The sequence below is a fragment of the Mustela putorius genome, unplaced genomic scaffold (genome assembly GCF_011764305.1).
Source record: "Mustela putorius furo isolate JIRA1106 unplaced genomic scaffold, ASM1176430v1.1 tig00003898_pilon_pilon_pilon, whole genome shotgun sequence".
Classification (NCBI taxonomy): Eukaryota; Metazoa; Chordata; class Mammalia; order Carnivora; family Mustelidae; genus Mustela; species Mustela putorius.
Window position 1 is genome coordinate 11,910,319 of NW_025422047.1, and position 144,179 is coordinate 12,054,497.

At 42.1% G+C, this 144,179-nt stretch overlaps 1 protein-coding gene and 1 long non-coding RNA gene across 2 annotated transcripts; one reads left to right on the plus strand and one right to left on the minus strand.

Moving 5' to 3' along the window:
• Nucleotides 1-287: 287 nt before the first annotated feature.
• Nucleotides 288-81,213, plus strand: LOC106005642. The gene is made up of 3 exons (XR_001179145.2): nt 288-528; nt 41,341-41,916; nt 81,132-81,213. It is a non-coding gene; the product is annotated as an uncharacterized LOC106005642 (long non-coding RNA).
• On the minus strand, nt 20,381-21,134 carry LOC101681696 (transcription factor BTF3-like). The gene has a single exon (XM_045067864.1). It carries the CDS (start codon nt 21,132-21,134, stop codon nt 20,646-20,648), a length of 489 nt encoding a protein of 162 aa, XP_044923799.1. The 3' UTR covers nt 20,381-20,645.
• Nucleotides 81,214-144,179: the final 62,966 nt, after the last annotated feature.

Sequence of the window (144,179 nt, forward strand, 5' to 3'; positions counted from 1 at the left end):
AAACACCCTCCAGACTAGGAAGGGGCAACTGCACCTCCTCCAGGAAGTCCGCTGACACCAGGCGATCCTGCTGGCACCTTCCGACCATGGCCCTTTTCAGCTTCGTGGGGCTCCTCAGTGGGCTCTGTGAGAACCGCGAAGGAACCGCAGGTGGAGAGCGTGCGGGAAAGAGAAAAGCGCGTGGCAGAGGGGAGAGCGCGCGTCGCTCTCTCCTCAGGACCCGGCTGTGGCGCCCCCTGCAGGACGCCTGGAGCACCTGCGCCGCGGACACCTGCTGGTCTCCGCCCGCGTCGTTCCTTCCGGATCCCGTAACAAAGTGGGCCTGGGAACGCTTGGTTTGAAGCGAGGCCAAGCTGCGTCTGTTTACCACCTGCACCTGACTAACTGGCCGCCCCGTGAGCGCTGAGTAAAGGAGCCCAAGCCCCGCGTCACGGGAAGGCCCCGCGCGCCTCCCCAGCCCCCCGGGCCAGCCCCCGGCCCGCCTCAGGGTCGGCGTCGCGCTCCCTCGCCTCACCGTTTCCTGCTCCGGTGAGTTTGCTCAGCCGCAATCACCGCCCCAGTCCTCATCGAAATCACATCGACTGCTGCTGTTTTGAGTGCTTTGAGGTAGACACTCGGCTAGGCACTGTGCATCCAATTTCTTTTCATCTTCTCAGTCGCCCTTCGGGAGGGCGTTTCAGCCGTGTGTTACCGACGACTGAGGCTTACAGAGAAGCAAGCGGCTCTCGTGGTTAGGCAGCGACAGGGTCAGGCTAGAGCCACAAGAGGGCGCTCCTCATTTTCTATGTTCTAGGGGGCCTCGCTTTTCCCGGGGGAACCCACATTGTATTTTGACTCCTGTAGAAACCCATGTAAACACCGTCTGTCTGTCTGTATTCATGTATACGCACGCATGTGTGCATGCATGCATGCATGTATATGTATGGGTGTGCATGTTTGTGTGTATGTGTGTTTATGTGCATGTATATTTGTATGTGAGTGTGTGCATGCATGTTTATGTGTGCACGTGTATGCATGTGTATGTATGTGTGTATTGGGTGTGCATGCACGTGCACGCATGGATGTATGTGTATGTGTGCATGTGTGTGTTGTGTGTTTATATGTACATATGTATCATATAACACTATTATATGTTTATATGTATGCATGTATGTACTGGAGGGACTGGGAAGCATCAGGAAGCGGGCTGCAGGTATTATGAGCACATTTCTGGAACTGGAAATTATGTTACATCTGTTGTGACAGGAGGCAGAATTTTTGAATTAGGCATTGTGTACGATTTGGGAAGTTGGTCATCAGTACCATATGGGGTGATACTGTAAAGCTACCAGAGGCCTTTGTGAGTTTTGGCTGCCAAGCCACATCATGTGTGCATGCCTGCAAGCTTACACACTTTTCTAGATCTTCCTGTCAGGTTAGTCCTGGGTTCTCTTGCGTTGGTAACATTCAGGGTTAAAGTCTGGAGCAGCTGCTTTCCTCTGCCTAAGGTAGTCTAATGACACCAGCCTTCCTTGCCGCCAACCCCCAACTCCACAATTTCCCCTTACTCTCAAGTCTTGGTCTGACTGATGGTTCGCCATGTCTAAGTAGCACTTACTCTTTTTATTTTTTTTAAAATTTTTTAAAAAAGATTTTATTTATTTATTTGAGAGAGAGAGACAGTGAGAGAGAGCATGAGCGAGGAGAAGGTCAGAGGGAGAAGCAGACTCCCCATGGAGCTGGGAGCCCGATGCGGGACTCGATCCCGGGACTCCAGGATCATGACCTGAGCCGAAGGCAGTCATCCAACCAACTGAGCCACCCAGGCGTCCTGCACTTGCTCTTTAAAAAAAAAAAATTTATATGTAAATATCTGTTTTGCACACCTTCCACTTTGATCAATGATAACACAAAGGAATATATAGATGTATACAATATGCCCTTAAAAATATTTCTTTTTGTTTTTAAAGATTTTATTTATTTTTTTGTCAGAGAGAGAGAGAGAGTAAGCACAGGCAGACAGAGAGGCAGAGGGAGAAGCAGGCTCCCTGCTGAGCAAGGAGCCCGATGTGGGACTCGATCCCAGGAACGCTGGGATCATGACCTGAGCTGAAGGCAGCCGCTCAACCAACTGAGCCACCCAGGTGTCCCTGCCCATAAAAATATTTCTTAATTCATTTTTTTATTGAAATATAGTTGACACACAATGTTACATTAGTGTCAGGTATTCAACATAGTGATCTGACAACTCTGTACCTTATGCAAGTGTAGCTACCATCTGTTTCATTAAATTACCATTATTAAAGTACCATTATTAAAATTATTAGACATTATCAAAATACCATTGATTATATTCTTTATGATACCTTTTTTCCCTGTGACTTAGTCATTATATAAGGGGAAACCTGTACCTCACACCCTCCCTTCCCCCCCTTTGCCTATCCCTCCCCCGCCATTCTTTTCTCTGGCAACCACCAGTTTGTTCTCTGAATTTATGGGTCTATTTCTGCCTTGTTTGTTCATTTGTTTTGTTTTTTAGGATCCACATGTAAGTGGAGTCATATGGTATTTTCTTGTCTCTGTTGGAGTTATTTCACTTAGCATAATACCCTCTAGGTCTAGAGGGAAATCCTTCCAGTGGGCAGATTTGTGAGCAGTACCCTTGTTTGTCCCTTCTGTATGGTGGCCTGAGGTAGTTTATGTGGACTCCTAGGCAGCAGTGAATAATCTGGTTAGGAGACTGGATGAACAGGTGTGGCAGCTCCAAGACCCAGGATTCTGGAGAAGCATATTATTGAACCACAAGAGTGAGCACAAAACATGTAGATCTTTATGTTGACCGTCAGTACCCAGTGGAAGAGTCACCCTGCAACCATGTACACGAAATGACTCATCTGGTAGATGTCTGTCAGCTTATGCCCTTGGTCACCCCAGTGCTCACACAGCGGGTCCATGGGTGGTGGAGCTGTAATAGCAGGGACAGAGGCTCTGCAGGGATTGCCTCTGACTGAAGCTGGTCCAGTTACTGTCACTGCTGAATATCCAGTGTGTTGGTGGCAGAGCCCAAAAATGAACTCTTAATATGGTACCACTTCTTAAGGAATCCGGCTAGATTTGCTGGCAAGTTGAGGCTATCAGGCAGGCCTTTTTTACGCTACGGGGTCCATCCTTTACGGAAGAGATCCCTCAGATACCTGTTTTCCTTTCTGTGCTCTGTTGGTTTCATCAAAGGTTTACAGAGTGTCTGCTTCTGACAAGGGATCCCATGTAACAGCTTTTCATACTAGGGGCCTCTTTTTTTACAGTGAAGGAGGTGTGATAGTCAGCGTTTGAGCCAGAATCACCTGGGCCTACCATATGCCGTATTGCATAGGAGCCAAACAGAAGGTTGGAATGGCCTCTGATGCCTTTTACCTCTCAGCTGGAATCAGCTGGCCGCAGATGTCAACTCTGACATTGAGATAGGGCCTCAAAGGCACCCAGGGACTCTGGATGCTTATGTTTTCATAGAGGCTAGAGGCCAGATGAGTAGGAACACAGTTTTGGGAGGGTATGTTTGTGGGACACTAGCTATCTAGGAGCAGGGGCAAGGGAAGAGCTGCAGAAGATGGTGGCAGACAACCAAACAAAACCCACAGATAGGTCTCTACATCAGCTGTCTGTGGTTCTGACCAATGCCTCTGAGGGAAGATGTGGGAGTCTGTACTTTAAAAACCCCTAGAGGTGAGCTGGGTACTCGTGCAGGCTTGGGAACCATGTAAAGGTGGAGAGAGGCTCAAACACGGAGCAGAAAGAGGCTGATGTAAGTCCTGGCTTTACTGCTTGCCCACGGTGACCTCCCTTCATAAAGAGGTTCCGGCTTACTCATATATACTCTTTTCTCATTTGTAAAATTGGGCTTTTGATATCAGATGGGATAGCAGTGTGTGAACCATTATTAAGTGAATTAATATATATAAGGCACATAAAGCGTTGTCTGAGAAGCACCAGAGTACTATGAAAACATCAGCTACTGGAGTGCCTGGGGGGCTCAGTTACTTAAGTGTCTGCCTTTGGCTCAGGTTATGATCCTCAGGGTCTTGGGATCAAGCCCCATGTTGGGCTCTCTGCTCAGTGGGGAGTCTGCTTCTTCCTCTCCCTGTGTGCTTTCTCTCTTAAATAAATAAAGTCTTTTAAAAAAATCAGCTATTTTTAATGTGCACAGAAGAAGGACTGAAGAGGGCCAAAGACAGACCTGAATTTTCCCTATCAGTGCTTCCAGAATCCAGCAGTGGGGCCAGGGCTCCCCTTCCTTTCTTTCTCTTCCCCCTACTTTTTATTTGGAAATAATTTCAAACTTACATGCCAACATAAAATAGTGCAAGTAGCACCCATATCCCCTTTACTCAGATTCACCTCTCAGGACACTTTGCTCCTGTTTGTCATTTGTGTTCTTGATCGTTCTTCTCTCTGTAAATATGTGGAGTATTTGTATGGACACATTTATATACATGTACACACATTTATATATGTATATACATGTGTATACACACGTGTATATACATATGCACATACATATATACGTGTATGTATAGGTATCATATATGCATGCATGTGTGCATTTTTCTGAATAGTTTATGGAAGTTACATGCATTATGGCCTTTAGCCCTAAATACTGCATTATACTCAATACTAAACTACAATACTAAATCTACCAAATACTGCAATAGGGGTAGTCTCTTGTCTCACAGTACAGTTATCAACCTCACAAAGTTTCACTGATACAGTATTTTACCTAATCTTCTGCTCATATTCCAGTTTTATTAGTTGATATAATGATGTCCTCCAGAGCACTGTCCCCTCTAGTATAGGCTCCAGTGTCATGCCAGGGATTACACGTAGTTGTCATGTCCCCTTAGCTTGCTTTAACCTGGAACATGTCCCTAGCCTTTGTTTGTCTTTTATAACATCGACCTTTCCCCCCCAGTTTTATTGAGATATAATTGGCATGGAACATGGTGTAAGTCTTAGAGGTACAAAGTGCCGATCTGTTACACCTATAGATTGTGAAATGATGACCACCCTAGCGTTGGCTAATACCTGCATTATGTCTATAATCACCATTTCATTTTGGGGAGAGAACATTTATGACCTAATCTCTTCACCACTTTTGAATATATGAAACAATATTATTAACTATAATCACTACGCTGTGCAGTAGATTCCCAGAACTTACTCATCTTCTAACCGGTGCAGAGGTGGAAAGCATATATTGAGGGTCGTCAAGCCCATGGGCAGGCATGTTAAGGTCAGGCTGGACCAGTTCCAGAGTGAGTATACAGTCACATCATTTTCCTTTGGGTCCTAAGAGACACCTCTGTTGTCCGCAGAGTATTAGGTTGTGGTTGTATATACAAGAGCATGTAAATTATGAGTATAATCTTGCTTCTCTCTGGGAAGGTAAACCATCATTTTAATTATTATTTATTTAGCCCAACTCTGAGGTCTCTGAACTGCTATTTCTTCCTGATAATAACTATAATAATAGTATAAAAAACCAGCAACAATAATGATAATTGCCTGTCTCCCTGGGGTACTGTGAAGATAAAATGAGATCATGAACTAAAAAATGCTTTGTAATCCAAAAAGAACCATCATTATACTGTGTGTGGCTCAATACCTATCATTAGCAATGTGTCTTTGGGTGGGCCACCCCCTTGTAAGTTGAAGAGAGAGTTTATGTGATATTTTTATTTTGGACAGAGTTTGTAGACACAGACTTAACATTTCCCCCCTCTTTTTTGGGGGGGGGGGACACAACTAACTTGTAATGAGAATCTGCCATAGGCCAGGTGCTTTCTATATACCATCTTACTATAATTAAAAATAAACTTTGTTATTACATAGAATCATTGTTCTTGCTCTTTTTTATCTGAAGTATTTAAGAGCAAGCTGCAGATATGAAACCTCAGCACCTCTAAATACTCCACTGAGTCTTTCCCCCAAATAGTAATTTCCTTAGTAACTACCCTACAGTCCAGTACTCCAAGTGAAAAAAAAAAAGAAAAGTCAAGAGGCGCCTGGGTGGCTCAGTGGGTTAAGCCGCTGCCTTCAGCTCAGGTCATGATCTCAGGGTCCTGGGATCGAGTCCCACATCGGGCTCTCTGTTCAAGGGGAGCCTGCTTCCCTTCCTCTCTCTCTCTGCCTGCCTTTCTGCCTACTTGTGATCTCTCTCTCTCTCTCTCTGTCAAATAAATAAATCTTAAAAGAAAAAAAAAAAAAGAAAAGAAAAGTCAACACTAATACATTTCCATCCAAGTTTTCCCAGCTGTCCCAACGATGTTATTTTTTCCCTTTCTGGTCTAGGATCGAGCCCAGGCTCACACGTATTTAGTTGTCATGGCTCTTTAGTCTCCTTCAGCCTGGAATGGTTCCTCAGTATTTCCTTGAGTTGCATGACCTAGAAAGATTTACAGAGTAGTGACCTTTCCATTCCAAAGGATGACCTTCAGTGTGGGTCTGGCTGCTGTGTTCCCATGAGCAGACTCGTGCCATATGTTCTCAGCAGGAATTACACGGACAGGATGCTGTGCTCTTGGGGCATCAGCCCAGTGAGCAGCTGATGGTCACTCTTCCTGTTAATATCTGATGGGATTTATCCCGACCACCTTGTCAAGTTGGTTTCTGCCAGATTTCTCCACCGATAAAGCCACCGTTTCCCCCCCATTGTGATTAGTAAATATTTTGTGGGAAGATATTCTGAAATTACATCAGTATCCTGTTACTCATTAAATCTCTACTCATCCGGGGGCGCCTGGGTGGCTCAGTGGGTTAAGCCACTGCCTTTGGCTCAGATCATGATCCCAGGGTCCTGGGATTGAGCCCCACATCGGGCTCTCTGCTCAGCGGGGAGCCTGCTTCCTCCTCTCTCTCTGCCTGCCTCTCTGTCTGCTTGTGATCTCTGTCTGTCAAATAAATAAATAAATAAAATCTTAAAAAAAACAATCTCTACTCATCCGCCTTAGCAACTACTAATAACTTACGCCATGGTTGCCAAATGGTGATTATCCATTTCCATCATTCCATTTCCACTTATTGGCATTTTACTGTAAGAAATAATTTTTTCTTCTTCCCCACTTATTTACCCATTTTTATCTTTAAGTTTTCATGAACTCTCATTTTATTCAGTAGGCTGTAAACCATCACTATCACTTATTTTGATGTTTCAAATATCCAAGTTTGGCTAATGGGACCCCTTCCAGCTGACTCCTTAGTCCTTTTGACATATCTTCATTAACCTACATGCACTTCCTTACTTTCTGACACAGCAGAATATTCCAGATTCGTCTTGGACTTGTACTCATTTATTTATTGATATCTTTAAGGTCTTATAGATTCTTACTTTATTCAATGGTTGTAACCCATCACTACCCCATTATTTATTTCATAGTAACTGCTCCTTTCACCTCTAATCTGTCTCCCTTCAGAGTCATCCTATACTTTCACCAGATCAATCTTCTAAAATCTTACCTTAGCCTACTGTCATTATCTTTTGAACAACTGGCAGCTTTGAAGAAGCAGAAAAAAAAATCGAAGTTTCCCACCTGGCATTCAAGACACCCCATACTCCATCCTCATCATCCCTGGTATCTAATTTCCCATGATCTTCCTCATTTGCTTCTCAGTGGGTGTCCTAAGCACCTCCCCTCCTCCTATTCTTTCTCCCACTCCTTCCCCCCTCCCTTCCTACCCTCCATATTTATCTAGAAGCTACAACGTGCCAGGTGTGGTACTGAGAATATGGAGTGAATGAAACAAAGTTCTTGTCGTTGTGTAGCTTATCATGGAGACAGAAAGTAATCATGGGAATACATATACATCAGGTGATAATAAATGTTGTGAGAACAAAGCAGGATACTGAGATAGAGTGGATTTTGTGTGAGGGAAGGTGTGTTTCTCTCTGCCCGTGTGTGTGCAGCCTGAGTGCAATTTTATGTAGAGCTCATCTAGTACTGACTTTGCTTGTGTCGTTTCTTCTGTTTCACATGCTATCTCCTGTTGACATTTGAGCTTGAATCTGAGGAAGTGAGATTCTTTTTCCCGTCTGCATGAAGTTTTCCCAAACACAGTGACCTTTCCTCTTCTGAGCAAATAAAACTTGGTAGAAAACATGAATCTGTATATTACAGGATGTTATATTAAATTGATAAAATTAGGCTCGGCAGTATAAATGGCACACGTTTTTGAGGTTAAGAGCTAATCTTGTCTGTATATTTGTTTTTCCCTCTTCTATCCTCTCTCTCTCTGTACCATTAGGAGATGCTTAATCAGTTTAAATTAAATATAAATAAAATAATCAGCGAAAATGGACTTAAAAGAGAGGAAGGATGGTGAGACTTTCAGGAGTTAATGGGTAGGTGACTGTAGCAGCCCTTTCCAGAATGCTGAGCTGTGATCACATCCAGTTCTAGCTTTTGTTGGTTTGAAGACTCGGAGTCTCTTCTACTAGGGTTTTATTTTCTAAATTTCAGAGATGGCAGATGATTGACTGAATGTTTCACATCAGATTTCAATGTCAGCTGCTCTTGGTGGTTATTTCTGATTGATTTTACTTCCTGGTAAATTCTTGCAACAGACCTCAGGAAAAAAAAATCACAATGTCAGAACTGTTGTTAGCCTAAAGCAAGCAAGTAAGCAAAATACAAGTCTGTAATCAATTAGGCCAAACTCCTCCACGTTATTGGAGTTTTCTATTTTTTCTTACCCTTAAATAAACAGTATCTGCCAAATTTAAAGTTTAGGCTAGATACTTTCTGCTCTGAATCCCTGAAGTGTTTCCCAGGTTGTTTCTGCTTTTCCAACGTGGCTTTTCAAGAGGGCTATGATGAATTGCACGGATAGTGCTGTAGGTGGCGCTGTGTACTCAGTGCTTGGTGGTCCTCGCGTCTCCAAGAGGTTCGTTTGGAGATGGCGTCTGGCATCTTTTTAGTTAAACTTGATCTATCCGCTCAGCTTCTGTCGAGCAAGTCTGAGAAACAGATTAGCCGATTTCTGACCCTAAACGGAAGGTCAGCCGTTATGTGCTCAAATGCAGCGTTCACCCCAGCCTGGATCAAGTCCCGCGCTGGGTTTTGGAATTACGCCCCCAGGCTATGAAAATGACCCTGAGGTGTTTCTTCGGAGCCTCTGCCTAGCAGCCTTTTCTGGGCTTTGTGCGTGGAAGCAGAGACTACAGCAGAGTCACATTCTAATCCTACGAGGACAGAGGAGTTGGGTTGGACCTAACTCATCAGCTTCTTTTGGAGCAGCAAGGCTGCTTGGTGATGGAGGAGGCAGAGCTCAATTTCTGAATCCAATATTGCCCTTGAAAGTGGGCACCTACTTGAATGAGGCCTTTGTTGCTCCTACCCTGCTCCCAAGTCTTGGAGCTTGTTGTTGTTGTTAAAAACCTTCGCGACCGAATATTCGGGAAACTCCCGTCTCAGACTTCGTTTGTGCTCTGTGATTGTGTGCCGCTCAGCACCAAGAACAGGGTGCCGAGCAGATCATTTGTCAGCCAAGCTGCGGGACCTCAAATTCCTTAATTAAGTTTGCAGGTTTCAGGTTTCAGAAAATGAATCCATGTCTTACTTTTATAGAATACGAACATGTAGAACTGAGAGAATTGGAAAGCACCTTAGAACAGTGTGCTACACGACCTTCTATTATATTACAATTCTGATTCCCTAAACACATTGACTAAAGGCATGTCTAACTTGGAGTGTCCCTTATATTTTCTTGCATCAAAGGAATGAGATGTCACTTCCCGTCACATTTCTGTAATGAAGTTATTGAAGTTGAATTTGATTTTTTTTTCCTGTTTATTGTTTTCTGATGACCTCTCTTCTTACTTGTGACCAGTAGATGGCTCTGTGGTGTTCTCGGATTGACACACGTTTGTTTGGTGCAGCTAAATATATGAGGTTAATTCACTTCTGCCCTGGCCAGTGGGGAAATATTGGGCTGTGTGATTCAGCCCCACAGGTGACGAGAAGGGCGGTTGAAGGCTTCCTTGCCCCTTGCCCCCATCAGCATCTCTGCCCTTGGTATCTGGATTTTTTGAGGGCCTCTGTTTGTGTGTGTGTGTGTGTGGAGAGGGGTTGTCCCATGGAGTAGTCAGAGAATGAAGCCGTCAGATACTGAGTCTGGGCCATGTGGCTGGCAGTCCTTCTGGATGGTCAGGGGACAGTGTGCTGGCTACTGTCAATAACAGATCATCTCCAGATGGCAGAGGAAAGGCTGATTAGCACAGCTGCTCTGATTTTAGGCATAGAGTGCCTTCTTGAATAGAATGGAGTCTGGGTCATTGTGAGCATGAAGTCAGTTTCCATTTGGTTTTCTGGTGCTGGCGGTTATTGCCTGAAGGCAGGGGAACGTGGGGACACATCTCTGGATGTTGTCTGTCCTTCTGTCCACATATCTGTCCAAATGAAGGCCCTCTGTCAATTCCTCGCATCTCTCCCCTTTTATCACCCTTCCCTCCTCCTTCCCCATCACTCACCCTAGGGTTGTTTGTGCCCAATCACATGTTTTTCTAAATCTTTGTGTCTTACTTTTTGAGGTAGAGATTGCTAGTGCTCACTCACATCTGGCTTCTCTTTCCTTCTTGGGCACATGCGAAGACGAAGCTTTCCCGTCTCTTATCATCAGGTAGGACCGTGTGACTTGTTCTAGCCAAAAAAATATGAATGGAAATGATTCTTAAATGGTTCCATGTAGTATGGATCGAACTCTGTACTCACTGCCCCCCCCCATGCATATGTTGAAGTCTTAACACTCAGGATTTTAGAATGTGACTGTTTTTGGAGATGGGGCCTTTAAAAAGGTAATTTTGGTAAAATGAGATCATCTAATTCAGTGTGACTGCTTCCTATAAGAAGAGGACGAGGTCAGGGAAGTGCATGTAGAGAGGGAAGACCACAAGGAGAATGCAACAAGAAGGTGGCTGTTTGCAAGCCAAGCAGAGACGCCTCAGGAGAAGCCAAACTGGTGGACAACTTGGCTATGGACTTCCAGCCATCAGAACTGTGAAAAATAAATTTCTGTTGTTTTAGCCGCCCAGTCTGCAGTATTTTGTTATGGCAGCCTAAGTAGACTAATACACAGGCTGAAGAATTTTAAATTGAATTTTGAATTTTAAATTTTAAACTGAGCTCCCCATTTTCTCTCTTCTTTTGCTGTACTGACCTTTGTGTGTTCTAGATGATGTTGCTAGAGAGTGAGGAGGAAGGCCCAACTCAACCAAGTTGTCTTGTGCTAAAGCCGCTGATGTTTCTGGTTTGGATTTTGCTGTAGGATAGCCTGATATGAGTCCGGTGGACTGATTCAACCTGGACTTTGCCTTTTGAAAACAAAAAGCTAAGCATATGACCTTTTAGATCTACAGTTGCATGGGAGGAATCCTCCTTGAGGCAAGGGATGCGTCACGTTTGAATGCATGAATAGGGCTGGCTCACAGAGTAACTGGGAATTGGAGGTGAAAAGAATTGGTTAATAAATCAAAATATTCTACTGCAACAATTACACAGGCTCTCAGTGGATCTAAGAAGGTTCCTCTTAGTGTTCAAGCTGTGCCCCAAAGGTCGCAGAGATTTGCTAAGATGCTTCTGGTGGGTGACACAGACAAGGTGATCCTCTGGCTTTTCTCTCTTTAATTAGAGCAGCTCTACTTTTATCTGTTCAGAGTTCTGTGTTTTCATTTAAATGAAGAGTTTTATTGCTAAAAAAAGTTTTTAGAAAATCACTGCAGTAGTTCCAAACAGTCAAATACATACAGATTTTGTGAGTATGTACAGTCTTTGCAGGTTGAAGTTTTATTCAATTCAGGGAGAGCACTATATGGATGAGTTCAAGGTCATGGGGGCTCAGTTCTGCTCAGTTCCTTGACCAAAAAAAAAAATCTCTGACTCATGGAAATAGATCTGTGCAAAGTAGAAGATTTACTTATTGTGGGTCTTCGTATTATTTTATGTTTAAAAAAGTATTTATGGAAGACACCAATGGCATATAGTGGTTCAGTAGTGATACTAGAACCAAGGCCTGAACTCTGGCTTTCATATGCTGTCACTCCCCATCCTGCACTGACAGCAGATATTGCTAATTGATCACAGAACTAATTGCCACAGAGTTCAGATATGGTCCTGCCATTCTTCTCAACACAGTGCTCTGGGCAACCTCTTCCAGCTAACTGATGTTAGCACATTCAATGAGACCTCTTTTAGAATCTTTATGCATAATCAATAATGATTGGGATTCGTTATCTGTGTCTTTGAATGCTGGGATTTAGAGCTGTAGTAAAGTTGGTACCTTGGTGGTTAGTACATCTGGAAGCCCACAGTGGCCGTGCTGATTTAAATTTAAATTCGAAGTGTGTTCTATGTAAAGGTCCTGTTGAATCTGAGTATTTGAAAAGAGAATGGGTCAGGATTCTGGCTGATAACAAATAGCACACCCAAAGTGATTTACTGTAGAGAATTTACTGAAGGGACTATGACAGGGTTCAGGGCAGGATCAAGGAACCCTAAAAGGGATGGTGAAGCATCCAGGTACAGGTACAAGTGAAAATTCTCATCTTCTGGCTTGAATGCAAACAGAGGAACAGTGTTTGAGGATACTGGGGAGAACGGGAGACCAGGAAGAGGGATCTTCTATAGGAACTGGGCCTTAGGCTGAGGGACATAGCTAGGGGAGATGGAGCATAGAGGGACTGGGGGAGCAACATCCTGATCCTTCTTTCCTTCTGCCAGTTAATCTCTCAGTGCTTTTAGTGTCTGAGCCCTATTTACTGAACAGACCTTTCACTGAATTCTTCGCAGTTTAATGAGAAAGCCAGAGGTTAAGGAGCTCAGGTGATGCAGACCATAGAGGTCAGCTTCCAGGGTACAGAGAGTGGAGGAGAGATCTGGCGGGTGGGATGAAGAGTAATCAGCTTGGGGAAGAGGGACTTGATCTGACATGTTCATTGCCATATCTCCAACATGGGTGCTGGACACATAGTAAGTACTCAACATGCATCTGTTGAATGAATGAATAGATATCCTGCATACCAGACATGTGGCCTTTATACCAAAATGCCCATCTCAGAATTTAGGAATTATCGAGGCATTCTATGGAAGTGTCAGACATGGCCTTTATCCACTGGGAAGTTGACTTTTAGCATATGATTAAAACAATATGCTTAATTTGTTTCTGCTCACCTATAAAGAGTTGGTTGGATGATCCAAAGAGGTTATATACATTTCACAAAGAACTTCCACTTCCATTTCACTTACGTATTACTGTATAACAAATCACCTGGAAACTTTGTGACTTAAAGCAATTATTCCATTTTGCTTACAGTTTTTGGTGTCAGGAATTCCAGAAAGACTCAGCTGAGTGTTAGCTGGTTGGCTGGGGGCTGGGAGGATCCATTCCTGAGATGGCCTCTTCAGCTCCTATCTGGGGTCTTGGGGGTTCCTTGGCCTTTCTTTATCCACGTGGCTTCACCCTACAGGGCTCCTCCACATGTCTTGGGATTCTCAGAGTATGTTGATCTCAGGGGAGTAGCACTTTTTTACTGGTGGCCACAGGGCCAGCCCAGATTCAAGGTGCTGGGGACAGAGGCTCCACATCATGATGGGGGAGTAGCAAGTTCACACTGCAGAAGAGCAAGTGGAATGGAAAATGGAAAATGTTGCCAATTTTAGAAGATACAGTCTATTGTAACTCATTCATACAGCTCTCTATTCAGCTTGTTATTCCAGTTCTTTCTTAGGCCACCTTCTTGATTTTAGCTACAATTTTGTTAACCACATGAATGTATGCTGGACACTGTGCTAATTACTCCTATACAAAATCTCCATTTAAGTCTCACAATCAGCCATGAGTTATTTCCATTTCCCAGAGGAGGAAGATGAAGCCCGGGGAGAACAGTCATCTTGCTTCAGGTCCCTCAGGTAGTAACTCAAACTGGGTTGGTTTTAGAAAGGCTTTATGTATGATGCTTTCAAATACATATAATGCCACAAAATAGAGTTAAGTAGGTTAGAAAATCGTAGCTGAGAGAAAGGGAGGATGAAATGGGTGGGAGGTTAGTGTGCACAGGACCTACCCTCAGGTTCTGGGAACTTGCCTGGCATAGGCTACACATTTGGTATTAAGACTTGTAGTAGACAACACAATGAGAGAAAGGTGAGCATTTCATATGAGTGCGGGGGGCTGGTGTCACTATTCCTATTCTTGAAGCCAAGAAAATGAATACTTGGAAAATGATACTCTCATGGGCCCCCAACACAGCAATCCCCATTGTCTGTTTTCATGGGGCATTTTCTTTCAAAATGCCTCAACACAGATTCAAAAAAATATATATGCAGGGGAGCATTCGATGTCAGGAAGCAATGCCCTTGAGTAAAATCATGCCCTTGGCCACAACCCCCACCATTCAGAGAATGTTAGTCTTGGATAGAGTTATAGGAAGGGTTTCTCAAGTCTCCTTATTTTTTTTAAAAAAGATTTTTATTTATTTATTTGACAAAGGGGTGGGGAAGCAGGCTCCCCGCTGAGCAGAGAGCCTGACGTGGGGCTCGATTCCAGGACCCCGGGATCATGACCTGAGCCAAAGACAGACAGACCCTTAACTGACTGAGCCACGCAGGCACCCAAGAGAAAATATCTTAAAAAAAAAATAAAAGAAGCTTGACCTAAAATGGATAGATAATAAAGAGTAAAGGAAAGGAAAATTTAAATTAGCACAAATCAGGACAACAACAAAATTCTTAGCAATAATAACAAAGAAAAAGGTAAAAAAAACCTTGTAATAGACCCAGATTGTTTGCCTGATAGAGAAATATCTAACCACCACAAAAATAGTATCTACCCATTACAAGTTCCCATGGTAGGGCTGGGTCTCTGTGCTGGAGTATCTATCTCCTGTTGTCGTAGCAGGGACGTTTTTGGCAAGATGAAAAAGGCAAGTAGGTATGAGATGCCCTTGACTCTTTGCCCAGCAGGTTGCACTCTCTGCCTTTAACACTTTCTTTGAAGTAATGATAGGGCAGGTGCTCTGTAACTCAACCATCCGAGGGTGTGGTTGGGAACAAGTAGCTGTCCAAACTGTGCAAACATCTTGGGCCAAAACCATATGGGAAAGTAATTCCACAGGTGGGTGGGGTTGGAGAGAGATGAGGGTGGGTGGGAGGAGGAATTATGTTAGCTCAGACAGATGGCCATCAGGTACATCAAAAGGTGCTCAACATTACTCATCATCAGGGAAATGCAAATCAAAACCACAGTGAGGAAAAAAACCCACAGTGAGATACCATCTCACACCTGTTAGAATGGCTATTATTAAAAAGACAAAAAAACAACAAGTGTTGTTGAAGACGTGTAGAGAAGGGAACTATTGTGTACTTTGGTGGGAATTAGTGCAGCCAGGAAAAGAATCCTCAAATAATTAAAAATGGATATACCATATTATACATCAATTCTACTTTTGAGTATATGTCTGAAGGAAGCAAAATTACTATCTGGAAAGGATATATGTACCCCAATATTTATCATAGTATTATTTATATTTCCCAAGATATGGAAACAACCTAACTCTCCATTGATGGATTAATGGATAAAGAATCTATCTATCTATCTATCTATATCTATATCCATTATATATACATATATATAAATATATGAGTTCTTTCATACCATAAAAAAGAATGAAATCTTGCCATTTGGGAGAACATGGGTGGACCTTGAGGGCATTAGGCTAAGTGAAACAAGTCAGACAGAGAAAGACAAATACTGCATGAGCTCACTTTTACGTCAAATCTAAAATACGAAACTCAGAGAAACAGGGAGCAGATTGGTGGGTGAAATGAGTGAAGGTGGTCAAAAAGTACAAACTTCCAGTTATGAGGTAAATATATTCTGGGGATGTCATGTACAACATGGTGATTATAGTTAATAACATTGTATTGTACATTTGAAAGTTGTTAAGAGAATAGATCTTAAAAGTTCTAATCACAAGGAGAAAATTTGTAACTATGTGAGTTGATGTATATTTACTAAACTTATTGTGGTGATCCTTTTGTAATACATGCACATATCAAATCATCACGTCATGCATGTAAAACTAATACTATGTTAACTGTCAATTACATCTCATGGGAAATAATTTTTTATTTTTATTTTAATTTTTTTTAAAAAGGCCTTTAAAAAAAAAGATTTTATTTGTTTATCTGAGAGAAAGAGAGAGAGCATGAACAGGGTGAGGGACAGAGAGAGAAACAGACTTCCTGCTGAGCAGGGAGCCCAGTGTAGGGCTCAATCCCAGGACTCTAGGATCCTGACCTCAGCCAAAGGCAGATTAACCGATTGAGCCACCCAGGACTTCCTGGAAACAATTATTATTATTTTTTTTAAGTAGCTCTGTTGGGGTGCCTGGGTGGCTCAGTGGGTTAAGCCTCTGCCTTCAGCTCAGGTCATGATCCTGGGGTCCTGGGATCGAGCCCCACATTGGGCTCCCTGCTCAGTGGGGAGCCTGCTTCCCCCTCTCTCTCTGCCTGCCTCTCTGCCTACTTGTGATCTCTGTCTGTCAGATAAATAAATTAAAAAATCTTAAAAAAAAAAAAGAGTAGCTCTATTCAGTGAAATAGGAATTGAGATCATCTTCTGAACATGAGAGGGTGGGACCAAGAATGAGTAGGGTGAAAACAACCGAGTGCAGCTGAAGGGTGGAGACTAGCTCAGCAACTCAACACTTCACCCCTAGTCAGTGCCCAGGTATGGCCTGACTGCCTGACTTTGCATCATGTTAACAGCCTGGTGACATCACACTTCTATACTGATTCTTTTACACTGATGGGTCCTGCAGGTGTGTGAATAGGCAGGTGGGTAGAAGGCCAAAAGCAGTCAAATCCTGGGGTATCAGTAGAACCAGAGTGAAGCGCTTGACCTTGGGGACTAGCTAGACTAGGGGGTGCTGGCTGGGTGGATAATGGGATTGAAATGATCTGCATGAGGGAAGAGTAGGCTTAGTGAGAAAGGGGACTGGGGTCCTAGGGGAGAGGGAGCAGTCAGATGAAACTTTCAGAGCAACAGCACTTACTTTGAATTTGTCAAGGTAAAACAGGTTATGCTCACAGGTCATGCATGGAGGTGTTTGTTTGAAGGAAGTGGGGAAGACTACCGGGTATTTAAAGGCATGGATGCCGTCCACTTCTCGGAGGACGATGGAAGGAGATAATTAGCTACAAGGATGGAAACAAGGTTGGAAAGTCCCTGAGGCCAGGGAAGGGAAAGGAAGAAGGTAGAATAGCTGTTTTGAGAGGATAGGAATGGAGCTGGTGAAGTAGACCACAGAAGGAGGAGTACGTGGATCCTTCCTGCTGGGCTTGAGTTAGAGTGAGTGGGGGAAGTAGTGGTCTTCCTTGGAGACCATGGCAAAGGAGGAAAGTGTGTTTCAGTTAAAGAGATGAAGTGGAAAGGGAGAAGATGCAGAGGGTGAGTGGCAGACGGACTCAAAGAACCTGTCTTCTGATTTGAACATGGTGGGAGAGAAGTGAAGCCTTGATTCACTGAGGAGGGGGAGCCTGGAGTTGCATGGGGCTCCAAGAAATGTGAAAGAAAAATGTGTAGTTATTTGAGCCTAGGATAGGATTGTGGGTCCCTGGGGAAAAGAGGAAGGTCCTGCTAGGGTTACAGGGAGGAACAGAAATGTAGGAAATGTTGAGAGGGATTTGTTTATCTGCCTTCGTATGAAGGAGTGTAGTGTACCCCATTCCAAGGTTTCAGTACGGAGGATTCTGTATGGGAGGGTGGGCTACCAGTGGAGGCAGGGAGGTGGGCTACTTAGTATCCACTCCCAACTTTTGATGGATCAGAATATGGTTTCAACCAGGGATGAACAGTGAAACTTTAAGACTTAAGAGTAATCGGGAAAGGTGCTGATTTGAGACTCAGGGCTCCGAAGAGCTTATAACAGATAGTTGGATTGCTAAGACTGCTGCTAAAGTACCTTCGATTCCTCGCATTTTTAGACAATAGATATAAAATAGTCCTGCGTGCTTGAAAAAATTTTCTGGGACAATAGCTGTTGGCAACTCTTCCGTAGGTAATTATAACACAAATTCTCACACATCTGCTTAGTGGATGGCCTATCAGTGATGCTTGATGATGATGGTTTGTTTCTGGTTGGATGTGTTAAATGGTCAGCTATCAAAAATTTTATGTGTGAGACTGCTGGGAATAGTGAGATTGCAAGAGCTTTGCTGTAGTATCCCTCCACAGGAACATCCCTTCATCCGTGTGCCATCCAGCACTTGTTTTTGTGAGGAAGAAAAAAAATCTGGACCATCAATTTGAATACCAATTAAATGGTTTAAGAATGTCCTAGTAAATACATTGATCCTGGATAATCCGGCCCAACAAAAAAGCCTTTGGCTGACAGTGGCTGGCACAGAATTAGTTCTCAATAAATATTAGCTAGCTCTTATTGGTCCAGCCACACTGATGCCAACACTCGTTGAAAACGTTGTACAGGGCTCGGCTATGCACGCAGCTCATACATTCACTGTCAGAACGTTCCTTGCTATAAAATAAAAGGAATGTGGAAGACTTGGAAATATATTCTAAGTATTACCTATAAAGATTAAGAGAAAAATTGAATTATCAAGTGCTGAGTGGAATTATATTCAGTTGCCTGAGAAAACATAAAATATGCACCTGGGAGTTTGGTGACAAGAAAAGAGAGGATGTACAGAATTTAGAGAAATAGAAAGGGTTTCAAGATTGCCTATGCTAAGGGAGGGGGAATTCTAGTTTCTTTTCCTTTTAAATTTATTTTTTATTTATTTTCAGCATAGCAGTATTCATTATTTTTGCACCACACCCAGTGCTCCATGCAATCCCTGCCCTCTATAATACCCACCACCTTGTACCCCAACCTCCCATCCTCCACCCCTTCAAAACCCTCAGATTGTTTTTCAGAGTCCATAGTCTCTCATGGTTCACCTCCCCTTCCAATTTCCCCCAACTCCCTTCTCCTCTCTAACTCCCCATGTCCTCCATGCTATTTGTTATGCTCCACAAATAAGTGAAACTGTATGATAATTGACTCTCTCTGCTTGACTTATTTCGCTCAGCATAATCTCTTCCAGACCCGTCCATGTTGCTACAAAAGTTGGGTATGCATCCTTTCTGATGGAGGCATAATACTCCGTAGTGTATATGGACTACATCTTCCATACCCATTCGTCCGTTGAAGGGCATCTTGGTTCTTTCCACAGTTTGGCGACCGTGGACATTGCTGCTATGAGCATTGGGGTACAGATGGCCCTTCTTTTCACTACATCTGTATCTTTGGGGTAAATATCCAATAGTGCAATGGCAGGGTCATAGGGAAGTTCTGTTTTTAATTTCTTGAGGAATCTCCACACTGTTCTCCAAAGAGGCTGCACCAACTTGCATTCCCACCAACAGAGGAAGAGGGTTCCCCTTTCTCCACATCCCCTCCAACACATGTTGTTTCCTGTCTTATTAATTTTGGCCATTCTAACTGGTGTAAGGTGATATCTCAATATGGTTTTAATTTGAATCTCCCTGAGGGCTAGTGATGATGAACATTTTTTCATGTATCTGATAGCCATTTGTATGTCTTCATTGGAGAACTGTCTGTTCATATCTTCTGCCCATTTTTTGATATGATAATCTGTTTTGTGTGTGTTGAGTTTGAGGAGTTCTTTATAGATCCTGGATATCAACCTTTTGTCTGTACTGTCATTTGCAAATATCTTCTCCCATTCCGTGGGTTGCCTCTTTGTTTTCTTGACTGTTTCCTTTGCTGTGCAGAAGCTTTTGATTTTGATGAAGTCCCAAAAGTTCATCTTCGCTTTTGTTTCTTTTGCCTTTGGAGACATATCTTGAAAGAAGTTGCTGTGGCTGATATTGAAGAGATTACTGCCTATGTTCTCCTCTAGGATTCTGATGGATTCCTGTCTCACTTTGAGATCTTTTATCCATTTTGAGTTTATCTTTGTGTACGGTGTAAGAGAATGGTCGAGTTTCATTCTTTTACATATAGCTGCCCAGTTTTCCCAGCACCATTTATTGAAGAGACTGTCTTTTTTCCACTGTATATTTTTTCCTGTTTTGTCGAAGATTATTTGCCAATAGAGTTGAGAGTCCATATGTGGGCTCTCTACTCTATTCCACTGGTGTATGTGTCTGTTTTTATGCCAGTACCATGTTGTCTTGGTGATCACAGCTTTGTAGTAAAGCTTGAAATCAGGTAGCGTGATGCCCCCAGTTTTATTTTTGTTTTTCAACATTTCTTTAGCGATTCGGGGTCTCTTCTGGTTCCATACAAATTTTTGGATTATTTGCTTCAGCTCCTTGAAGAATACCGGTGGAATTTTTTTTTTCCTAGGCAAAGAACTTTATTAATCTTGTTTCAAACTTTATTCCCAGGCTTCTTCAGCTTAATAAGCTGCAAAGAGTGAATTGTGTATAAGCAAAAACTGAAAAGAGCTGCAGTGTCCAAGGAGCTTGGGCTTAAAAATATTAGAGATCTAGATTTTATCAGATCCATGAACAAAACTTTAAAAAGCAGTCATAATATAAAATAGCAGCTCCCAGTAACTTCTTTAAGTTTTATCTTCTTCAGAATTTGACTCAATTCAGTTTGCTTCATTCTTGGAAGCTTCATCAAAATTCTCCGCAAGATCTGGAACTTCATCATCATCCTCCTCTCCGGTAGCAAGTGGTGCTTTTCCATCCACAGATTGTTTGGGCAGAGCTTCAGCCAGTCTTCTTAAACTAGTCAGACTGTCTGCACCAAGTTGGTTTAAGATACTGGGTAGCATTTCTGTCAACTGCTTTGTCTCAGCATGGCCTGTAATGGTGAAAGTGTTTGCTGCCAGCGATGCCTGAACTTTGGGGTTGTTAAAGTGGATCACTGTTCCTTGGTTTGTGAACATATTTACTTCTTCAATACCAGAGATATTGTTTACCCCTAACTCCTTTAAGGAGAACTGAAGTTTTTTATCATCTGCTGTAGCTGTTCTATGAACCACCTTCTTCTTTCGGCGAGGAGTTCCTTTCCCACCAATGTGCACTTGTGCTTGCAGTTTAGCGAGTTTCTCCTGGTTCATGATAGTTTCTTTCATCTTGTTGGAGTGGAAATGGGACCGCGCCGGGGGGACCAGGGTTGGCGCTCAGGGGGTCTCGGGCGGACCAGCTGAGATTAGGTGCACGCACGCGGGGTCGCAAGATGGCAGCTAGAGGAAGGCCCACCGGTGTAATTTTGATCAGAATGACATTAAAAGTATAGATTGCTCTAGGCAGTATAGACATTTTAACAATGTTTATTTTTCCAATCCAAGAACATGGAATGGTCTTCCATCTTTTTTGTGTCTTCTTCAATTTCTTTCATGAGTGTTCTGTAGTTCCTTGAATACAGATCCTTTACCTCTTTGGTTAGATTGATTCGCAGGTATCTTATGGTTCTTGGTGCTATAGTAAATGGAATTGATTCTCTAATTTCCCTTTCTGTATTTTCATTGTTAGTGTATAAGAAAGCCACTGATTTCTGTACATTGACTTTGTATCCTGCCATGTTGCTGAATTGCTGTATGAGTTCTAGTAGTTTGGGGTGGAGTCTTTTGGGTTTTCCATATAAAGAATCATGTCATCTGTGAAGAGAGAGAGTTTGACTTCTTCATTGCCAATTTGGATACCTTTTATTTCTCTTTGTTGTCTGATTGCTGTTGGTAGGACTTCTAATACTATGTTGAAAAAGAGTGGTGAGAGTGAGCATCCTTGTCTAGTTTCTAAAACAACACCCTGTTTGGTATTCCCTGCCTTTTGAAAGCTCAACATCTCAACATCAAGCCATTATAGCTTGGAATTGTGTCTGGGAGCATCTGTACTTTATCTCCATTTGTTTTGTGTATCCATTAGCAAGATGGGTTCTAAGGTATCAGAAAAGCCTATGAGATGGGCGCCTGGGGAGAGGGGCGCCTGGGTGGCTTAGTGGGTTAAAGCCTCTGCCTTCGGCTAGGGTCATGATCCTAGGGTTCTGGGATTGAGCCCTGCATTGGGCTCTCTGCTCGGTGGGGAGCCTGCTTCCTCCTCTCTCTGTGCCTGCCTCTCCACCTACTTGTGATTTCTGTCTGTCAAATAAATAAATAAAATGTTAACAAAAAAAAAAAAAAAAAGAAAAGCCTATGAGAATTTACTTTTTGGGTCTGGGAATGCTCATAAATTTTTCCATATAAACTAATGATAATTGTTTCTTCACTTTATGGCATTTGAGCTTATGAAAGGTTTCATATGAATGTTCTACTTTTGACTAGCAGGGAAAACCCTTAATGGGGTCCTAGAGTCCTTAGCCCTTGGAAGCTCCTGGGGACCAACCCCAGATGTTTCCCGGTTCACTCTTTGGCCCTTCAAAGATGAACAGATAGATGTTCATCTGAGTAGAGAAATTGTCATCTGTCTGTTATGGCCCCAAATTTAATTCCACCACTCAAACAGACTACATGGATTTTTCTTTATGAGCCAGTGAAGAGAACTAATAATTATAATAAAAATATAATTATAAAATAAACTATAAATTCAGATACCATGTTTTAGCATGTATCATGAGAGACACCTTAGATATTCAATCTAATTTAATACTCCAACAGCAAATTGCCATTCTTTCCCACATTTTACCATGAACAAACTGAGTTCAAGAAGGTTAAGTAATTTATTCAAAGTCACATCTGTTAACCTTAAAAACAAAGCTTCCAGTTGTTTTACCAGCAAAAGAGGGATTTATTTGGGAATAGCGGAGAATTTTTAATCTGGGCCAAGGAAGTTATTGAAAAAACAATAGGCAAGTCCAGAGAACACAGGGGAGGAACCTCTATAAAGGAAAGTGGGAAGTTGGGAAGGCTGTCTAAAGAAAAAGCCCATTGGAGTAAACTGGAAGCTAGTAGTATAGTGGCTTTTCATTGGCTGAATTGTGACTGTCTGTCATTGGTCAGGCTGTTGCAGGGGCAAGAGAAAATCCTTTCTTCCTCTTACTGGAATAGTAAAGCAAGTATCCATATGCAAAGTCTGTGTCTTCATGTTAGATATGTAGTTAAAGACAACTGGTAGAGCATGAGAGCTCCCTCTGCCAAACTTCCTGACTCCAGTTTATTAAGGCTGCCCTTTATTAATTTTCACATTTTCCCCTTTTGATCAAGGTTTTCCTTTGAAAGTATTGCTGATCAACAGTCAGGTTCTTTATATATATTTAGTGGTTTAGTGCCAGGAAGGACCTTTTCTGCCAGTTGAGTCTCAACAGTGCTGTTACTGCATTTGATTAACCCTGAGGATTGAGGATGATACACAATGAGAGTATCACAGAACTGGCCAAAGAGCACAGAGTTGTCAAAGGACCTGACTGGTAGAATGGGTTCCCTAATTTCTATGAGGTTTGAGACGGGTCCTCCAGGTGGGGATAATCTTTTCCAACAGAAGAAGCAGTGTCTTGTCTAGGAGAGAGAGCTATAGTCCAGCTATTTTGCCAAAGGGTGAAATTGTATTAAATCCATTTATACAAACAGGTTAACAGGTTTCTTTGATTATACTTTGGAGAGGTGAGACAAGTGAAGTAAGCACTTTTTGCAGCCTTATTAATCTTTCCCCATCAATACTGGTTCATGAATGCTATCTATCATTTTGCTAGTAGACCAATGGTTTAATGAATTTACAGTTGTTAGTAGGGGGAATTTTAGAATTTTTGGTAGGGCTGTCTTGTTATTTAGTTCTCTCTTTTTTATCCAACCAACAATTACTAGATTTCCAATATTGTTTCTCCTTTTCTGGGGCCAATTGTTGGGCATCTCTGATCAATTTTTCCAAATTTTTATTTGGGAGAATATCCCTTTGGAACCATGACAGAAGTTTGTACATCAGTCTTCTGAGAGCAGCAGTTTTGGCAGAAATATCAATAAGGTGCTTTCCTGAAAAAAAAAGAAAAATAATAAGGTGCTACCTCAAAGGCACACAGACTATCCATGTGTTTGGGGTTTTACATAGCTAAGGTTCAAGCCTGAGGAAGGGCATAGAACTCAGCCTGTTGGGCTAAAGCAGCCAAAGGTAAAGGTGCTGTCCTAGTGACTTCAGAGAGTTGCAGGAACATACCCAGCCTGATATTTACCACATTTATCCTTTAAATAAGAACTGTCAGTAAATCATGACAAATCTGCATTGTTTAGAGGCATTTCCTGTAAATTGTCACAAGGAGTTTGAAAGGTGATCTATCCATTTTAAGCAGTTATGAGGGGTTTCATCGATGAAGGAGGGGAGAAGGGTGGCAGGGCTAAGGTTATTGCAATGAGAAAGAGTTATATGAGGAGTTAACAGAAGGATTTCATAGAATGTGGGGCAACTGACTATAAAGTGTTGAGTGTGATGAGAATTTATGAGGGCTTCTATTGCGTGGGGCACAAGGGTGGTTAAAGTGGAGCCCATGGTTATTTCTTCAGTGGTCTTAACTACTAGAACAGTGGCAGGAAGGGCTCTGAGGCAAAGGGGTATTCCCATGCTACAGGGTCTGGTTGCTGGCTAGAATGCCCTATTGGCCAAAGATGGTTTCCCTATTTTGGGGTGAACACTTCAAGGGCATTTCCTTCCCGTTACATAAAAAAAGGGAAAAGGGAAATTGAGAACTAGAATGTCTAAGGGCAAGGGGCTTTGTTAGGCATTTCTTAAAAGTCCCCAAGGCTAGATTATCCTCTTCTTTCCAAAACAACAAAGTTTTGTTTTGTTTTTGTTTTTGTTGTTTGTTTATTTGTTTTATTTTGAGATATATAAAGGTTGAGTCACAAGAGAGAAATTTGGAAACAATTTTGACAGTAGCCAGTCAGTCCAAGGAGGCCTCATAATTGGTGCTTAGTTTTAGGTTTTGGAAAGTCGGGATTTCATGAAGCCCACCTGGATCTAAATCCAGTCTATGTTCAGAGATCAGGTGCCCTAAGTGTTGAACCTGAGTTTGAGAAAACCACAGTTTTTCTCTGGAGGTTTTATGTCCTCTAGGGCCAAAAGTTTTAACAGATAGATGCTGTCTTTCTGTGAAGAGGTTTATGAAGGGGAGCAGAGAAGGAAATCATCTACATATTTTATTTTTATTTTTATTTTTTTGAATATTTTATTTATTTATTTGACAGACAGAGATCACAAGTAGGCAGAGAGGCAGGCAGAGAGAGAGAGGGAAGCAGGCTGCCTGCTGAGCAGAGAGCCCGATGTGGGACTCGATCCTAGGACCCTGAGATCATGACCTGAGCTGAAGGCAGCGAGGGGCCCAATCCACTGAGCCACCCAGGCGCCCTCATCTACATATTTTAAAAGGGTAGAGCCTGCAGAAAACTTTTACCATCCAAGTCAGCCTTTAGGGTTTGTGAAAAGTAAGAAGGACTCTCCCTATAGCCCTGGGGCCTTACTGTCCATATGTATTACCATTCTTCCCAAGGGAAAGCAAAAAGATACCAGCTATCCTTATCAATTGAAATCCTAAGAATGCGCTGCATTGATTAATTATGGTGAAAAATTTGCCATCAGTGGGAGTGGATGTCTGTAGCATATGAGGGCTAGAAATAACAGGGATGCCCAGGGATAATGTTATTTATTGCTAAGGGGTCCATCCATGGCCATTGGGTTTCTGCACAGGTAAAATACGGGTGTTATAGAGATTAGTATAGGGGATAATAAGGCCCTGAGCCTTGCAGTCTTCTCTTATGACCTTCTTTACTTATAGGGCATTGATTAATTACGGGAAGAGGTTTTGAGAGATCTATTTGAATCTTGATGGTAGGTGTCTTGTGAATTCTGCCAATATCAACTGAGGATTTTGCCCATAAAGAGGATGGTAGCTGAACCAGTAGGAATAAATGATCAGTACCCCCAGTGTCATCAGAGTTAGAGCACAGAAAAGAGGCTGAAGGTCATTTATTTCCCCTTGTGGGCTATTTTGTTACTACTTTCAAATTCTAGAATTGCTTCCCCCCTTTGAGAGAAGTTCCAGCATGATACTTTACTATGAAATCTTGGCCCAATAAATGAATAGGGCAGAGGAACTAAGGAGAAAGTGTGTGTATTTCTCACAAAAATACACACTAGACAAAGGGCTAGACAAAATAGAATAGGCTTAGAGACAGGAATCTGTTGAGGTTACTTGAAGACTTCCTCACTATTGTTCAAACTGTTTTTGTACTCTGACCAAGGAATTGCTTTACAGCAGGAGGTTAAATACTGAGAGTGCACATATGTCCCTTGTCAACAAGGATGGAGAGAGATTCATTCCCAATCTGGAATGTGGTTTGTCTGAGCCAATTAAGAGGGAGGATCTGGAAGAGCCCCTGTAGTTCCTTGAAGCCCTGTCATTGGGAATTAGGAGGACACTGGGAATGTTGGCTGGAGGGCTGAAGGCACCCGGAATGCTTAAATTTCTGCCTCCCCCCCGCCAATGTCCTGGTTCGTTGCAATAATAGCAGAAACTAGGTTTCTGATTTTGTTTAGGGGCCTTCATTTGCTGGCGTTTGAACATCGAAGATTTTAGCAGTCTTTCCTCTAGGTGACTCATCTAGGAAGCAATTGAACTGGTTTTAATGAATTAAATTTGGAGTGGACATAATTTCCCATTGTATCCCAGTTCTTTTAACTAAAAGACAAAGATACATGTTCGGCCTGTTAATAAACACAGAGTCCTGTGCTACCAGGTGGATTCAATATTCAAGGAAGACCAGAATATTCTTTAAAGACAATTTGGAGTTGATTGTAATCATCATGAACAGACTCATCAGGCTTTCGTGTGCAAGCCTGAATTTTGTTCCAATCAGCAGGCTTAGGAAAAGCTGTTATTATTGCTTGGTTGAGATTTCCAGTGTGTTTTCTAACATTGTTCTTAAAGTTAGGGCTCTGTTTCTGTAAATTCCTTTTGGGATGTTTCCTTCTTGCTAGTTTCACCCAATGTTTGGCCTGGTCCTCACCCATAAGCATGTGGACTTATTGATATGAACCTGAGAAACCAGATTGGTAAGTTTGAGTAACTATGTTAAATTCTTCAGCAAACTTAGCTCAGTCACTTCGGGGAACACTTTAACTATGGCTCATAATTTGACCTTAGTCTGGGGAACATAAGAAACTTGAGGTTTCTTTAGACACTCAGAAGACTTAACTTTAAAGTGGCAGGTTTTAATAGATTCGAGAGACGAAGACTTGGGGAAGGATTTGGAGTAAAAGGAAAGGTCAGAAGAAAGAATAGCGGAAAATGGTCCCAGGGGTGGGCCCTGAGTACCAGGAGGCCACTGCTTGTCTATAGACAGAGAAGATGGGGGAGGGGAAAAAGAAGCCTCAGGAGACATTTTGACATTTTTCGTTACTTACATTAGTTAATTTATTTTATTATTTTTAGATTATTTATTTGACAGAGAGAGACACAGCAAGAGAGGGAACACAGCAGAGGGAGTGGGAGAATCAGACCTCTTGCTGAGCAGGGAGCCCGATGCAGGGCTGATCCCAGGACCCTGGGATCACGACCCTAGCTGAAGGCAGATGCTTAATGACTGAGCCACCCAGGCGCCCCCACATTAGTTAATTTAGACATAGTACTTTGCAAAGACACAAATCTAGAATTCTGAAACCATCTGGAAACCTCAAGGTACCTTCTAAAATAAATACCTCATTCAGTAATTATTTTTTTTTCCTTTTTAAGGAGTCATGGCTTTTAATTTTGAGTAAAACAAGTTTGGGGAGATTGAAAGTTCCACAGAAAATGGCCATTTGAAGTTTTGACTTACTTTTGGCTAAGGCAGTCCATTTATTTGTAAGTGTGCATGTGGAGGGGCTATAGATTTTAAACATAAAAGCAGCTAGAGGCCCAGTAGGGAGGTGCACTCTCAAAGTACTTTCATAACGGATCCTGTTGCTTAGAGGTTTTTCAGGAACAGCCTGGTTCCAGAAGGAATCAGACCAAAGGCCAACATAGTTCCAATAGGTATGGCCTGGGTCCAAGGGGTCAGACTGAAGGCTGGCAAAGTTCCAAAGGAAGAGTCCAGTCTCAAAAGGGAGTTAGACCAAAGGCCAGCAGAACTCAAACTGGCACAGTTCCAACAGGAATAGTCTGGTTCCAAAAAGAAGTCAGACTGAGGGTCAGCACCGTTCAATAGAACAGTCCAGTTCCAAAACAGACTCAGACTTGAGGGCCTTCACATTTATTTTCTCTCTCTCTCTTTCTTACTTTCTTTCTTTCCTTCCCTCTTCCCCCCCCTCCTTTCTTTCTTTCAATATTTATTTATTTATGGTGGGAAGAGGTGAAGAGAAAGGATCTTCGATGTGCTCGGCACAGAGCCCAATGCTGGGCTCAATCTCACAACTCGGAGATCACGACCTGAGGCGAAACCAAGAGTCAGTCACTTAACCCAGGCACCCCTAGGCCTGCATATTTCTGTCAGGAACAGTTGGATTCTGAAAAGGAGCTGGACTGAAGGCTGGACTGAAGGCTGTTTTTCTCTCTGAGAAAAACAAAAAACCAAGGCCTTAAAACAGATCCTGAATGAAGGCTGAAGAGCTCAGACACAAAAGTGTGGAACTCAAAATCCAGTAGAAAACTTACCCTCAGACCCCAGGGTTGGCGAGAACGCAGTGAGCCCAATGGGCCCTGTGGGTACTAGCCTCTGTTTGCTCACCAGTCTCAGAGTTGCTGCGTATTCTCCCTGCATCACCATACAGGCCACTGAGGGATGTTAACCTTAAAAATAGGACTTCCAGGAACGCCTGGGTGGCTCAGGAGGTGAATCGTCCAACTCTTGGTCTCAGTTCATGGTCTCAGGGTCATGAGATGGAGCCCTGTGTCTGGCGCAGCACTCGGCAGGGATTTTGCTGGAGATGTCTTCCTTCCCTCTCCCTCACCCTCTACCCCTCCATCTACATGCCCGAGCACATGGGTGTGCACTCTCTCTCTCTTTCTTCCTGGAAGAAATAAATAAATTCTCAAAAATACCCTAACCAACTTCTGGTTATTTTACCCACAAAAGATAGGTTTAGTTGGGAATAGGAGAGAATTGAAATCCAGGACAGGCAAAACCATAGGCAATTCGAAGAACAAAGGAGAGTGGGAAGTTGGGAAGGCTGCTATAAACAAGAAGTCCATTGGAATAAACTGGGAGCTGGAAGTCTTGTGGCTGAGTTGGCTGGTTACTGCTGGGGACAGGGGGTGTGCATAGAAAAAAATCTTCCTTCTCTACTGGGAGAGTAAAGCAGTATCCATGTGCAAAGTCTGTGTCTTCCTATTAGATTTGCAACTGAGGACAAGTGGTAAGAGCGTGAGAGCTCCCCACAGGACCTCCTGACTCTATTGTAGTGGGGTTTCCCTTTATTAACTTTCACACACACAAGCTAAATGGTATGGTGATGGTTGTACATGATATTTTATTTTTATTTATTTATGTTTTAAAAGATTTTATTTATTTGTCAGAGAGAGAGAGAGAGAGAGAGAGAGAGCATGTGCACAAGTAGAGGGGAACAGCAGGCAGAGAGAGAAACAGGCTTCCTGCTGAACAAGGACCCCCTCCACTCCCAACGTGGGACTCAATCCAGGACCTTGGAAGGCGGACACTTAACTGGGTGAGACACCCAGGCACCCCCGATGGATTATTTTTAAAATAGAACCAATTTCTTTAGAAGTCTGCTTTCATTTCAGAATATTCATTAATAATGAAATTGCTCTATATGCACATTTGGAATTCCTTGTCCCTAATTGTCATTTTATAAGAGGTTTGACACTTCACAGCCCAGTTTTTGGGGTTATTGGTAGCTTGGCCTCTGCTACTATGTGGTCCTACAAGGTATTGAATGGCTTAATGCTTCAGTTTAATCATCAGTGAATTAAAATCATAGCCATGAAGGGAAAAAGATCACTTTTGGCTACTGTGGGAATTTGAACGCACTGACAGAGTAATTGGTTGACAGGGTTTCCGGGAGTCCTGGACTGCGTGAAAATTGGGCAAATGACCTCTACTGGTGTTGTGTCCTCTTTGGTGTTCTGAGACTGATTTCCAGTGTTTGGAGGGCAAGATTTCCTATACCCCGCAATTCTCCAACACCAGTTGGGTATCCTATAATTCAGTTCAACTCTGACAGTATTTACCCAGAGATAGCATCAGAAGCCCTAGTTTGAGGGCTCAGGCCTGCAAGACTGCTCTGCTCCCCCACCTCCTACTTCAGATGCTAGTCACAAGCCAAGGTTGTCACCCGTGCTGCCAACCGACTGGTTATAACTCAGATTCCCAAGACCCCTTCCTCAGGTTTGATTAATTTGCTACAGTGGCTCACAAAACTCAGAGAAACATTTTCCTTCCTAGATTACTAATTTATTATAAAAGGATATATACTCAGGGACAGCCAGATGGAAGAGATGCATAGGACAATACAGGGAAAGGGCAGGATGTGTTCATCCACCTGGAAACCCTCCAAACTCCTTCTTCTTGGGGATTTATGGAGGCTTTACTACATAGTCATGACTGATTAATTCATTGGCCATTGACAATTGAGTCAACCTCCAGACCCTCTCCCCTTCCCGGGGCCAGGGCAGGAGGTGGGGTGGGTAGAGAGGGGGGACTTAAAGTTCCCTCTGAATCTTTAGGTGGGGTCCAAAAGTCACCTCACTAACATAACAAGAGATGCCTTTACCACCCTTAAAACTTAGGAAATTCCAAGGGTTTTGGCAGCTGTGGAGCAAGAAACTGTGGATGAGAAATAAATTTTGGTCATCTGAATGCCCAAATACATATTTCTTATAAGTTACAGTATGACAGACCCCTGAAGGAGGGCTTGTGAGAATTCTTTTAGGAAAGGAGCTGGATAGGTGTCTTTTTCTTTCTCTTTTTTTCTTTTGGTAGGTGAGGAAAGGTTAAGTAATGTGCCAAAGGTCATATGATGAATCCCTGTGGAAGGCAACTCTTGAACTCAGGTCTCTTGTCTGATATTTAAATTTTTTTTTTTAAGATTTTATTTATTTATTTGACAGACAGAGATCACAAGTAGGCAGAGAGGCAGGCAGAGAGAGAGGAGGAAGCAAGCTCCCCACTGAGCAGAGAGCCCGATGCGGGGCTCGATCCCAGGACCTGGGATCATGACCCGAGCTGAAGGCAGAGGCTTTAACCCACTGAGCCACCCAGGCGTCCCTCTTGTCTCATATTTAAAGGGACTTTTCTTTTTTGCCACTTTTACGAGGTTAATTCTTTTTTTTTTTTTTAAGATTTTATTTATTTATTTGAGAAAGAGAATGAGAGAGAGTGAGCATGATGGGGGGAGGGTCAGAGGGAGAAGCAGGCTCCCTGCTGAGCAGGGAGCCCGATGTGGAGCTCGATCTGGGGACTCCAGGATTATGACCTGAGCCAAAGGCAGTCCCTTAACCAGCTGAGCCACCCAGGCACCCATGAGGTCAATTCTTCAAGGATGTTACTCAGTCTACATAAAAAAAAAAAAAAAAAAAAAAAAAAAAAAAAAAGGGAACATTTGTCATTTGTGTGTGTGTCTGCTCACTCTCAGTGTGTGTGTGTTTTTCCATGGTATCACTCTATTAGGATGAAGCAGAGGTTATCAGGGAATATTACAGGGTGAAACGACAGTGCTGTTTCAGCAAGAACAAAAGCCCATCTCCTCCAGAACAGGTCCTGCTAGCATACCCATGCACCATCCAGGGCTGAGGGGGCTACTGTTCAGAGAGTGAGGGTAGGAAGGAGTCAATCTAAAGCCTGACCTGAGTGCATCTGCTGGACCATGTCCACAGACACCAGGGTAGGCAGCTTCTAAACTGGTTTCCAGTGAGTCCCAAGTCCTGGCATTTGGGCCTTTGGGTGATCCCCTGCCCTTGGGTATGGGCTGGACCAGGTGATTCACTTTTAACTGATAGCATGCTGATAGATGAGCAAGGGTGACTGCGTGGCACATTTGAGAGCAGGTTTCAAAGACTTTCTGGCTTCTCTCTCACTCCCCCTTTCGGCTGTCTTGCTTGCTAGCTCTGAGGAAAGCCAGCTGCCGTGGCGTGAGCTGCCCTATGGAGAGGCCCACACAGCAAGTAACTAAGGGAGGGAGGCCTCCAGTCAACAGCGAGGAGCTGAGGCCTTCAGTCCAGCAGCCCTCAAGGAACCGAACCCTGCCAACACCCTGTGTGTGAGCCTAGAAGGGGTCATCTTCCCACTGTGACTGCAGCCTGTGAGGGACCCTGAGCCAGGGGACCCAGCTAAGCCACTCTGGGGTTCCTGACCCACAGAACCCATGAGACAACAGTGTGCATTTTAAAAGAATATGGCAATAGATAATAGATGTAGACAGACTTGTTCACCTTCATCGAAGTGTGGTTGATAGAAGGCTGGGGTAGACTGTTCCATCTTGCCTTCCCACTTTAGTACTTTTAGAATTATAAGCTACTGCTTGGTACAAGAATATTCTTTGCCACAGGTGCGAATTAATCTTTGGACAGCTTTACGACCTCACATTTAGCACTCAGGAGATTCTGATAGTCAACAACCTTCACAGCATTAGCCCTGGCCTTGGATCGCTGGAGTTCTGAGGTGATAAAGTATTTACAGACAAGCATCTGAAGCACGTCGAGAATAATGATTTTTTCTCCCAAAGTTTCCAACATTAGTAGGTTACCTTCAGAATCAAGCATAGCCTACTTCTTTTCACAACCCACAGTAAGACTTGGAGCATGTATAAATTCTGGGTGAGATCCCGTGAGTTTCCACATGGTTTTGGGCATTTTAGGACACTTGTCATCCCCTGCCATATGAGATCTATACGCTAGGATGTTCAGAAGTGTTCTATCCCATACTCGCTCCTCTGCTCAGTTAGGTGAAGTGCAGGTTTAGGCCGGGGTTATGCATGGGGACATTCAGCCTCGGTGCCCAGGGCAGATCTATTCTGTCCACACCCACAGATTGTTTCTGATGTTAGTGTTAAGGAAATAGACAAGCTACCCCTAGAACTTGTTAAATTGCTTGAAAGGGTTGGGAATTATGTAACAAAATAGCTGTCAAAGATATTGTCTTTGAGTGTATCTGTTAAACAAACGTGAGACATCCTGGAAAGGCATCCTAGAAATAGCAAAGACAGGGGAATTAGATGGATCTGAGCTCAAGTTTTGTCACTATTGCCTATTAGCATGTGACCTGGGCCACATTGCTTATACTCCGGAGCCTCAGCTGCATTATCTATAAAGTGGGAATAATAATATCTGATTTGAAGGATTGTTATGATTTGTTTAATAAGGTAAAGCTTAAAATGTCTAATGTATATAGGCTACTCGAAAAGGAGTAACTCTTCATGTTATCTGAGGTCCTGCTATGAGTCTCCTAGGGTCTCTAGTGATTCCTGTCTGACAGACAGTGTGCTGACAGACCAAAAGGGGAATAAATAAAACCACCATGACTCTTGGGTGCTTGCTCTAGAGAAGGTTTCATCTTTATATTATTTTCCTTGTATTTGTAGGAACTAGTTGGGTGTATGGTGGTGGGAGGGGCCCCACCTGGACATCTTGATTCCAAATCTGGTTTGGGGTATGGTTCCAGCTCCCCAGGTTTGTGTGTGTGTGTGTGTGTGTGTGTGTGCGCACACCTGGAGGGCCGCTGCATGAGGGAAGTGCTTCGCCAGCACAAGTCTCAGAGCGTGGCTGTGGGTGGGATTGTCTCAGACATTGTTTTTGGGAATAAGAGTCCATTGGGATTAGAAAACCGAAGGATCTTCCTCCTTTTTGAGAGAGTGGCAGTGACCTTGATTTCTTTTTCCAATGAGCAATGAAAAGTAATCTTTCATGCCATTTAAAACCTTTTTATCTTGAATAATTTCAAAAATAATTTCCTTTCAAAAGGAAAGTTGTAACCCACAGAACAGAAAGTCACACAAAGGACTCCTGTCTATACTTCACCCAGATTCACCTGGTGTTAGTATTTCACCACACTGGCTTTCTCTGTCTCTCTCTCAATCTATCTACCTATATAAAATGATTATTTTTCTGAACCATTTGGTCATAAGCTGCAGACAGGATGTCCCTTTACCTCTAAATATTGCAGTAAAAACAAGGAAATTCTGTTACATAACTCAGCACAGTGATCAAATTCAGAAAGTTTAATATTGCAGTAATACCATGACCTAATACACACCCCGTATTCAAACTTCACCAGCTGTCCTAATAATGTCTCTTTTGGCTATTATTTTCTCTGGCCTCGGATTTAACACAAGATCACGAATTGCATTTCATTGTCATGTCTTTTTAGTCCTTTAATCTGGGACAGTCCTTCAACCTTTGTCTTTTATGACCCTGACATTTTTGAAGAATACAGGCTAGTTACTTTGTAGAATGTCCTTCAATTTGGATTTGTCTGATGTTTCTTCATAATTAGATTCAGTTACACGTTTTTGGCAGGAATATAATAGAAATGCATCACATCAGGAGGCACTTGATGTCAGATTGTCTCATTACTGGCAATATTAACATTGATCACTTGGTAAGATGGTGTCTCTCAGGTTTTCCTACTGTGAAGTTACTAGTTTCCACTTTGTAATTAGTGAATAATTTTGGAGAGATACTTCCCTGCCATTTTCTGAGCATTTACTAAGTAACCAGCTGTGTGAGGTACTTCACATATAGTACTCATTTATATCTCACTTCACATATAGTACTCATTTATATCTCACAACAAACTCTGAAGAAATTTTTTTATTCCCCCCTTCTCCTTCCTCTCTCATTTTACAGATGAGAAAACTGAGGGCTGGCTAAGGTCATACAACATGGTTGTCTATGACTCCAAAGTCCATACCTGCTCATATGTACAGGGTGTTCTAGGAATAGTCAAGCATCCAGAACTCCTGTTGCCCAGATGGAGCCCATTGTTCACCTCAGATAAGCTTGTGTCTTTAGTACGAACTGAAGGACTGTGCCATGATGAATTGCCTTCATGTTTCCTAACTAAGATGGAAAGAACACAAGATTCTTTTTTTTTTTTTTAAAGATTTTATTTATTTATTTGACAGAGAGAGATCACAAGTAGGCAGAGAGGCTGGCAGAGAGAGAGGAGGAAGCAGGCTCCCTGCTGAGCAGAGAGCCCGATGCGGGCCTCGATCCCAGGACCCTGAGATCATGACCCGAGCCGAAGGCAGAGGCTTAACCCACTGAGCCACCCAGGTGCCCTGGAACACAAGATTCTTGTTCTAGCTATTAAGATAAGAATAGACTGGGCTGGGGTGCCTGGTGGCTCAGTGGGCTAGGCCTCTGCCTTCGGCTCGGGTCATGATCTCAGGGTCCTGGGATGGAGTCCTGCATCGGGCTCTCTGCTCAGCAGGGAGCCTGCTTCCCTTCACCCCCTTTCTGCCTGCCTCTCTGCCTACTTTGTTCTCTCTCTCTCTCTTTCTGTCAAATAAATAAATAAAATATTAAAAAAAAAAAGAATAGACTGGGCAGGTCAGCAGCCTCGTGTCTGCACGTATATATTTATAATGGACAGCATTCTGTGGTTTACAAAATGAAACTGACTCTTTGTGCTATGCTGTGAGGGTGTGCTTATGTCCTGGTCATTCACCATGATTAGAGTGCTTCGCAAGTCACTACTGAAGTGACAGTACCAAGGGAAGGTCTTGCTTATCTTGCTATGATGCTTTCTTTTAAAAAAGTAGATCCGTGAAAGACAACTATCATATGATCTCCCTGATATGAAGAAGTGGAGATGCAATGTGGGGGGCTTGGGGGATAGGAAAAGAAAAAATGAAAGAAGATGGGATTGGGAGGGAGACAAACCATAAAAGACTCAATCTCAAAAAACAGACTGAGGGTTTCTGGGGGGACAGGGGACGGGAGAGGGTGGTGGGGATATGGACATTGGGGAGGGTATGTGCTATGATGAGTGCTGTGAAATGTGTAAACCTGGCAATTCACAGACCTGTACCCCTGGGGATAAAAATACGTTATTAAAAAAAAAGAGTAGATCCGTGACAGCAGATTTCAGAAAAAAGAAAGTTTTCAGGGATACAGGGGCATTACATCATGAAAAAGGGGTCAATTCTCCACGACCTAACAATCTTCAATGTGTGTGCACCTGACAACAGAGAGTCAAAATATCTGAGGCAAAAGCTGATAGAACTATAAGGAAAAAAAGACAAACCCGCTATTATAGTTGGAGGCTTCAACACCACCCTATCAGAAATTGATAGATCCAGCCCACAGAAATCGCTAAGGACAGGAGCACCCCAAATCAACTGGATATAATTGACATCTGTCAAATACTTCATTTCATTACAGCCAAATACACACTCTTCTTAAGTTCACCTGGAACATTGAAGTGGACTACATTCTGAGTCAGGAGACACACCTTAACAAATTTAAATGAGTAGAAGTCATACAATGTCTGCTCTCAGACACAATGGCATTAAACCAGAAATCAAACAGAAAGATAACTGGAAAAATCTTCAAAGATTAAACAACACACTTCTAAAGAACACATGAGCCAAAAAGAAACCCCAAGAGAAATTAAAAAAATATTTTGAACTAAACAAAATGAAGACACAACTTATCAAAATTTGTGGGATTCAGTGAAAGCAGAGCTTAGAGAGAAATTTATAGCACTGAATGCATATATTAGAAAAGAAGAAAGATCTAAAATTAATCATCTAAGCTTTCATCTTAAGAAACTAGGAAAAGCAGAATTAATTAAATCCAAAGTAAGAAGAAGAAAGGAAATAATAAAACAGCAGAAATCAAAGAAATTGAAGATAGGAAATCAATAGAGAAAATCAACAAAACCAAAAAGTGGTTCTTTGAAAAAAGGTCAATAAAATTGATAAGCTTATAGCTAGGCTAACTAACAAAAAGAGAGAGGACACAAATCACTAGTATCAGAAGTGAAAGAGGGGACATCACCACAAGATTCCCTGGATATTGAAAGGATAATAAAGGAATATTATGAACAACTTTATGCCTACAAATTTGATAACCTATATGAAACAGACCAATTCCTTGAAAGACACCCTCTGCTAAAACTTATACAAGAAATAGACAATCCCAAAAGGCCTATATATATTAAAGAAATTAAATCAGTTGTTAATAAACTTCTAAAATAGAAAGGATCAGGCCCAGATGGTGAGTTCTACCAAACATTTAAGGACAAAATCATAACCAATTCTCTATGATCTCTTTCAGAAGATACAAACATAGGAAATACATCCTAAATTATTCCGAGGCCAGCATTATCCTAAAGCCAAAATCAGATGAGGACATTGTGAGAAAAGAAAATGATAGTTGGTATCTGTCATGAATATAGATGCAAAATCCTCAATAAAATATCAAAAAATCAAATGAAACAATATATAAAAAGAATTATATGCCACAATCAAGTGGGATTTAGCCCAGGTATGCAAGTCTTGTTCAATATTTGAAAATCAATTAATCCATCTCGTCAGTAGGCTAAAGAAGAAAAATCACATAATCATATCGATAGGTGCAGAAAAGGTATTTGACAAAATTTGACACCCGTTCCTAAGGACTCTTAGTATATGAGGAATAGAGGGGAACTTCCTCAACTTGATAAAGAATATCTGCAAAAACCTACAGTTAACTTAATACTTAATGGGGAGAAACTCCAAGATTTCCCTCTAAATTAGGAATAAAGCCAGGATGTCCCCTCTCAGCCCTCCTTTTCAATGTTGTATTGGGAGTCTTAGCTAAAGCACTGAGACCCCCCACCCCAAAGTATATTGTTGGAAAGGAAGAAATAAAACTGTGTTTGAATATGATATGATTGTTTATATAGAAAATCTGAAAGAGTTGACAAGTGTAAGTGCTTGATAGGGTTTTGTTTTTGTTTTGTTTTTCTTTTAATTATAATGCAAGTGCCTGACTTAAGCTTTTGATTTTTAAGGCATCCACTTCAAAGATGGTGCTGGCTACTTCAAATAAACACACAGCCAGCCACAGGACCAGATAAAGGGTCGGGCCAACCCCCCTCCCACCCTGTAGTTACATTTTGTTTTAGAGACTGTTGGTTGACTTACATAACTCACCATTTGGCCTTTTGTTTTCCCTTTTTATGCATTGATTCCCACCCCTATGTAAAACCTCACTAATAAGGAGTACAATAAAAGCAGAACCCTACCTAGGTCCACACTTTCTTTCTCTACCCACGACTTCACTGTGCAGGCCCAGGTGTGCTGTGTACTATTCAGGCCTTATGAGTTATAACCTTGTCATTCAACATTTCCCGGTAGTTATTGCTAAGAGTGTCTTGCAATCTTAATAAAAACCACAAGGACCAGTCCAGCTACTATACTGGTTCTAAAAGGAGATGCAGGGCCCAGGTGAGTGCCCTAGGCATTTCTAGCCAATAGCATCACTATCCATAGGTCAAGACCCATACAAACAAGCAAAAAACTAGTACTAATAAGTGATAGCAAGATTTTAAGATATAAAGTTAATATACAAAAGTCAATTTTTTTCCTATATACCAGCAATGAACAAGAGGAATTTGAAATTAAACACAATACCATTTATATTAACACCCCCAAAATGAAATACTTAGATATAAATATAGCAAAATACCTATAAGATCTATATGAGGAAAAAGACAAAACTCTGATGAAAGACATCAAAGAAGAATGAAATAATGGAGAGAAAGTTTATGTTCATGGACAGGAAGCTCAATATTGTCAGATGTCAGTTCTTTCCAACTTGATCTGTAGATTCAGTGGAACCACAATCAAAATCCCATCCAGTTATTTTGTGGGTATTGACAATCTGATTCTAAAGTTTAGATGAAGAAGCAGAAGAGCTAAGATAGCCAGCTCAATATTGAAAGAAAAGAACAAAGTCAGGGGTTTACTTCAAGCTACAGTAATCAAGATAGTGGTGTACTGATAAAAGAATAGACAGATAAATGGGATAGAACAGAGAGCTCAGAAGTAGACTCACACATATATAATCAGCTGATCTTTGACAAAGGAACAAAGGCAATATAATGGGACAAAGATAGTCTTTTCAGCAAGTGATGTTGGAACTATCTGACACCCATATGCAAAAAAAAAAAAAAAAAGAATCTAGACATAGACTTTATGCTCTTCACAAAAACCAACTCAAAACATATCATAGATGTACATATAAACCACAGAATTATAAAACTCCTGCAAGATAACATAGGAGAAAATCTAGGTGACCTTGTGTTTGGTAGACTTTTTATTTATTTATTATTTTTATTCTTTTTAGACTTTATTTATTTATTTGAAAGAGAGAGACAGCAAGAGAGGGAACACAAGCAGGGGGAGTGGGAGAGGGAGAAGCAGGCTTCTTGCTGAGCAGGGGCTGTGACCTGAGCCGAAGGCAGACGCTTAAAGACTAAGCTACGCTGGCACCCTGGTAATAACTTTTTAGATAAGACCAAGACATGATCGGTGAAAGAACTGATAAGCTGGACTTCACTAAAATAAAAAGCCCCTGCTCTGTGAAAGACACTGTCAGGAGAATGAAAAGTCAAGCCACAGAGTGGTAGAAAATATTTGCAAAAGACATATCTGATAAAGGATTACTAACCAAAATATACAAAGAACTCTTAAAACTCAACAATAAGAAAAGGAGCAATCCAATTAAAAAATCAGCAAAAACCTTAACACACATCTCACCAAGGAAGATATACAGATGGTGAGTCAGTGTATGAAAAGATGGTTCATGGGTGCCTGGGTGGCTCAGTGGGTTAAGCCGCTGCCTTCGGCTCAGGTCACGATCTCAGGGTCCTGGGATCGAGTCCCGCATTGGGCTCTCTGCTCAGCAGGGAGCCTGCTTCCTCCTCTCTCTCTGCCTACTTGTGATCTCTCTCTGTCAAATAAATAAAATAAATAAAAAAATCTTTAAAAAAAAAAAAAGATGGTTCACATTATGTGCCATTAGGGAAATGCAAATTAAAACAATAGTGAGATAACACTACCAGTCTATTAGAATGACCAAAATTCAGAGCACTGTCAACACCAAATGCTGGCAAAGGTCAAGCACTTTCATTCTTTACTGCTGGGCATTCAAAATGGTCCAGTCAATTTGGAAGACAATTTAGTAGTTTTGTAGAAAACTAAATGTACTCTTACTGGATGATTCTGCAATTCTCCTCTTGGTATTTATCCAAAGGAGCTGAAAACTTACATCCACACAAAAACCTGCACTGCCCGTGGATGTTTATAGCAGCTTTATTCATAATTTTCCAAACTTGGAAGCAACCAATTTGTCCTTCAGTAAGTATGTGGATACATGAACTGTGATATAACTAGACAATGGAAAATTATCTAGTTCAAGAAAGCAATGAGCTAGCAAAGCATGAAATGACATGGCAGAAACATAAATGCATATTACTAAGTGAAAGAAGCCAGTGTAAAAAGTCTACATGCTGTACGATTCCGACTATGTGGCAAAACTTGTGGAGACAGTGGGATGATCAGTGGTTCCTGGGGGTTACTAAGGAGAGTGGGACGAAGAGGTGGAGTGCAAAGGATTTTTAGGTCAGTGAGACGATTCTGTATGATCCAGTAATGGTGGAGACCTGTCATTGTACATTCATCAGAGCCCATAGAATGTAGAACTCCAAAAGTGAACCTGAAGGTAAACTGTGGACTTTGGGGGATGATAATGTGTCAGTGTAGGTTCATCAACTGGAAAATGTACCTCTCTGGTCAGGCATGTTGATAATGGGGGCATTTCTTGCATGTGTGGGGGCAAGGGGTATATGGAACTCTTCACACCTTTCTTTACTTTTTTTCTGTGAACCTGAAACTACTCTAGGGACGCCTGGGTGGCTCAATTGGTTAAGCAACTGCCTTCAGCTCAGGTCATGATCCTGGGATCCTGGGATCAAGTCCCACATTGGGCTCTCTACGCAGCGGGGAGTCTGCTTCTCCCTCTGACCTCACCCTTCTCATGTTCTCTCTCTAATAAATAAATAAAAATAAAATCTTTAAAACTGCTCTAAAAAAGTCTACTTAAAAAAGTGCATCCTGATATAGTTGTTTTTATTTTCCTTAATTACTGCAATTGATTATCTTAAGGTATCTCACCAATTAATGATGATGTATATACTTAGATTTTATTAAATTCAGTGATTATTGTGAAAGGAAGGAGCGAGATGGGAAGGAAAAGGAATAGAGGAAGTTGAGGATGAAAAATTACAGAGAGATGTAAAGAGTGTGTGGGTCTGGAGCGTGTGTGTGTGTGTGTGTATGTGTGTGTGTGTGAGAAAGAATTAGGAGAGAGGCACAGCAAGAAAAACAAATACCCTTCTTGTGGCCTTTTCTGATGACATTTTGCATTTTCAACTGCAGGCATAAAAGGGAATGGCCCCATGGCGGTCTGGGTGATGCCTCGTGTTGCCTCGGAGAGTAAAAGGTTCTTCCTGATCCCATCAGCTGCCTGCCAGAGTCCACGCCTGCCCTGAGGTCTGCTCCTTGCCATCGTTTTCAATTTCCAGACTCAACCATGTGACACCACCTGCAGCTGACTTCAAGAAGTAGCCTGGGATCAGGCGGGCTGCAGAGAATGACCCTCAGCCATCCATGTGATGGCCGTACAAAAATGACAGATGAGAGCATTGAGGAAAACCACTTTCCTTTTGGAAGGCACATTTAGTAAGAAAGGGATGAGAAGAAATAGGAAATGTTTCTCTAGATTTCTAATGGGCTATAATAAATGCGCTGGAAACCAGTTGTCCTCATGGAAGCAAGCATCCGGGGCTGCAGGGGGATGCTGACGGTGCGAGGTCTGAGGCTCCCTGTGGTGCCTGAGGAGTCCAAGTGACAGGATTGCCTCCGGAGATGGCCAACTCCTCACGTCCAGCAGTCATGTGAGAGTGGGATCAGCCACAGAATCGGACTAGACATTTTGAGAAAGTCTCTCCTGAGGTGAGTCCCTCAAGGAGGATGAAAGTGAAGGGAAAGAAAGCCAAAGCAAGAAAGAAAGCAAAAGTAGGAGAGGGAGGAGGAGGAAAACGGAAAGAAAAAAGTGAGAACCCAGTGACAGGGTAGAAGGCTTTACACTTTCAAAACCTGTCTCCTTAAAGTTCCTCACTGAGATATTTTATTTTATTTAAAGATTTTATTTATTTATTTGACAGACAGAGATCACAAGTAGGCAGAGAGGTAGGGGGCAAAGCAGGCTTCCTGCTGAGCAGAGAACCCAATGCGGGACTCGATCCCAGGACCCTGGGATCATGACCTGAGCCAAAGGCAGTGGCTTAACCCACTGAGCCACCCAGGCGCCCTGCTGACTGAGGTATTTTTAAATTAAAGAACAGGATCAGGCAGTTCACCCACTGTAGGGATCATTAAGCTTTGATAGAACTCTCTCTCTATGTCTAAATAAATGGATAAATTTTAAAAATAGGTAACAGGAATAATTGGGAGTGTTGCTGTTAAGTTGGGGTTTGTGTCTTACTAACACATTCATTTATCAAAGTATTTGTCACACTGAAGAAGTTTGCAGAGATGGAGTAAACTATACCAGCCCATGGCTTCTGACACTAACCAGGTTCACATGCTTCCCACATCCCTATCTGTCTGAATTTGTTCAGGCTGCTGTAACAGAATCCCACAGACTGGGTGGCCATAGATCGGGTAGGAAATCCAAGATCAAGGCACCAGCACATGGTGATTCCTGATTCCTGTTTTGTAGATGGTGGTTGTAACCTCACAGTGCAGAAAGGGCAAGAAATCTCTCTGGAGTCTTTTGTAAGGGTGGAGCTGTCACGACCTCATCACCTTCCAAAGGTCTCACTCCCAAATACATTTCATCACACTGGAGATCACATTTCAACATAGGAATTTTGGTGGGGGACAAAAACATTCAGCCCATAGCATCACCCAGTGTCTCCTGAGTGTGTCCTGATTATCTTAGGGCCTGATAACTATGAAAGAATGCAAGAAATTATAAATTACTAGGCACATGTGATGAAAGTATTGTTGTTCTAATGCTGTTTTATAGCCTCAATGGCAGGTGTGAGGGGGTGGAAATAGGCAGTGATCTTGAGGTAACCAGGTGGTGCTGTTTCCTTTCTTAGCTCTACTCTTTAAGCTCAGTTCAGCGATTTATTTTACATCCAGATCTCTGTATTGTCTGAGAGGACGGTGTTGGTGCTGCCCCCAGACCAGTTCAACTAGAACTTGGGATGGGAGCCCAGCATCAGTTTTTATTAAAATCGCCTCAGGTGTTTCTAATGAATGAAGAACTTTTGATGTAAGCTCTCTTGAATGATTAGACTTTGGTTTTGTCAGAGACAACCAAGTAACATTTGAGGGAGCCCTGAGGCAGGAGTGGGACTCCCCTTCTGTGATGGTAACTCACCCTACTCGGCACCATTAAGTGTCAACAGTTTGATAGAGAACTAGGCAGTCCCCAGGGGTATATCCTTGGGAACAGGAAACCTGTGAGGGGAGTTGATCCAGAAAAGGGGCTTCATGTGGCCCCTTGGATAGAGGACTCTGGTGACAAGACCGGACTGCTAGGGGAGGTAGAGCTGCAGGGGGGAGGTTGGTAAGATGGAGGGTATAGAGGAGCTGAGTTAAGTGGGTGAGCAGGAATATCCTGGTGGGTGGGAAACGGAGAGGTGGTATGGGCCTCAGGCCTCATGTATTGGTGGCCTGGACACAGTGGTTGACATTGTGCCACTGCAGAGTCAGCTACAGTGAACTCAAGGTCAGATTTGGAACTCAGCCCTGGGACAGAAAAGCCATGGCACTGGGGTTCCAGAAGGAAGATGCAAACAGAGATGAACACGGAGGCTTGGAGAAGTGGGGGTCTCTGCACTGCCCTCTTGCCACTCTAAACTGTGTAAGGAGGGTCCTCCCTGCTTGCCCAGTTAGCCAGCCCCGAGCCATATAATTAGTGGGACCTGGTGCAGAATGAAAGTGTGAGGTCCTTTGTTCAAAAAGCAGGAAAGAGTGATGTTTCAAGTACCAAACTATAAAGCTTTTTCTTTTCTCCAGTGGTCTCTCTCACACCTTGTCATGATGACTTCTTTTGATTTTTAAAATATTTTATGATGATTTTTATTTGCTGTTGAATGTCTTTTTAAGTCAAGTCAAAATGGAAATGTGGGATTATTAGCACAGATTGTACCGTTCAACTTCATATTATGAAAAGCCAGTTTTTTTTTAATTTATTTTTTTTAATCTTTTTTTTTAAAGATTTTATTTATTTATCTGACAGACATCACAAGTAGGCAGAGAGGCAGGCAGAGAGAGAAAGGAGGAAGCAGGCTCCCTGCTGAGCAGAGAGCCCCATGCGGGACTCGATCCCAGGACCCTGAGATCATGACCTGAGCCGAAGGCAGCAGCTTAACCCACTGAGCCACCCAGGCGCCCGAAAAGCCAGTTTTAAATGCAAATATAAGAGCATTCAACTCATATGTAGAACCACCAAATTACTCAATTAGTATTTTATGCAAAATACATGCAGACATATTTTGTTCTGACCAGAACGGTGGGAACACTACGCAAAGTTAACTCAGCTGTTTCATTCACATTGTGATATGTGCACATTCTACCAACATAGTCTACCTCTTCCTTACTAAGTCATAAGGAAGGACCAGGAAGAAGGGAATTCTGGGTTGCCCTTTCTTTTCCTTTTTCCTTTACATCATTATTTTCAGTGGGAGTGGTTGGAAATTATTGGTAGGAACACAAGTAACTCTAATAAGGAAGGATGTGATAGGGTTCCTTGGTCGTTCCTCTTCTTTAGGAACACCATTGCCTTCCTTCTGTGTTCAAAACAAGTTCTGGTTTGAATGAAAAGCAAGGCTTCTGGGGGCTCTCAGTGCCCCCACTTACTCAGGAACATGTACCTTGTAGTCACTTGGAGTCTCATTGATGCATCATGGGTCCACATAAATTCCATGTTCGTGGGGCATCAAGAAGGTTCTATGCTGACAAGGTAGCAGGGAAGACAGAGAATATGTAGATCAAGCACATTGCCTCTGCTCCTGTGTGTGCCCCATCGTCCTGTTGGGCTTCACTTACAAAACACAAGTTCAAAGATAAGACTCTTTAGGCAGGAACAGCAGAGCGTTAATCCAAGCACAGCGTCCTTCTGTGGGCAGGGCCTTGGGTGACAGCTCAGGTGTACATCCATGAAGGGACCCTGCTGAAAAGGACATGTTGTCCCTGGCTGATATAAGAGCCAGGAATTGGGGTTGTGGTTTGTAACCAGAAATGATTTCCTTCTGGTTTGATTTTAATTTGGATTTTCAAAATTGAGTAGCTCATTTTTATTTAGAAATGTTATCACTTCTGTAATTAACCTCACATTACAAGCCAAATCAGCTCCTGCCTAGATTAATTTGAGCAGGGGAATACAGAGCTGGGTGAGGGGCAGGATTAGCAGCTGGGGAAGTCAGAAATCCCTGAAAAGCTGTCAATCAGGCTTGTTGGATGGAACAGAGGGAAAAGCTAAATGCCTAGTTATCAGATCTGAGAAGCCATTGTGAGAAGAGACCAGCCCTGGAAGCTAGGAGACCTAGCTGGGAGGAGGTGGTGAGGAGGAAAGAAGTAGAAACAGACCCTGGTGGGTTTTGGCAGAGACAATCGGATAGCTGTCCTGGCTGGTGGTTTGGTGAACCTCGGGAGGGTCATGGTGGGTATCCAGGCTGGTGCATGACAGAGTCTGGCCTCATTATTGGCAGTAGGTTTAAAGGATAAGATGCTAGTTTCGGGGGACAAGCAAGGCTGATGCCAGCTCCCAGAGAACCTAGAGGAGAAGAAGGCAAGGATTCAGGAGTTCTGGGGACAACGTGGATGTTGGCAGATAAGGTGGGTTGTTTTTGTACGAAGCCAGGCAAGTAGTAGTTCTGGTACTGGATTGGGATATAATGTTGGGGCAGGTGTACCCTCAGGCTCCACAGATGTGAGTCCTTGGGTGGTCCTTCCATTTCTCTGACTTCAGGGTCAGCCTCAGTGCCTGAGGAAGGCAAATTGGTCCCAGCTGGGAGTTTGGAAACTCGCAGGACTGGGGAATGGGGGGAGTTGTTACCTATGTGCACTGTACTGGCTGAAAAGCAACTGTTTGCTCCCTGTTAAGCCCTTCTGGGGACTCAGAATTCACCCAATTTTGTGCTGGTATTTTCCAACCAGGAGTCCTAGCGCTTTAAACATGACACACAAGAAACACAAACACACAGATAAGAATTCACAAGGTGAACAGTTTAAAATCGACAAACTGCAAATCCACCAATCAATCTGTGGATTGCTATCAGTAAGCTAACATTAAATATTCAGTAATTGCCAAACTGTAGCCTGTGGTCACTGCTTCATGTGCTCAATCAAACGGCACACTTGTTGGCTGAGCATGGGTAGTGCGACCTGTCACACTTCCAGCAGCTCCAGCAGAGACCAGGGGGCTGTGATTCCCCGTTACTGGTGGCTGGGGTCACTTCAGGATTCGCTGCAATTCTGGAATGCTCCAAGCTGCAGGAAATTGCAGTTCCTCTGAGCCAGGAATCCAAGGGTATCTTGTCACAGGGCACGTGGCTGCTCTGTGTGTGTGTGTGTGGGGGGGGTGTTGTGGAGCTGTGTGATTAGGGAGCCTACATTTCCAAAAATGATTCCATCATTTTCTGACTATAGTTAGTGACTGCAGTGCATCTTAATTATTAACATATTGTCCCTTGGCTTCCAAATCACGACTCTTGCATCTGTTTCTTGCCTCTTCCTTTCCATAATCCATGAGTTTTGCACATCTTTGGGAAACCCAAATAACATCTCTAGTTTAGGGAAAGGCAAAGGCAGGTGGTTTGAATTCTTTGGCATTTCCCTGAAGTGGACCATAGATTTGATCTAGTGACTTAGTTCCCCATGTATAATTAACTAGGAGTGCATTCACAGCTCCTACTAAGCTGCCTGATTTACACTGTGAAGCTAGCAGGTGTGGCGCTGGCCCGTCACCCAATCAGAATTCCCGAGGACAGACAACACAAGGTCATGAAGGAAGATTATGTCTTGACAGGTCTTGAAGGCAAGTGAAAATAACCAGGCTTTGATCTGCACCTTTGGTCACTGTGGACTCAGAAAGATGTCATTTTTAGCTATTTCCTGTGTTTTCCTTTAGAGTCACAATACGTCAGGCTCAGCTAAATGAAGAACTAAATTAAAACTGTCATTTCAGCTCATAAATAACAGATGTCTAATGCATTTAATTATTTATAGTCTTGAATCTTTCAAAAATGAAAATGACTATACACATTTTTAATGCAGTTCCTGGTAATTTGCCGCCTGACTGATAAGATTTGCCAACAATCCTGGCTTGCAAACATGAAAAATAAAACTGAGACTTACTCGTTTATTTCATGAGACTGTTTCTGTACTCCCTTGTGGCTTTAACAAAATCTAAATTAAAGTGAAATCTAATCAGAACAAAATGATGTTCATAGACTCGTATTAATAATTGGGTTTTCAGAGATCATGCTGTAGGGACCTGGGTGCCAGAGACTTTTGCACTGCCTGAAAAATCAATGCTTTATCCTTCCAGACTGTCTCCTTGCCAGGAGGTTGTGACTGCCCTGATCATGGCTTCATAGAGAAAACTTACACGTGGCCCTCAAGCATGCCTCCCAGGTCATATTTGCAAGCTTGTCAATGACCTAAGAATGGTTAACAAAGGCTAATGTGACTTCAGTGACACAGGAAAGGCCCTTCTTCCCTAGTAATCTCCTTTCATTTGGGTGAAAAGTCCTTCAGTTTCCATTAAGACTCTAAAATGACTTAAAATGATAGGAAGTTATGACTGGCCTATGTCAAGTACTGAGAGTAATTTTTATTAAGAGGAGAGAGGAAACAATAAAGATGCCTCCATTATTTGAGAATTACTTTCTTGGTGGGCAAAGATAAATACATTTGCTTTTGGCCTTGTGGTATAATGAGAAGTTAATTATTTGGGAGTCATCAAAACCCAAGTTTGAATCTTAGTTATAATAGTTACAAGCTGGTGTCTTTGAGTATAGTTACTGAAAATCTTTAGGGCTCAGTTTCTTCGTTTCTAAAATTGACATCCCTGCCTCCCAGGGATGTTGTAAACAGTAAATGAGGCAACATGTACTTAGTAGGTATATTATAAATGTTAGGGATGTTTGCATCTGGCTGAAAGAAGAGCAATAAACTTCCAATTAGTGAAAATAATTATATTAGTAGTTCCCTAAGGTTTTTTTTTTAGCTGAGAGTACCTGCCTCCAGTGCTCCCCAGCATCACTATTTTACTCATGCAAAACCCCTCATTGACTTCCCAGTTCTGCCCAGTGCTTCCCTTTGCAATTTCCCTGGGTCGTTTTACTAGTCATTATTGCTCAAACATGTGCTTTGGAGCAAGATTGCCAGTCCTCCTGCAAGAGAAAGACGAGCTTGTCCACAGTCATGTGTAACCCCAGCGTGTCCCTTGTACATCTCAGAATTCCTGGCAGGTACCCCAGAGGTGATGGTCAAAGCATGGGTCTTCCTTCCCAGTGCCAGCAGGGACCACCTGCAGCTCCCAGTAGTATGTGGGTACATCATGGAAATGGGGAGAGCGTGTCTGCTTAAAATGGGAACAATGGCTTGTCTTTAGCTCAAGATGATTTTTGCCATGCCTGAACAGGGGCCCAATGCTGCCCGGTCTTTAGATTTCTCAAAAGAAGACAAATGCAAAGGTATTTATGTGAAAATGTCCAAGTTTTAATGGTGGCAAGCTACTTGTATTATACAAAATGAAATAAAACCTATGCTATCTAAACGAAGCAGACCTGTGGCTTTCCAGTTCTGACCTCTGGGCTTACAGTGTTTCATCGGCTAGACTCCTGGGTGCCATTTATCTTTCTGAGGTCTTAGACCTCCTGCGAGCTGCTACAGTTTCCCCTTTAGTAGCTCTAAAGATTTCCTTCTTTCTTTCATGGGGTCCGTGACATTTTGGTATAGCCATTTGGTTGCTGTAGTGATATTCATATCTATTTGTGACCATAAAAAATAGCTATTGAACTAAAAAAAATAAATAAAACGATGTCTTTAACCCTGACTCCATCCCTGACTTTCAAGCCTCCACCCTCCTCCTGTCCCTGAATCTCACCCCATGACTCTCCAGAAGTAAGAGGAGCTTAGAGATGAGAGAAGAAGGTTTGTAGTGCATGAATCTTGGTGAAAAGAAGGCTTGCATTTTAATGCTTTGAATTTTAGCCCTTTTGAGAGGACCCAGTGTTAAAACAATATCCTGCTTAGGATCTTAAAGAAATGAGTATTTTAGCCCTAATTTCTCCTGGCAGAGGTTGTTTCTCAAAGACTGGGATATTACAGGCTTAAAGTCTCTTTTTTCCAAAACTTGGGGTAAATAGATTTCAGAATTTGGAATTGTTTGAATTTTGGAAATACATATATTATGGAGTACTTTCAGTCCCATCTGGGAAATCACCTAACAATCTCAAAACCAATAATATTTCTAGAGCAAAATGTGAATACTCACTCTCAGTAAGACTATGAATAACAAAGACTACGAATAGCCCCATAATAGGTCAGGTTTTGATGCCAAATGAACTGAAGAAAAGATACTGGTTTTGGAAGTCAGAATTATGGCTGAGGGACTATACACCTATACAGGAATCTTAGTAGTCCTGTTGCTGTCTGGGAGCAATCTCCTTAGCATGGCCTCAGTGAAAAATTCCATTTTGATCTTCTTCGTATTAATCTCTGCCTCCTTATTTTATTGCATCCATAGAGTTACATAAGACTGTTTTAATTTTTTCCATTTTCTAAATTCCTCCAGTGAGTATGTATTTATAATTGGAAATTGTATTAATAATTTCACTTGAAATTATGAAGTTGAAGCAGGAGGATGTCCATACCCAGTGTGTGTGTGTGTGTGTGTGTGTGTGTGTGTGTGTGTGACCTGCTGCAGACAACTTCAGTCTTGCTTTTCTCTGCTGTTGCATGAAGCTGTGCTGTCTGTGGTTACTTCCTTGGGAAGAAGTGGAGGGCCGTCTCTCCTTGTTACCAACCTCCTTTCCCTCTCTTTACCCCTTGAGCCTCACAGGGGTGAAAAGGCTCTGTGTTTCTACAGTCTTACTAAGGTAATGACACGACACTTTGGTTTCAGGGGGATGAAGAGGCACCCCTGGGAGAGGAGGAGCAAGCCCTAAAAGGATGGGTGTAGGTGGGGTGGGGTGAGGGTTGTGTGGGGGTGTGGGGGGGGGGATGGGGTGGGTGCTGGACTCTTGCTAGCATTCTACTTCTGAGGCAGCAGGATCTCAGAGGGTGACCACTTGGGCTCTGAACAGGTTGGTAATTGATTGTGATGGCATTTAGAGCCCAGATTGCTTCTCACGGAGGAAATGGAGTTGGCTGCCCTGTGCTTAAGCAAAGCTGGAGGGACCAGTGTCTGAGGAAGGCTCGACAGCACCACCAAGAGGCAGAGAAAAGCAAGGGCAGGGAAAGCAGTCAGAACAGAAGCCAAGGTCCTTCTTGCTCAGAGAGAAGGTGGAAGGGGCTTTCTTTCTTAGCTATGTAGGTTCCTGGGGGCCTTGAACCAACCAAGGGAGAATGGGGAGCTCTAGAAGGTAACGCTGGACTTGGAATAACCTTGAGAAAAACAAATGTGACATTTCTTGTACCTGAACTATCTATAAATATCACAATGGAAAAATAGGATTATGATAGAGGAAGTAATCATATCCAGTTTTAAGAATTGGAGTATATCTTGTACTATCCTGTAGTATTATCTGACCTATGTAATATCCTGTAGTATTATCTTTGCTATATAATATGTTATCAAGAAGGGAAAAGAATGAGTGGACAGAATTCTGACGTGGTAAGGAGATATTAGTTATCCATAGCAGGGTTGGTAGGGAGATGAGGGAAAGAGAAAGAGCCACAGAAACTGGGGATTGGAAGGAACCCCTCTATAGGCATGCCAGGAGTTAAGCAGCTTCTAGACAAAATCGTAGTTAATCAGTGGTTTCCAGCCTAGGATCTTTTGACCTAGAGGTTGATGCTATTGTGTTGGGACTCTATGAAAGTCAGATAGAAATCATACATTGCTCTCTGTCATGGCTGTATGGGCTGCCAAGAACACTAAGTAAGATAAACAAAGATGCCTCTTTGATTTTGCCTAGGAGTCTCTTGCTTGAGTGTGGGAGCAGTGACTATCCAACACTGACCAGAAGCTGTGTGTGGTTCTAAGGTAGATCAATAATTAATAGAAAAATGGGGGGGGGGAGCAAGGTAACCCATGACCCAGCAAGTGTAGTTTGTTTGGTGATCAAAAATATTGCCATAACACAATATTGGGTAGGGAGATTTATAAGAGAAGTGCTTAGGAACAGATCAGGAATCCCTGTGGACACAGCTCTGTCTTCCACATTCTCTGAGACGAGGGAGTCAGTCATTGCTTGTGCCTTGCTGTCCCACCAAATGGCATCTGTCGCTATGGACTATGCTGATGGGTGGCTGCTGACTGCCTCCCCGTGGAGCTGTTCTTTAAGTCATTAAATCAAGAAGGAGACTTCTGTTCTTAGAAGAGTGGAGGATTTTAATTTTCCTTGTTGATGAACGAGGAATTTAATCATTCTCATTAAGTAACCTTGGACCCTTGCAGCTTTGACGACACAGGATTCTTCTGGTCTTTTGGTGTTTGTTCATCATCACCTTCTTTTGCCATCTGCTTCATTGTCCTGCTGTCTGTGGGTATTCTGCTTCTCCCCCTCCACGTACAATTCTGTGGCTCCTGCCGCTGTGCCTCCCCACTCTTCCCTCCAACCCTGGTCGGTCAGTGTTTCTCCTTTATGTGGTTCTATTACCACAGACCTCCTGCTATGGTGCTAGGTACTTGATCTCATTTCCCCTTTTCTGTGCGAGGCCCTGTTATTACGGCACAGAAACATCGCATAGCTACCCATTGTGATGGAGTTGCATGGGGAAGAATATGTACACACGCCCTTGTGGATTGGTCCCAAGCATTCCTGAAGGTACCTGTTGACAGGGTGGTGAGCAACCGTGCACAGGTAGGATTCTGCTGGCAGTCTAAGTTTTCTACCAGGCCTGTGGAGTCTCCCTATGGACCCCTTGGTCTGGTGCACTTAGGGGAGGACTCCCACATGCTGGTGATCTAGAAGTTAGAAAGTAGAAAGGGAAACCCTTCCTCCAAGCCCGGGTTTGCACTGAAACCTGTAGCATCCTTAGACGGCTGTTTAATTGGGTTGTTTAACTGAGATCCTTGCTGGGCTGACAGAGCAAACCTATTTCATTTATGCCTGACCCTGATCGTAGGGGGTATAGTGTTTATTGGTGACTACCCCCAACACACATTCTGAGGCTGAGGATGGTCTGGCCCAAATCAGGGGGAACATTCAAGTCCAAGTCCCTTAGACACAAAGGGGCTGTGTTAGTTTCTTCGGGCTTCCATTCTCATTTCCATAGGCTAGATACCTTAAAAGTTTGGAACTGTGTTCTCTCACAGTCAAGGGGGGCAGATGTCAGAAATCCAGTTGTCCTGGGGCTGATTCCTTCTGGAGACTCTGAGGGAGAAATGGCCCAGGCTTCTTCCTTGCTTCTGGGGCTGACCCCCAATCTTTGGTGTTCTCTGGCTTGTAGATGGGTCACATCAACCCCCACCTCCCTGTTCACACAACCTTCTTTATGTCTCTCTGCCCTTTCTGGTTCTGACTGGGACGTTCTCATTGGATTCAGGGCACACTCTAATTCAGTATGATCTCATCCTCATCCTTACGTTAATTACATCTACGAAGAACTTATTTCCAAATAAGGTCACATTCTGAAGTCCTTGGTGCTCATGGATTTGGGGCACTATTCAGCCGACTATAGTTGTCAACCTAGCATCACCCTCCTTTCCTCTGGAAGTCAGTTCCTCATTCACTTGGCAATATCATTGTGCTTTATAAAATACCTTCCTGTTTGCAAGCACTTTTACATCTGACCTTAATTTACACCCCTCCTGGAGACAGCTGGGATGGGCATTACCTTTTCTAAATCCGATCTATGGAGAGTATGGAAGACATGATCTGATCAAGGTCAATTGCAGAGGATGAATTAGAACATATTTCCTAATTCTCGGAAAGCAATGCACAGTCGTGGAATAATTTGAAAATGATGCTCTTTCCCATCCCTCTTCCCTTTTGGGAATGTATGTTGAGGGGATGGAGTCTGTGCATATTTTTTTTTTTTTTTAATTTTAGTTTTGCACCTGAAAGTCATTCAGTTGTGGGTGAGCTCACTGAAGCTTCAACAAAACAAGATGACAGGGAACCTTCTTTTCTCTCTCACTGCTTCATACCTCCCAGGCCTGCTCCGATGAAGTGTTGATGTTTGGAGACACAGGTGTTTTACAGGATCCTAGCACCACTCATCACCACCTCCCTCCAGCTGGGCCCTCTCTTATAAGTCTGCCCATTGGCATGGCAGTAGGTTTTCCAGCATACTGTCCTATTGGAGGAATTTACTAATGGATAAACTGAGGCTATTGAGACTGAGTTTTCTCTCCTTATAGAGATGACAACTTTTCTGACATATTAGACATACTTCTTTAACATATATTATAAACAGACCATTTAAAAAGCACAAAAAAGACATCACAAGCACAGAAAATGTTTGGCTTCTATGTGCCAAGAAATTTTTTTTTAAAAGATTTTATTTATTTATTTGACAGAGAGATCATAAGTAGGCAGAGAGGCAGCTAGAGATAGAGAGAGAGGGAAGCAGGCTCCCCGCTGAGCAGAGAACCCGATGCGGGACTCCATCCCAGGACCCTGAGATCATGACCTGAGCTGAAGGCAGAGGCTTTAACCCCCTGAGCCACCCAGGTGCCCTCATGGGTGGTGTTTTAAGCAGACTTGGAAATGGGACACAAGGGAGCCAGAGTTTATGTACAGTGTGTTCTTTGACTTCTTTGGGCCTCAGTTTCCTGATCAGTAAAATGGGGATTACAGTATCTCTTCTACTCCATCTGAGATAACATTTTCCAAAGATTCTTTGCATAAATTAAATTCCATACAAACAAAAATGTAATAGTTATAAAATCCATGATGTGCTTCACTTCTAGACAGCTAGTTTGGGGGGGATGAAAAAAACACGGTTCACTCAACCAAAATGCTAACTTCGGTCCTCTGTCTTGAACACTACGAAGAGGATACAAATCGTCATCCCCAATTTCCTTGTTCTTACCCCACCCTACCCTACCACTTCCCCATGATTCAGGCAGAAGAGCCTGACAATGGACAGACCAGAGTCTTCTTTAGAGGATTGGACAGTGGTAGGGTAGGGTCAAACAAATAAGGCAAAATAATAGCCTCTTCTATGGTAGGATACATGTAATTAGGTCAGAGACCGGGAAATTGCTTTTGGCCAAAACGGTGGAGGTGGGAGAGGATCACAGCCATAGTCTCAGGCCACATCTGCCTGGCCAGATCTCCAAGTGGTGCAGAACGGAAAACCTTTGCTCTTCACGGTACAGAGAGGCTGCACATTTTAGGGCTGGTGCAATTTCCTGGAGCTCCTGGGGCATATGCCCTCTTTAATGCTCAGAGGAGGAAACAATCATATGTGGTTGGATTTGTGAATCAGCGGGTTAGAGTGGGTGTGAGGAATTTGCTTCCCACCTCCAGCCCTACTCCTGGGCACTTTTGGCATGTCCAGAAACATTTTTGGTTGTCCCAAACGAAAGAAGATGTGTGCTGCTGGCATCTAGTGGGTAGAGGCCAGCGATGCTGTCAAACATCCTATAATGTACAAGGACAGCCCCAAAGCAAAGAATTATCTGGCTCCATATATCAGTAGTGCCAACACTGAGACACTTTGCTATAGACCTTCCTGGTCATTCTTGCCACGTGAGCCCTCCTTATTCCCTTACCCCCAGCTCAGCTGCATTCTGCCCTTGACCTGTACCAGTCTCCAGGGAACGACTTCTAGGGAAAGAAATATGCTATGTCTGGGAAAGTTATATGGGACTTGAAATTAAGAAATTCTGATGAAGGGTTTTAGAGAAAAGGGAGGTCAGAGTGGTTTGAGTTCCCTGCCATTAAGAACGGGCAGCAGCGTTCAAAGAATGAAGAGGGACAAATGGCACATATGCCAAGCGGAACATCACACACGCATAAAATGTAGTTGGATGCCCCAAAGCTGCGAATTGAGCAGGCTGTAGACAAATGGCATCCATTTTCAGATGAAAAGAGGAGAGTGGGTCCCATCAGCCCCCAAAGCATATTGACTCGGCAAACAGATTTCACGCTGACATTTCCCAGGAACGACAAAGGCAGTAAAATACGAAAAAAAATCTACAAAAAAAAAAAAAAAAAACCCCAAAAACCAAAAAACAAGAAAACCCCCCATCCGATTCCTGCGGCAGTGGACCTGCTTCAGGGATGTTTCCACGCCGGGGCTGGATCTCGCCGGGCCGCGCTGGCGTTGACGCTGCCCTTTCCAAACTTCCATGAAAATATTTTCCATCATTTTGACATTTCATTTAAAATGAAATATAGGAGAGATTAAAAATGCATGTTCATGACAGGTATTATTTGTTCGACTTTGAAATATACAGTGAACGCACTGTTAATGAACAGGGAGGGAAGCGGCCGGCTGGTGTGCGCGTGCATATTCATGCTCGGCTCCCTGACTTCGGAGCCAAACAATTGCGGAATCAGAGAGGGCTGACCTTTTATGGTTCTAAAATCCACGAGCGTGTGGTTATGAATAATTGAACACAGAATAATAAGAATGACCCTTTTTGGGGGTAGTTCAGGTAAAAGCAAAATGCCATGACTTTATCCTGGAAACATGAACCGCAATCATTTCTGAATTTGCATGAATTACATGAATATCTCACTTGAAACGTTCCCGGGATGCAATCACATTAATTCATCGAACTGCCGGCATGCCATCTGTGCTTTTCCGTAGCCTTTCCTCCACCGTGAGGACTGTGCAGTTCTTGGCTGTGGAGGGGAAAGTCTCCCTCCCTTTGAATCCTCTGTTCTTCTCCCGCTTAGATTCCTTGAGGAAATTGCTTTTTCCTAGGCTGGGAGACACGTTTTCTGTGCTGGTCTGGATGACGGGAAGAAAAGGGACTGTTTTGTGTTAATGACTATTGGCACAAGAGAGGAGATGGATGTCTGAGGGGGTGGAGAAAAGAGGGAAAGGGGACGTGGTTCCTTTCTCAGCAAGAGCAGAAAGGGTCGCCTTCTGTCTTCTTTTATTCAGAAATATGATCATATTTATTTTTACTTAAAACAGGAAGGTGTAGAACTGTCTCATTCTTGAGAGTTTTCTTTCATGTAGAATTCTGTGAACGCATTCCAGTTTTCTCACTGTTTTCCTTTATAAATTAAATAAGAGTTTCATTTCTTCACACATCCTTTTAGCAGGCCTGCCATCTGCTGGGCACAGGGGAGAGACAGGTTCTGGGCTCCCAGACCTTAGGGATTATCTCGTGGGGCGGGAGAGTCAGGAACTGGGAATTTGAAATATAGTGTGGGTGGGGCAGAGCGTGTTACCGCAGATGCCCATGGTGGGTGTTGGGGGTGGGTACTCTGATCAGCTTGGTCTGGAAGTCCTGAGAAGCTTCCCTGAACAGTCTTGAGAAAGAGAGGGTGATGGCCTGCTAGGGAAAAAGACAGGTAGGAAGGCTCTGATGACAATGAGATGCCTTTTGAAGATGATAAGATGATCTCTTAGAACGTCTGTCAAGGGTGACAAGAGCACGGAAACGCTAAGCGAAATCAGCTCTCAGGCATCTAGGACTCAGGAGGCCTGGAACCTAGTTCTGGGACTGCCATTTATTAAGGAACAGAGAGGTTGTGATATTTATCAAAGGTCACACTGTCTTCTCATTTGTAATTTCTCTGTGTGGGGAGTCAGGTAGGGGTGAGGTGGGAGAATGAGGCCGTGGGGGGTTCAGTTTAGTGATCTGAAATTCTATTTTTGAATAATCATTAGTCTTTTATATTTGTGTGTATGCCTAAAGGATACTGTAAATCAATATATGTGCTTTTGTTTTGCCTAAGACTTTCTTTTAAAATTATACGTATCCCATGGGACTATGGCGCTAGAATATCAACTCTAAGAGAAAAGGAACCTTGTCATTCTTCTTCTACCCTGCTTAGGAGAGTTCTTGTCACACAGTGGGTATCTAATAAATGAGGCTGAATGCATAAACAAATGTTATTAAAAAATTACCATGTCCGTCAACATAATGTGAAAGACCCAGTTGGGCACAATTTTAGGGACACAGACCAGGCCCTTAGGTCAGGTGAGAGAGCCAGGGGAACTATGGGGTATGGTGTTAAACAATGTTGACGCCAGCAAAGTTTTCACTTTTCATCCAGATTCTCTTGCATCGGGTATATTTATCTTTTGGGGCACCTGGGTGGCTCAGTCGTTAAGTATCTGCCTTCGGATCAGGTCATGATCCTAGGGTACTCGGATCGAGCCTGGCATCTGGCTCCTTGCTCATCATCAGGAAGGCTGCTTCTCCCTCTCCCACTCCCCCTGCTTGTGTTCCCTCTCTTGCTGTGTCTCTCTCTGTTAAATAATAAATAATATCTAAAAATAAAAAGTATATTCACCTTTTATATCAGCAAGATTAACATACTTTTCTTTTTTAAAAAATATTTTATTATTTATTTATTTGACAGAGAGAGAGAGAGAGATCACAAGTAGACAGAGAGACAGGCAGAGAGAAAGGGGGAAGCAGGCTCCCTGCTGAGCAGAGAGTCTGATATGGGGCTCAGTCCCAGAACCCTGGGATCATGACCTGAGCTGAAAGCAGAGGCTTTAACCCACTGAGCCACCCAGGCGCCCCTAACATACTTTACTTTTCAATAAAGCAAAGACTTTCCTGACTAGGCTTCAAGTGGGAGATGATAAAGAAGAAGGCCAGAAAACAAGTAAGTGAGTAGGACATCTGATTCCCTATCAGAACTGGTCCTACCAAGGCTCATAGTTCAAAGCAAGGACAATTTTTGTTCTTCTCACCCCTCCCTCGTCTTTTTCACCTCAGACCCTGTGTTTAGTCAGATACGTCACGCAGTTTCGTTTCTCCTCATGTTTCTGACATACAATTCTTTTCTGTAAACCCAGTCAGGCTTTAAGATATCAGCTTGACTTGACGTCATAATATCCTTACTTTTATCGCACTTGACCCTTTCAAGGATGTTGGTATTAAGATCTTAAAGAAGAAAATCTGCCCACTCTCTGTAAAAGGGGAGGTTTTCTTCATTCTGTAGATTGGGAAGATGCCATCAGTGAGTGTACGTGCCTAGGGTCCCAGAGGGGATCAGTCTGATCTCACTCAAAGCAGGATAATTCCAGGTGGGTCCGAAGAAGAGATCACTTACAAAGGTTTGCACATGGCATAGGGAGGAATTCTAGGAGGCGATACAGATTCTAGAGTTATATATGTTGGGGCTGTCACTCCTTTTAGGTCTGAATGCATGAAGCAATTAGCAGAACTTTGAGATATAGGGAGGGATGGGTGGAGGGGCCACCTGAAAAGAGCATAGATCTTTGTGGAGGGTTATAGTCATCTCTTTGTGACACTGCAGGTGGAAAGCCAGGGGGAACAAATACTTCTTTTTCCCTCTCCTCCATCCCACTGATTTGTTGCCAGAGCTCCCTCTTCAGCAACCCCAACCGGAAGCCAGAGGCAAGGAAGTCTATACTTGGCAACCTCCTGGCACTGAGTAGGTTGGGGGGAGGGTGGAGAGGTTTGGGAAACAAAGGAAGGGTCTGCCACACCCATCAGTCTCAGATGGTGTTGGGACCGGAGGTCCAGATGCCCCACTTGTTACTTGTCTATATGCTACACTTTCCTCTGGAGGGGAGAATCTAAGTTCACAGCACCTGGCCTCAAACCACCTCTGAGCCCTCTGCTGTTTGTTCCTTATACGTGGAGGCTTTTTGGACAGAAAGCAAAACTTTGGGTGCATATATCATTTATATACTTATTATCCCTGATATCCTTAACACCAACTATTGAAATTTGGCTGTATATATTTTTTAAGAAAGATTTTGTTTATTTGGGAGAGAGAGAGAGTGCAAGTGAGAAGCAGAGGAAGAAGGACAAAGAGACTTTGCACTGATCATGTAGCCCGACGTGGGGCTCAATCCCATGACCCTGAGATCATGACCTGCGTCAAAATCAAGAGTCGGACACTCAATCAACTGAGTCATCCAGGCACCCTAAAATTTGGCTGTATATCTAATGCCTGTTTCTTCTGACCATATAATATGAAAATAGTTTCCTTTCCCCAACTGCAAGGTGATTTTTGATATAGAACAACTGATTATGTACTCTAGCTGTACACATCAGCATGTTGATTATGTGAAATCTCATAAGGAATTATAGTCAGTGCCAATCATTGTGTAAGTGAAGGTCAGGTTTTACATCTTCTATTGGTGTCATCAGCATTTTTAGGATAAATCTTTGAAGCCCACAAATTAATATTGGGATACATGTCAGCATTGAAGGCATCTGTGAGAAATTAAATGCCTATGGACTACAGAAGAGAGAGTATAGGGGAGAGAGAGAGAAAAAAAAAAAAGATACGAGAGTGCTCATGCACAGAATCGTGGGTTTAAACTACAAGGACTATGATCAGTCAGCTTTTTAAAAGTGCTAAGTGTGGCTCAGATATTAAAGTTAGTCCAAAATACTGCTTCCAGCCTCAGTTCCCTCCCATGTAAAATAGGAACGATCATAATATTTTTGGCCTCCTGGGGTTTTATCAGTTAGCTTTTGCTACAGTAATGTTGTATAATAAATAAGCACAAAGCCTCAGTGGCCTAGAAGATTTATAGTTCATGTGTCTGGAGTCACAGGGATGTTCCTGAGGCTGTTGGCTGATTTGACTGGACTTGATCACTAGTCTGGGTGTCAACTGGCTCGTGGCTAATCTCATATGGTCTCATCTGGGTTGACTGGGGTGACTAGAATGTGCCCCCCATGTCTTTTATCTGCCAGCTAGCTTTAGCATGGTCTCATGGTGATGACAGAGGAAACGACAGCAAGCAGAGACACAGAAGTGTTATTCAAGCCTCTGATTGCTTTGTACTCTGCTGGCCAAGGCAAGTCGGAAGGTGGAGCCCTAAGTCAGAATTGGAGGACATTACCTGCAAAGAACGTAGGGAGAGAAGAACTGGGGCCATAAATACAGTCAATCTACTGCAAGATAATGAGATTAAAATGAGATACTACTCTCAAGTACTTAGCACATGGCCATCATTTAATAAATGGTAGCGTTCTTACTACTTCCTATTTACATCACATCTAATGTCTATGAAGGTTTTACTTTTGTAGCTGGTTTGTGTGTGCTACTTTATGAACTTATAGGAATTCTTGCTTTGAAACCAAATGGAGATTCAGGTTCAGATTCTGACTATGAAAATTACTCTTAATATGACCTTACTGTCTGATGTGGTGGAGTGGAGCATTTCTTGGGACCCAGACAGACCCTGGCTAAAAACTTGGACCACTTTCTGTTATTTGATCTTGTATATTTACTTCTCTTCAGTCTCCTTAGGTATACTTATGATTTTAAGTTAAGGTTACTTACAGTTACAGTTAAGGTTACTCCTTAACTTATCTTGTGGGGTTTTGTGAGGATTAAATAAGAATAATATATTTTGTATCTTCTCAATATTTGTCACACAGTTACTGTTCAATACATGGTAGCTATTATTATTTATAACTATCGTAATCTTGGCAGAGAAATTAGGAAAGCAGTGACCGAAATTCTATCTAGATATAATAACTGATAACATATGGATTGTTTTGCCATAATTTTCTATGCATGTATTTCCAAAGTTGAAGTTAGATTACTTATCCTATTCTATAAACCATTTTCTTCACTTAGTATATAATATGACATCTTTCCACATGAACAAATACAGATCCAGAGCAACAATTTTAATAGATGTGTCATATCCACTGGGGAGATATAGTCTAATTTATTGATCCAATACCTTAGTTGAATCTTTAGATTGTTTCCAACTTTTCGCCATATGAATAACACTGCAATCAATACCTTTTTATACCTTACATCAACTTTAGGTTACATTTTTTGTTAAATTTTTGGAAATTAAATTGCTGGGCTAAAGGATATTCACTTAAACATTTCTTTATTGTTAAGAATGACATATAGAAAAGTATACAAAATTTACATGGACAACTTAGCTAGGTGGACATCATAAACATTGATGTAATCATCAGCCAGCTTATAAAACAACAGTACCAGCCCCCAGAAGCCTTCCTCTCGTGTCCCCCCTCAATCATCAACTTGCCTACTCCCCAAAGATAACTGCCATCTAGACTTTCAATGTTGTATTTTAGATTTGCCTGTTTTAGAATTTTATATAAATGGATCCGTAGGGGGCGCCTGGGTGGCTCAGTTAAAGCCTCTGCCTTCCGCTCAGGTCATGATTCCAGGGTCCTGGGATCGAGTCCCACATTGGGCTCTCTGCTCAGTGGGGAGCCTGCTTCTTCCTCTCTCTCTCTCTCTGCCTACTTGTGATCTCTGTCAAATAAATAAATAAAATCTTTAAAAAAAAAATGGATCTGTAGGTATGTATTCTTTTGTCTCTGTGTCTTAAAAATCAATGTGAGATTCAACCATATTGTTTAACATAGAAATAGTTCACTCATTTTCATTGTTGTCTGTTATTTCATTGTATAAGATTATACAATTATAAACAATTTTACTGTTATTAGACAATTTGGGTCATTCTTTGGGTCATTTTCATTTGGACTCTAAAGAGTAATGTTGCTATTATCGTGAAGTGTGCATGCTTTCTTGGTGTGTGTGTGCACATTTCTGTCGGGTACATACCTAGGAGTGCACTTGCTGACTTAGAAGGAATGTGTATGTTTGTCTTTAGTACATCATGCCCAATCTTCACAGATAGTTATTCTAATGGACATTCCCACCTGCGGTAGAGAAGAGTTCCTCTTTGTTTCGCATTCTCTTTAATGCTTGGCATTAAAAAAAATGTCTATCTTGGTGGGTGCATTGGTATTTTATCATGGCTTTATTTTGTATTTCTTCAATAACAATGATGTTGACATTGAATACCTCTTTATGTGTTTATTCTGGCATCTGGATATTCTGTCTTCAGATGTGCTTGTTCAAATCTCTTGTGTGCTTTTCTTCTGGCTATCTGCCTTTACAAAATCTGATTTGTAGAAGTTACTTTTGTATTCTGGGTAGGGCCCTTTGTTGAAATGTGTTGCAAATATACTTTCCCAGACTTTGGTTTGTTTTTATACTCTAGTGTAGTGTCTTTGCATGGCTCTAAGTTCTGAATTCAAAGATAGTCAACTGTATCAAGCCCATCTTTGCTCCTTTTGTAATTTATGTTTTTTGTTCTTTTTTTTTTATGTTGCTTTTATTTTTTTTTATTTTTTATTTTTTATAAACATATATTTTTATCCCCAGGGGTACAGGTCTGTGAATCACCAGGTTTACACACTTCACAGCACTCACCAAAGCACATACCCTCCCCAATGTCCATAATCCCACCCCCTTCTCCCTAACCCCCTCCCCCCAGCAACCCTCAGTTTGTTTTGTGAGATTAAGAGTCACTTATGGTTTGTCTCCCTCCCAATTCCATCTTCTTTCATTTATTCTTCTCGTACCCACTTAAGCCCCCATGTTGCATCACCACTTCCTCATATCAGGGAGATCATATGATAGTTGTCTTTCTCTGCTTGACTTATTTCGCTAAGCATGATACGCTCTAGTTCCATCCATGTTGTTGCAAATGGCAAGATTTCATTTCTTTTGATGGCTGCATAGTATTCCATTGTGTATATATACCACATCTTCATGATCCATTCATCTGTTGATGGACATCTAGGTTCTTTCCATAGTTTGGCTATTGTAGACATTGCTGCTATAAACATTCGGGTGCATGTGCCCCTTTGGATCACTACATTTGTATCTTTAGGGTAAATACCCAATAGTGCAATTGCTGGGTCATAGGGCAGTTCTATTTTTAACATTTTGAGGAACCTCCATGCTGTTTTCCAGAGTGCTTGCACCAGCTTGCATTCCCACCAACAGTGTAGGAGGGTTCCCCTTTCTCCGCATCCTCGCCAGCATCTGTCATTTCCTGACTTGTTGATTTTAGCCATTCTGACTGGTGTGAGGTGATATCTCATTGTGGTTTTGATTTGTATTTCCCTGATGCCGAGTGATATGGAGCACTTTTTCATGTGTCTGTTGGCCATCTGGATGTCTTCTTTGCAGAAATGTCTGTTCATGTCCTCTGCCCATTTCTTGATTGGATTATTTGTTCTTTGGGTGTTGAGTTTGCTAAGTTCTTTGTAGATTCTGGACACTAGTCCTTTATCTGATATGTCGTTTGCAAATATCTTCTCCCATTCTGTCAGTTGTCTTTTGATTTTGTTAACTGTTTCCTTTGCTGTGCAAAAGCTTTTGATCTTGATGAAATCCCAATAGTTCATTTTTTCCTTTGCTTCCCTTGCCTTTTGCGTTGTTCCTAGGAAGATGTTGCTGCGGCAGAGGTCGAAGAGGTTGCTGCCCGTGTTCTCCTCAAGGATTTTGATGGATTCCTTTCGCACATTGAGGTCCTTCATCCATTTTGAGTCGATTTTTGTGTGTGGTGTAAGGAAATGGTCCAATTTCATTTTTCTGCATGTGGCTGTCCAATTTTCCCAGCACCATTTATTGAAGAGGCTGTCTTTTTTCCATTGGACATTCTTTCCTGCTTTGTCGAAGATTAGTTGACCATAGATTTGAGGGTCTATTTCTGGGCTCTCTATTCTGTTCCATTGATCTATGTGTCTGTTTTTGTGCCAGTACCATGCTGTCTTGATGATGACAGCTTTGTAATAGAGCTTGAAATCCGGAATTGTGATGCCACCAACGTTGGCTTTCTTTTTCAATATCCCTTTGGCTATTCGAGGTCTTTTCTGGTTCCATATAAATTTTAGCATTATTTGTTCCATTTCTTTGAAAAAGATGGATGGTACTTTGATAGGAATTGCATTAAATGTGTAGATTGCTTTAGGTAGCATAGACATTTTCACAATATTTATTCTTCCAATCCAGGAGCATGGAACATTTTTCCATTTCTTTGTGTCTTCCTCAATTTCTTTCATGAGTACTTTATAGTTTTCTGAGTATAGATTCTGTGTCTCTTTGGTTAGGTTTATTCCTAGGTATCTTATGGTTTTGGATGCAATTGTAAATGGGATTGACTCCTTAATATCTCTTTCTTCTGTCTTGCTGTTGGTGTAGAGAAATGCAACTGATTTCTGTGCATTGATTTTATATCCTGACACTATACTGAATTCCTGTATAAGTTCTAGCAGTTTTGGAGTGGAGTCTTTTGGGTTTTCCACATAGAGTATCATATCATCTGCGAAGAGTGGTAATTTGACTTCTTCTTTGCCGATTTGGATGCCTTTAATTTCCTTTTGTTGTCTGATTGCTGAGGCTAGGACCTCTAGTACAATGTTGAATAGCAGTGGTGATAATGGACATCCCTGCCGTGTTCCTGACCTTAGCGGAAAAGCTTTCAGTTTTTCTCCATTGAGAATGATATTTGCGGTGGGTTTTTCATAGATGGCTTTGATGATATTGAGGTATGTGCCCTCTATCCCTACACTTTGAAGAGTTTTGATCAGGAAGGGATGCTGTACTTTGTCAAATGCTTTTTCAGCATCTATTGAGAGTATCATATGGTTCTTGTTCTTTCTTTTATTGATGTGTTTTATCACATTGACTGATTTGCGGATGTTGAACCAGCCTTGCAGCCCTGGAATAAATCCCACTTGGTCGTGGTGAATGATCTTTTTAATGTACTGTTGAATCCTATTGGCTAGTATTTTGTTGAGTATTTTCGCATCTGTGTTCATCAAGGATATCGGTCTATAGCTCTCTTTTTTGGTGGGATCCTTGTCTGGTTTTGGGATCAAGGTGATGCTGGCCTCATAAAATGAGTTTGGAAGTTTTCCTTCCATTTCTATTTTTTGGAACAGTTTCAGGAGAATAGGAATTAGTTCTTCTTTAAATGTTTGGTAGAATTCCCCCGGGAAGCCGTCTGGCCCTGGGCTTTTGTTTGTTTGGAGATTTTTAATGACTGTTTCAATCTCCTTACTGGTTATGGGTCTGTTCAGGCTTTCTATTTCTTCCTGGTTCAGTTGTGGTAGTTTATATGTTTCTAGGAATGCATCCATTTCTTCCAGATTGTCAAATTTATTGCCGTAGAGTTGCTCATAGTATGTTCTTATAATAGTTTGTATTTCTTTGGTGTTAGTTGTGATCTCTCCTCTTTCATTCATGATTTTATTTATTTGGGTCCTTTCTCTTTTTCTTTTTGATAAGTCGGGCCAGGGGTTTATCAATGTTATTAATTCTTTCAAAGAACCAGCTCCTAGTTTCGTTGATTTGTTCTATTGTTTTTTTTGGTTTCTATTTCATTGATTTTTCTGCTCTGATCTTTATGATTTCTCTTCTCCTGCTGGGCTTAGGGTTTCTTTCTTGTTCTTTCTCCAGCTCCTTTAGGTGTAGGGTTAGGTTGTGTACCTGAGACCTTTCTTGTTTCTTGAGAAAGGCTTGTACCGCTATATATTTTCCTCTCAGGACTGCCTTTGTTGTGTCCCACAGATTTTGAACCGTTGTATTTTCATTATCATTTGTTTCCATGATTTTTTTCAATTCTTCTTTAATTTCCCGGTTGACCCATTCATTCTTTAGAAGGATACTATTTAGTCTCCATGTATTTGGGCTCTTTCCAAACTTCCTTTTGTGGTTGAGTTCTAGCTTTAGAGCATTGTGGTCTGAAAATATGCAGGGAATGATCCCAATCTTTTGATACCGGTTGAGTCCTGATTTAGGACCGAGGATGTGATCTATTCTGGAGAATGTTCCATGTGTACTAGAGAAGAATGTGTATTCTGTTGCTTTGGGATGAAATATTCTGAATATATCCGTGATGTCCATCTGGTCCAGTGTGTCGTTTAAGGCCTTTATTTCCTTGCTGATCTTTTGCTTGGATGACCTGTCCATTTCAGTGAGGGGAGTGTTAAAGTCCCCTACTATTATTGTATTATTGTTGATGTGTTTCTTTGATTTTGTTATTAATTGGTTTATATAGTTGGCTGCTCCCACGTTGGGGGCATAGATATTTAAAATTGTTAAATCTTCTTGTTGAACAGACCCTTTGAGTATGATATAGTGTCCTTCCTCATCTCTTATTATAGTCTTTGGCTTAAAATCTAATTGATCTGATATAAGGATTGCCACTCCTGCTTTCTTCTGATGTCCATTAGCATGGTAAATTCTTTTCCACCCCCTCATTTTAAATCTGGAGGTGTCTTCGGGCTTAAAATGAGTTTCTTGGAGGCAACATATAGATGGGTTTTGTTTTTTTATCCATTCTGATACCCTGTGTCTTTTGACAGGGGCATTTAGCCCATTCACATTCAGGGTAACTATTGAGAGATATGAATTTAGTGCCATTGTATTGCCTGTAAGGTGACTGTTACTGTATATGGTCTCTGTTCCTTTCTGATCTACCACTTGTAGGCTCTCTCTTTGCTTAGAGGACCCCTTTCAATATTTCCTGTAGAGCTGGTTTGGTATTTGCGAATTCTTTCAGTTTTTGTTTGTCCTGGAAGCTTTTAATCTCTCCTTCTATTTTCAATGATAGCCTAGCTGGATATAGTATTCTTGGCTGCATGTTTTTCTCGTTTAGTGCTCTGAAAATATCATGCCAGCTCTTTCTGGCCTGCCAGGTCTCTGTGGATAAGTCAGCTGCCAATCTAATATTTTTACCATTGTATGTTACAGACCTCTTTTCCCAGGCTGCTTTCAGGATTTTCTCTTTGTCACTGAGACTTGTAAATTTTACTATTAGGTGACGGGGTGTGGGCCTATTCTTATTGATTTTGAGGGGCGTTCTCTGAACCTCCTGAATTTTGATGCTCATTCCTTTTGCCATATTGGGGAAATTCTCCCCAATAATTCTCTCCAGTATACCTTCTGCTCCCCTCTCTCTTTCTTCTTCTTCTGGATTCCCAATTATTCTAATGTTGTTTCGTCTTATGGTGTCACTTATTCTCGAATTCTCCCCTCGTGGTCCAGTAGCTGTTTGTCTCTCTTTTGCTCAGCTTCTTTATTCTCTGTCATTTGGTCTTCTATATCACTAATTCTTTCTTCTGCCTCATTTATCCTAGCAGTTAGAGCCTCCATTTTTGATTGCACCTCATTAATAGCTTTTTTTATTTCAACTTGGTTAGATTTTAGTTCTTTTATTTCTCCAGAAAGGGCTTTTATATCTTTCGAGAGGGTTTCTCTAATATCTTCCATGCCTTTTTCGAGCCCGGCTAGAACCTTGAGAATTGTCATTCTGAACTCTAGATCTGACATATTACCAATGTCTGTATTGATTAGGTCCCTAGCCTTTGGTACTGCCTCTTGTTCTTTTTTTTGTGTTGAATTTTTACGTCTTGTCATTTTGTCCAGATAAGAGTAAATGAAGGAGCAAGTAAAATACTAAAAGGGTGGCAACAACCCCAGGAAAATATGCTTTAACCAAATTAGAAGAGATCCAAAATCGTGAGTGGGGAGAAAGGGGATAAAAAGAGGTTCAAAAAGGAAGAAAGAAAAAAAAAAGAAAAAAGAAAAAGAAAAAAAAAGAAAAGAAAAGAATTTTTTAAAAAAGAAAACACTTAAGAAAAATGTAAAAAAGAAAAAATATATATATTAGATAAACTAGTAAAAAATCGTTAAAAAAGAAAAAGGTAACAGTTAAAAAAAATTTTACCCGAAGGCGAGAAGAAAAAAAAAAAACAATGAAAAAGAAAAAATTAAATTAACTGCAAGACTAAAAAAAATCACAGGAAAAAAGCCATGAGTTCCGTGCTTGGCTTTCTCCTCCTCTGGAATTCTGCTGCTCTCCTTGGTATTGAAACCGCACTCCTTGGTAGGTGAACTTGGTCTCGGCTGGATTTCTTGTTGATCTGGGGGAGGGGCCTGTTGTAGTGATTCTCAAGTGTCTTTGCCCCAGGCGGAATTACACCGCCCTTACCCGGGGCCGTGGTGAGTAACCGCTCGGGTTTGCTTTCAGGAGCTTTCGTTCCCTGAGCGCTTTCCGTAGAGTTCCAGAGGACGGGAATACAAATGGCGGCCTCCAGGTCTCGGCCGGAGGAGCTGAGAGCCCAGGGCCCCACTCCTCAGTGCGCCCTCAGAGAACAGCGCCCAGTTACTCCCGTCTGCCCGACCTCCGGCCGTGCTCCGAGCTCACCGAGCCTGCGACCGGTTCAAGGTAACACGGAGCTGTGAGCTTACTGTCGGCTCTGTCTCTGCAGCCGGCTTTCCCGTTCCAATACCCGCAAGCTCTGCGACACTCAGACACCCCCGATCCTTCTGTGACCCTGCGGGACCTGAGGCCACGCTGACCCCGCATGGGCTTCGCCCCGGTTTAGCCTCTGGAGCAATGTCCCTCAGCGGAACAGACTTTTAAAAGTCCTGATTTTGTGCGTGGTTGCTCCGCCGCTTGCCTGGAGCCGGCCCCTCCCCCCGGGGTCTATCTTCCCGTCGCTTTGGATTCACTTCTCCGCCGGTCCTACCTTTCAGAAAGTGGTTGATTTTCTGTTTCCAGAATTGCTGTTCTTCTTCTCTTCGATCTGCCGATGGATTTTCCGGTATTTGCAATCTTTAGATAAGCTATCTAGCTGATCTCCGGCTAGCTGAAGCAGTCTCAGCTTGCTACTTCTCCGCCATCTTGACTCCTCCTCGCTTTTATTTTTTTTAAAGTTTTTTGTGTTCTTTTTAAGAAAACTTTTCCTTACTTGGATAAGAAGAACTCCAAAACCCTCTTAAAAGTTTTTCTGTTGCTGTTTGTTTTGTCTTTCACATTTAGGCTTACCATCTATCTGGATTTGAATTTTACATAGAGTGAGGTAGGAGTTGAATTTTGTTGTTTTCATATGAACATTCCATTGTCATTCTTTGGTGACAGTGTTGTCCTTTCTCCATTGCTCTGCAGTGCTATTTTTATTATTATTTTTTTCCAAAGTTATTTATTTATTTATTTTTTAAATTTTAAGTAAACTCTACACCCAACCATGGGCCTTGAACTCACTACTCTGAGATCAAGAGTTGCATGTTCTACCAACTGAACCAGCCAGGTGCCCCAGTGTCACCTTTATTTTAAATCAGTGTTCTTGGGGCACCTGGGTGGCTCAGTGGGTTAAGCCTCTGCCTTCGGCTTAGGTCATGATCCCAGGTCCTGGGATTGAGCCCCGCATGGGGCTCTCTGCTCAGCAGGGAGCCTGCTTCCTCCTCTCTCTCTCTGCCTGCTTTTCTGCCTACTTGTGATCTCTCTCTGTCAAATAAATAAATAAATAAATCTTAAAAAAAAGTTTAAATCAGTGTTCTTATATGTGTGTATCTGTTTGTCCCACTAAGCTATTTATCTATAAACCTTAATCTCTAGAGGATATTAATTTTTTGAAAAGGCTTTTGCCATTAAGTTGAAGGAGGTTATTTGTTTGCTACCTTTATAAAAATGTAATAAGTTCCTTGAAGTTACTTTCCTACAGACAGGCTGATTCTGAGATTCCTAGTTGTCCCAGCTATAGGAGAAATTGCAGAAACAAAGGCAGTCATTAAGAATTCAGGATTTCGGGGCGCCTGGGTGGCTCAGTGGGATAAGCCGCTGCCTTCGGCTCAGGTCATGATCTCAGGGTCCTGGGATCGAGTCCCACATCGGGCTCTCTGCTCAGCGGGGAGCCTGCTTCCTCCTCTCTCTCTCTCTGCCTGCCTCTCTGCCTGCTTGTGATTTCTCTCTGTCAAATAAATAAATAAAATCTTAAAAAAAAAAAAAAAGAATTCAGGATCTTTTTTTGTCAGCTCTTCTTCCTCCATCCCTGGTTCTCTCAAACATCTCTCTTGTTTCTGGGAATCTACCTTCTGTCTTTCCTGTTTCTACACTCCTCCCTCTCAATTGAATTCAGAAAACTGCAGAGACAAACAAAAGTATTGATAACACAACCCTTTCCAGGGCCACTGGCATTTCAAATGGTCTCCTTAGAACAAGATGGTTCCCAAACCAAGAGGGATGGTTCTTTCATGATAGGATGTTGGCATTCTACAGAGGGCTGATGTGTTCATTTGTAATAGGGCAAAGCAGGACTTGGTGACATCTCATTCTGCAGTCTACAGAAGTCACCTAATTAATGTGTGGGAAACGGGAATAATTAATATCAGGCGATATATTTCTATTTTTTTTTTTTGGTGGGGAGGGGAGGCTTTTTAGTGACCTTTAAATTTTACCAAATGCATAATTGTTTATTCAGCTTCCTGCAAAGATGAGCTCTTCTCTTAATTAATTGTTATGGAATTGCATGATTTAATTAATTGTTATGGAATTGCAGTCCTTCCTTTAAAACTCTTTTAAGCAAAAGCTCTTCAGAAAGACTTGAAGGTGGACCTTCCTTCCCCAAAACGTTACTTGTCTTCACCTGGTTCCTTTAATGAAATGGTTAGCCTACAGGCTTCCCCCTGCCAGCTGTGGCTCCAAGGCAATGCTTCAGTTGCTTGGGTCATTTCCTACTAAGGAATTTTTCTTAGGAAGACTGTGCCCCTTTCTTTAGTTTGGAGCCCCGTCCCGACAGGGGTCAGCTGACTGAGATGTAGTGCAAGGCTTGTACCCCATTACCTCTAGATTCCATTTGGTTGGATCAAACTGGATAAGATTCAGTTCAGTTTGATTCAGTTCTCTCTCTTCTGAGCACCTACAGTATGCTGAGTACTGAGGTATGCAGTAAGAATACAGAGGTGAATCAGATAAAGCAGGGTACTTGCCCTCATGGTGCTTATATTCTAGCAGAAGGCTGGACATAAAACAAGTAATGGCAATCATGAGGGGAGTTTTGGATGACACCCAACTACTCACATACTCACTACATCCAGGAGAGAAGGCAAGGCCTTCTGACTTCACTTCGGATCAAGTTACCTAAAATTCAGGCAACCATGGCTCTTTTTCTCTGCCTAACCCACAATGTTAAATGTTAATTACATTTAACAAATATTTGTTGGGCAGCTAATTGATAAGAGGAATGGTGGTGCATGCTAGGGAAACAGGGCTTAGGGGAGAGGAGGAGCAGAGCCCAAAGACGAGTAGAATGTGATTCCTGTTCTCAAAGGGCTTGGGATTTGGGGGTGGGTATGGGTAATAGGTACAAACACAAAGACAAGGTAAAATGTACCCTAAGAAAGGCAAGTGTGACAAGTAAATGACTTTGAACTCAGGTGAAGGAGATATAATTTGGGGTGGTGGTGGTGAGTGGCATTGTGAAAGGCTCAATAAGGAAGGGATATTTATGGTGATTTTTAATGGGATGGTCTTTTAAGGTTCCCAGCCCCAATTCCAACATGGGCAAGAGAGGGGCACTGGAGCTCCCCCACATACAATACCAAATACAAGACCTCAGAAGGCAGTAGAGTCTCTGAGCATTCAACTCAATTCTGGTGCTATCTATCCCAAGATGGCTTCAGATTCCACAGGTTAAGGACTCAGTCATACAAGACTGCCTTCCACCCTCCACGTCAGACACCAGTTGCAAGCCCCAGGCTGTTACCTGGGCTTCTGACCCATTACGGATTGGAGATTCCAATGACCCTCCTCCTTAGGTTTGATTAATATGCTAGAGCATCTCATAGAAATCAGGGCAATAGTTAAAATTTACCAGTTTATTGAAGGATACAATAGGGGTATGATTCAACAGTCAGATGAAGAGGTACATTGGGCCAGGTGCAGGGAAAGGGGGTGAAGCGTCCAGGGGCACCGTTCTCCCCATGCCTCCAAGTGTTCACCATCCTGGAAACTCTCTGAACCAGGTCCTTTTGGGTTTTGATGGAGGCTCCATTACAGTCATGATGGGCTTAGTCACTGGCCATTCAGTGATTCAACCTCCAACCTCTATCTTCATAGGTAGAAAGTAGGACTGAAACTTCAAACCCTCAAATAACCTGGTCAATTCTCCTGGCAACCAGCCCCCCATTCTTAGATTATCTAAGGGCTTTCCAAAATCTATCTCATTAACATAGCAAAAGACATAATTATCACCCTTGTCACAGGAATTTCTAAGGGTTTTGGGAACTGTGAGCCAGAAACTGGAGGAGGATCAAGTACACATCAGAAGTATAAATTTTGGTCATTTAGATTTCTTATAAATCACAGTGCCACAGATGGCAGGGTTTTAACCAGAAATTATGGGGAAAGGCTTCTGGGTGGAAGGCGTGGCATGAGAAAAGATGCAGAAGCAGGAGGCTCTAGCTACAGGAGAATGGTGGGAAAGAAGGGGCTGGAAAGATAGGTGGGAAGACCACAACATGAAAGGCTCTATGTGAAAAAGAGGAAACGAGTGTGCATATAATTTGACTGGCAATTGCTATGGAGGGAGAAGGTGCATTATTGGAGCTCTGCGTCTTTGAGACATTTTTCTGGCCATGGCAGTGGGACAGAGGGTTGACAGAAAGGGTGGCAGCGAGGGTATTGAGATAATCATTTGGAGGTGATTGAAATAGGTGTTACACAAGAGCCTATGAATGTTAGAAGTGAGACCAAGAAACTGAAGGGACCTCATCAAAAATGAGTTTTTTTTTTCTTTTTTCCTTTTGTTCCCTTTTTTTTCCCTTTGCTCCTTTTCCAGCTCCTATTCTTGCTAGGACTTGCACCCTCAACCCACTCTACACAAGCCTTGTAATGCAAACAGAATATGTCCTTCATGTAAGGGATGAAAAGGTAATGATAACTTTGGTGTCTTCCAGCATAATAGATAACATCTAAGGACTGGCCAGGCAGGGCTGTCATAAGGGTTCTCCGAGACCACTGACTCCAAACATCTTGATGCCAAGACCCCTGGCTTCAGGAAATAAGAGACTTTTGAAGGACCTGAGCCCTGTCCTTGTTTTGACCAGTTCCTGGATGCCCAAGAGGTCAGTAGACCACAGTTGCCAATAAAAACACCAGGCCCCAAGCAAAGACGAGACTCATGCTCTTTTTCCTTTCAGAGTCTCCCGGATGCTCTATCCATCTCTCTTTTTCTCTCTGTCTTCAATAACTGCTTTCACTTCCTGCTGGTTCACGTTTGATTTCCATCCTGCTTGAAGCCAAGGACCCTCTTCGCAAGTCCTGTGGGATCCCCTCTGGGTCCTTGGACCCAGCCTGTCTGTATCTGAAGGGGTCTCAGGGGAGGAACATTGGGAACATAGAGGTACAGAACTGATCTATAGAATGACCCTTCGCTCTCATTATCAGAGATGATTCTAAGATTTTGAACTTCGGTACCTAGGAGAAAGACGGTATCTATAGCAGGCAGTTCTCATTTGTGTGTTTGGATTTTCCTGTGTCCACTGTGTGGGGGTTTATGGTTCCTATCTTCCAAAGAGGAGAAGAGGAGGCTAGAAGGGGCCAGGCCTCTTAAGAGCTCCAAGTACCTAGGTGTAGGCACTCGACACAGGTTTAGCCAGTTCATCTGTTGGGACACTGAATCTGGGTAGGTGACATGAGGACCCAGTGACACACCTCCCATGAAAATAAAAGCACATGAAAATAAAAGCAAAGCATTTGATGCCCTTGCCTCTACCCTGCCCAGTCACACTGAGGCTCCTCCCCATCTTGACTATAACCCCCTGCTACACTGACTACACAGGCCTGGGATATATCCTTGTCTGCTCTCAGCTGTTTTCCCTGAACGGACATTACACCTTCCATATTGATCCACTGTGGGGTGCTGAACAATTCTGCCCAGTGGCCACCAGCAGCCCAGACCAGGGTTGGTCTCTCCCAACTTTAAATGAGTTCAAGAGGCTAGAGATAGTAACTCACCATTTTCAGTGTATGTTTCTTAGCTGCGAACACATTTTTAGGGGGAAATGGAACCTGTGAATGTGAACTTTTAGCCTTCTGGTTGCTGAATGAGTAAGCGAATGCACTATTTGCATGTCATCCATTTCTTATATAAATACGTGTCCTGGCTGGAGAACGAGACCGTGTGTGCCTGACTTCCATTACTAACAGTTGGCGGCCAGGCAGGGGGATGGGGACGGCTTCCCAGAAAGAGCTTAAGCGGGGTTCCTCGATCAGGGTTGGAGTCCCATCATTATCACTATGTAGAGGGGTGGTCGTGAACGTGAGCTCTTTATTTGTCTTCTCATTGATTAGAAAATCATTTGGGCAGGCTTTAGGGGCACCTGGGTGGCTCAGTGGGTTAAATCCTCTGCCTTCGGCTCAGGTCATGATCCCAGGGTCCTGGGATGGAGCCCCACATCGGTCTCTCTGCTCAGCAGGGAGCCTGCGTCCTCCTCTCTCTGCCTCCCTCTCTGTCTACTTGTGATCTCTGTCTGTCCAATGAATAAATAAAATACTTTAAACAAATAAAAAAATTAAAATCATTTGGGCAGGCTTTAAAGGCCACACTAGCTGCTTTTACTTCCCAAACGTTCCCACCTGTCCTTGGATGCAGTCTAAACGCACTTGCGCCGTGAGCGCCGCTCTCCTCGCGCAGCGCACACAAATATCCTTGTAACTGGAGAATTCCCCGCTTCCTCTCCTTCCTTCCTGCCCCCGGCTCGGTCAGAGCGCCAAAGAGACCGTACAGGACAGAGGGCTGGGATGAAGTGAGCTGGGGTGAACCTCCTCGGCGTTCTGCATTTAACTAAGGAGCTTTTTCCATTTCTCTGCCTGGAGGATTAATGAAGGTGATTCTTTCTGTCTTTAGAACTGGGAAAATTTGGATAATTGCTGCATGGATTTCAAAATTTGAACCTCCTCTGGTGTCAGGGTGACTGAATAAAAATGACCTAGGAGGCTGGTTAAAAATAGAGCTTCTGGAAGCACCTGGGCAGCTCAGTCAGTGGAACCTCTGACCTTTTTTTTTTTTTTTTGACTCTTGATTTCAGCTCCTGAGACGGGCTCTGTGCTCATCAGGGAGACTGCCTGAGATTCTCTCTCTTCCTCTGCCTCTTCCCAACTCCGTGCACGTGCACTGTCTCTCAATAAATAAATAAAATGCCCCCAAATGTATATAGCTTCTGAGGTTTGGACTGGAATCCAGGCATGGGTATTTTTAAAAAGATTTTATTTATTTATTTATTTGGGAGAGAATGAGAGAGAGAGAGAGAGAAAGCATGAGAGGGTCAGAGGGAGAAACACTCCCTGCTGAGCGGAAGGCAGTCACTTAACCGAGTCACCCAGGTGCCCCAAGCTATGGGTATTTTAAAGAAAGGTTTGTGCTCTAATTCTAAAGCACAGCCAGGCTTGGACGCCTCAGAGTTCTAAAGTTGGCTTCCTGAATCTCGCAAAATTATTGAACCTTATTTGAATGAGTGATAATTAACCACATCGTTTGTTTGCTAATATTGTTCTTTGGTATGTCTTTTCTGTCTTTGAGCTTGTATGATTGAGGGCAGCAGCTATTCTTAGTTATCTTTATAACTTCAATAACATCCAGTAGGTATTAATAAGTTATCATTGAATTAAACCCGAAACATCGTGCACATGCATTCAGTTTATACGAAGGCGACAGTGGGTTGTTTTACACTGACAGGAGCTTCCTGGCTTACTTATTCCCGTTTTTTATTCTTTCGGTAGGGCTTCTTCTCCCTTCTCTTGCTTTTGCCTCTTGCCTTTTTTCCTCTGCTACTCCGCGTCCTATTTCCTGTTGTGGAGAATTAGGACAGACAGTACCAGGCACCAGAAGAAGCTCTTCTTGGTGTGATTGGCTGGTTGGTTATCGCAGCCAAGGAGGATTAGAAAACTATGTGTCTGGACTCTCAGTCCGAAGTCCTTTTCACTAAGCCAACAATTCTGCCTCTCTTCCATCCCGTGAATAAGAGAAAGTTTTCTTTTGTTTCCTTCTCAAAAACACAGCCCTTTTGCAAACACCCACACTTCCAATGGAGACGGTCCTTTGAGCCCTTGGGGTCTTGCCTTGCGGAACGACTGCAGTTGCGGAGATAAAGGCAATGAAACAAATGCTATCAAGGCTTTCTCTAAGCCCCTAGTAAACGGATTTACATGCCACGCTGCGGAACAAACTGAAACAGTAATTGACCCCGCCGACCGCCCATGATTATTCAAGGTGCAGTAATCTCAAGGGGCCTCATTCATCTCTTTGCTGGAGTCTTAGCTGACTGCAGAATAATTACAGGGAATTCCAGTTAAGACTTAGAAAGATTTGTCACTGGCCGGTGGGTACCACTGGCTTAGTAAAACTCAACATACTTATAATTAGTATAAGCCAGCTACAAGTAACCTCTTGTTAAAATGCAAATTATTAGAACATCTATTACCAAATAAGAAAAGTTTTTTTTTTTTTTTTTAATATTAAGGATTCCAGGCACAGGAATGTGTGGTGAACTTGAAAAGCTTGATGCCAATTAAGTGCTTCACTGAATTAAAATGAATTGATGTTATTAATAAAGACTCAAATGATATACCCTGCCAGCCCAACCTTTTACCACCTCGCATTTTATTAGAAATGAACTTTTCAATTAAGATCTGTCTTCCCACACTTACCAAATTGAGTTTTCCAGACTTCTGCTTTAGTCCCAGAAGCTGAAGGAGCATGGTAGGGGCTAGGTTGGGAGTAGGTGGTGGGTCCTGCCCAATTTGCCATGACAGCTTGCCAGTCTCTGACACCATATTTCAACTTCTTTCAGAGTAATGTCCCTTGTCTAGGTCCCTGACACTGAATAATTTATTGAATAAAATAGTGCAGTTTCAAGGAAAGTGAATGAAGATGTTTACACTTGGTGGCAGCTCTCTAAAATAATATTTGCAGCAAAAATTAAGATGAACCCTTCTTAATTTGGGGAAAAAGAGAAGGAATAGATAGGAAGAAGAGTGTTTAAAGACCTCTGATTATTCTCGACTTAGTTTGTCCTGTGAAGAGCTTTTCCGTGCGAATGAGAAAACATTCAATTTGAAATTTCCCCCCTAGAAACTAGGTTGATTTGCCAATGTTTGACCCATTAATTATTTTATAAGTAAATAGAGATATAATTTAAGGCACGAGTCAGCACTTCTCAAGAATCAGTAGTATGTTTATTCTGATTTGGTGGTCTCTTGAAAGTGACGTAATTATTTCAGAGGCGCTTTTCCACCTTCACCTCCTTTTTTCTTTAGCTGGGATTCACCTATCTTGCCACATTACTCAGAATTGGAAAGAAATGCAGAGTTGGTTGTTTCCACCAGTTTATGTAATCACTTCCCTCCCTCTGGCCAGTATTGGCTGGACAAAACTTGTGGGTTTTGGGGGGTGAGGTGGATTTCTTTGGATCTCATTTTTTATTACGTGTGCTTTTCATCTCGCTGCCAGTTTTTCAATATGATGTCTGTTTCTAGTCAGTGGTGGCCGTGTGGTGCCTGAGTTCCTTGTTTGCCTCACTCGCTGCTGTCTGCCTGGTGCTGGGAGAAAGCAGAGCCAGGTACCCAGGGACTACATACAGCCCAGGCCCCTCCCATCTCAGCAGCTCGGTTCTCTGACTCTCCAGTTCCCTGCGCCGAGCCTACACCATCCCCTCAACTGTCATCCCCCACATTGTCCACACCCGTCCTCACTTCTGGGTTGTGTTCACACTGTTCTCCCCACTGAACCTGCTTCCCTCCTTTTCTCTTTCAACCAAATACTACCCATTCTACCAGATGGGAGATCCATGTCCTCCATGATGGTTTCCACTGGTCCACAAAGTCCTGGTTTCCATAGTCTCTCTGTATCTTGCCATCATGTGCTGTCACATCATGTACTGCCATAGGGTCTGGTTTAATTCTTTCAGGGTTTCGTAAGAGATGGAACTTGTCCTCGTGGATTTAGGCGTAGGTGAGTAGTGTATGTCCTGTCCCTGAAACTTGTATGGCAAGTGTCCTTCAAACACAGGGCACAGCTCAGAGGCCTAGATTAGATGTCCAGTCAATGCTCACTGCTCACTGTCAGTCCTCTTTCTTCACCTCGGCCGTGTGTGACACCAGCCTCACTTGGAATGCTACCTCTGTGGCATTCTTGGTCATTACTTTAGGGCAGGTCAAAACATGGCTGACATTCCCTCCTTCAGATTTCCTTACCTTCCTCTCATCTTTCAAGACAGTTCAGCAGCATCTATAGAGAGGTTACATTCTTAATGGTTGGCTGTTTCTTGGTGGCCTGTATCCTAACCCACCTCATTTCTTCTTTCTGCCTCAGGTTGCTTTTGCCTTTTCCTCTCTCTTTCCAACCATAATATACCATGAATTTTTTTTTTTTAAAAGGTCCATTTTGAATTTGGTCTGAGCCTCCTATACATGAGAATAGACCCTTTCTATTTAAAAAAAAAAAAGAAGCTTTTATAATTTGTACTTTTCCCTGTCAGACTGACCTTTTCTGCACTTAGTTCAAATTACTGAGCGTTTATTGTATTGAGCTACTCTTTCACCCTTAAATTTCAAAAATGCCTTTTTCTGTCAAATCTTATTTAGGAGGGTTAACCGAGGAATATGACTGTATGTAGAGTGTTGACATCCCACAGGCTCCTTGAAATAGATGACCTTGGTTTTGGGCACTGAGATAATTAGCAAAAGAAAATTGACAGAAACCAACTGCTTCCAAGATAGCACAGGGTCACAATCAAAGGAAGGGCAGCAGAAATTGAACGGACAAGCCAATCAAAAACAAAAGCTTACCAAGGGACTTGGATTTTTAAAGAAAATCTTTGGAGTGCCTGTTATTCATTCAACAGTAATTCTGCAGCATGTATTGAGCAACTACTATATTATCTACATTGTTCTGGAGACTGGTATTAATAGAGAAATGAGACCGGGTGAATGACTTGCTTACAGACTAGCTAGGTGGGAGTCAGGGCAGTGACAACAGTAGAACACGTAAAAAATGTACTTTTCTGGGGAGAAAAGGTGGTAAATTTAGTTTGGGATTCAAAGTACCTAAAGTATACCTAACTGGGACTGCCAATAGGGGTTGATTTCTTCACTCTGGAGATGTTGGAGCTGGCATTGCATGAGTAGCCATTAGTGATATTGCAGAAGGGGTGGCTTTTTGGACTAGATGAGCTCACAGAGTGGATGAGGGCTACCATATTGATGCTTACAATTGCTCAGTGTGATGCCTTCTCTTTAATAGTACTCATGGAGGGGAGTGAGGGATTCTGTGAGCTGCTCAACCCTTGGCCATACGACCTTCCTATCAGAAGCAGAAATCACAAAGGAGATGTCTCCTTTCTGTAATCAAGGTTACAAAAGCAATTAAAATGTTCCATGGCTTATTTCCTGCCTTTCTAGACTGCTTTATAGAATGACATCTGGAGTGGCCTTCAACCTGGAAGCCCTGGTCCTAATGGAAAGAAAGGGGAATGTTTATTTCTTAGGAAGTGAACATGTACTGCTCTTTTTTTTTTTTTTTAAATTAAAGCTATTGGGGGAAAACAGGTTCACCCTATCAGTAAATTTGAAACAATAACTTTTTCCCTTGTTACCAAAATACAAACTCATCACAGAGAGTTCAGACAATATAGATAAGGGAAATAATGCAGTAAAAATCCTGCGTCCTGACATAACCACTGCTAACAACATCTTTGCCTTCTGATCTTTTCCTTTTAATGAACATATTGATATATATTCCATAAATAGTGGGTTCATACTGTGTAGTATATACTATTATATAATCTGCTTTTTTTACTTAACAGTTGTACTCAGTATGTTTTATCAGTTTAGAGGTATAAAAAGAGTTCATATTACTTCTAAGATTCTAGTCAAATTAACCTGTGGCTCCAACATACAGAATATCTTTCTTTCATTTCTCTCTTTTTCTTTCTCATCTCAGAGTTTGATGAAGTTAAAAAACCCAAGGGTATTTGCTTAACTCTTGGACTCAGTCTTGGTCACTGTCTTGCCTTGGAAAAAGACTGGAAAATCTGTGTATTCAAGTTCCATTCTCTTGACGGTGGCTGTTCTTTTATTTTTAATTCCAGTAGAGTAAACTATTACAGTATTATATTAGTTTCAGGTATACAATATAGTGATTCAACAATTATGTATATTACTCAGTGCTCATCAGGATAAGTGTACTCTTAATCTCCTTCTCCTATTTCACCCATCCCCTAACCCACCTCCTCTCCGGTAGCCATCGGTTTGTTCTGTATAGTTAAGAGTCTGATTTTTTGTGTCTTTTTTCTTTTGTTCATCTGTTTTGTTTCTTAAATTCCACATATGAGTGAAGGAATATGGTATATTTCTTTCTCTTGATGCCACATGATAGTGCTTCAATGTTGGACCTGACCACTACCGAAAGGTCTGTTGCCATTGTCACTGTGGTCCAACAGCCTGGGATAGTGACTGGCCACTTTAGAAAGGGATTTTTGGAATGATGTACATGTTAGCTCAGGAACAGCTTTTCAGCATACTCTTGGAGGGGGAAGGGAAGTTACCTTTTCTCCATTATCACCTAATACACTCAGCTGGGTTGTTCTACCTGCTTGGGCTCCTACAAACACACAGTCACCCAGTTGCAGGTTGGGTTCTTTAGAAATAGACACTAAGATGGAATTTGGGATGTAAGATGTCTATTGGGGATTGGCACCTGAAGAAGGAAAGGGGAAGAAGCAGGATTGGGCAGAGGGAGAAACTGAACTAGGGTGCAGGTCTGACAAAGCCTCAGCTCCTCCCCTGGGGAGCTCTGGAATGAGTACTGCCTATCAAGGTTGTTCTGTGTTGGGCTGAAATGGTTGTGCCTCTGTACCTCTGTCTCACTCAGTCACTGGAGGAGGACATGACCTTGGCCAGGTCAGGCCAGTTCTTTCTGTAGCTGAGGCACACCGGAAAGATCCTTGCTGTCCCTGAAGTTGGGCAGCAAGTCCTTCCCTGAAGAGGGATCTGCTTGGTGCCTCTCTGATCTGCCACATTCCATGGTCTCTCTGGCTCCACTTCTTCATATATTTTGTGGAAACAGCTCTCCCCGGATACCAGCAGGACTCCCCTTATGAAACAAAACTTAGAAGAGGGAGGTTAGTAGGATGAGCTGTAGCTTTTGCTGCTGCAGTTGGTCTTGGGGCTGCAGTTGATTTTAGTTTCTCTTCTACTGTCCATTGCAGATTTATCTCACCTTCATTGACCAGATCTGCTAGGCTCAGCGGCTTGAGCAGTGGCTTGAAACTGACTCTCAGGGGTCTGAGACCTAGGGTAAGTACAGCCTCCTCAGGCAGGGGTTGTATCTGTTCATTTATGGTCATAATTGGGGAAGGGAGGACCAAGAGGTGTCCAAATGAATTACCTGAATGCCACCCATATTCCTCCTTACCTCTGTTTTGTAACAATAGTGCTACCTTATTCTCATGATTGGGGATAATTACTTGGTTAAGATGGAGACTCCTCTTTCTGCCTGTACCCAAAGGCAGCAGCTTATAGTTAGCTCAGTGTGGATTTTGCTAGTTCTCTGGTAGACGTTTCTTCTCTGGGGCCCAGATCTTAATTCTTGTGGGGGCACAAAGTTGTGGGGATAGGAAACACAAATTTTTTAATTCAGTCATTGGGAGAAATGGTAAGTGGAGTTATTTTTACTTCAATCTTTTGGTTCCCAGACCTATGTATTTTTTCTACAGTGAACAGTGTGGTGTCATGATATTTCATTTAATGTCTATACTGTGTCGTAGAGGATGGCATCTCATTCTGTCAGAGTATTGCTTCTGAGATAATACTTTCTCTGTGACTTTTATGGGCTTATCCAACACTCTATCAGGACTGAAGCTCTGGGTATTGTGGAATAGGATATGATCAATGGATTTTGTGATCATGGACCTACTCCTAGTCCTGGCACAGAAGAAGTGTCTCACCATGAAATACCAAGTGACTGTGTGTTTGGATTTACCAATCATGAGTTAGGTTCCATCAGATCTACCAACACGTATGACCAGGTAGGCCTAGCTATCTATTGTATTATAAAAGTGGTTCATCTGGGAATGAGCATCAAGAGGTTTTCCATTTCTTCCAGGCTCCTGTAGCATGCCAGAAGTTGTTTTCCAAATAGCATCTTATTCTCTAGTGCAGATAGCATGGCCTTGCTCTAGAATCCCAGACCATGGTACCCACCACTGTTTTAAGAGCACTCCCTTCCCAATTCATATCCCAAGTCTAATCTCACCAGTAACCTCTAGTTCAAATGATATAACCTTGCTTTAGAATCTGAGGGCCCCACACTGTGATTCTCCAACTGGAGCTTGCCACAAACTCCAACAAGAATTTTTTTTCACCTACCACTGCTACCTGTGTTATCGAGGGGTCTCGATATTGCCTAAGTGGCAGGGCTGTTTCACTGCAGCTTAGACCTGCTGAACTCTTTCCTGCTCCGGGCTTTATGGAAAGCTGGCTGCTCCTTGGTCACTGGATGTACAGATGAGAACAGTAGTCCTCCCCCTCCCCCGCCCACCCTTCCCCTTCTCCCTCTCCGCCCCCTCCCTCCCCTCTTTCCTCTCCTCCCCCTCCTCTTCCACCTCTGCTGCCCCTTTTTTTGTGGTATGAAGTACAAGAGGCAATACTTTTTAAAAAATCAATTATTAGGATGTCCGGTATGGTCCTGGTCCCTAGAGCCTAAAATTTTTACCAAAGTGGTGGCTCTATTTTATAAATCACTTTATGAATCTTCATAGGGTTAATCTCCCACCCTCTGAAGTGTGTGTGTCTTATGAAGTCTAAGTGGGTGATAGCTACTGCTTGTGTATCTAGTACAATCAGCATGATATTATCAATGTGGTGGATCAGTATTGTATTGGATGTTCAGATGATTCAGATCTTTTTTTTTTTTTTTTTTAAAGATTTATTTATTTATTTATTTATTTGACAGAGAGAGAGATCACAAGTTAGGCAGAGAGAGAGGAGGAAGCAGGCTCCCTGCTGAGCAGAGAGCCCGATGTGGGACTCGATCCCAGGACTCTGAGATCATGACCTGAGCCGAAGGCAGCGGCTTAACCCACTGAGCCACCCAGGCGTCCCAGATCTTTTTGGATTATAGTATGACAAAGTACAGAGAGTTAACATAGTCCTCAGGGAAAACTATAAATAAATAACAGCTCTCTCACACAAATGCGGAATGTTTCCTATTCTCTTTTCTGATCCATTTATCAAATCAAATCAATAGCCATATACCATGTACCTGATGCCATGCTAATTTGTTCTAGCAGATATCACATCTGCTATATGGTTCCAGCTGGGCTGCTGTTTGGTAGAGCTTGTAGTAGTCTACATCAGGGATTTAGCAACTATAGTCTGTGGGCCAAATGTGACCTGCTGCCTGTTTTTATAAATAAAGTCTTATTGGAACACATAGCCACCCCTACTCTCATGTTGTCTGTAACTACTTTCACATCATAATGGGAGCGTTGAACTGTTGTGGCAAATTGTATGGCTCACAGAGCCTAAAATGTTTAGTATCTGGCCCTTTGTAGAACATGTTTGCTGATCACTGGTTTACATTAATCTAGGATCTATCTAGTTTCTGTAGGAGCCAGAGTGGTGAACTGAATGGAGATATTAAGGGGGCAGCTAACACTTGATCCTTTAGATCTTTGGGAGAGTACTAATTTCCACCTTCCCTGCCCAAACTCCCCCTCTGTATTGGGTGATGTCAATTGCTAACTATAAATTTAGCACTGGAGAGATCCCCACCAGGTTAATCTGTGGGTCCAGGGAACCCTCTGTAAGCCAGATCCTGGCCATGTCTCCATTTATTACCTGTTTCCCATTTATCCCTACTCTAATAGGGGTCCATGATAATATCTCAGGTCTTCAGGTATCAGCTTAGGTCCTCAAACCCTATGTTTAATAGTGCTGGCTGTTTCCCTTTTCCCAGTGTACATTTACCTCAGTCCCTTTCAGGGGAAAAGTCAGAGCAATCAATATGTTTACTGCTGTGATATTGCCAAGTCCTTCCTCCTGGGTATGAAGCAACCTCTTCAGTCAGTGGGTTCTGGATCTGAACATTGGTTCAAATCTGGAAACTCCATTAGGGATCATGCTTTTTGTTGAGGAGACTATTCAGTATCCCAGTCATTCATCATTGATTTCTTCTGCTGATATAAACTTAGTAGTACCCATCTATTTTGCCTTTAGGTATTTGGTTTTCTGTTAATCATCTGTAGAACTCTCTACAGCTCAGGTTTCTTGACTGCTGTTCCAGCCCTACCATTCATTACCATGACTGCAGTCCTCTGGCTTTGAGCTATTTACATCTACCATTTGTGCTCTATGTTTTGGGGACCCATCATCCCCATTGCTGTTAAGGAGCGAAGTCCCATAACAGCCTTGCCTACCATTACTTTTGGCCTATGGAAGAGCAACATAACTGAACATTTTAAGGCTGGTGCCTCCTCTCTACCACATTCCTTACAGTTTTGGCAAATGGTAGGTCCTCTTGGCCTTTCTATGGAACACAGTCATTGAGTAGGTCTTCTGGCCCTACATAGTATCTCCATTTCAGCTTGGCCACTTCAGTGAGTCTTTAAATTCCTTCCTTCACCATTTGCCTTGATAATCTTGGCATTGCATCTTTGTTCAGGGATTACCACAAATTTTTTTTTAAATGTTCTTGGAGCTACTTTCATAGCAAGCTCACACTGTCTTTTGGGGTCCTTGTCAAGTGTTAAATTCTGTATCTTTGGAGACCACTTCCAAGTTCTGAACACTTTTCTATTTTTTAAATTTATTAAAAAATTTTTTTAAATTTAAATTTGATTAGCCAACTTGTAGTACATCATTAGTTTCAGATGTAGTGTTCAATAATTTATCAGTTGCAGATAACACTCAGTGCTCATCACATCACATGCCCTACTTAATGCCCATCACCCAGTACCCCATCTGCCTCCCCTCCGGCAACCCTGTTTATTTCCTATAGTTAAGAATCTGTCATGGTTTTTCTCCCTCTCTGATGACTTCCCCTTCATTTTCCCTCCCTTACCCTGTGATCCTCTGTGCTGTTTCTTATATTCCACATATGAGTGAAACCATATGATAGTTGTCTTTCTCTGATTGACTTCCTTCATTCAGCATAATACTCTTCAGTTCCATCTACATCAATTTAAATCGTAAATATTCATCCTTTCTAATGGCTGAGTAATATCCTATTGTGTATGTATGTGTGTCTATCCCACCAACACTGTAAGAGAGTTCCCCTTCCACATCCTCGCCAATATTTGTTGTTTCTGTCTTGTTAATTTTAATTAAAATTCTAATTTTAATTAAATTTAATTTTAATTAAAATTTTAATTTTAGCCATTCTGACTGATGTGAAGTAGCATCTCATTGTGGTTTTGATTTGTATTTCCCTGATGACAAGTGATGTGGAACATTTTTTCTTGTGTCTGTTGGCCATTTGTGTATCTTTGGAGAAATGTCTGTTCATGTCTTCTGCCCATTTCTTGATTATATTGAGATTGATAAGTTCTTTATAGATTTTGGATATGAGCCCTTTATCTGTCATTTGCAAATATCTTCTTCCATTTTGTAGGTTGCCTTTTAGTTTTGTTGATTGTTTCCTTTGCTGTGCAGAAGCTTTTTATCCTGATGAAGTCCCAATAGTTCATTTTTGCTTTTGTTTCCCTTGCCTTTGAAAACATGTCTAGCAAGAAGTTCCTGTGGCCGAGGTTGAAGAGGTTGCTGCCTGTGTTCTTCTCTAGGATTTTGATGGATTTGTATCTCACATTTAGGTCTTTCATACATTTTGAGGGTTTTTTTTTTTTTTTTAGCACTTTCCTATTTTAATTTGTGTTCCAATGACCTGGATTAAACACCTTCAGAATCCAGTCCCATGTGCATTTATGTACATGCCAGCACATAGTAGTATATTTGGGCTGGGTTTGCAGCTTTCTTGAAAGCATCATCCCTTTTTTTCCTTATAAGGCCCAGTATATTCCCAGCTGGGTTATGCTATGATTTAACGTGTTATAGGCCTAGTGGTAAGAATGGTAGGTGAGGCAGTTCTTACTACTGCTTTCTTGGGAAGACATCATTGCATTATCTTCCAGGATGAGGTAGAAGGGGTCATATTAGCTCTTAATAGGAGATGGACCATTTCTGTGGGCTCAGAAAAGTCAGAGGGGTCTAGGGAGTCAACATCTTCAGGGGCATCCTTCTAGATGTCTTCATTGCGTGACAGTTATTAGGCTTCACAAGTAGGGAGACCTTGCCCTGACCTTGGTATAATAGACCTACCGTAGTTGGGCATTTGAACTTTTCTGAAGGTCAGGTACTTGGACCATTAAATCCTGGCCTTGAGCATTTGTTTTCTCTTTCATTACTCTGTAGAAGATAAGGACTTCTTTGTGCCACCAACTGGTCCTCTGGCTTTCACACTTGATTTCCCATTGCTTGTTAATTTCCCTTAGCATCTAGTTTATTTCTGAGGAACATCAATGCACCTTGACAATAACTACATAATCTCATTGTCCTTGTAGTTTTGCTTGTCTTCCCTACGTTTCAAATGCCTGATATACTGCAACAATGGATGATAAGAGACAATTTGTATATTTTCTTTCTTTTTGTTAATGAACATATCCTATTAATATTTTAGTTAGTTTGTGAATTGGTTTCTCAGGGACCATATCATATGCAGTTTCATATAAATGTTTTTGAATAAATGTATATTTTGAGGGCAGTGGGTTTTTAAAGATCTCTGATATTTTATCATAGATTACTATCTATTACCTATGAATGGAAGTAGTTTAATTTATTTAAAAATCCTCTAACACACAAATCCTGAGAATTCTTGTTGATACTAAGAAAGGACCTACTATGTGCCAGGAACTTGAAGGGTATTCACTCATTTAGTCCTCATAACAGCCCCATGAGGAGGTTACTGTTACTCTTCTCATATATTTTAGTTGAGGAATCTGAGCGACAGAGTGGTCAGCATTTCCCCAGGGTTGTACCTACTTTTAATTGGATTTTAAACTCAGTTGGCTTGGCTCCAGAGCTATCATATGTCTATGCTGTATTTTGAATAAATCTTTAAAGATTTAAAAAATATATCTTCTTTAAAAAATTTGGAGGCAACTGAGACTATTTTCACCTGGCATTGTTTTCAAAAGTCTATCTTGTTTGTGGAATTTTTTTGTCAACAGTATAAAGCCGGATTGAAAACAGACCTCACACAACAGAGAAAAGATACCCATGAAGTTTTGTGCTCCGTGTAGTTACAGATCTATTTAAGCATCTTTGTGGTCGGAGGCACATCTCTAGTGTCATTGGTAACTTGAGTTAGAGACAGAATGTGATGTGCAGCACCCAAGAGGGATGACAGCCACATCCCCTTCCTTTCCTTAAAGCCCAAACCTGCCCTCATTACCTCAGGCCTTCTCTGCACCAGCTCTTTAACATAATCACAATATCACTTGATGCCCAGCTGATCTGGGGCCTGCTAACAGGCCTCTGGGAATGGTGATTAGGACGCAGTGCATGGCTCTTATTCCAAGAGGACTGACCCAGCTATCACATGCCATAAATACCGCCCTGACAGAAGCTTGAAAATTGGTTCTGGTTGATTGTCTTTACATGGTGCAGTGACTCATTGCTTAATTTCTTCCTGATGCTTTTGCCATAAAGGTTCTGTAGCCTATAATTTTTGTAAAGAATAGGTCTAATTCATGGTGTTAAAAAAAGGTTTCAGGTAACTAATCACATTTGTGGGACATCAGTCCTAGGGTAACGTTTGTACTTAACTATCCTTTTTTTTCTTAAACAAGGTATCATAGGTTTAGTTTATTTGCTTTTTAAATCAGTATCAAATATATTGAACACCTATTATGTGAGAGGCACATAAATTTAATCCTCTCTGCCTCCCTTTTCCATCCTTCCCTCCATGGCTACTAGCTACTATGTACTGTGTTCATTTTGTAAGACTCTCTATTGGATTGGTCTCCTGTTTTATCATACCATATGCAGATCTAACACTTCGAGTTTAGATCCCAGAACAGCAGTAATGCTGAGAACATTTCCAGTACTTATGACTTTTTGTGACATGAGGCAGAGTCTCAGCACATGCTCCATCCAGTCCATTGTTTTCAGCTCTTACACACACCATAAACACTGATAACACTGATAGTTTGCGTTGAATGCCATTGTGGATGGCCATGTTCTAGCCATTGTCCCTCCCCTCCCAAGTCTACACTCCAACCCAGAGTTTCCCTCTCTTAGCAAAGGTAAGCTCTCTGAAGACAAAATTCTTCCATCACTATGTTCCCAAGATCCAGAATACTGCCTGGCACATGTCAAAGGGTCAATAACTGCTTGTTGAATTCAGGAATGGCACAGCCATGAAAATAGGCTGTTTACTTTTTTCCCCTCCCTTTTCATAAGGGTCTTGGTTCTTACCATTATAAGCTTATTAGTAGAAATATTTTTGTAGTTCACCCCATTTTGTCTGATTGCAAAAATAACAGTATTATTTCTAGGTATTTTTGGAAAGCACAGAAAAAAATTAAGAAATAAATAAAAAAAACCCCATTCCTTAATACTGCCTTTTTTTTTCTTTTTAAATTTGGTACCATAATTTCTAGATGGGTTTGGATCCTGTTTTCCACTTGTCATTATATTGGGAATCTTCCTCCTTACCATGATTTCATATATATATATATATATATATATATATATATATGCATTTATCTCTATATATGTATATAAATATGTATCTATCTATATAAAATATATAAAACTAAAACATAAACTATAAGATTTTTATAAAAATATAGGTAGATCTAGTCTTGCTTTTTGTTGTGGGGGGATGAGAGAAGTATGCATTATCTTTATTGTGGTAATGGTTTCTTGGGTGGATGTATATATTGCAGATTGCCAAGTTTTATGCTTAAAATATGTACAGTTTAGTTGACTTCAGCTATACCTCAATAAAATTACCAAAAAATGGCTCGAGTTGGTCTTTTAAAGCATTCTTAAATACATGAAGAGAAATACCATCAGAAGTGCTACAGAGTGATACAAAGAATACTATAATAAAAGCCCCCACCTCAATAAAATTACCAGAAAATGGCATGAGCTAGTCTTTTGAAGCATTCTTAAATACATGAAGAGAAATACCATTAGAAGTGCTACAGAGTGATACAAAGAATACTATAATAAAAGCCCCCAGCTTATACGTACAAGACTTTCCTTGTGCAGGATGGCTATGATGATTTGCAAGCAGCCTTTGTGGACCTGTGCCTTCATGGGTATGCCTGCCTCTTTGTAGATGTGCTCTGTGGGTGTGTGACCTGTGCAGTCACAGAAGATTCTATGCCTGGTCACCATCTTAAAATTCTTTTTTTTCTGGCTGAAATAACGGAAATTTATTTTCTCACATTTTGGAGGCTGGAAGTTCCAAGGGAGGTGTCAGCGGGTTTGGCTTGAGTCTGTCCTTCGTGGCTTGCAGATGGCTGCCTACTTGCTATGGAGCTGTGTGATCACGCTAGCTTTTTTACGCTTAGTGGTAGCATGTATATTTTTCAACCCTCTGATTTTAACTTCAGTATCTTTATCTCTAAAGTGGGTTATTTGTTACTATACCATGGCTGGAAGCAGAAGTTGCCTTCTTCTTACTTTTCCAAACCTACTTTGTTCTTTCCTGTAAATGTCTTTTCTTTTTGATCAGCTGGAGTTCGATTCTGTTGTTTGCAATCAAGAATGTTGGTAGTATGATACTGCTGCTGGGAGCAGACTGGAAGCAACCATTCTTCAAGGGAAGTTGAGGGATCTAGGCTTGCTATTTGGGGGCAAAAGTTGGTGAAAATCCCTTTATATTATTAGGAGATGGTCTTCTGGGGGCTCAGGGCATGCAGTGGTGAAAAGAATCCCTTATTGTCACCTGAATTGAATAGCTCACTGAATACAAAATTTAGAGAAGTAAAATTGGCTCTTGGGATTGAGGGATACAAAGGGAGTGGATAATTTAAAATATTATGGGATGGCCAGACACAGCCAGACCTCATAGGAAGGGAGATAAGAAAGTAAATATCAGAGCCTTCCTCTCCATCCTCCATCTCTTGTGCTGAGGCTCTCCGTTCTTCTGATTTGTTATATTTCGAGTAATTTTGGATTGTGTCATACACCTTATGAATGTCATATTGTAGAGACTCTGCTGTTTTCCATTTCCTCTAATAAGTCATGTTTTTTCATTCTAGCAAAATTGATTAGATATGAGCTCCAAACTCTGATTTTCTCCAGTTCCAAACTGAGTTCAGTTCTCTTCTTTTACCTTTAGGTGAGGTACTTTGAGCCTGCTCCTTGCAGACATGGCTCAGGAGACAGCCAGGTATGTGAGCAGGGCTGAATTTGAGTATTCCCTTTCTGGTTCTTTTCCTTGAAAAATATTTCCTTTACCCAATAACTGCAGTTACCCTGGACTCCATACTCTGATTCCCTAGGCCAGAAAAACGGCGATTTTCCACCCATGCTTGATGCTCTGTATATGCTAACTGAGCCTTCCTTCAGGTTATAAGAGAAGCAGCAAAATGGCGTACTTATGCCACATACTGCCCTCTCTCATGCATGGACTCCCCATAGGAATATACTTTTCTTCAATTTCTTGTGCCTCCATGTAGCTGCTGCCTGTGTATATCCATATTTCATAGTATTTCTCTGTGGAAGACTTATTCCATGCGGATTACGTAGAGGTTTTATCCTATGCAGACTAGTATGTTTACTTGGCTATTACTAGAAGCTCAATCCTTGTTTTATTTAAAAAAAATTTTTTTTTTTTCAATTCTTGTTTTGAAGCATCTCTTTGGGGACGCCTGGGTGGCTCAGTCGGCTAAGCATCTGCCTTCAGCTCAGGTCATGATCCCAGGGTCCTGGGATCGAGACCCACATCGGGCTTCCTGCTCCATGGGGAACCTCCTTCTCCCTCTCCCTCTGCCTGCTGCTCTGCCTGCTTGTATTCTCTCTCTGTCAAATAAATAAATAAAATCTTAAAAAAACCCAAATCTTTGTTTTTTCTCTTCATGTTTCTAGAAGGTCCCTGCCCCCACTATTATGGATGCAACAAACCCTTCAAATGCTTTCAGGTTTGTGGTTAAATCAGGTGCCCGGATGTTACATGTGGGAAGGACATTAAAGATTATTTAGGAGAACCTCTTCATTGCACAGACAAGAAAACTGAGTCTCAAGGAAGCAAGTAATTTACCTACAATGCTGGGGGAGATGAGTGAGAGTAATCTGTGGGAGAGATCTGTGGGAGACACTGAAGTTTGCCAAGGAGAGACACATCTTCTGAAGACTGAAATGTGATTTGTGAAACTGGTAAGGAAGAAACTTTCTTTGGTGCCTCTCTGTAACAGTGATAAGGGTATTATAGATTCAGAGGCTTGAAATGAGTAAGAGAAAGGATTTCTTTGGAAATCTTTTCTGAAACTGCCATAAATTTTAGAAACATCCAGTTGGGAAACACATCAAACATGTCTTTTCTCAAGCAAGTTGTCACATTTCATCACCGTAGCTGGTTTTCTATTTCAGTCTCTCTCTCCTGAAGCAGCTGTGTTCACGCTGAAGAGAGGCTTGGAGCTTGAGACAGACAATGACATGTGTTGCCTCAAGTGAGAAGCCTTTACCAAAAGGTTTAAAGGTCCTCTCAGTCTTTGTTTGCTTGTCTGTTTAAATAAGAATATACAGACTTCTCCCTGATGTCCACCTCCTTCCCTCATCTCTCCTTTCTCTCCCACTCCATCACAACTGACAACATTTGGAAAAGATGACCTCAGCTGGGTCTCTTACCAGTAGTCACTCTTTATGTCAAAATTGAATCTTGATGCTTTATTTATCCAGTCACCTTAGTGGATTGGATGGTTGAAACTTCTTAAATTTATGCTTTTTGGGTTTTCATTGTCGCTGTGCTTTCAATTCCAGAATCATAAAAATAAATTAAGAGAGTAGGGGGAAAACTGAAGCCAAGTCAACAAAAACTTGTCCGTTGGGTGGGTGGGTGGGTCAGGGAGTTGAACGTAGTATCAAACACGAGTGCCTAGAATTAAAAGTACATTAAGATATAAAATACTTAGTCCCTAATTTACATACATTTGTTGTTGTTTTTTTAAAATATAATTTTATTTTTTCAGTGTTCCAGGATTCATTGTTTCTGCACCAGACCCAGGGCCCCATGCAATAGTGCCCTCTTTTTTTTTTTTCTTAAGATTTTATTTATTTGAAAGAAAGAGAGAGAAAGAGTGAGAGAGCATGAGAGGGGAGAAGGTCAGAGGGAGAAGCAGACTCCCCACAGAGCTGGGAACCTAATTCAGGACTCGAACCCAGAACCCCAAGATCATGACCTGAGCTGAAGGCAGTGGCTTAACCAACTGAGCCACCCAGGCACCCCAATACATGCCCTCCTTAATACCCACAAATTACATACATTTGATGCAATTTGCAAGAAATTATATCTTGAAATAGAAAGAAATGTGGGGTTTTTAAAATTTACTTTTTCAGTGTTCCAAGATTCATTGTTTATGCACCATGCCCAGTGCTCCAGGCAATCCATGCCCTCCTTAATACCCACCACCAAGCTCACCCAACCCTTTCCCCACTCCCCTCCAAAACCCTCAGATTGTTTCTTAGAGTCCACAGTCTCATGGTTCATCTCCCCCTCCAGTTTCCCCCAACTCACTTCTCCTCTCCTTCTCCCAATATCTTCCATGTTATTCCTTATGCTCCACAAGTAAGTGAAACCATATGATAATTAATTCTCTCTGCTTCACTTATTTCACTCAGCATAATCCCCTCCAGTCTTGTCCAAGTTGGGTGTTCATCCTTTCTGATGGAGGCATAATACTCCATCAGAGTATTATGGACCATATCTTCTTTATCCATTTGTCTGTTGAAGGGCATCTTGGCTCTTTCCACAGTTTGATGACTGTGGCCATTGCTGCTATGAACATTGGGGCACAGATGGCCCTTCTGTTCACTACATCTGTATCTTTGGAGTGAATACCCAGTAGTGCAATTGCAGGGTTATAGGTTCTATTTTTAATTTTTTGAGGAATCTCCACACTGTTTTCCAAAGTGGCTGCACGAACTTGCATTCCCACCAACAGCGTAAGAGGGTTCCTTTTTCTCCACATCCTTTCCAACAGTTGTTGTTTACTGTCTTGTTTTGGCCCTTCTAACTGGTGTAAGGTGGTATCTCAGTGTGGTTTTGATTTGAATATCCTTGCTGGCTAATGATGATGAACATTTTTTCATGTGTCTATTAGCCATTTGTATGTCCTCTTTGGAGAAGTGTCTGTCCATGTTTTCTGCCCATTTTTTGATGTGATTATCTGTTTTGTGTGTGTTGAGTTTGAGGAGTTCTTTATAGACTTCTCTTTATAGACAGCCCTTTGTCTGTGATGTCATTTACGGATATCTTCTCCCATTCTGTGGATGCTTCATTGTTTTGTTGACTTTAATTTGCTGTGCAGAAGCTTTTGATCTTGATCAAGTCCTAAAAGTTCACTTTCACTTTTGTTTCCTCTGCCTTTGGAGATATGTCTCCCCCCCCTACCCCTGGTTCCTTTTTAAAATCACTTTTTAAAAAAAATTTCTTTTCGGGCGCCTGGGTGGCTCAGTGGGTTGGGCCGCTGCCTTCGGCTCGGGTCATGATCTCAGGGTCCTGGGATCGAGTCCCACATCGGGCTCTCTGCTCGGCGGGGAGCCTGCTTCCTCCTCTCCTCTCTCTGCCTGCCTCTCTGCCTACTTGTGATCTCTCTCTGTCAAATAAATAAATAAATAAAAATCTTTAAAAAAAAAAAATTTCTTTTCAGTCTTCCAGACTTCATTGTTTATATACCACACCCAGTGTTCCATGCAATTGGTGCCCTCCTTAATTCCCACCACCAGGCTCACCCAACCTCCCACTACCTCTCCTCCAAAACCCTTGGTTTGTTTCTCAGAGAAATGTGTATTTTAAAAGTGACTTCATTTAAATTTGGCAACTTTGTTTAAATTTGTTTGGAATTCTACTCTCCTAGTGGCAGGAGCTAACACATGAGGGGTAAGATGCTGGCCTGCTAGCATTCCTGGGACTTGAAAGCCATTTGTTAAACCCAAGGACCACACCTTTCAAGAAGATAAGCAACCAGATGAGTGCATCTAATTCTTTATTAAATGCGTAAAGCCAGGGTGGATTTGTTGACCTGGAAGGATGCATTTCCTCATACATAAGCACTACCACAAAAAAACACTGTGAAGTCTCTCCCTGCTCTGAGGATGAAGCCCTCTTAGTAATACGGTGGGATTTTCCAGATTCAGCATTTTGGCTGAATGCAGCATGTTCAGGAGGAATTTACTGCAGGGGCGAGGCACTGGGTGGGTACACCTCTGTGTTTGTAGGATGCATGAGCAGTGGAGGGAATATATAACTCACAAGATGCCCATAATAGCATCTTGTGACTGCTTTCCTGGGTTGGGGTTCATGCCAGTAACCTCACAGGTACAAGTCTTTTATTTGGAGATCAGGAGGTGAAGAAGTAGCAATTGGACAGAGAATCGTTTTCTCTGAAATCAGTTATTAAAAATAAGCTGTTGCCATCACTATCTTTCTCACTTTAAATGGAACTGACACTATGACCAAATAATTGGTGGTAATTGTAGGCCTGGTGTCAGATTTAATAAACCACTCAAACCACAAATCCTCCAAAGACACAGTTAGTTCTCTATCACAAGATAGGACTTTCATATCCTTTAACACCTGATTACTGTTGCTTTTATTTTTCTTTGATATAATATTTCCTACTTTTTTAATAAAAGAGCTGTCATTTCTAATAAAAATTGAAAAAAAGTCATCCAGGGAAATAACACAATGGATGGGTATCATAGGCTGAGACATACTGAATAAATCCACATCTTCAGAAACTTGCAATAAAATTTTGACCCTAAGCTGGACCTTGTGTTGAGATGATAACTCACTGTGTGAAGTGAGAGGATTTCTCATTTCTGAGGTTTCTTAGTCTGGTCCTCTTGTCTCTGGAAGGCCTCTTCCCTGGAATGAGTAGTAGATTTGCTTGATCTTGGCTGAGTAGAAGCTGAAAACCCTTTCTACTCCTTGGGAGAGCAGAAGCACATTCCTTACTTTTGGCTCCTGTAGTAGAGGGAATTCACAATATACTACACCTTTTTGTGTTAGAATTATGTCCATCTATGCCCTTTATCATGTGATTTAGCAGTCTCTCCCATTAAAGTAGGGAGAGTGTATTTCCCTATTGATGTTGGGACACAACTTGTGACTTGCTTTGGCACATGGAATATCTGTGGAAGTGGTAGTATGCTAGTTTAAAGCCAGGGCCTTAAGAAACATCATGTATTTTGGCTTATTTGCTTGCCTTGATGACATCGTACATGAGGAAGACACACTCTATAGAGCCTCTGGTCCAAGGAGGATGAGAGACTCATGGAGCAGACTTGACCTCACTTATCTGTAGTCTGAAGCCAAGCTACTCCAGCTGAACTCTAGTGAGCCAGAGAAGTAAATGCTTGTTGCTTTAAGCTCTTGGGTTTTGGGGAGATTTGTTATACAGCATTACTGTGAAATAACTGACAGCCACAGATCCCTAGCAGGATATGGACTGAGCCTGTGACCTAAGTGCAGCCGATCAACTGCTTTTGAATGAGCCCTTAGAACTTGAAGGAGAGGCAGAAAGTGGGGTGTGGGTGGTATGTGTCAGACAAAGACATTATTCCTGGTGGCCGTGACTGAGTCAGTAAGGCAGCATGGCAGGGAGTGTCTGGGCTGGCAAAGCTTGACGAGCCCTGGTCAATGGCTGGGGCCAAGAAGTGTTGGTGGTGGGTCTTGAGTGGATTGTTCTAATTGCAGGGTCCTCACTATAGCTCACTGCCCTTAAGTGTTCACCCTCATCTTGTTAGTCCTTCTATGACTCTTAGTCACTCAGCATCATTTGGGTAAATTATCTTTCTGCTTGGGTTTGCAGGGATCGGTTACATACTTGCAACCAAGAATCCTGACCAGTACTCCGTGGATTTGGAAGGAACTTGGTTTTCCCATGATTATATCCCCTTTGCATGGTTTTCTAGTATATGGAACACAGTCCTGGACTATCTCCTGCAATCCTCCACACACCTGTCTATGCAGTATAGCAGTGTGTTTCAGAGCTCTACTTCACACTACAGGGTTTGCTCTCTGGGTCTGCAGTGGACATTCTTGTGGGGCAAGCCATTTAAGCTCTCTGAGCCATAGATCCCAGTGATCAAAATGGTGCTACAGACTGTGCACAGCTTAGAGGCACTTACAATAAGATTTGTTGTGTGAGAGACTATCGGCAAGTCCTAGCTGCGAGTAGTAGTAGGAGAAGTGAGGATGATGATGGGATGCTCCTGTGCTAAGGTGAATATTACTTTGTGAGAGCACAGTTATCTGTGCTCTCAGTTATTTGAATCTCATCCAAAGTCACACGGATGTAAATGGTAGAGTTGGGATCTACTCTGTTTTCCTGCCTTACCATGGTTCCAGATCTTTATGACTTAGCATAATGCAGTGGTTCTGAACCTTTTGTCCTGCCTAGCTTCTATGTCTACAGTACCCCAATGGCCATGTCTAGAGTTTGAAGATGCTCTTTCTGTACTTTGCTGGGGTGGTAGTGTTCAAACCCATGTCCCTTTTGGCTGGGTTTAGTAGCTCATACCTCACCACTATTCCTCTCTATTTTGATCCCTGCTTTTCTCCATTCCTGCATCCTAATCTGAGAATTTCTGCAGAGTGATCAGATGCTTCTGATGGAAGTTACATTGATGGAAGTTTGTGTGTTACAGCTCCACAGGGCATGGGTGGGGAGAAGACTGAGAATAGTTATGAGATAATCTAGTTGGTTTCATGTTTCATGATGGTGTCTTGATGATGGAGTGGAAGGTGGTAGTGAGCAAGCATCCAGGAGAATGCAGCCATGGAACAAGAAGGCAGCAGAGAAAAGACCTGTAGGGGGCATCAGCATTTTGGGATGGAAGAGTCAGAGAAATCTTCACTTCCTTTTTTTTTAGAGAGAGAGCATGCATGCAGGTGGGCGGGGCAAGGGGGAGAGGCAGAGGCAGAGGGAGAGGGAGAGAGGATCTTAAGCAGGCTCCATGCTCAGCATGGAACCCAATGCAGGGCTTGATCTCACAACCCTGAGATCATAACCTGAGCCTAAATCAAGAGTTGGATGCTTAACTGAGCCACCCTGGTGCCCTTTTACTTCTTTTCCCTAAGATTCTTCTTGGTTCAAGAATGTTGATGGTACCAAAGCAATAGCAGACACCATAACAGATTTGAAGCTTATCCCCAAACTCCAGGTGTGTGAAATATCATTTACTTTCTATCGTGTAATTCAGTCACTCTTCCCCTGCTAGACAATTAATACTCAGCCATTCTGAGGTTTCTCCCTTTATACTGCCCCCTAACCCTGGCCTCTGCTTCATGGATTTGGTTCATTGTTTCAGGTATTACCCAGTGCCATGTTTGGGACCTAAGATATCTTGGGACCTAAGGGATATTTGGGACCTAAGGAGATCTTGCTGACGGGCCATCTGTCTCTAAGCCGAGACATCCTATGCCTTTGTCCTCATGATTCTTTCAAGTGTTGGGACACTGTTGCTTCCTGAATATGCTGGGACTGTGAAAAGCTTTGTGAGTCCATAGGGCATCCTGCACCCACAGCACTTCTTAGCATGTTGCTTCCACCTTGGCTATAATGCCAGGAGGTGGAAGTCTGGATTCCTGCTGCATTAGCACACAGCTCTCTCTTTCACTTGTCTTGAATTTTAGGGAGTCCTTTTCCAGTCTGGGGAGAGTCTCCCTCCATGTTTTTTTTTGGGGGGGGGAGGGTTGTTGTTTTATTCTTTTGTATTTCTGCTACTTATTTCTGACACCTTGTCTCTGCTCTTCTACTTTCCTTCCTACTTCTTCTGGGAACTTGTGGAATTCTCCAAGGATAATGTATTTGTTGAACCACATACCTTCATTGGGCTGTTGAGCAGAGCTCTGCTACTAGCTTGAATAAAGGGAAGAGGGACTATGTTAGGAATTCTCTATACTCATTGATTAATATATCCAAAGATTTTCTAACAGTATGAACAAAAATGCAACACACTGCAATTTAATGTGAATCAGTTCTATCACTGCCAGTCAGTTTCTGGACAAGTCAGTTTGCTATTCTGTGCCTTAATTTCCTCATTTGCAAATAATACTCCAGCATCCTAAGCTCAAGGCACTGTTATGAGGATGAATGGATTAAAAGATATAAAATGTCTTGGGGAAAAAAATGCTACTACAGATATCTGAAATTAGTAAATGAAACCCTAGGACTGAGATGAATGCTGGAATATTTTGTATTGGCTGTAGTATTTTGATGTTGAGTTTGTGAAAAATATAATCACTGAGGAGAGGGCAAGGAAAGTGAAGAATGAAAACAAAACCTCATACGAAAAGATAATAATGATGTTTCTCATCTCAGTATCATCTCCAAATTGCCTGTTTTCCTCCCATCAAACAATTGATGGGCAATGAGTTTGTGCTTATTTGCAGTTAAAGCTATTGCAGTGTTGACAATTAAATGTACATGCGGAACAGAATAATGGAGCAGTCCCATTTTATCACCAGTGTTAACCATTTTCTCCACAGGGCACAAAGAGCATGCGGGAGAGCACTGAGCTCTGCATGATTTGCATATAAAATTTGTCCTCTTTGTAGCCTGGATGTGCCTCAGTGGGGTCAGAAGTTTGTGTTGGGTCACAGTGGGTCTCCTGGTCATTACAGTCACTCACTGGTAATTTCTCTGGCCTTATTTCACTCCTCTCCTCCTCATTTCTTTGATTTGATGAAGAAATTACTGACCTGGAAGAGTCCTTGATGGCTGCCATCGGCCTCAGGGTGAGGGAGTTTTCCACCTTTATAGCCACTGGATTCAGATATTTTTCTACCAATGACCTTGAGACTATAGCCTTTTGGTTTAGAGACTAATATTGGCCACAAACACAGGAACAATAATGAAGAGAAAGTATAGCAGACACTATTGGTGCCCTGCCCCAAGCCCTCAGCTTACCTGGGGTCATCAGCTGCTGTGGGATGCAGCAGCTTCTTACTTGTAGCACCTGTTTCTATTTTGCTGTGCCTGAAAACTTGCTTTGGTGCTATTTAAATTTGCTTCACCTCTGTAGGTCAACCTGGAAATATGTGTGTGATAGTTTTGGGGCATCTTAATCAATAGGGGACAAGTCAGTGGCTTGATGCCCCCCCCCTCCCGCCCTCGCATCCCATCTTTTAGTGCAGTGGTTCTCAAAATGTAGCTCCTGGACCAGCAATATCAGTATCATCTAGGAACTTGTTAGAAATACAAGTTCTTGGACCCCATCCCAAACCTACTCAATGGGGAACTCTGAGAATGGAGCTCAGCAATCTGTGTTAACAAGCCCTCCAGGAGATTTTTCTGTGTCCTCAAGTCTGAGAACTGCGGCTTTAATGGAATGATTCTGAGGTGGCTTTCACACATTTTCTCAGACAATCTATGTTTTTTAAAAGAAAGATTTTATTTATTTGAGAGAAAGGTAATGAGAATGAGTCGGGGGAGAGGCAGAGGGAGAAGCAGACTCTCTGCTGAGCAGGGAGCCTGATGTGGGGCTTGATGCCAAGACGTTGGGATCATGACCTGAGCCAAAGGCAGGGGCTTAACCAACTGAGCCACCAGGCACCCTTCTCAGATAGTCTAGATGGGCTTAAGCCACTAATCCATCCTTTACTGACCCTCTCTTTTCCCTGTCTTGCTTTGCCCACCTCCTTATTTGTACTTATGAGGATCACCTCTAAAATAAAATCCCGCATCCAAACCCTGTTCTCAGAAGTTGTTTTAGGAACTTACAAATTCAGGATAAAAACTACCATCTGTTAAACATCTACCATGTTACAAAGCACCATGTGTTACCTGCTTTATATGTATGTATGTGTGTGTGTGTGTGTATACACACATATATGTGAGTATATATGCATATATGTATATGAAAAATCTCTTTCAATCCTCACAGATGAGGAAGCCAGACCCAGCAAAACGAGTTCAGTTGTCTAGAGTCATTGCTTGTGTGTGCTAGTCATTGACTTGTTTACATCTCTGTCTGTCTGACTACAAAGTACACACACACTGAGGATGGCAAAGCCAAACAAGTAATACATATACTGGGCTGAGAGCATGAGATTTGGAGTCAAATTTTTGTGTGTTTAAAAGCCAGTGTACCAAAATAAAACCCAGTCTACTATGTCATAGTTATGTAGCTTTAGTGACTTTTCTTCACCTCTCTGAATTCTCCTGTGCAGAGGCAATCATGGCCACCTCATGATAGTGCTCACTATAACATTCATAGCATTATTTACACAGGACACAGTGCTGGCTGAATACAGTTTCATTTAATCCGTACCCCATCTTGAGATAGGTGTCCTTTTCCTCTTCTATTTTATTTTATTATTTTTTTTGGAAGATTTTATGTATTTGAGAGAGAGAGTTGGGGGTGGGGAGAGGTGGAAGGAGAGTGAGAAGCAGACTTCCTACTGAGCAGGGAGCTTCACCCTAACACTGGGCTGGATCCCAGGACCCTGAGATCATGACTTGAGCCTAAGGCAGATGCTTAACTGACTGAGGCACTCAGGTGCTCCTTTGTTTTATTTTATTTTATTTATTTTTTTAAAAATTTATTCATTTTTTAAACTTTGAGAATGAGAGAGTGAGGGGAAGGGCAGAGGGAGAGGACAAGCAGACTCTGTGCTGAGCACAGAGCCTGATATGGGGCTAACTCCATCTCACCACCCTGAGATCATGACCTGGGCTGAAACCAAGAGTCAGATGCTTAACTGACTGAGCCTCCTGGGCACCCCTCATCTTCATTTTAAAGAGAAGGAAAGTGAGTAGCCTACGTTTGCTTTCCCAGCTTTCTTCTAGTAGGTCCCTAAAAACCTCAAACAGTTCTTGCTCAGTACAAATGTTAGTGTGTAGAAACTTATTTTTACATTTCTTCAAGAATATTCTGGTGAGATGAACATTGCTTTCTTGCTACCGAGAGAAAAATCAGTACTTAGGAGCATCATGTAAATTTAACAGGCAGTAGGCAGGAGCACCCTTAACACTGTTGTTTATACCAGCAGAACCATGAGCCCAGACCAGAGAGACAGGAGCTTGGAGCTGGATGGGACCTTTAAGATAACCTAGTCTAACTGCCTGATTTTATGGGTGAGGAAGATGTAGACAAGGTAAGGAATTTGTCCAAGGTGATGTTCCAGTTTATTCTGGCTCAGGGCAAGTCCCAGCCAAACTAATGAGAAGGTACACCAGGACAGTACGGACCTCTTTTTCCTGGCTTGTATCTAGGTCATGAGACCTATCTCTGCTGTGTTAGTGACAGCTGCAGAAAATCCCTGCATATCAAAAAAGTGTATCTTTGTGCTGCAAAGCCATTTACTACACTCATTCCCACTTCCAAAAATCATCCCATTCAGAAGGGCCAAAGAACCCTATCACTGTGAGCCTCAGTCCCTCCTGATATAAATAACATACCCTGATATGGATTCCTTCCCTGGGTGCCCAGAAGTCCTTTCCCTCAAAAACCCATGAGGCTTTGGCTTCCAGTTGCCTTTTCCCAGCTTACTCAAGGACTTGGTTAGTTCTCTAGGATGTCCCCAAATTGAAGAGAAGAAAGTGACCTGAAGTACAGCAGAATCCTTTCTCCCATCGTTCTGCTCAGAGACTTTGGAACCGATATCCGATGTCCAGGTCTGGCTGAAGAGTGCTGGTTCCCATAAGTGCCACACTGCACATTGATGGGTGATCCCTGGAGTGGTAAGAGCAGAGCTGTGCTGGTTACCTGCCAAGACTGGCCACATATGTCCCCTCTTTCAGGCCGGCTGGATCATAGAATAGAGAGGCACCCACGGCTGTGGGACAGAGCAGAGACAACCTACTCGGCCATGCAAAGTGTCAGTCCAGCTTAATCCATCTCTAATTACCTTCCTCACTCCCTTTTGGGCCTTGACCAATCAGAAAGTTTCCAAAATGTTCCCGAGGCCAGGTTTACTTCAGTTGCTGGGTTGTCAAAGCATAATTAATTTGTTCTAAAGCAGGGTATTCATTGGGACTACAGTGTTATAATTATTAATTTAGTTATGTGTTGTGTAGTGTTACAAAATATGCTGAAAATGTGAAGACTATTAAAACATCTACATTTGAGCAGCATTACTGAAATCTGAAATATATTTCTACCAACCAAGAGTAAACATAGAGTATTTCTGTATATAGATCAATATATATCAAATATTATGTATAGCATCAGAAATCTCACTGGAGAGAAAGGCAAGGAGCTGTAAGGATGCACTTTAGGATAGCAGGTAAGGGGTGGGGTTGATCACAGGATAAAATATTATTAAATGCAAACAAAATAAGAGCCATTGATGGCTTCACCACTTATAAATTTGACCAATTCTTTTAAAATCCATTTCTATTTCCTGCCTGCACCTCCTCCTGGGGGTAATGAATTCTGCAAATTTATTACCTGCTGTGTGAAGCAATACTTCCATCAAGCACACTGGGAACCTGGCTCTTGCAGCCAAGGAAGGTGAGTGAACTCTCTGCCAGTTATTTCTGCTTATTAAGTGTGGCAGGGCCATTTGTGAGGCAGAGGGATTTTCTGACAAATTGTGTCATTGTGATGCATCATTTTCATAAATTATGTTACTATGCAGATTTAGGAAGCCAGAGCAGTTGGCATAATTTTATCTTGCGGACACCAATTGTATTTCCATCTTTGAAGTGACTGCTGGAGAGTGCGGATAAAATTGATGGCACCATTGGTGCTGGTGGGTAGGCCTTCCTAGTACACATTTTGGTATGCTTTACATTTCCGACCCGAGTTTGTGTCTTTCTTTCCTTTTTCTTTTCCTTTCTGATCTGCATTGAATCTATGTTATCTTGCTATTTGTGAGATAGACCCTTTTTGAACAGGAGGTGAATTGACAAGGCAGAGCCAGGCAGAGGTAGACAGACACACACAGATGGAAGGAAGCAGGGACATGGAGAAAAGACCAGGAAAAGACCAGGTCAGAGAGGAATGTGGGGCACGAGACTTGAGTAATACAGGGACCTACACAGTTTCTGTCAGTACTCACCTCATAAATGCAGCATTCTTTGTTGACCATTCCAAAGTTTCATGTTTCAGGAAATTGATCTCTGAATAATGGCTAGCAAGCAATAAAATACATCAATTACTCAACCAAATGACAAAGCCCATCGATAGTCCTGTAGAAGCAGAATACATGCCCCATATTCTGCTGCATTTTTTGCCCCTTAAGTCAGATTTACCTAGGTAGTGATTAAAAAGAGATTTTTTTTAATTTTTAATTTTTAATTTTTTTTAGTTCAGCTATAGCAAATGACACCTCACCCAAAGCTTTGGAGCTGTTGACTTTCACTGAGCAGTTCCAGTAAGAAAAGGAACTATGGGCACATAAGGTACAGGGTAGGAGATGGGATTCTAAAGAGTGAGCCTGTTTATTTATTTTTATTTATTATTTTAAGAAAGATTTTATTTATTTGACACGGTAGGGGCCAAGGAGAGGGAGAGGGAGAAGCAGGCTCCCAACTGAGCAGGGAGCCCGAAGTGAAACTCTATCCCAGGACCCTGAGAAGCTTAAATGACTGAGCCACCCAGGAGCCTCAAGAGTAAGGCTGTTTCAGTTAAGCTTTTACCATTTCACTTTCCTTTGCCTTTCCTCTTGTTGGTCATTGGAACAAAAATTTTTTCAATTTTTTTCCTGATCTCTTCCTTTCATGGGTTCCTCAGTCCTAGTACTCAGACCCCTCTCTCCTTCAAGATTACATCCCAGGCCACCTTTCCTTGGGTGCCCCAAGAAACTCAATTCTTTCTACTTTATTCAGAACCAGCTGGCTCTCAGCATGCCCTACTAGACTTTAGCCTTTTTCTTCTGTATTCAAGGATTCATCGATGTGCAACAAAGCTCATTTTACCTGTCTTGAGTCTTAGGTTTAAACAACGGAAAACAACTCTGGCTAATTTAAGCAGAAAAGGAATTTATTAGAAGGTCATAACAACTCTCAGAATCAGAGAAGAGGTCATAGAACCAGCCTCAGAAAATGGGTAGGAGCCAAAGAAAGCTCAGCAGGCAGGAATGCACCAGGGTTACAAGCAAGAGCAGTCTGGTTGGGTTGCTACTATGGCACCCCTGAAGATGGACAGCTTGCCGTTGGTGGGGATGCAGCCAATATATATAATGTGACAGCCACTGCATCCTTGATTCCATCATTGCAGATCATTTCCCTAATAAAAAAATTCAGACCAGAATGGCCTGGGTCATGTGATTGTTCTGCTGGTTAGAGACTGGGGACAGGGAACAGTCCCTCTTTCACTGCCGTAGGCCCTACCTCCTCTGAGAACCATACCGTGCAAAGGATTTCCCCTAGCTGGGAAGGCTGTATAGATACTGGGGAGCCAAAAAAGGAAGAGATGTCTTGTGGAGCCTTCTGTTCTGGTCCTCACCATTTAAATAGCTTGGGGCCCTACAAGATTTGGCAATTACTCTGAATGATGTCAGAAGTCATTGGAAGGTTTAGAAGAGACAAGGGGCATGATCTGATTTGTGTTTAATAGAATTACCTGGATTCTGTGTTGAAAGTAGATTGTGGGAGCACAGGGACAAAAGCAGGGAGACCAGTTGGGTCTTTCTTCAAATTTTTTTGGGGTGTGGGTATTCTCTTATTTTGTTGAAATTTCTAATAGCAGCATAGCCCTCTGTATTCCTACTTTCCTTCTCTGGTTTTTTCCCCTTAGCCTTCAAAAATGACGTGCCCCATTTAAAAATAGCCATTTTGAATTTGCTCTCCTTTAAATTTGATAATTTCCCTGCACTTTGGCTGGGCCCTAGGAGTTAGTCTTAGACAATCAGTTGAGCATGGCATCTTGGATACTGACCAAATGGGTGAAACATCCTTAACATCAAGGTAGTTAAGAAGCAGATCATCCTCTCACATTAACATGAAGGATGACCATTTTGGAGGCATGCAGTCTGCCTTCATCCCTTCACTTCAGACTCCCACTTATTTGTTTATGAGCTTATTATGTAGAATTCCTAGTTTAGCAATGGATTTGAGAAACTTCTAGTTCAGACATTTTGAAATAGCCCCAAACTTGTGAATTATTGTCTGCATAATGTTCAACTCAATGTATACATTTTAACCTTGAGTCCTTTGGCTGGCTTCCCATCTGCTGGTCTTCATCCATGCATTAATTGAACAAACGGAAATTGACTTGACTTCTCACACACTCTGTCCTAATCTCCTAGTGCTGGCTCTGCTTATTCTCTTCATCGTGTTATCCTACCCATGTGCTGAATTTGCCTGTTCTATGGTTAGTAAGAAACGTGACTTTCCTAAGAAGGCCATTTGCTTTCACATTAGCCTAGTCTTCCCTAAGTTTATATATGCAACAAATGTTAATTCTCTTGAGTTTGTTGTTTGTTGGTTGGCTTATTTTTTTTTAGGTAGGCTTCATACCCATCATGGGGCTTGAACTCACAACCCTGAGATTAAGAGTCAAACGCTCCACTGACTGAGCCAGCCAGGTGCCCCAGTTCTCTTGAGTTTTTATCTTGAAAGTGGTCTAGAGGGGCGCCTGGATGTTTCAGTGAGTTAAGCATCTGCCTTCTGCTCAGGTCATGATCTTGGTGTCCTGGAATTGAGCCCCATATCTGGCTCCCCGCTCAATGGGAAGTCTGCTTGTCCCTCTCCCTCTGCGCGTCTGCCCCTCCATCTCTGCTGATGTTCTCTTTCTCTCTCAAATAAATAAATAAAACCTCTCTCTCTCTCTCTCTCTCTCTCTCTTTTTTAAAGAAAGCCATCTGAGAGAAGTGCATAAGGAGCCAGTAGCCCCTAAATTTGGGTGGTTTCTTTTATTTTCCTCTGACTATACCTTTTCCCCAGTCTATTTAAGTACCTGTTTACTTCCTTAGGTGGCCCAACCCATATGTACTTTACTTTTAGTTGGATAAAATAATGAAGTTTGGAAGTGGAATATATAGAGAAAGGAGTTCAAGTATTAGTTATTTGATAAATAAATGCTGATTTGATTTATTTTTCTTGCACTTGTCATGTTTTTGTCATATTGTTTTTAGAGGGACCCTACATTTTTAGTGACAAGAGATATTATTATGAGAGAGAAAGCTTCGATTATTTGGGAGCAGAGGAAAGAGGATACTAAGCAATGACTCTAAAACCTCTGCTGTGTGACTCTCACCCCAGGAAAAGTAAACAGAGCTCATAAGCAGACCCCACTTTTGCTAGAATGGGTTTCTAAAAACTGTCATGAAAGAAATTTCATTTCCCTTTTCAGGGCTACAATTCTTGACTAAAAGTGTAACATATAAAACAGCCATGCATATGGTCATCAATATTTACAAAGGAAAATAGTATAAAATCAATCTAATCATTTAAAACAAAATTAGATTGTAATTTCTATAAGATATTCATAAATATACTGCATATATTTACAACAGAAGGGCCCACAGAGTACCACAAAACACACATAACCTATCAAATATGAATCGAAGTAACCTAAAACATGTCACTTAATTCTTTCATGATTATTATAGTTAATATGTATTTTGTATGCAGTTTTATTATTTAGAGGATCTATCAATATAAGTTTGATGACTTAAAAAACAGGGGTTTCAGGTACATGTATCACAGAAAAAAGAAGTTATCTATGCCCCTATCCTGGAAGGAAGTCATTTCTACCAAGCCCAGAGCTCTAGCCTCTGTAGGCTCCCAGGAAATCACTGCTTTGTGCTGTGGGCAGTAGTGATTGTGTGTCTCCCAGGGAAAACCAAAGCCATGTTTACAAATAAAGGCCTCTCTCTCTTTCAGGTTACATTAGGGAGATAATTCACCTTCTCTTAACCTTTACTGCTTCAGCCAGCTCTGCCCTGTTGCAGAGTCCACTGGATTTTCTCCACAGATAACTCCCTAGCCCATTGATTCCTTGTATTCCACCGCCACCCCCTCGTGCCAGCCACTGCTGTCTCTATCCTGGACGCCCGGCCATCACCTCCTAATTATCTTCCTGTTTCTCCTCTTGCTTACCCTTCAGTCCATTAGTCAGAGTAGTCTTAAAACATGTAGATTAGATAACGTTTAAAGCCCTCCAATGGCTTTCCATTTAACACAGAAGGAAATTGAAATTTCCTGCCGCAGCCCATCAGCCTCACGCAATCTGATTTTCCCTCTCCTCTTCCTGCGTTGTTCGGGGCCCGGCACACTCTGCTCAGCTCACGAACCCTCTTTCTAGTGGTAAGATTCACCAAACTCCTTTCCATCCCAGGGACTCTCCCTGCCGGGAATTTTATACTCCCAGCTATTTGTGTGGCTGGTTCCTTCCCTTCTTAGCACTTTCCATGACTCGTAATTATTTTGCTCATTGATCTCTTTATTTTATTGTTTATCTCCCACTAGATGATAATAATAGTAGATAACTTTTATAGAGGACTTGTTATGTGACACGCAGTGCTGTTGAGCATGAATTAGCTTGTTCCTTATAACAACCTTATACAATAGGTACTATATTTTCACCCATTTACAGGTAGGGGAACGGAGGCACTCAGAGGTTAAAATATTAGGCTGAAAGTCACAGAAGCTAGAGGATGGCTGGGCTAGCATGTAAACCCAGGCCTTACGGCTCCAGCAGCCTGCCTCTCACCTCTGTGCTATTGCCTCTGTGATGGCATGTCTGCCTGGTTGACCATTTGGCCCCAGTGCCAGCATGGTGTCTGATGCATGGAACAGTGAGGACTGGAGTCCCTCTTGGGTGTATATGAGAATCATTCATAGCCAGTGCCCTACAGGGGCAGGGCAGAGGGAGAGAGGAACCGGGCAGATGAACTTCCTCTGTAAAGAATGCTGTAATTTTTGGAAAGGAAAAGTGACCGAGTCAGCCTTGTGTCCAATACTCATATTTCTCTCAGACAACAACCCCTACTAGTCTACCTGTGGCTCCAGGCAGAGCAGGGGGGGACACAGATTAGTGATAAAAAGATTACACCCACAGGTATGTCATAAATTATAGCACAAACTGTTTTGTTTGGGGGCACCTTTAGTGAAGGGAGGTTGGCTTCCTCTGTTGACTTCCACCTCTTCTTTGCCACGGACCACCCAAGGAATTAGGGCACCAGAAAGGAGGTGCCAGAAAGGGGGCATCTGTGACTGCTGGAGACCATGGTGAGGTCAGGTGGAACAGGGAGCTCTGGCAGGTGGAAGGAATCACAGGCCAGCCCTTCTGGAGCACTTTGCCCTGTGTGTGCGGATGTGTGTATGTGTGTATATTTGCAGGCTGTCATGTGAAAAGATGGGGCCTGAATTCACTGGGCTTTGAGTTCGTACTGTTACTGTGACTTCTCTGGCACCATAGCTGGTGAGGCCAGGGAAGGCTTTGTAGTGCTTTCACTCTACCAACATTGAATCGACATACGCTTATTGAATACCTACTATGTTTTCGGGACTGTGATAGGTACTGTTGATACTGAATCTTAATGGCCCCTGGCCTTGGCGAGCTTACAATATAGCTTAAAACATAGGGCAGATGGCTATGTAAATGTCAGTTACAAGTGCGTGATAAGTTATATTGCAGAGGGAAGTACAGAGTGCTTTAGGTTTCCCTGGCAAGCAGCACCTGTTTCACACTGTGGATGTGAGGGAAAAGGACAGAGAAGTATTCTGGAGGAGATAACAGTTGATCTGAGTCTGGAAATGAGAACCCACCTGGACAGAAAGGAAGAGGTGAAGAGGATCTGGGAGGAGGTACCAGTGTGTACAGTCGAGGAGGCGCGGGAGGGCAGGGGAAACCACAGACACTGAGTATAAGTAGGACAGTGGGTGTCAAGACGTGATTGGGGCAGGTTGGTGGGAGCCAGATCACTGACACTTTGATGGATTTGGATTTTATACTGGGGTAGTGAGAGCCACTGAATTTTTTTAGACCGAGAAATGCTGTTACTAGATCATGTTTTAGAAAGGCCGGTGTGGAGAATGGCTTGACAGGGACCTAAAATGGACACGAGAGGCCAGTGAAGAGGCTGCTGCCGTAATTCAGATGAGGAAGGATGAAGTGTGAATGGAAGCCAGCCAGGAGACTGGAGACACTGGGAGAGAGTCTAGAGAATTTAGAAGGTGGAATCCACAGGATCTGGTGATTCTTTGGATGTGGGGTAGGTAAAAAGCAATTTTAACATTATTACTACTTTCTTACTTGACTGACTTGGCGGATGGGTGTCGTTTACTTAAAACAGGAAGGAGAGAATGAAGAATAACTGTGTGTATGTGTGTGTGTGTGTGTGTCTCCTTCCAATGGAGAGGTCCAGTGAGGAGGATTATAGAACAGGTATATAGTAGGAACCCATTATGTATTTGTCAAATGAATGGAAATGGTAAAGCTTTTGTGGAAGTTAATAGAGTCACCCAATCAGAGTATAAAACCAAGAGTTGAAGACTAAAAATGGTCCTAATTTAAGGCATTGAGAGGGTAGGATCCTTAAAAGGAGGTAGAAGAGGTAGTTAGAGATAGGACAAACAGCAGGAGAGAGGAGAGATCTGGAAGTAAATAAGGGGAATTTCAGAAGGGGAGGCATCACTGACATAGACAAGTCAAGTCAAGGAAGAACTGGGAAGCTCCCATGTGGTTTACAGACTAGGGTGAGACTGGCCAGAGAAGTTTGCTATTGAGCTTCACCCTATGCCAGGCACCCTTTGAGGCACTACACATATCCTCACACAAATCTACTTCAGTTAGGGCTTAGGTAAGTGGAGAGTGGAGAGTGAACCCAGATTGCACTCAGTTGATGGAAGAGTAGTTCATGAGAGAATGGAGACTCAAGTAGAGCAGGAAGAGTGACAGGCAGAGGCAGAGGGAGAAGCAGGTTCCCCACAAAGCAGAGAGCCTCACATAAGGCTTGATCCCAGTACCCAGGGATGATGACCTGAGGTGAAGGCAGATGTCTAGCTGACTGAGCCAACAAGGGGCCCTGAATAAGTAAATCTTTTTTTTTTTTTAAGATTATTTATTTGGTGGGGGCAGCGGGGAAGAGAGAGAGAAAGCATGAGCAGGGGGAGGGGCAGGGGGGAGAAGCAGGCTCCCTACTGAGAATGGAGCCCAATGCTGGGCTTGATTAGGACCCTGGGATCATGACCTGAGCCGAAGGCAGAGGCTTAACTGACTGAGCCACCCAGGTGCCCTGAGAGCACACTCTTAAGGGTAGCTGGTCTGTATGGGAAGCAAAGAGATTGAGTGAAAATCAGAGACATGTTGTCTTCAGGAAGTTTTCCCTTCCCTTCCTTACCCTTTGTAGTCTGTTTCTTTTCTTTTCACCTCCATCTCCACTTGCTTGCTTGCTTTCTTCTTTTCTCCTTTTTCTTTCTTTATCTCTTCCTCCGTTTCTTTCTTTCTTTCTTTCTTTCTTGTCTCTGAGAAAGGGGGAAATGTTGGAATGGAAGCTCAGGTGGAAAGACTAGTCCTGAACAAGAGGAGGGACATCTGCCTGGGGACAGAGGTATGGTTAGGAGGGGAGACAAAGAGGTGGAAATGGGAGAGCAAGAAACGAAAGGAGTTCATTCCTCATGTTGCCATTTTTCTCTCTGTGCAGAAGGAGGAGAGATGGTGAGGCAAGGAGCCTTAGGAAGGGAGATACAATTTAGAGATTGTGAATGTGAGAAATGAGACTAGAACACAGAGAAGGATTGCTAAGCACCACGGAACGTGGAAGGCTTTTTATTTCATGCTTCCCCATCACACACAAGTGTGTGTGTGTGTGTGTGTGTGTGTGTGCGCGCGAGAGAGAGAGGGAGAGAGAGAGACAGAGACAGAGACAGAGATATTCTCCCTGTAACAGTCCTGATATGAAATAGGAAGGTGGTTAGCAGCACCAAGCCAAACGGGGGATTTGCTGAATACGTGTGACTCTTGAAAGTCTAATCATTGGTAGAAGTACCAAAGATGATTTAACAAAAGTTGCTTGGGGCTGCCAGTCCATAGTACTAAAACTTTGCTGAAATAATAGAGAGCACTTCACTCTGTTGGAAACCCATAAAACCCAGCTACTATGTCATTGCACTCTAAGACAGCCAGATGGTGGAATTCAACACAGATGGCTGGAAATCCAACAAATGAATGAGTGAAAGTACGAGTGGTGAGGTGACTCCTGCCTGGGCAGGAAGAATGAAATACAAAGCAATTAAAGGTGTGGAATGTGGCATTCTTATAATTACTTACTATGTACATTAACTTTTTTTATGGAGGTATGGAGATATTTTTTTCTAAACCCGAGTTTTCAGTTCTATAATAAGGAGGATATAATGAGAGAAGTAACACAGCCAGGGAAATGTCATAGACCCAAGGGCACAGCTGTTGAAGAAGAAACTCCTCCAGCCTTTTGGGTGATAGTGCAGGAATTTATGCAGTAGTAATAAAGGCTGAGGGCACTCTCTTTTTCACCCCCAGCTTTACTGAGGTATCGTTGACAAATAAAATTGTAATATATTTCAAGTGTGCAACATGATGATTTGGTGTCTGTATACACTGTGAGAAGTTTACCATAACCAAGTTAACACTTCTGTCACCTCACATTGTTAGTTTTTTTTTTTTTTTTGCTTTTGGTGAAAATGCTTAAGAAATGCTCTCTTAGCCAATGTCAAGTATACAACACACTGTTATTGACTATAATCACCATGCTGTACATTAGTTCTTCAGCGCTTATTTACCTCATGACTGAAAGTTTGTACCCTTTGACCAACTTTACCCTACCCCTCCCCTCCCCCCACCCCTCAGCCAATCATTCTGCTCCCTATTTCTAGGAATTTATCTTTTTTTTTGGTGAAGAGTCCACACATAAGTGATGCCATACAATATTTATCTTTTTCTGTCTGACTTACTTCACTTGGCATCATGCTTTCCAGGTTCATCTGTGTTGGCACAAATGGCAGGATTTCCTTTTTTAAAGGCTGAATAATATTCCATTGTATATACACACACCATATTTTAAATCCATCCCTCTGTTGACAGACACTTAGGTTGTTTTCATATCTTGCCTCTTGTGAATAATGCTGCATGAATAGAGCAGATCAGATATTTCCTTGAGATAGTGATTTCACTTCCTTTGGATATGTATGCAGAAGTGAGATTGCTGGATCATATGCTCGTTCTATTTTTAATTTTTTTGAGGAATCGCCATACTGTTTTCCATAGTGGCTGCCCCCATTTGCATTCCCAGCCACAGGGCACAAGGGTTTCCTTCCCTGTACATCCTTGCCTGCATTTGTTATCTTTTGTCTTCTTGATAATAGACACTCTAGCAGGTGTGAGGTGATACTGCATTGTGGTTTTGATTTGCATTTCAGGGAGCGCTGGTTTTGATGCAGCTCTGAGCTGTGTTTTATCACATAGTTTAATGTGGGTGTAAGTTGCCATAGAATTTTGGAGCTGGAAGGAATATATGTGCATTTGCATGCCAATCAGGGTTTGACTCATAGCCCAAAGACAGCCGCATTTGCGTTTCATCTCGGAAGAGACTGACTGCTAGTCCCTTGTGAAGCTTTCTGTCAGTGGTTGGTGGAATCTACTGTGAGCCTCTCTGACCCACCGAGTCCCATTGCTTGCTGCTCTCTAAGCTGAAGCCTGTTTATTCTGCCTCACTTGAGATGTACAAAAGCCTACTTTTTGCAGAAAATAGGATGACCACAGGTGATCGGCATGCCTCCTCCCGTCTCCTTCACCTGCACATGAATTTCTGTTACAGATAAAGGACAAAAGTAGGATTTAGGTATTCCCTCCAGGGGTGCAGGCAGGGGTGTCAGGAAGAAGTGGTTCCTGTTAAGAACCAAAAGGCTTCTAGCTGGCTCTACTAGCTCTTGTATCCTTCCGCAGTCTTCACCAGACAGTTGTGCTGCTGATGTCATTTCTCATATAAACTCCGAGAAATTGACACTTGTATCTGACTGAGAGTAAAATGACTTCTATCAATCATTATCCTTGCCTAATAGCACTACGATGTTAAGAACACATAGTTCTTGCCAAAGACTTGGGATTTTTCATATAGTGAAATGTTACTCTGGGGTGACAGGGTCCCTTTCCTCCAACACCTCGCTGAAATCTTGTAAATTCTCATGAGCTAGTCTGAGCTGCAACAATCAACCAGTAGGCTGGAGAGGGAAAGCACACAGGGAACCGTTAGGCTGTGCAGTGTTCAGTAGATGGCGCTCTTCCCTCTAAATCCAGCCCCGCAGACTTCAGTAGGAGCCCGGATGTGTCCCTTTCCAGGTATACCTGCAACATTCGCACGCAAGAGGACCTGCCTGCTAATCCATCAAAAGCCAGATGTCACCCCAAGCCTCAGCATATGGATATTTGGGTTTCAAGCAATGATTAGCTATGAGGGTAGATTAATAACAAAATCTAGCAAGCGTTATACATTATAACGCCAAGCTTCCGTTTGGGCCAAAGTGAAGGTTCACCTATTTCTTGAAGCATTCTAGATAGTCTGAGATGAGATTACACTGTTGTCTTTTTAAACACGTCATTGCCTCAGTTTTCATAGGACTTCTTGTTGCCTTTCGCAGGCCTCCACAACCTGGCCTTGCCTTACTTGGGAGATTATGCTTGAGTTTAAGCAAGTCTCTAAATAACCTTATGTATACACATTTCACCATTTACAAAACCATAGTTCAGTACCTGGTTTGAATCCTGACTCTTTTTTTTTTTCTCACCCCCCCCCCCATTAGTTTGTGTCTGTAGTTCTGATAGCCAGCAGGGAGTCTGTGTTAGGCATGTCAGTCAAGTGGGGAATGAATTGATTAAGAATCTCTACTTTCTTTTTTTTTTTTTTTTTTTTTTTTTTAAAGATTTTATTTATTTATTCGACAGAGAGAAATCACAAGTAGGCAGAGAGGCAGGCAGAGAGAGAGAGAGGAGGAAGCAGGCTCCCTGCTGAGCAGAGAGCCCGACGCGGGACTCGATCCCAGGACCCCGAGACTTTAAGCATTATTAAAAGATTGATGTTTTGCATCATTGTATTTCATGTTCACTATAGAAAAATGAGAAAATATAGCAAGTAAAAAAAAAAAAAAAAACAAGATGGGATTGGGAGGGAGACAAACCATAAGTGACTCTTAATCTCACAAAACAAACTGAGGGTTGCCGGGGGGAGGGGGTTTGGGAGAAGGGGGTGGGATTATGGACTTTGGGGAGGGTATTTGATTTGGTGAGTGCTGTGAAGTGTGTAAACCTGGTGATTCACAGACCTGTACCCCTGGGGATAAAAATATATGTTTATAAAAAATAAAAAATTAAAATAAAAAAAAAAGAGAATTTGAACAAAAAAAAAGATTGATGTTTTGCATCATTGTATTTCATGTTCACTATAGAAAAATGAGAAAATATAGCAAGTAAAAAAAAAAAAAACCAAATCACTAAAATGGTAGCATTGAAATGGTAGCATTTCGGTATATTTTCCTGTAGGCTTTCTCTGTATTTCTCTCCCTTCTCTCTCTTTTCCACTTATAATGCACACACACTCGCCAACCTGTAAAGGATGTTAGGATTCTAGCAGGAGGCAGTAGCATACTGCCCTGGGGCTATTTACAAAGGTGGGGGCAGGGTTTAGGAAAACTGATTAAGTACCCTGGGGCTACAGTGAGGAGGGAGAGCTGTTATTAGCCTTACTGGAAGACCCTGAACCGGGAAGGTTAAAGGGTAGATTACATCTTCTCTTGCCCTTTTGCTTCCAGTAGAGTTGCATTAGTGTGATGCACCAGCAGAGGCTCCAAGGGCCAAGGAGAGTGAGGTTGGTGTGTTTATTCCGTGGGCTCTCCCCATGCCAGTTTACTGGGGGTCAGCTGCATCTGTCCACTGAAGGGATGGCTACTGTTCTGGGCAACCTTCTTCACTTCTGCTTTCTTTGAGCTCTGGTCACCTTGCCCTTGAAAACTCCTTGCTCTAACTAGCTTCTGAGTGTTCCACCACCCTTGTTTATTTCCCTGAACCTCTGCTCTCACTCTTATAAGCAGTTGCTTTATTTTATTTTTTATTTTTAAAGATTTTATTTATTTAATTGACACAGAGACAGTGAGAGAGGGAACACAAGCCAGGTTAGTGGGAGAGGGAGAAGCAGGCTTCCCGCTGAGCAGGGAGCCTGATACGGGACTCGATCCTAGGACCCTGGGATCATGACCTGAGCCGAAGGCAGGTCAGTCGCTTCAGGACTGATCCACCCAGGCACCCCTCTCCTGGAATTCTAATGAGATAGATTTTTTACTTTCTCATCTCTCTTAATTGCTCTCTCATATTTTTCCATCTCTTTATCTTTTGTTGCTGTATTTTGGGTGTTTTCTTCCCATCTGTGTTCTCATCAACCGTCTCCAACCTGCTCTTTTACCTGTTGAATTTTATATTTTCGCTTCTAGAAGTTTCATTTGGTCATTTTCAGACCTGCCAGTTCTTTTTACACAATGCCTCTTCTCTCCTTAAGGTTTCGAGACTTTGTATTTTATCCGTTGAAACACAATTATTGAAACAGTGGCTTTCAGTTTGTCATATTATTGAACACCCAGATCTTTCTGTTTGCAATGACTGTTGACTCTTCCTCATGGTGAAACCTTTTCTCCTGTTCTTTGGAATTTTAAATTTTGAGCTCATTTTCAGCCCAGCTGTATTTATTTGTATGTGTTTGTGTGCCTTAGAATGTTCTGTATGTTTTAGGGTTTAGAAGGCTTGTTTCTAAATATTTATTTATTTATTTCAGCGAGAGAGAGAGAGAGAGAGAGAGAGAGAGAAAGCTTGTGCACAAGCAGGAGGAGGGGTAGAGGGAGAAGCAGACTCCCCACTGAACAGGGGGTCCAATGTAGGGCTCCATTCCAGGACTCAGGGATCATGACCTGAGCCAAATGCAGATGCTTAAGGTTTGTTTCTAAGCAGCTTTGTGTTTGCTTTTATTTGAAGTCCCAGAGTTTTCACCTATGTGGGGCCCATATTTACATTAATTTCTTGGCTGGAGATTCTCATGCTGCCTGGTTTTTATGAATTCAGACCTCACGTATGTGTGTGGAACAGACCTGGGCCTGCTGTTTCTAATGGGGGCTCTTTTTCCCATATACAGTGCACGGACCAGCTTTCTTCAACCTCCTTTAGGGGGCAAGTAGAGTTTATGTCTTGTCACACTTTACTGAGGGATGGCCCTTCATGAGTCCTGGCTTTAAAGGGGGGTTTCAGTTCCTACTCCCTGGTTGTTCATTCCAAGACTAAGCCTCTTGCTCCTCCGTGGATGTTAATCGCCTGCCCTTACTCATCCACTTATTGCTCTGGTTTTAGGTTCCTTCTTTTCTGGCTACTGGATTTTCCTTTCTTATGAGCTCAGCTTGGTATTTATTTCTTTTAATTCATTACCCAGCCTTTCCATGAACTTTTACTAACAGTAAGGTTCCATTCTTACTTACCGAAGTATCCCGGTATATGGTTCTGTGACTTCCTTTTCTACATAATCACATTTTGATGTGGAAAGATGGCTACTCCAGGTAGCTGTTATCTTTAATGAGCGTGTGGCAGAAAGAGTCTGAAATAGAGATTATAAAGGGGCTGTCTTTAGAATCACATTTCCTGGGTTAACATTTACTATTAAAATATTGATTAGTTCTGGAACTTGAACAAGTTATTTGAACTCTTTATGCCTCTATTGCCCTATCTAGGAAGTGGAGATGATAGTACCCTTACTTTGCAGGTTTCCTGAGGTTGTAACGAATTATCACACATTTGGGGACGTAAAGCAGCAGAAATGTTTTCTCTCACAGATATGGAGGCTGGAAGTCTGCGATCAGGGTGTGGGCAGGGCCATGCTCCCTTTGGAGGTTCTAGGGGAGAATCTGTTCTTGTCTTTTCTGGCTTATGGGGGCTGTAGGCAATCCTTGGCCTCCGGCTGCATCGCTCTCCACTCTACCTTCATCATCTCCACTTTGCCTTCTCCTCTGTGTATCCATCTGGAACTCCCTGTGTCTATCTCTTATTGTGTGTCTTGATTCCCATATAAAGTATACCTGATGCTAGCCCCAGGTAAATAGCCTTACATGTGACTAAGGGTGTGTGTCTCAAGCAGGCACCAGTCCTTGATTCCCAACAACATCATACATGTACTCATTTGTTCACTCCTCCAATACATTTAACAAAACTTCAGAATTGCTGTGCCAATAACTGTACAAGAAACAAAGGTATTAAAAGAGTTCAGGGAGGCACCTGGGTGGCTCAATCAGTTAGGCCTCTGGCTCTTGATTTTGGCTCAGGTCACGATCTCAGGGTCCTGGGATTGAGCCCTGTGTTGGGCTCCGTGCTCAGCAGGGAGTCTGCTTGAGGAGCCTCTCCTCCTGCTTGCTTGCTGTCTTTCTTTCTAAAATAAATAAATCTTAAAAAAAAAAAAAAAGAGTTCAAGATTTGTTTGTAACTCTTGTCGTCAATCAATCTTACCCAACACTAGGGTCTTACAAATGATGGGGTTATGTCCTGATAAACCCATTGTAAGTTGAAAATACGTGAAATACATCTAACTTATCAAACATTATAGCTTAGCCTAACGTATTTTAAACGTTCTCAGAACACTTACATTAGCCTATAGTTGGGCAAAATCATCGGTCACAAGGCCTATTTTATTTTATTTTTTTTGTATGTATGTAGGCTCCAGACCCAGCATGGAGGCTAATGCAGGGCTTGAACTCATGACCTGAGATCAAGACCTGAGCTGAGATCAAAAGTCAGTCACTTAACCAACCCGAGCCACCCAGTGCTCCCACAAAGCCCTTCTATAATAAAATGGCAATGTCTTATGTAACTGAATACTGTACTGAAAGTGAAAAACTGAATGATTGCACAGATACACAATGGTTGTAAGTTTCCATCTGTCTGTGATCACGGGGCTGACTGAGAGCTGAGGCTCCTTGGCCCTGTCCAGTGTCATGAGAGAGTATTATACTACATATTGCTATCCCAGGAAAAAAATCAAAATTCAAAATTTGAAGTACAGTTTCTACTGAATACGTTTTTCTTCTGCACCATTGTAAAGTTGAAAAATCGCCAGCTGAACGATCATAAGTTGGGGGACCATCTGTACAGTCAAATACTATGCTCACAAGTTACTTGGATTAGTTCTTCGTTTCATTTTTATCTTCTTCACTATAGTTATAGAATTCACTTGAAATACATTTTTTTTTTGGTTTGGTTTAGGTTTTTTTTCCCTCTGTCACTGTTGGTTTAATTTAATTTAATTAATTTATTTTTAAGATTTAATTTATTTATTTGTCAGAGAGAGAGAGAACAAGTCAGGGAGCGGTGGGCAGAGGGAGAAGCTCCTTGCTACACAAGGAGCCTGATGTGGAACTCGATCAAGGACCCTGGGATCATGACCTGAGCTAAAGGCAGATGCTTAACTGACCGAGCCACCCAGGAGTCCCTTATTTTATTTTTCGAATATGCAGAATGTTATCAGGCTCCTGTAAATCAGAACTATACCAAAAAGTATACTTGGAGAGCTGTCATTCCCTCTTAAATCCCTTCTACCCTGTTCTCTTCCCTCACACCTTCTAAGTAACCAGATTGTTTTTGTTTTATCTGTCCTGTGTTTCTTTTTTTTTTCTTTTTGTGTGTGTGTGTGTGTGTGTGTGTGTACTATTTCTCTCCCTTATACAAAATCACGTGCTTTTGCATTTTGGGAAGCTTTTCTTAATGGGAGAGGCAAGAAAGAAAGGATGAGACAGCACCTTCACTATTTTCAGATTTCTTTAAAGATTTTATTTATTTATTTGAGAGATGGGATGGGGAGGGAGAGAGGGAGGGAGTGTGAGCATGGGAAGGGGCCGAGGGAGAGGGACAAGCAGACTCTCTGCAGAGCAGGGAGCCCAGCACGGCTTGATTTCAGGACCCTGAGATCATGACCTGAGCCAAAATCAGACACTTACATGACTAAGCCACCCAGGCATCCTATTTTTTTTTTTTTTAATTTAAATTCTCTGTTTTGGCCTCTCTCAATACATTTGAAGGATCAAGACTGATCACCTGAGCTGGGATGAACTTTAATGTACATGTAAATCTCTGGGGCAAACATAGTAGGTGGGGCTCAGATTCTGCATTTCTGCTAGTCTGCCAGGCACACCTTAGTAGCTAGCCCCCAGACAATATGTGTGACTGCATGATGGCAGTTTTCTTTGACACTCAGTGACTTCAGACCCTAGTTCCTGAAGTGGCTTTCTGGACCCAATATGCATGCTTGTCTAAACTGGTCCGTTTAGCTCAGAAAGGGAGCTAGTTCCATATGACTGATGCTTTATTTTTGTGGGGAGGGTGGTGGTGATAGTATGCTGGGGGAGATCAACATGAAATGCGACTTCATATTTTGGTGAAGTGTAAAATATCTTTCTTATTTTCTCTTCCCGTGTTCCTGACCACTTTCTTCTCCTCTATCCAGTGGCTTAATAAACTGCTGGTTTGTTTTGTTATTATAGAGATTCAAGTGCTTTGGTCAGGGATGTTAATTACTGAGCAATACGCCAACTTTGCTCTAAAAGGATAAAGGTAGGGCATGACCCATGTCGTGTTGTCCTATGACAAAGGGAATACTGTTTAAACCCAGGTCCGCAGGGTAATTTGTATCCTCCAGCTCCCAGTCTTGGGGAACAGATATGGTAGTATTTTAAAAGGCACATTTTTCAGACATTACACTTCTACCTTCTCATACAGGCATTTAGTTCCTCCTCATTTTGGGGAGTCCTTAGGGGGGCCCATCTTAACTGTATCAGTTTCAGGACTGTTCTTGCTCGTCTGTTCCATTTCCTTGGGGTTTGACACCTGTGTCCTTTCCATCGCTCTTCTCTCTCCTGGGCATCCTCCTACAAACCCCACCCTCCTACTTTATACAGGCAAAACAGAACAGAAAGTCATGCATATCAGTAAATAAATATCAGGAGCAGGTCAGCAGCCCACTAGTTTTCGAAAGAGTCAAACTCCAAATGCCAGTTTGGGCTAATTATACTCTAATTTACTATTATGACATTGAAAAATTGGACATTTCATTTATTCCTATCTTTAAATTGGGGGTAGAGCTACATCCGGAAAGGTACCTACCGAGCACGGCTATGTTTCATTCTAGGAAAGAGTGGCAATGGCTGTTCTGGGTTTATAGCTTCTAATTAGTGAAACTACTGTGGTACTTACCACCTCCCTCGACAAACAAAAAGTCCAATTTATAATAAGAACCTATGCCTTTTTCCTCTGGAATGAAGCGTATGAAGATAACCAAACTGAGTCCCCTCTCACTGCATGGGGCTCTTCAGTACTTACTGGACAATAGTCATAATCTACAATCTATTACATGTAATTTCAACATCATTTAGCACAGCTGTCAATCTGTCAAGGCAGAGCCCACACGCTGAGCTTCCATGGAGACCAAATCATCTTCCTTCTAAACAGGTCATCTGCACAGTCGGCTGGAGGTCACTCAGAAGAGAGCACAGGGGAGCTTTGGTTTGTGTCCCTTTGTTCCTGGCTACTTACCTTCTCATAAAACTAGGTATTCAATTGACAGACATATCAGCATAAGCTCCTGCAGCAAGTGCAAATATTTACTTGGGAGAGGAAAACAAAATAATGTTTGAACCGGGGCTTTCATTTTCTGTTCGACTTTGATGTTACTTTTTTATTTGAAGTCCACAGAGAATAATAAATTGAATTTGTTTTGTAAAAGGGAGGCATGGGAAAGGTTGGATTAAAATTCAACTCAGTTTATAAATTAGTTGAGAAGAAAAATGCAACCATTCCCTAATAAAATGTGTATGGTCTATACATTGCTTTTCAAGCATCATCTTTAAGAATTTTTTTAAATTCTTTTTTAGGCAAGGTATGGGGGTTAAGAATTTTATGTATGCATGACTGAGTTGCTGATTGACAGAGCTCATGGATGGCTTCTTTGAAGTGAGAGCAATCTAATCCTGGAGCCGCAGAGCCATTCATAGATGTCATACTAGATCTCAGCTGTCAATGTGCCGCCTTACTTTATTGCCGTTTTCTTCTGCTCCGGGCTGTCATCAGCCGTTGTTCTTCAAACAGCTGGACCAAGCTGTAGCACGTTGTGAACACATTTTTTTTCTATGGGCACAACGGAGGACTGATGTTGGATATCCGTGAAGGTTACTTTTAGGGAAATTTGTCATTTAAGAATATACCCGGAAAACCTTTGTGTGTACTGGAGTTACTCATACCACATGGATCTTGGAGGGAAGGTCATTTGGAGGTTAAGTACCTCTATCAACCAAAAACCCATTTTTCTTTAAAGTGAGGTGATGTGGGCACCTGGGTGGCTCAGTCTGTTAGGCGTCTGCCTTCGGCTCAGGTCATGATCCCAGGGTCCTAGGATGGAGCCCCACATCAGGCTCCCTCTTCAGTGGAGAGTCTGCTTCTCCCTCTGCCCCTCCTCCCATCCATTCTCTCAATCTCTCTCTCTTTCTTTCACTCTCTCAAATAAATAAATAAAATCTTTTTTTTTTTTTTTAATGTGAAGTGTTGTGAGGGAATGCCAGGGAAAAAAGCTATTTGTAATGTCTGATGAGATTTCATTTTGTAGCTATAGGAAAAAAAACAAAACAAAACCCACAAACCCCTTAGGAGTTTTTGGTGCCAAACTGTTTGCATCCATGGGACTCTAAGCCCCAATGCACATAAGTGCTGGTGTATAGAAGATATCAGAGAGTTGCTGTGATGGGGAGAGATGGCGTGGGCTGAGGCTGTGAGCGCTGCTGGTGTGCGGGCCTGCCTGGGCATGTCCCGAGCACCGCAGAGGTGGGCTGCAAGCTGCTGGCTCTGTTTGAGTTTATTTGCCTGAGGGTGTGTATTTTTGTCTGAAGCAGGAAGGAGATCATTCTGTGTGAGCTGTGTTGTTGGTGGTGGAGGGTAGGGAGAGAGAGGACAAGGGAGATAGGAGATTCAACCCTTGCACCAGAGCTGAAGCCAAGGGAGCTGCCTTTCCTGACTGAGCCTCTGGGTCCGATAAAGCACTGCTAGTGGCCTCTCGGCCCCAAGTATGACCTGGGGGAAAGAAGTATCTTCCCATGCCTGGTGACATGGCCCTGGCACCAGGACAGTGGAACGCAATGTGTCATTTTGGCATCTGGAGGGTTTGGCAGGGTGGGGAGCAAGGAAGGTTCCACTTTCAGTGTGGTCTCAGTGTGACCATGGCAGCAGAGGGGGCAGGAAAGAGCTGCTTGGGAAAGGCTATACAGCAGGGGTTCTCACTCAGGAGAGGAAGAACATGGCGACCACAGCTGACAGATCCATCTCTATGTGTCAAGCACCCTTAGCAGGCCTGGAGAAATAGCTGGGGGAAGCTGGCAAACAGCAGGCAAACCGGAGGTAGAAGCTAGAGCTAGTTAGAAGCTACAAGGTTCAAGCCATTGAAATTTGGGTGTTTATCAGGGCTCTGTACCCACAGCCTGGGGAATCTTGGGGAAATTCTAGCTGTACCATGCAACACTTTCTTTTTGCTAACAGCTTAACAGTGAGTAATGCTAGGATTAGTGAGACTTAGTCTCCAAGATGGATAGAACTCATAAATGGCTAATAAGAATCATCCCAACACGTGTGTCAGATCCTTCTTGTGGCCTGCATCCCATCCTCTTAGCTCACCTTTTACTCTAATTGTTGTTGTGGCAACCAGCTCTGCTCAGGATGATCTGACTGCACCTCGCCTCAACTGCAGCATTTATCACTTGCTTTCTGTCCTGGGGCATCTCTGCTATCATCACCAGGGCCTCCTGGAGACATTTGTTCAGTCATTGGGACGTAGCCACACACTCAAAAGTATGAGGTAGGTAGGATCCCGTAGGTAATCCTTGATGAATGGGTAATTGGAGCCTCTGGATATATTCTTCCATCTTCTTGGCCTTGGGGGTGTGCAATTCTGAGGTACTTTCTCCACAGCTCTTCAGAGTGTCCCCAGTGGAACTTCCACCCCCCAAGTCACCCAAGAGGGGACTAGGTTGATAACAACCCTTATTTTGACTTTTCCTCCTTCCCTTTTTCATTCTTCCTGCCCCCTCCGTACCTACTTCTGTTCCCAGAAGTCCTTGCCTCAGGTTCCACTTTCTGTGGGAACCCAGGCTTATGACGGTGTGAAAATCAGCTTTACCTGCATTGGAGGTTCCCTTACTTTCCCACCAATGGCATATCTGGAAAAATGATGAGAGTAAGGTGTGGGAAGGGAGGCTGCCCAATTTCCAATTGATAGCAGGAGTCTGTCATTGTCAAACTCACTGAACATTTAATATTCTTCCACTACCATCTAGGGACCATTTTTATTCAGAAATCACTAAGACAGATCCTGCCATTAGCAAGCTCACACATCATTTGGGGGAGGCAAACATGTTCATATCTTAGAAAGTAAAAAATGCTAAAGAAAAGATTAGCATTCTTTAAGAGTGTAGAGAAAGGAACAGTTAAGTTTGACCAGGAATGGGAGGGGTTGGGGTCAGAGAGGCCTTGACCAAAGAAAAGGCATTTGATGTGGACCTTGAGAGACGAAAAGACTATTGAAGATAGTGAATTGAAGGGTTGGAGAAGCTTAAAAAGAGTCTTACTAAAATGGAATTGGGGTGAGATTTACTGTCTTCCTAGCTTAAGGGGCAGAGACCTGCAACCCTCCTTGGCCCTAATTCCTCTCCGTTTTGTTTCCCTAAATAGTGTTGATTGTTCTCACAACCTGCCTTTTCAGAGAAATCCTGCATTATTTTTTCCCTTTGTATAGGAGAGAGAGCTATAGTTCTCCACCTCGCCTGTGTTTGCTATGGAGGCCTTATTTCTGGATGCTGGACACTGGGGGGAGGCTGAATGGTTCTGAGGGGTCTGTGTCCTACTAAGAACTAGGATCACCTTGGTCCACAGGGGGATTTTCAGGTATGATTTCCTATCAGTGCGGGTGAATCAGTGTATGATTCACAACATCGCCGGATGCTGTACTCAAGGGCAGCACCTTTGCCTTGAGGGTGGAGAGTTCACATTTGCAGGTTCACTTTTCTTGTCCTGATTCAGTGTGCATTGCTGATCATGAAATATTGGTCCTTAGATGGCTGAAGGGTGGTGAACAGGGATTTTTGTCTTTCCTTCCTTCCTTCCTTCTTTCTTCTCTCTCTCTTTCTGTCCCTTTCTTTCTTTCTTTCTCTCTCTCTCTTTTTTTTTTGGAATAGGATCAGAGGTGCACTTTTTTCTTCAAATGTAGAAACCAAGAAAGACTTCTACAACTTGGCCTCAGAAAGGGCAGGCTGGTGAGAAAGGCAGGTGACTAGCAGCGCGGGACCCCATTGTCCTCCTCAGTCAGATTCTCTGCCGATAACCTGATGCCGGCACCCTCTCTGTCTGTACCTCTCCATCTCATTGGCCTCTGGATGATGAATTTTTGAGTTTTAATTTCCCATCAAGGGAAACAGAATAGTATGTGACATCTTGTGCCATCAGGTCAAATTAGAGATTGTTAATGGTAGGACTTAATTCTGCTCAGTCAGTTCACCCTGCTGTGCGGAGACAGATCTGGATCATTGGTGGGCAGTTTAAGACAGATGGAGAAGTAGGGGTGGTAGGCATCTGTATTGCTATCTCTGGCCACTGGACACATATCCTTCTTCTTAGATGTACAAGAACCCCCAGCCTGGCATATTCTGTCTTATGTGTGTCTCTGCAGATGCTCACTTCACTTCCAACATAGAGGCAACCCAAAGGCATAGTCTGTCAGTCAGGGGTCCAAGGGAAGTGGGTGATCTTTTCAAAGTAATATAGTTTGATAGTGTTTCTTTACAAAGGGGCTATGTATAATAGTATAGGTGAGGAGAACCATCAAGGATAGTGCTGTGCCCTAGAGCTTGTAACATTGAAGCTGTTACCCTCTTTTGTTTTAAAGGGATGGGAGGAGGAAATGGTTTTGGAGACCTAAAGGAACAAGAATCACCTAAGAGTCACCTGCCCTGAGAGGATCAATGACTTCATATTAAGGGACCTTAGCTAGCCTGAAGCAGCCCTGCAGAGAGATCCAGGGGAATAATGACTTTGCTCTCTCTGTTTTCTCACACATATCTCCTTTTCCGACTCTCTATTGGCCAAATCAACCAGAGCAAGGGGGTACACCACCCTGTTTATATACTGGATAGAGGTCAGCTTCTAGGGTGGAGGAGGGTGAAGAGTAGGTGTGGAGGGGAAATTAATGCCCGTGCACACTCACACACACACACACTGTGACTGTATCAAAAGATGTCTCGAGGTCAGCGGAAGACTGTTCATTCGTCTCTCCACCTACAGCCTGCCATTGCTGTCCGTTCCGTCTGGTGTCATTGCGACCCCTCCTAGTTGTTGTTATCCACAGTTCCACCACCTCTGGATTAAAACGAGGTGCGACAAGCTCTCACATGCTTAAGTGAGTGATTGTCACAGCTCATTACAGATGCTGTTAATCAATCATAGCTCTTTTTCACTAAACTTGGACCTGGCATCAACATCCCTCTTAATACAGTGTTCCTGGCAGCCAACCCCAAATAAGTGGCAGTGATTTGAGAGGAAAAAATTAGCCATTCCTTTTCTATTCAGTGTATCTAGCACCTACTTACTTCATATACAGTAACAGAGGAAAAAACCAAAATATGGTTAATATAATTAATATGAAATAATATATCTCAGTTTTCAAAAAGAGAAAAGAAAAAAGAATAAAAAGATACCTTTTCAGTCTTCGTATATTCTGGCAATGGTGACCTTAACTCTTGCTTCTAGAATTAGTCATGCAGCCACAGTTAGATTGAAGCCTTTCTCCATTGGTACTGTTGCTAAACTGTGATAATTTAATATCTACAGTATCCTAGACACTGTGTTAAGTACACAATTATCTCATCTAATTCTTACAGCAATCCTCTTAGGAAGTTACTTATTTTCTCCATTTTATAGATGAGGAAGCCGAAGCTTAGTAAATTAAGGAACTTGTGCCAAGTGATGTGTGACCACACTCAGATTCATACTCAGATTTCTCTGCCCCTAAAGCCCATGCTCTCCAACCTGTAGGTAGTATAACACATCCTTCAATGATTCTCTTGTCTTTGACCAACAATTCTGCTCCCTGGAAAACCAGTGAGGTTACTGCCCCTCCCTCTCTCCTTCCACTTAATAATAAGTTGTTCACCCCTGCCTGGCTCTCCAGGAAGAATAAACACTACTGTGTTTATGCCTCTAATCCTTGTATGTTTGATACACATGTGTGAAGGGCCTGGGGAAACTCATACTATAGCCTGCTTCTACCGTCCTGCTCCCACTCAGAAACGTGTGGAATTCTTTAGAGGGGCAAGTCAGGCAGCAGGCTGGGTATCATCTTATCCTATAGGATGGAGAGTGGCCACAACATAGATAGATATAGTTATGTAAAGAAAGCCACGACTTTTTCTGGTTATGGTTTATTAAACAGAGATCCAGCAAATTCTGTGTGTCAAACACTGTGCTAGATGCTGGGAATATTAACATGAATAAGGCATTCTTGCTGTCGTGAAGATACTTAAAGACATTGGAATAGTCCAGAGTTCCACAGTGCACATTTTCCAAGGTCATTTGCCATCGGACAATGACAAATTAGGTTCATTCAGGAACACAAATTAGGTTCATTCAGTACCTTTGGGCTCAAGTGACCAGTTTCCCTATTGCCTTTCTCATCAGTGGTTGTGGCTGGGATCTCTTTTGAGCGAACTGCTCTAGCCACCTCTGTATCAAATGTTTACCTGGGTCCTGCTAATGTTGATCATGTCCTGCTTGAATGCTACTTCCCTGGTGTGATGGTCTTCAGCATCTCTTCCTGGCACTGAATCTACTGAATGGTCTATAGGCTGGGGAATCAAGTGCTCTGAGTTTAGATCATGTCCTGCTGTTTACTCTCTGAGATATTCTGGGCAAGTCACTTTCACTCTGGGCTTTACACCCTTAGCTGACAATACCTTCTACAACCTTGCAGTTATTACAGACACTCATAAATTTTTCTGGAACCAGGCTATGTCAGATGTTTTAGCAACATCTGTTTTCCTTGACAGGGAAAGACTTTCTGTATTTGCTTTGTCTATTTACAGTTTTATTGCCTGCAGGTGGGCTGGCCAATGTCAGAGTTTATTTAGATCCTTACTATTTCAGGTGTGGTCTGTGGAACTGTATCACTGACATCACCTGAGAGCTTATTAACCATGTAGAATCTCAGATCCCAGCCAGACTTGCTGAATCAGAACCTTCATTTTTAAAAGCTCCCCAGGTGATTGCTCCTTACAGTGAAATTTGAGAAACATGAAGCCCAGCGCACATGGGAATCATGTTGATTCCAAGAGCAATTAAATCAGAATCGCAGTGGTTGAGTTCTGGGCACTCAGGTGCCCAGGTGAATTTTAGCTTGCAGCTGGAGTTGAGAACCTTCAAACTGCCTCAAACAGAGTGGAAACTTTTTGTGTAAAATGGGAAACAGAAGATGGCCTCTAACTCAGCCAAGGAGATGAGGATGGAGAAAGCCCTCTGAAGGCTGTGCTTGAGCTGCTTGGAGAACATGAAAGGTGAGCTAGGCAGAGAGGAGCTGGGAGGCCTCTGCTGGTGCACTAACCACAGCAGAGGGAGCTGCCAGTTAGCATGGCTGGAGTGGGGGAGGGTAACGCTGCAGGAGATGGGGCAGGGGTTCCTTTGCCATATTAAGGAGTTTGTACTTCACTGTCCCTGAGGTGAAGTAGGGCGGCGTGGGGTGGGCTTGGGTGATGGCTGAAAAGGTGGTTTTAAGCAGAGCCTGATGCGATTAGATTTGCATTTTAGGAAGCTCTCTTTCAGCAGATGTGGTAGATTGTTTGAAGGTAGAGGAAAATGAAAGCAGAGAGAACACTCTGGGGACTATTTCAAATAAGAAGCAACATGAATGTCAGAAGAATGGAAAGGACGAGAGAAATCGAGAAATACTTGGTTGGTGGCTAATGCTATGAAAGAATATAATGAGGGAGTGGTTTAGAATAATCCCAAGGTTTCTGGTGTGGTGTGGGGGAGGGTGGACTGTTCACCAAAAAAAGATCTAAAAACCAGGAGACCTAACAGGCTTGAGGTAGAAGTAAAGAAAAGGGAAAAGGAGGAGAAAGTGACCAAGGCTCTTAGAGGTGTTAAGTTGCCTGTAAGATGAATCCATGTAGACATCAATGCTCAGAAGAATGGCATGACCTAGATGTGAGAATTATCAGTAAATTAAAAAATAGTCAAATATATGTAGCCTTTTGTCTATTAGTAGTCTAAATTACCCTCCGTTTTTAACATGTTTATTTATGACTCCAGGAACTCAGCTATCTGTTCTATTGGTGCTGCTCTGTTTTTCTTGAGGACCTTGCTTTGAATTGTACTACTGTTGTGTCGAGGCCAAAGGCCACTGGGGACACACCTGGAGTAAAATCAAAACGTTAAGTTTATTGAGCCTGCCACAGCAAGGGAAAATGTGCTGGAGAGGAACTGGGGCAGTCCCTTTTATGGGATTTGGGTTTATGTTGGATGATTTGAGGGAAGATTCAGGAGAGCAGGGACTGATTCTAGAGTGCATGGTGTCAAGAAGTAGGGGCGTTCAGTGACTAGGTATCTTGTTAAAAAAAATTTTTTTTTTTTAAATTTAAATTCAGTTAGCCAACTTATAGTACACTATTAGTTTCAGATGTAGTTATCATCTTTATACATTTTATCAAAGGGGCTGGTTGATTGCAGGTGGGCTAGGAGTTCTTATTGGAAGAGAAACTGCAGTCTCTCATGTTAATCAGCAGAAAGGGTGTTTTGTCATTGTTAAGACTGTGGAGTGGCCTTGTCTCTGTCTTGTTACAAACACAGCAGCAGTGTGGCCTTGTCTGAGCACTGTTTATTTTCATTGTTTATGTTCAGCTAGGAACAGCACTGTTTGGCTGCTGGCAGGGCCATTTTTCACGTTTTTGGTAGCTTCCTCATTTGTAAAATGAGAGGATTGCATAAGATTAGTGGTTTTTGGCTGTGCTCGCCAAAGATCTGGGGCTCTGGGGAAGACCCCTGGGGACCAAAATGGATGCCTTGGGAAGGCTGAATGGGCAGGACTCCTGGTATCCTGACTTCTCTTTAACAAAGCATCTAGACTGCTTCAGTTGTACATTTGGGGGTTGCATGTTAAGCCACATTTTAAACAAAAATTCCTTTGCTAAAGGAGAGCTTGAAAACCAGAACTTGATAAGTTGAAGGCCTCTCTGTTGCTTCATGGCATGGAGAAGTAAAATAATTTGTCCCAAATTTATAGAGCTAATTAGACTCTGGCCTAGGTTTCAACCTCAGCCCTGCCAAAATCCCTTCAGGATTTTGCTTATTTGATTTATATTTTCCCCACTTTGTTAAGATTTCAGTATTCCATGTCTAAATAACTGGTCAGAAAGACACACTGGACATTTATTTGCCTGAGAATCCCAAAAATCTCAGGAAGAAGATTGCATTAAAGAAAATGAGACTCCTAAGTTTGGCTAAACAGTGTAGGTGGACAAGAATGAGATTAAATTAGTAATGGACCTCATTTTTACCATCTCAGAGGTGAGGTCTGCAGAATCATGGGCTTCACGTTATTCCATGATTGATCAACTATGCAATAGGACAAATCTGGTACAGATTAAACTAGGTTCTTACATAGTTCTTTTGGGATAAGTATGCTTCCATTAATTTTATGAGACTCATATATTTATATTATTAGCTACTTGCTTACTAGATGTTTATTTTCCATTTTATCTCTCCTGTGACACACTGTGGCTGCTGGAATTTCCCCTTTATCCTATAGGTACAGTCTTAGCACATTTTGACTCTGTGTGCATATTAGATGTTTGAAATCCTTAAGTTTGAAATCCTTAAGTTATAATTTATGTCTTTATAATCACCACAAATCAGACTAGCAGTTGATTCAACTCATAACTTGTCTTCATTTGGACTCCCTTTGAGTTGACAATGATGTATTAGAATTTACAGTAAGGATGTTGAGTGATTCTCCCTTGTCTGGGGATTTGATAGCTGCTATTTACTTTCATATTACACTCTGTGCTCCTTTAATATGAGATCTGGAACTTTGAATGGTTATGTAAACCTAGGGTAACAAAGGACTATTTATAAGATGAACTAAAATCTGGAAACCAACTTATTAATGCATCAGGAAAGAAAGCTCTGCTCCTAGAATCCCTTCTTTGGTTCTCTGATTGAACCACTTCACCAGAAGGAAGTACCATGTACAAACTGATTAGTCAGCAGATAGGAGAAGGTTGCACAGTGAACAGAGCAAGGAGAATTGGACATGATGATGATGATGATGATGATTTTTTTTTTTTTTGAGAGTTGAGCATTATTAAGCTGTGTTTTTCAGTAAGACACTTTGAGAATCACTTCAATTATCAGAAATGTTAGTCTGTTTCAGGGGTCGGCAAACTATGGCACATGGGCCGAATTCAACCTATTGCCTGTTTATATGTCCTCTGAGTTAGGAATAGTTTTTAGATTTTTAAATCATTGACCCATTGATAAAAATAAAAAGAAGCATAACATGTCATGATATATTAAAATGATATAAAATTCAACTTCCAGTGTCTATAAATAAAGTTTTATTAGAACACGGCCACACCCATTCATTTTCATATCATCTGTGGCTATTTTGTGCTACAATGACAAAGTTGAGTAGTCAGAAAGAAGCCCTATGACCTGCAGAAGCTTAAAATATTTATTATCTGGTCCTTTATAGAAGTGGTTTGCTGACCCTTGGTCTATGTGATAGTGTTACATGAAGAAAACATTAAGAACTGCTCTTAATAAATAACCTCATTGAATTATGACTGCTTGCTGGTGAACACTTATTCTAATTTTTTGATGGGGTATTTTTTTGAATCAGCATATTTTGTCTTATATATAGGCCTCGAGAGTGCTTTTAATCTCTTTCTCTCCACATCTTTTTTGTTTAGAGGCACGTTTTCCAATCATGGCATTGGTCTTTACTGTTTTTATAGAAGAAAGTCATATTTTGTATCCTAGTTATTAATTTTTCTCCATGTTTCTGCTTGTGGATGTTTTGCACATCACCAGATATATGTATATTAACTTAGCTCTTAAGTACTGGGGAAATAAATGTGCCTAGGTTTTTAAAAAAAAGTATTTACTTGAGAAAGAGAGAGAACACAAGCTGGGAGGAGGGACACTGGGAGAGGAAGAAGCAGACTCCCTGCTGAGCAGGGAGCCTGCCACAGGGCTCTATCCCAGGACCCTGGGATCATGACCTAGTTGAAGACAGATGCTGAACCAACTGAGCTACCCAGGCACCCCAAGTATGCTCAGGTGTAAAGGTATTGGTGTCCAAGTAAGGACTGTATGGAAGACATGGAGATTCAACACAAGAATTCAAATTCTAAGGGGTAGGGGAGAGAAGATAGAAGTCCTTAATAGAGTCATGGTGATAATTTGTCAGCAAGCGCAGACCAACAAAATGCTATTTGCAATATTAGGGAGCTGCTTGGGTTGCAGTTGATATTATACTGTGGATAGAATCTGGAGTAACCGGGCAAAAAATGCCCATTTTCTCCCCCAGATCTCAAGCCACTGAAGGATAGAATGGATTAATCTTTGGTTCAGGGTAGATGCAGAGAAAAGAATCTGAGTTCTTGAGGAACAAGTCTAATGTGTGAGCGTAGTTTGTTATGAGCTACCAAGAGTTCACAAGAAGACAACTAAATTTCCAGATGAGAACCCCTCCCCAGGGACAAAGAATTCTAAATTGAGGGGCATATTTTGCATTTGCAGGCTCATTCCATCTGTCTTTCCTAATCATGCTTGTTACTTACTGTGAAATATGGGTTGTTATGGTGATATGCAGACAGAAACCATCTGCCTCGAGGAAACTTAGAAAACTTTATAGCCCCCATAATGTTGGCAAAAAGAAGGGGAGGACAGGATGTGACGTCTGAAAACCAGCTCAAGTATGTAAACTTTCACTAAAGTTTATGTAAGTCATGTTCTTCTCTTCATAGCATAACTTTTCACCATAGTACCCTAGTTCTACCCTCTCATGTCACCTCTAAAAGCCTCTAAAAACTCCACCTTATAAGTAAGAGACTTCTGCCCCATATGCCCAATGGCCAGTATACTGACACCATTCTTTGACTACCACCTTCTTAAGTCCTCCCAAATCTGGTAATTTTGAACATCTGGTAGTCAAGTGAATATAATATCCTGTATGTCATCAGCTTTGTGGTAAGTAGACCGTATATTTTCAGTACAATTGCTGAGGGAATTTATTAGCATTTGCCTCTCCACTGAGAGGAATACAGATTTTCACACTAGCTGGTTCACCTTCACAGAAGAAGAGACTTAAATCAAGAAAGTTGTGAGAGACTTTGCCACATTCTCTTCTAGTGGTGTGTGGTAATCACGGGCATGAAGACATAGTGACCCATGCTATGTTTAGTCAATTTCCTTATTTCCTGGCTATTAACATGGCTTTCTTGTTACTAGAAATTTCTAAGAAAAAGAAAGTATAAAATGAGTTCATAGAAATAGAATGAGCTGTAGGACAATATTTGTCTTATCACAGAATAAGGAAGGACTTGCTGAACACAAATGCAAAGGGGAACCATAAAAAATCTGGCTTGTTCTAGAGTAGGGTTTCTCAACTTCAGTTCTATTCACATTTTGGGTCAGATAATTCTTTGTTATGGGAGGCTGAGCATTGTAGGATGTTAAGCAGCGTCCCTGGTCTGTACTCATTAGATGTTAGTAGTATCTCTTCTGTCATGATAATAAAAATGTCCCTGGATGTTGCCAAATGTTCCCTATGGGTTAAAAATCACCACTGGTTGGGAACCACTTATTCCTCAAAAGGAAGAAATGCCCTTGCAAAGAAGGTCTTGGAGGGTCTTATCATATGCCAACATGAGACCTTGTCTTAGAAATGTAGAATGTCAAGGAAACAAAGCAGATAAAGGGACTAGCTCTGGTCTCTCTATCCCCCTGGTAGGTTTGGGGGTGGTTTTCTTTCAGGCCAGTACCTCCTCTGCTCTCCTACCTCTCTTTTGTCCTGTCTTCACTGGCTTCTTTTATTTATTCTGTTTCTGATCCTGTCTCCCTTCTGCCTGTATGTTCCTTTAGCTTTCCAACTATTTTTCTGGAATCTGTACTTTCCAGATCCTGTTCTGCTGTTTTCCTTGAGAAATAAAAATTTAGTTCCACTAATAACCACATCTCTGCCATTATGTCAGACTGCATTACGGGCAGAAGCTGCTGGTCAACCTACAGAGAAGGTTGCCTACAGAGAAGGTTGGACCAGGTGCCTACTTCTCACCCCCCAGCTGGGACTGGGAAAAAAGGGGTCACTTGGAATAAAGCATGGGTACCAGGCAATAGAATAGGATTCATGGGCTGCTGATTCATTCAAAAGGAGGTATAGACAGGTAGGTGCTGATTGAGATCTCTAAAGAGAAATGTTAAAAATTTCCATCTATTGAAAAAAGGAAAAATGTCCAGATTCATTATCTCATAATGAATCTTTATGAGATAAACTGGATAGAAAGTTTAATGTGTTACATGGGATTACTGTAAAAATGATTTTACAAATCAGTGTGTAAAGAAGATGATGCACAAAGGGCAAGAACAAGCAAAAATCACAAAATGAGAATGACAATGACCATAGATATTTGAAATAATATTCACACAAAATATAAAAAGTACAGATTATTCCAAGGCAAATATAAAGTTAGTCTTTCAGATTAATCAAAAATTGAAAATAAGAAGCTTTCATCCAATATTGGTGAAAGATTAACAAAATTGTCATTCTAGCACTAAAAGCAAAATTGCTGATGTTAGTGAAAATCAGCTCAGCAAGTTTTTGGGTATAATCTAGCAATATAGATCAAAGCACCAAAATTGTTCATACCTCTTGAGTAGTCAGTATTTTTTTCTTTTATGAATTTCCCTAAGTAAATATTCAGAGATGTGAAGATGAAATGTTCATCAGAGCATGCCTTATTTTAACAAAATACTGGAATTAACTTAAATATCCAAAAGGGATTGATTAAAGGTATTTTCAAAACATATTTAATGATATGAGAAATGCTTAAAATATTATGTTTAGTGAAATTAATGGGTTACAGAGTGATTTCTAGTAGCATTTAGATTTTGCTTGCATGTTTAGAGATAGAAACACAGAGCTGAAGCTAGGAGGAAGGATTTCATGTATTTAACAATAGCTATCTTTGGTTCTTGGGATGAGTGATTTTTATCTTCTTTCCACTTCTCTATTTTTTAAACTTTCTACAATAGGAGTCCATTACTTATATAGGCAAAGAAATATTATGGTTAAGAAAATGTACCCTTTGCAAATGGTAAACTGTCATTCAAGAAGCCTGCCAAAGTAAGAATTCACTGTAGTCCAGAGTCCAGTCTTCCAAGCTGAAAAATCCTTTTTTTTTTTTGGCTTACTAAGTGTAGCAAAATTTCTCAGGGGCAGATTCACATTAACTAACCTTATAGAGACTGATACCTAAAACCAGTATGCCAATGAATTAAGTTGGGATAAGAAAGAACTGTGGAGAAAAGACATTGGTTTTCCCTCTGTCACTCATTGTAAGGGAAACCCAGTTATGAGCATAATATTATCTTGCATGGAGGAGATCAGAACTTGGGGTGTTAGTAACGTGTGCATCAAGTTTTAATTGTACGAGAAATTCTGGTACACAGCAGGAGCGGGTGTGCCACAAGGACCAGAGAAGTTGAGTCCCCTATGTGGATGGAGATTGCACAGGTTTTGCTGAATTTTGCCTTGCCCTTTTTAAAATCATGGTCACCTTCTTTCTTTAATTATGTGCAATGATTTGCGTAGGCATCGTGTTGGCACGCACACCTGTGTACAGTCTAAAAATTCAGAACTCAATTTATTTAATAAAGGATACAGAACTTAGGTGAAGGGAGGGGCCACACAGAACCAGAACACACACTCTGTGAGTCAACCCAACTTCCCAAGACCTCAGAGCTCCCAAACCCCCAGTAAGAGGGTACAAAGCTAACAGTGCTATTGTTCACATAAACTGGGTCTTGCCAAATCTTAGAGGCTGAATTTTGAATTGCAACCATGTCCCCTTTATACCTGAGGCTTATAGATCACCAGTCTTTATGTGTGTATGTGTGTGTGTGTACATATAAACACACATTCTGTTTAGGCCTCACTATTCGTGATATATAACATTTAAAAGCATATTTTTGCACAGAAGGCTCTGCTGGTCCTTTACCTCTGCTCACTCACTCCTAGCCAAGCCAGTCCCTATGGGAAGATGCAGCAGGTCAGGCCCAGGTGTCTTGACTTCAACTTTCAAGTGCTCCAGTTCTGTGAGGTCAATAAATGTTATGATATGGGATGAAAACTAACAACTCAGTTGTGTCTCAGCCTTCCCTTTCCCTGCCCTGCTGAAAAGGTTTCTAGGTTGGTCCATTCGGTCTGTTCCCCTGCCTGCCCTGTGAGTGTGGTCCTGTGTCTATAGTTAAACTCTTGGGAGATTTATTAGGCAGAATTTGGAGAAAAGAGAAAGGCATTAAAGATAGAAGATGCAGGAGTCTTGGCTTGGAGGTGAAGTTTATAAGGGTTTTGGTGAGAAAGGGAAAGAAATGTTCTGGAACAGCAATGGTGTGAAGGGAAGTGGAATAGAGAAATAGGCTTCATGGTGTTCAAGAGATGTAAGTAAAACATTTGACTTTTTCAAAAATAACTTTTTTTGTCTGCTGACTGTTTCTTTGGAGATGAGACTGACTGTTCTGAGAACTAGACTATGTGAATCATCGTTTTATTTTTATTTACATTTTGTTAATTTCTGATTAACATTACATGCACATAGTAAAAATTCATATAGAACAAAATGAAAACTAAGCCTCCCTTTTCTCTCTGACCATGAGTCGGCCAGTTCTTATTCCTTGATGCAACAATGTTATCTGTTTTTACTTTCAGGGAGAATCTAAACATAGAGATACATATGTGTGTAAGTAAGTGCTTGCCTTAAAAAAAAAGTAAAATATTCACTGTTTAGGACCTTATTTTTAAATTTAGAAATACATCTGAAAATGCTCCATATATATGTGCATGTCTATCTATCTATCTATCTATCTATATCTATATATCTATATTTATCTATGTCTATATCTATATCTCTATATGTAAATATAATCTGCCTCATTTAAAAATAGTAATCATGCCTTTATAAGCATCACGGTTGAATGAATGAAAAAGGACTGCATCATTATTGTAAGCAGTGGCCACGTTTCGATGTGGTGTCTTACTAGAGATTTCTGCCAGGTGATCCCTGCCTGCTCACTGACTGTTCTGGGGTCCTCACTGTTTCTGCTCATTGTATGTAGATGCAGTTCAGTGGGTGGGCAAAGGCAGTGAGAGAAGTGAGATAGGCTCTGTTTGGAGAAATGAAACAGGAGGAAGAAAGAAGAGAGCTACCACTATCTCAGAGGTCTCTGCTAATTTCAAGTTTGCTGGATTTTTACCACAATCTCGTATTAGGTCTCTCCCAGACCACACAGCCCAGAGAGTCTCTGGATTACATACAGCTCTCCACTGTCAAGAAGCCCAGAGCACATCATCACACAGTACAAGTTTTTTGTATTACCTCAGCAACCCTCAGAATAGCTATTTTACTTTCAAGTGCCCTATCTTGGACTTATTCATACACTATACACATAATGGAGGGCTGAGAAAGCTGTTTTTCTTATTCTTCCAGGTAAAGTGAAAATAGTTTTCTCAAGTGGGTCTAAATAACACGGAGATGAAACTCAGTTTTCACTACTCCCGATCTCCTCACTGGACACTGCCCGTTATGCAACTGCTGTTGGAACTTCAAGCCTATGAGACCCACGTAACAAAAACCAGCAATGTTTCTTTTAATATCCACAGTTGGACTTGGGCATTTTATTTTCAATTATAGTTGGGGTGGTGGTGGGAGGGTGCAGAGAAAATTGCAAGACCGGAGAGATGAAACAGATTCCCCATAAGAGACTTTTATTTATTTATTCAGGCTTTTTCATCTCCTTTTTCAGTCTGGATCTCCCTCCTTCCTGCCACTTCAGCTGAGGAAGTAATTATAGACAACACCAAAGAGCATACAAACACTTCCAAAGCCAATTCCTGTTATAAATGATTCTTTAGGAAGCAAAGAGTTTTGCAGCAGCCTTAAAAATCTCTGAACCTGGCTGGGATGTCAGGACCAAGTATTTGATCCATAAAAATTTCCTAAACAGCTCCACAGAAATTGTAACCATATGTTTACAGCTTTAAAATGCATACTTGAATTGAGATAAACCTGGCATCTGATGCACATGCCGTTGATGCAAATAAAGCATTTTCTCACAAATACAATTTACTTAAACGAGGAAGCAAGTTAGATACGGTGGGATCTCAATGTTTCATTTTAGCAAATGGCCTCGAAGTGATCCTAGGTTTTTAAATTATGCTTGCAATGCATTCTGCACTAGGTTTCCATGGAGAGGCTGTCTTGGCGACTGTCACCCCTAGGATGACTTTCCCTCTTTGGGCTTGACTGTATTGATTCTTCTGATTACAAGGAGATGGATACCTTAGGACACATAGGGTCAGGTAATAGCCAGTGGATTTTATTCATCTTTTTGTTTCCTAGCAAATAACATGTCACATTATCTTTGGATATTATCTGTTATGTCAGATAATGCCTCATACCACCAGTCCCTCTGAACTCCGAACATGGTTGAAGTACTTGTTTGCTGGGGGTTTTGTCTGTAGCCCATTGTGAGGACCTAAACATTTGTGAGGTTGGTGAGAGCTATTCCAATCAAAAGTAAAAGAACATTCTAACCTCATTTATCACCTTCCTTAGGCCTTTCATACACCTAGATGTAACTTTCCTTTGCCTTATGTAGGATACCAGAGAAAAAGTTTTTCATTGATCTTTGTAGACATTTCTACCTATCCATGTAAATTTGAAGCAAGCAGAGTTTCTGGTCAAAATATGCCCAGCAGGGGATTTGCAGGTTTAATATTTTCTTTTCTCATAGTAGAGAGGTATCCTATATATGGTTGCATATTTTATATTTTTATAGATTTTAAATAAGTACAGTCACCTTGGCCATGCTGTGTTTTAGGACGGAGCTCCCACCTAGTCCTTTGCGAAGGAAACATGATTACAAGGTGGGGTCAAGCATCAGAGACCTCATTTAGGCCTCTTCTCATACACAGATGAATTCTTTGAAATTCCACCCAGTAATGGTAGAAAGCAAGGAAGCCTTTGGAGAGGAATTGAAATGAGTACAGAGCAAGCATTCTTGGTCTGACTCATAGGAGTGAGTCACTGCGTATGGCGGCATAGTGATGTACATTAGAATATAGTATATCAATAGAAAATTTGTGGTATACTAAGACCACCTGATCAAGAGTTGAAAGACATTGGAAATGACAGTTCCAAGAGGAAGGGGCATGTCCTATTATAGGAAGACACATGGGGAGGCACAGGGACTGGGAGGTAGCGGAGGAAGGAAAAACTAGGGGCAAGAGCTTTTATTGTAGTTTCCATGGAAGGAGCGGGTGAGGCAGGGTATTGGCTAGTTTGAATACTTTTGGTGGCTCTAGAGCATGGAGGTTGTCCCTAGTTGTCTGCCCTCTGGCCGTAGAGTAATTAGGCAGGTGGATAGCAGTCTGGAGTGTGGGAGCCTGATAGAGGGCCTGGTTGGGGGCTTCTGAGCTCTGTACTGGCTGATTTGTATTGGCAAAGCATGCTTCTGGGAGGAGGAGGACTCCTGAGGAAGGGGGTGTCAGGTGACAAGGAGGGGGCAGGAAGCCAAGGCAAGGTGACTCAAACATGTTGTTGTATTGCTCAGAACAAGGCTTGTGTGACATATGCCTGTAGGGTTAGAGCATAATAAAGCATCACGTTTATAGAGGCTGGAAACATGGTTAATACAAATGTTTCAAAGCACGGATTTCAGAATCAAACTGCTTAAATGTGAATCTTGGCTTCCCGCTATATATTGGCCATATGGCACTGAGAACATTTCATAACTCACTTAATTTTTGTAACTCAAGTGTACAGGTACTATTCTTAACCCCATAGGCTCAGAGAGAGAGAGAGAGAGAGATACATGAAAATGCTTGGAATAGACCCCCCCCATAAGTGCCAAATAAGTATTCACTACTATTATTAGTCTCGTTATCATTACTGGTATTTCCTGAAGAACTAAGCCAGCTGTGGCCAGTCTGCTCACACACATTCGATGGGTAAAGTTGGTGGTACTGCAGTCTGGAAGATTGGGACCACTGAGTCAAGTTAGTAATTTATTTTTGGCCCGGGATGTCCTACTGTACAACAAAAAACCACCAGACCTTTCTCTGGAGCAAATAAATGGCATAGCAGACAGACCTGTCTGAAACCTACAGATGCTGAAGATGACTGGTTCACTGGCCCTGGCTTTCCCAGCCCATGATATTAATTCATTGTGTGAGGCTCTTCTGAGAGGTTCTTCTCAGTGGCCTTGGCCTGGGAACTGAATGTACTTCCCTTTACCTTACCTCCAAAGGCAAGTCTTTTTTTTTTTTTTTTAAGATTTTATTTATTTATTTGACACAGAAAGAGAGAGAGAGACAGTGAGAGGGGGGCCACAAGCAGGGGGAGAGGGAAAAGGAAAAGCAGATTCCCTGCTGAGCAGGGAGCTGATGTGGGGCTCGATCCCAGGACCCTGGGATCATGACCTGACCTGAAAGCAAATGCTTAATGACTGAGCCACCAGGTGTCCCCAAAGGCAAGTCTTTTTTTTTTTTTTTTTTTTTAAGAGTTTATTTATTTATTTGACAGAGAGAGATCACAATTAGGCAGAGAGGCAGGCAGAGAGAGGGAGGGAAGCAGGCTCCCTGCTGAGCAGAGAGCCCGATGCGGGGCTCGATCCCAGGATCCTGAGATCATGACCTGAGCCGAAGGCAGAGGCTTAACCCACTGAGCCACCCAGGTGTCCCCCAAAGGCAAGTCTTAACTAAAGGAACAGCTTTGTATCAAGTCAGGTTTCTAGGGCACGATAAAATCTGAACTGTGGACATGACGTATAAGGGATGGAGCAGATGAGCTTCCACAGTGATGTGGGGGATGAGCTATGCACTGAGACAGGTATGTTTCAAGCACATGCAGAATCTAAGTGTAGAATTTTGGATATGGATCTTAATTCTGCATGCTGGACCTAGCCTATCCTTGGCCTTTGTTCTTAACTGGCTCCTTAGGAAGACTTAGAAACATTTTCATTCAAGTTCCAAGTTCTGAGATGTTTCTCCTTGTTTCAGCTGAGATTCACATAGAGAATCTTGGGCTACTCAGGAAATGGCCTTTTTGAACAGCCCATGACTTCATAATAATTTCTTTCCTCCTCCAGTCACCCTCTGTGTTACTATTTGGGAGGGGGTAGAGAGGGTGAAGGATACCTTTATGTTTCCTGGACATATTGTTTGCTTCTCTAACCAAGCAGGTAAATATCAGCCTGACTGCATGGCCAATGATACTGCCTTTAACTATCGTTCAACAGGACTGTTGGGCTTGATGGGAGGAAAAAGGGGGTGTGAAGATGGCATCTTTAGCAGGAAGGGCTGAAGTAATTTGGAAAACTTGCATTCCTCTGTTTAAACAGTACAGGCTAAATTCTCCTCTACAGAAACCAGATATCTGTGTGAGTGCCGCTGTAGGGACTGCTCTGGGATAACAATGTTTCACTGATCTGATTACAAGGAATTCTTGACAATGAATAATCAGGACAATAGATACAGTTTCCAGCAACTGCTGATGTAGTAATCACTCTTCTTGCTGAAAATACCAGATTGTTCTGCAAACCAGTGAGCTGGGTCTGTGGAAATAAAACATACATTTATTTTGGAGAAACAAAAGCTTGGAGCAGTCTATAAAACCCCCAATTTCAATTCCTCCATAGCAGTGTTTTAAACTAAAGTCCCCCTGCTCCTAGTTCCTCGGGAAGAGTTCTTCAGAAGGCGTAAAAAGAAGCAATGAGCCACAAATAGACCCACCATCCTCTCTTTAGGGAGAGCAGAAATTGGTCTTTGTACCTAACATATTAATTTATTCTTGACTTATGAGGCCATTAGTTTTGGTACTTAATGTGTTAAGATTCCTTAGGGCATAGTAAGGATGCCTTCTTGTTTTGCTGGAGCTGAAACATTTGAAACCCTTCCCAAGATTTCAGGCCAAATCTCTTTTTAGATTTACAAAGCCGGGTTGAAGTCCAAGTTCTATGATAGCTAGACTGGATAGACTTTAATAAATCATTGAATTTCTCTGGAGGTCCACCTCCTTCTTCCATATCAATTTAACCTAAATTAAAAAAAAAATCATCATGTTGATTGTAGAACTCTTCAGAAGTGTTCTGTAGTTTCTAGAATATAGATCCTTTACCTCTTTGGCTAGGTTTATTCCAAGGAATCTTAAAATTTTTGGTGCTATTGTAAATGGAATTGATTCCCTGATTTCTCTTTCTACAGTTACATTGTTAGTGTATATGAAAGCAACTAAGATACTACCTTAGTTAGAATGACAAAGATTGATAAGGCAACAAATAACAAATGTTGGAGAGGTTGTGCAGAAAGGGGGACCCTCTTACACTCCTGGAGGGAATGCAAGTTGGTACAGCCACTTCAGAAAAACTGTGTGGAGGTTCCTCAAAAAGTTAAAAATAGAGCTACCCCAATGACCTGGCAATTGCACTACTAGGTATTTACCCCAAAGATACAGATGTAGTGAAAAGAAGGGCCACATGCACCCCAATGTTCATAGCATCAAGGTCCACAATAGCTAAACTGTGGAAGGAGGTGAGATATCCTTCAGCAGATGAATGGGTAAAGAAGATGTGGTCCCTATATACAATGGAATATTACTCAGCCATCAGTAAGGATGAATACTCAACTTTTGCATCAACATGGATGGAACTGGAGAAGATTTTGCTGAGTGAAATAAGTCAAGCAGAGAGAATCAATTATCATATGGTTTCATTTATTTGTGGAACATAAGGAATAGCATGGAGGGCATTAGGAGAAGGAAGGGATAAATGAAGGAGGGGGGGGAAGAAGGGGAGACGAACCATGAGAGACTATGGACTCCAGGAAACAAACTGAGGGTTTTATTTTTATTATTTTTTTAATTTTAATTTTTAATTTAATTTAATTTTTCAAAGATTTTATTTATTTAGTTGACAGATGGAGATCACAAGTAGGCAGAGAAGCAGGCAGAGAGAGAGGAGGAAGCAGGCTCCCCACTGAACAGAGAGCCTGATGCGGGGCTTGATCCCAGGATACTGGGATCAGGACCCGAGCTGAAGGCAGAGGCTTTAACCCTCTGAGCCACCCAGGTGCCGCCTAACTGAGGGTTTTAGAAGGGGGGGGTTGATGGGGTGGATGAGGACTGGTGATGGGTGTTAAGGAGGGCAGGTGTTGCATGGACACTGGGTGTTATACACAAACAATGAATCATGGAACACTACATCAAAAACTAATGATGTACTGTATGGTGACTAACTTAACATAATAAAAAATATTAAAAAGTAAAGAGATTATTGTGATATATTTTAATAAATTATGTATATCCCCTTTTTCTTATAAAGTGATACATATATTTTTGAGGAATATAGAGAAATTACCGAAAAAGAGAAGAAAATACAGAGATTAACCCATTTCTTTGTGCAGTTATCCTTCATGTACAGTTAGTTTTATTTATTTAATTTTTTTAAAAGATTTTATTTTTTGACAGAGAGAGAGAGCACAAGTAGGTGGAGCAGCAGGCAGAGGGAGAAGCAGACTCCTCACTGAGTGGGGAGCCCAATGTGAGACTTGATCCTAGGATGCTGGGATCATGACCTTGCTGAAGGCAGCCGCTGAACTAACTGAGCCACCCAGGTGCTTCCAACAGTTACTTTTAAGTGAAAATGTTATAATAAAAAATCCAGGTAGTATGATAAAGAGAAGTAAGATTTTTCCTGCACTACACTTTCAGACTTCTTCCACAGAGGTGACTACTGTCAAAATGTTTATGTATACATCCGTATGTTTTCCTATTTAATTACACATTTTTCAAAGACAATGTTAATGACTTCATGTTACTCCTGTGTAGATGATAACTTTCTTCTAATATTACCTAATTGTTGGACATTTAGGTTGTTTTTAAAGTTTATTATAGTCTATGCTTAAAATATATGAGAAGCAAATCCTAAGGTCTTTGCAAATCCCCATTCTGTAAGTACCTCCAAGTTGAGAATCAAAGCACAAAAAAGTCTTTGCTCTCTCTCTCTCTACATATATATTTATTTACTTTATTATATATATATAAATACATGTGTGTATATATATATATATATATGTAAGATTACCAAATATCTATAGAGATATTTGGTAATCTTATTTTAAGGGTTTTAACTTGAAAAGGAAAAAGCTTATGAATATATTGGCCTGATAATTTGTGGTCATTGAACATAATCCAGAGTTGGCAATCAACCTGTCTTTTCTTTTATGTTCAAAAGATAATAGTCTACTCTCCTTTTTATTCAAATTTCAAAAACCATGCACTATAAATTTCCTCAAGAACCAGGCTACTTCTGTAGGCTGCAATACAATATTTGAAATTAGGGGTGAAATGGAAAATTACAGCAATTGCTCCAAAAATTTCAGGTTACTAATATTATTCCTGTAAACTGGCCTCAGACAGTTCAGCCAGTGTTGGGTCTTGTCTGTGTCTTTATTTGAGCTCATAAAATGTGACATTATAAATTCAGAAATTAAACAGCATTGCTAATACAGAACTAGTTCTGGAGGTGGTACATGAATGCTAATTATCCTCCTTAAAATAATTCCCCAGACACCAAACATATTCTGAAATAGCTCTGTTATAATAAATGCATCTGCAAATCATCTTTTATGGCCCGGATTCGTGTGTGCACGCATTTCCAACTGAGTGATAAGAGGTAGGGGGTAAGAACAATCATTTCCACTCTTCCTTAAACCTTCCTGGTCA

Excerpts from the sequence above, each read along its gene's own strand:
- LOC101681696 (XM_045067864.1), bottom strand. The coding sequence starts at position 21,134 with ATGAAAGAAACTATCATGAACCAGGAGAAACTCGCTAAACTGCAAGCA.